Raw genomic sequence first — 144,179 nt, forward strand, 5'->3', positions numbered from 1 at the left:
CGTTGGGGGATGCATGTGCTGGTCTCTGGCCTACTAGATTAGCGGTTGGGAATCTAAACCAGAACCATAGCATGTGCCTTTGATTTGGCACTTGTTCTGTGCCTTTAAGGAAATAACCCTACCATTGTGCTTGTCACTAACCAAAATCATGCTTATAAATACACACCCCTCAATTGGCTAAAGCATTCATCATCACAGCATAGCAAATTAAGTACACATTCCCCTGTTTTGCCTCCTCTGTTCAACCAAGTAACTTCCAATGGCACTCCATGCAATCATTTTTTGTCCTACTTATTCTCATTTTTATCCACGTTAACATGCACTTGAAGACTGCCTTTGCTGACTATGGCGGTTGGCAGGGTGGTCATGCTACTTTCTATGGCGGTGGTGATGCTTCTGGCACAATGGGTCAGTGTAACTTTTATCTTTATCTATCTTCAAACAAAACTACTACATGTAAGAAACATTGACAAATTGAAACTTTTCAACATCATTATTATGTCTTTAATTTCTTAGACATTTTGACTACCCTAGTAAATATCTTTTAGACCAAACTTTAAGTGATTTTGACAGTGCTTTCTAATTTGAATTGAGGTTTTCACTAGCCATGTGTGTGCTAAAAGTTTGCAATAGTAGTCAACATAGACTACCAAGATAAAATTCCAACTTCAACTATAAAATAACATAGCCACATCCATAAAAGTTTATCTAAGTTTTGTCTTGTTTTCTAACTTTTAACCCTTTTGTTTGATGCGTTCAGGAGGTGCATGTGGCTATGGGAATTTGTACAGTCAGGGATATGGAACTAACACTGCAGCTCTAAGCACTGCTTTGTTCAACAATGGCTTGAGTTGTGGGGCATGTTTTGAAATGAGGTGTGATGATGACCCAAGATGGTGCAAGGCTGGCACCATTGTTGTCACTGCTACAAACTTCTGTCCTCCAAACTTTGCTTTGCCAAACAATAACGGTGGTTGGTGCAACCCTCCTCTACAACACTTTGATATGGCAGAACCAGCCTTCCTTCAAATTGCTCAATATAGAGCTGGAATTGTGCCTGTGGCATTTAGAAGGTACCATAAACATATCTCAACCATAATTTCCCTATTTTTATGAATGAAAAATTGTGTTTGCATTTTCAACACCAAGGTTTGGAGTGTGCAAACTGCATCATTCACAAAACTTACATCGATAATTTAACTTTTTAAGAGATTAATGTGGTCACTAAAACTTCAAAACAATAGCATAATGACACAAATTTTAAAGTACTAAAATCTTTCAAAATCACATTTCTTCATTATCCTTAGGTTTTCTAACTCCATTCCTCTATTTAAATTACCAACTCCTAACTCAATTAACCTCCCTTAACCAAAATTTTAATTAATGAGAAGGAAAAAACTCATTACTAAATTGATTGATAACATATTTAATTTTTTTTTTTTTAAGTTTTTGACATGTGTTTGTTTGGTCTACCTTTTCTTTTCTGTTTCAGCTAGGTCTTAGTCTTTTTTATATATATATATATACATCATGTATTTTACTCTCTAACCTACAAGTAAATAAGAATTTTTTTTGGATTTTTTTTCTCTTCTTTTCTGTTTTTCTCTCTTTTACGCTTGAGTCATTGTTTTTTTTTCATTTGAAATTAGAATTCATTAGAACATCTTGTTTTTCATTGTGATTACGTGCGATCCATTTGATTCATCACATCAGCCAAGGAATATTCATCTACACTGACCGTAATATTGATTACTAATTCATATTTTTAAAATATTTATTTTCTTTTAATAACTAAAAGTCTCACCCTTTGTGACAAATTTCATAAATTATCTATTTTGTTGAACACATTTAACAATTATGAAAAAAATAAGAAAAAAGAGAAACAATTGTGTTTCCAAATACTTTGTGTATTGAGATCTTGAATTATTTGATATTGATAGAAGAGTGCATATATAATTTGATTTAGCTTGTTCTAGTTTCCTACCAACCTACCTAGTTAAACCCTTCTTTTGTTCTCTTATTTGGTGATGATGACAACAGGGTGTCTTGTGTGAAAAAGGGGGGAATAAGGTTCACAATTAATGGACATTCTTACTTCAACCTGGTTTTGATCACCAACGTCGCGGGTGCAGGGGATGTCCATGCAGTCTCCATCAAAGGGTCCAGAACTAGCTGGCAACCTATGTCAAGGAATTGGGGACAAAATTGGCAGAGCAACTCCTACCTCAATGGACAAAGCCTCTCTTTTCAACTCACCGCCAGTGACGGTAGAACTCTGACAGCCTTCAACGTGGCACCAGATAACTGGCAGTTTGGTCAGACCTTCCAAGGGAGTCAATTTTAGTGAAAAAGAAATCACATGTTATTATATTAATATTAACTTTATTTTAGTAAATTAAAAAATGTGATTACCTATATATTGTGTGAAAATTAATCCCCAACGGGATAATAATTAAAAAGGTTTTAGGTGTTGTTGATGCCACAAGAGTGTTAAGAGAGGCATTTATATATAATATAAAATAGAGCACCCGTTATAGGGACTTCCCAATTGTACTGTTATATTAAATATTCAATTCCAGTTACTATTAATTTCATCTAATCCTCAATTTTGTACATGTCAATTGAAAAAAATAATTAATTTTAATCACCAACTATTCACTATATTATAAAGTTGCTAACCATTACTTTAATAACTACTTAAATATCAATTTAAAAAAATTATTAATAATAGAAATTATCTTATATATAAATAATTTTCTTAATATCTAAAATGGTATTTAATTTAGTTATAACTAATAATTTTTTTAAAAAAATATTTATATTTAATAATTTTTTATAGTTAAAAAATCTTAATTATAAATTAAGACTCACATTGAAGTTAAAATATTATTATTATATTTTATATTTCAGTTACGTTTACAATAAATATATAATTATTTATCGAAGAAATGTATATGTTTTAAAACACATCCAGTTGTCACTTGAAAAAACTCTTATAATCCTATAAATAAATCTTCGAAATATATGCTATATAGGTAAATATATGCATTAAATAATGTTTAAAAAAATTATACTCAAATAATTTCTACAATTTTTACTGTAAGGTGGAGTTAAAATGTGTAGATGAAAAAAAAAAAGGTAAATCAGAAAACTATACAACTATTTTATTAAAATAAAAATATTATATTTATTGAAAAATAATATTGAAAGGCAGACAGAAAAACAATTTTAATTTTTTTTAAATATATACCTCAAACTATATTAGACTTTCTTTAGTCAACAATAACGTAATTTATTATAAATTAAGACCCACGTTGAAGTTAAAATACTATTATTATATTTTAGATTTCAGTTAACTTCGTTTATTTATTGTGTGTGATCATAAATATTTCTTAAAGAAATGTATATGTTTTTAAAACTCATTCAATTGTCACTATAAAAGTTAAATATATATTAAATCATGTTTAAAAAACGTTTACTAAGTATACTCTAATACTTCCTACCATTTTTACTATAAGGTAGAGTTAAAATGTGTAGGTGAAAAAAATAGTAAAATAGAAAATTGTACAACCATTTTATTAAAATAAAAATATTATATTTCTTGAAAAACAATACTGAAAGGCGGATAAAAAACAATTTAAATTTTTTAAATATACCTCAAACTATGTTAGACTTTCTTCAGTCAACAATAAATGTTTAGTTTATTATAAATTAAGACCCACATTGAAGTTAAGTGTTATTGTAGTTTAGATTTCAGTTACCTTCGTTTATTTCTTACATGTTACAATAAATATTTTTTTGAAAAAATGTATATGTTTTAAAACTAATTTAGTTGTCATTAAAACATAACTTTATTACCAAAATCACGATCGATACATAACTTTATTACAACAATCATAAAAAAAATTATTAAATAACAACTAAATTTAAAGATAATATTTTAAAAGAGTAAAAATTATTGATATTTAAAGAGATTTCTATTATTAATAAAAAATTATAAAATATTTTTTAAATTATCTAAATTAGTTATTAAAGTATTAATTATTAATATTTTATAGTATAAATTAATCTTAAAAAACTAATAAAAACTAATTTAAAATATAAAGTAGTTAGTATTAATGATCACACCAATTTAAAAATTATTTTATAATTTTTTATTAATAATAAAAAATATTAAATATTAATAATTTTTTAGTTTATAAAATGATCTCTAATTTAATCAATGTAATAATTAATTATTGATTATTAAAATTAATTTTTGTTTAATAATTTTTTTTAGTGATTCCATTGTTTTATAAGCATTTGTATTAGTCAAATTATTTTTCAAACACAATAAGTCCAACTACTTTTAAATATAAAAAATCTCAAAATAAATTCGAAAGCTTAAATAAGACTTATCAAATATTGAACATAATTTTCTTTTTATAAACATCTAAATCCAAACATATCTTCTCCTAATTGTCAACTTTATTCCTAATATCATCTATTCCCCATGTAATTTATTTATGAAATCATTAAAGTGACACTAGTAACGAGGTAAGTCTAAATGTCAAACATGATAAACACAAATATTTGAAAAAAATACAATTAGTATAATTTAAGTTTAAAATATTAAAATCATAAATATATTTAATCAATTTATAATACAATAAAATCATTAAATATAAATAATTTTAAAAACTAAAATTAATTAATATTAACTAAATTAAAAAATATTTTAAAAATAAAAATAATTATTAGTCTCATTTTTATTTAATAACTTTTTAATGCTAATTTAAGGATTTTTTTAAATCAATAAATAAAATACATTTTCTTTATTTTATAATAGAAATATTTATATGAATTTTTCTTGTAACAGTTTTTATATATCTTCCTTTCTTAAATTTTGGAAATAAGAAAAGTTTTAAAAATGTAACACTGTTAAACTGAACTAAAGGAGTGATAAATATATTTATGATAAACAATAAATAAAGAACAAACACAATAACTAAACCATTAAAACTTATTATGTTCCATACTATATGTCATCAATGAAAAATTAATGTTTTAAAGTATAAATTAAAGAAAATGTGTTTATCAAACACCCTAATAATGTAAGTAATTAACAAACCAGAAATAAAATTAAATAGTAATGAAATGTTTGAAGTGTAGAACTGTGCTTGTTAACTATTCAGCAATTTGCTTCTTATAAATAGAGGTTCCCTCTTGCATTCAACTTCAAAAGAAACCCATTCAACCAAGGCACTTCCAATGTCTAACCATGCATGTTCCACTGCACTACTTATTTTCATTTCTGTCTTTGCAGAAATGCACTTGCAGGGTGCCACTGCTGCTGACAGTGATGGTTGGAATGGTGCCCACGCTACTTTCTACACTGGTTCTTCCCAAACCATGGGTACGTTACTTAGATTCTATCTTTGCTAACATTTGTTTTTTCTTGGTTTTTGTTTTTTTGTTTCATATTAGGTTTGTTGACATCATATGAATACATGCAGGAGGTGCATGTGGTTATGGGGATTTGACGAATGAGGGATATGGAACTGATACTACAGCTCTAAGCGCTGCTTTGTTCAACAATGGGTTGTCTTGTGGGGCTTGTTTTGCAATTAGGTGTGTTAATGATCCAAAATGGTGCAAGCCTGGGTCGGTTGTTGTTACTTCTACAAACTCCTAGCAGTAGTGGTCCTGGTTGGTGCAACCCTCCTGCACAACACTTCAACTTGGCAGAATCAGCCTTCCTCAAAATAGCTCAGTATAGTGCTGGAATTGTGCCTGTCTCAGGTAAATTTCATCAATCCATAAATTTTTCAGGTTGGAGATGTATCAACTAGATATTAGAACATTTCATTATATATAAGTAGATGCAAATTTCACTTCATAAATCGGTTTTATGAAGTTGAGTTAAGCTTAAAGTCCACTTCGTAATATTGTATCAGAGTTATTTCGAGTCTATCCTACTAAGTGTTTATTGGCTTTATCCGACCATCCGTTATGAGACCGTTTCATTGTATATAAGTGAATACAAACCTCACTTCACGAGCCTATTTTATAGGATTGACTCAGACTTAAAATCCACTTCGTAATACCTCTCTCGAAAAAGAAATATTTTTTTTGTCAAATTTGTAACCATGCAAAACTGTTACACGCATTAATAATAACGTTTATAAATAACACTATAACCGTAACTAAATAGACTTTATTTTATAGTTTCTAACAACGGTTTTAATTTATTTTTTTTGGTCTCTTATTTGATGATGACAGAGTGCCTTGTGTGAGAAAAGGGGGAATACGGTTCACAATTAAAGGACACTCTTACTTCAACTTGGTTTTGATCACCAACGTCGCGGGTGCAGGGGATGTCCATGCAGTCTCCATCAAAGGGTCCAAAACAGGCTGGCAATCTATGTCAAGGAACTGGGGGCAAAATTGGCAGAGCAACTCCTACCTCAATGGACAAAGCCTCTCTTTTCTAGTCACCACCAGTGACCGTAGAACTGTCACAAGCTACAACGTGGCACCATATAATTGGCAGTTTGGTCAGACCTTTGAGGGCCGTCAGATTTAGACTGTGCAATGTGGGGTAGGTTAATTGAATAGCTTGTAGGCGCTACTACCATTGATTCACAATTGTACCGTTCTAATAAATATTAAAATTAAGCTTTCAATCTCTTATTCCTATTTTTCAATGTCTCATTCTTCATCTCTAAAGAAAATATTTTTTTATCGTTTTAATTTAATATATACACAATAAAAAATATTTAATAAAATCTCATCTATCTTAATATTTTGTTCATTATTGTGATACGACGGCAAATGAAATTGTTTTGGAATTTATGGGAAAATATTTTACGTTCATATATGCCGTATATGAATTTTGTAAGGCTCCGTTGATTTTATGATACAATAATTTTTAATATTTATTTTGATATTGTCATTGTTTACTTTTTATTAATACCCAAATGTATACATAAAAACTCTGTCATGAGTTAATGTGATTTAAAACTTAAAAGTCTATTATTTCAAAAAGAAAAGAATGTAAAATTCCTTTAAAAAAAATCATTTAAAAGTGTTTTTTTAGTTAAAAACATATTTATCCTCCGAGTGTGTGTTAACTGCATACATTAAATACTGTGGTGTAATATTAATTATATAGCTTATATTTCATTAATATATATTTAATTTCAAAAAATCGTATTTTCAATAAGCATTTATTATATTTTCATATTGTATTTAATATTTAATGTTACATTATAAATTTCATACATATTATATTTAATGATATTATCAACTATGATGATATATACATATATAATACGTATGTTTTTAATATATAAATTATAAGTAAATCCATTACTTCATAAGAACTTAATATTGTTTTTATCTATATCAGTATAAAACTGGATTGTCTACATTTGTTTTATGCAAACCTGTTTTCCTTATTAATAATATTTTTATATTACAATACAAAATTTACCATAAAAAATTGAAACCAAAAGCTTTAAAAACTAATATTCAATGAAATAAAAGAAAGTAACATAAAAAAAACTAAAAACGTGTTTGATAAGACTAATAAATTAATTAAGAGTTATAAATTATTTTGAACATAATAAAAGTATTTTTTAATCACATCAATTAACTTATTTATTTATGACTTTTCACAAATGAGTTACAAACTATTTCATTTAGGTTCTGTTCGTTTCTAGGCGAAGAATGAAAAAAAAAAATTAAAGTGCAAGAAAAGTTGAAAAAACGAAATATATATGTATGAAAACATGAAAAACGAGACAGTTTTTTTCTTTGAAACTTTCTCTTTCCTTTCTGAAGAGATTTGCGGGGAAAGTTGGATTTATATTAATTTTGTTTTAAAAAAGTAATAAACTACATACTGATTATATATATATATAAATTATATTTTAATATATATATATATATATATATTACATTTATAATTTTTATATTAATTATTAAAATTAATTTGTATATTATAATAAAATAAATAATAAATAAAAGATTAATTTTAATTATTAATATGTATTTTTTTTAATTTATTTTAATTCTAATATATATTTCTAAATTTTTTTATATTAAATTATTTTATAATTTTTTAAAAATTTATTATTTATCAAATTTATAAACTTATATTTTATACATTTAAAAATCTTTCACAATATCACATCAATTACAAACTTCAATAAACTTTCCTCACAAATCTACTATAACATACTTCAATCCAAACAACTTCACTTTCCTCTCAAATCATTTCAAATCTACTCCCCAATCCAAACACAGTCTTAAACCGATGATTTTAAACTCGTAACTTATTTAATTTTCTTATCATCATCTCTTATATTTTAATAATTTTTTTATTATATTTCTCTTTTATTAATTATTAACTATTTCAGTTTCATAAAAACAATTAATTATTATACTTTGTGAAGAAAAAACAAATATTCAAACAAATATCAAATAACAATCTTTTTTTGTCAAAATCGCCACCCTCCGACATTTAAATACCCAATTTGTATTACGTTTTTTTTATTTTGTATATATCATTAAAAAATACCACATCATATTGTCAATGACGACACCAAAACAAATTATTGTCAACTTATTTATTTGGTTTGCCATTATACTAGCTTTAATGGTCGTAAACAAAATTAACAAATTTTATTTTATAAAAATTTATTATGTCATCTTAACATTTAAACATATAATATAAAATCAAGTATATAATATATTTACTATAAGTAATAAAAAATAAATCTAATAAGTTAAGATATTTTTTATTTTTAATCTATTGTTGTAAATTTTTTATTGATTATGGTATAAGAATGAGAAGTTGAATTCTATGCATTTTTATCCGTATTTATATTTAATTCCATTCATTTCATATAAATCTTGAAAGGTTGGGGAGGATCTTGATTAACTCAAGTAATGTTGGAGAAGAGAAATTATATGGAAATACTATAACATTTGGTGCAAGCAAGAAGTATAGAAATCAATTTGTGTTGTATTAATAAAAAGTAAGAACAAAAACAAGTAAATAAGTGAAAACAAAAATGGATTGAGAGGAGGAAAGAAGTAACTAACATGTCACCTTTAATCCAATAATTAAATGATAAGTGCAAGGAGATTCACCACTTGAGAAATTTTATCAAAAATGAATCAAAACAAAAATAAAGAACTCTCAAAATTCACAAAGAAAAAATTCAATTATGTTTACAAATGAATGAGACTTCTATATATAGAGAGAGATTTTGTCCCAAGGAGTGAAAATGACAAGAAAAAGGAGTTAACTTTGTTAATCAACAAGTTAACTCACTTAACTAAGTTTAGCACATGTTAATCCATTGAAATTGGGGAGTTCACATTTAAATTTTTTTTTTCAGACATCCCTCACAATAAAAAAAGTTTGAGGTTATTTATAAATATAAAAGACGATTAATGTTAGCCCCTTCCCCTTTTATTTTCGAGGAGTGAGATTGTTAAACAAAGTTACATCAATAAGGATTTTTCGCCTTATGTTAATGTTGTGGAGGTATGGTCCTGCCTTAGGTGCCTTTTACGAGTAATAGTCATTTGTGGATCCATAAATATCGTAACTTGATTGCTAAAAAAAGGCTTATTATTTTCTTGTCGATTTAAAAACCAGATTTGAGCATATGAAGGTAGATGACCTCATATTGAGGTTGACACATAACTCGGTTAACACATTCAGGAGACTAGATGGTACATAACCCCCTCGATTCAAACCTTAAAGGTGAATAACATAAAGTTGAAATCAACATCAACCTAAGTATATGAAGTTCCTTATGATAAAAGCTAATCGAGTACACGAGATTAGACGATACACAAACCCCACATTTTGAGCCTTACAGGCGAAAAACTATCCAATGTACTTGAGTTTTAAACGAATAGTGGTTTCAAGCAAGTAAACTAAAATGGTGTCACTTATGAGAAAATTTGATGTTTCAAAATTATATTGAGGACTACCCCAAATGTCATTTCACTTGACACATTACTTTTCGTCAGTCGTTATAGTTACTAATATTGTTTAATAACACACACAAGTTTTATGTCACTTCTATTTCCCCTCTTGTAATAGTGTTGCCTATCACACTAACTCCTCATTTAAAGCTCTTTATAGCCATTTATTGTTATGCAAAATTAAGACACTAATTATGTGCTTGAATTTAATGAATGCACATTGGTTTTTAAATGTCATGTGTTTAGTTTTTTCTAGGTGAATTTACCTATTCATTAGGATTGTGTTGTTATTGGTTTATTTATACCTCTAGACTCTCTTGTTTGAAGCTTCGAAGAGCTAATCTTATGAGTTATTTTCTATGTTTGTTTGGACATCTCTTTTAAGATTTTGGTTCATTGTTGGGTTTTCTAGGTTTTTATTTGAAATGTTTCAGGCTTTTGGTTGGGCTTTTATTTTAACTTTTTGAGAACTTTCTTGTTATATTTGAATTTTATGACTCTTGGTGGAAATTTATAGCTTTTTATTTGTGAAGTTTTTTTATATATAAATTTTAGAGATAATGGATTGTGACACTTGGTATCATTGGGCAAATTCGATCTTATTTTTTAGACTACAAGTATACCTCCACCAAAATCCCAAGGAAAATTGTTTTAGATATTTGCAGTGGGGATGAACCCGTATGTGATCACCAACAAGCTGACCAAGTATACTTGAAATTGTACATACGTGAGATATATTTAATTTTACATTCGTTGATTTGTGAAAAAGTGCACAACTTTCCTAAGGTTGATAGAAAATAATTAAGTAAATATATTGAAGTAGATCTTAGTCACAATCTTTAAAACTACCTTAAGCAAGTCCATTGCCTTGGCTTATATGTTGAAAATCCAAGCTCGTGAAACATAAGCAAACTACATAAAACATGTTCGTGTTAAGAAAGAAAATTAGGATAAGGTTGCTCACTTTAAGGGAGAGATAAAAAGTTAAAAAATACATGACAACCTCGAATATGAAATTCATAATGTTTGAGGTTGATGTGAAGGCTAAATGTAAGGTCCTAAGAGTTGTTCAAGATAAGCATGGAACAACCTTAAAGGCATGTAATAGTGAGAATAAGCAACTCCTAGATTCATAGCTTGTCTTAAAGATTAGAGTGGGAAAAACTCTCAACGTTGAGTTTCGAGTGACTCTAGAACAAACCCAAGTGACTACTATGAGCCTAATAAGGTAACATTAGATGGACGATTATTGATGAAGAATGAAAATGTTTTTATAGGTTGTTAGTTGCACTAAGTTGTTTTTAACATGTTTTTTTACTAAAAATGTTACAAATAACTTTTATCTTTAAGATAATATTCGATAAACTTTTTCAAATAATTGTTTATTATCGTATGTTTTTATTAGGTGACTATTGTGTATATATTTAAAACCTTCACTTCCCTTATTTATGCCAGGTCGAACCAAAGATTGTTAACATAAAGGATAATAAATCAACTCAGTTGGAACTATAAGTCATTAGTATATAGGCTAATAAATCAATGCGATCGAAGTTATAACTCATTAACATAGATATATAAATATATACCAATAAATCAACTCATTTAGAGGTAAAACTTACTAAATGTGATAGAAGTTATAATTCATTATCATATATACTAAAAAATCAACTATTGAGAGATAAAATTTACTAACATATATTCTAATAAATCAAATCTGCTATAGCTAAAACTCATTAACAGATATGCTTATGAATCAACTCAATCAAAGTTAATACTCATTAGGACACAAACTAATAAATGAGCTCAATAAGAGCTAAAACTAACACATATGCTAATAACTCAACTTGTTGGGAGTTAAAGTTTACTGACACATAGACTAATAACTCATCGTGGTGGACTAACATACATTAATCCATAAACTAATAAATCAATTAAATCGTATAATCTTAAAAGACAAACTTCATGGTAAAATTTTACAATTTAAGTATTTAATATTATTGTCTTTAATATAAGAAATTTATTTGTATTTTACAGAAAATAATTATAAATGAAGACATTCAAAGTTTTTAACCTAGTATTATTAGGAAATTTGTTTTTTTAATTAGTTTCAAAAGTAAAACACTAGTTAAAAAATAATAACTAAAAAATAATTAATAAATAAGATTTTTAAACACTACCATACTAAGTTAAAATAAAAATTATTTAATTTAACCGGTAATATATGACTATTTTTCAATTAAGGAAACAGAACACATGGTGTACTAATGTAATATGTTGATTCACTAGTGGAATTGAATTTAATTCGGTTTATAATATGTATCTGAACGATTTAAGATTAATATTCGAAACAAGGACAGTGAAAATATAAACTAAATTTAAATTGATCATCCATTACAAACTACTTTTATGTATAATTTAATGCCATTTTAAGATTATGAAAAGAAAATTAGTGTCCTTATCATATTTATCAATCAAAACACTATAATATTTTTTGTAATATTCATAACTTATCAGTAGTTAGCAAGGGTTATAGAGGGTTTATAGATAGAAACTGAAGTTATAGGAAAAAAATACAAGTTATAAGAAGATGTAGTTTGACATAATATAATAAAAAATAACATAAAATTTTCCATATAACTTGAAAGTCATTTAATTGATTATCGATATAATGGTGTATAAGTGTTTTTTTCCATATGTTTATATAAAATCTTAAACTTTGTAATTTGTTCTATTTTCATATAATTTACATTATCCTAAACAAGCCATATACGTCCATGATAATGAATTTATGTTACTATTGAACTTTATTTTACGATGTATTTATGGAATAACGACGTGTTTTACATATGCAAGTATAATAACTATTCTTTTAATGAATAAGTGGTTTTCTTACACGTTGAAATAGTTGTAATTAATATTGTATGTATAAATAATTGTTTGTTCTTGTTCATGTAAAAATAATTTGTTAAATACTTTATTTGAAAAATGTATTTGTCTTGTTTTTACCAACTATTTGTTCGAAATTTTATTTTTTTGAGTTTGATATTATAGGATCAAAGATATTTATGTTGTAACTCAATTTTTTATTTATTTTATTTTGCATTTGAATCACTTCTCTTTGGAACTTGTGTATCCTATCTGTCAACTCACATTTCCATTTAACTCAATTTAAATTTTACTTGGAATATATGTTGAAATTGCCCTATTACTTATTGGAACACTCACAACAACTTCAATTATTTAAATAATTATAACACACATTAATAACTTACAAACGTGAAAAAAACTCTAAATTGAATATTATATGACAACAATTCATAGTTTTGATCATTGATTATTTTTACATTTTTTTAAAAATGTCATTAGATGAAGAATTGAAGAAAATAAAGTGAAAACTCCATAAGATCTTCCTTTTCCCTCTCAACAAGACAAACAAACAAAGAAGTAAAAGGAAAGAAAGAAAAAGTTCATGAAAAATCATCTTTATTTAACCTAATGCTTTATAAAAAGCATTACCATTAATAAATTAAAAACTATATTAAAAATTAATAATAAAATGACATACCATAAATTAATCTAAATATTATTAAAGAAAATAAACCATTAATCATAAAGTTTTTCTTTATCTATATGTGATTCTATATTAGTATTTCTATTTATAATTTCTTTCTTAATATCATTATTATTAACAAAACTTCCAGTTTCAATGTACTTCTAGAGTATTAAGAACTTATCTCTTATAATTTTCTTACTCTTAATTAACTTTTTTTTTTCATCATTATCAACCAAAAATAACATTGGCATAATTGATGTTCAGTTATAAATAATCTGAATATGAAGCTATGTTTATTTACACATAGATAGTTTCTCTCTATTTTTATTAACTAAAATCACTTAACTTTGTAACAAGGTGAGAATTTTAAACTTCAATGCAATAACATCCAAATTACAAATTACACATATTATTTTATTATTTTATACAACACATTCATAGAGAGTTATTTTCATAAATTTATAGATTACTATTATCTTTGTTGACAACTCCAACACCTATTCACCACAACACAACCAAGGTCCACGTTACATTGGGTGCAAGTTAATTACAAACCCTAAAAACAGAATGAAGAAGAAAAGTAGAAACCTATGCCTATCATAATAAATCCATAATTGCTTTTATGACTTCAGGAAGTTGACTAATGAAAAACCATTTTCTTGATTCATGATATGCACCAAATGATTTTTTTCCAAGGCCCAAATATTGGTCCATTTATTATTTCATAAAAATCAGAAATAGGAGCCTAGTAGGAGACAAGACGAGCCCTTTGTTTCCCTCTTCTCTCTGTCTTCATTTTTTTTTTGTTTTATTGGGTTTTCGCTCCCTTGGCAGAAAGATATCCATTTTTTTTATTCCCTTTTCTTTCTTCGTTTCGCTTTTCGTTTTCCCGTCTTCAAAAACCATACACGCGCCACTGTTGCTAGATTCACACCACCGCTCTCTTTTTTTCGTTTTATTTTCTTTCTCCTCTGCCCCGGACTCCGATTCCGGGTCGGGTTGTGCCCGTTTTAACGACAGTCATGGGCGATCTTCATGCAAACGGCATCGTTTTCGGGGAGGATCGCCCGTGCGGGTCCTCGCCGCCGTCTCCGCCGCTTCCGATTTCAAATCCCGATCCGTCCTCCGTAGTGGCGGATGCCTGGGCAGCGGCTGAGCAAACTACCGGCGAGATTCTCCGCAGCATACAGCCCACGCTTGCCGCCGACCGGAGGCGGAGGGAGGTTGTCGATTACGTCCAGAGGCTCATTCGGTACGGCGCGCGCTGCGAGGTGATGCTGCTCGCTCTCTTCGATTCTCATGAATATTCAATTGTGGTCGTCGTTATCGACGTCGTTTTGGTTGCGTGGATGTTTGCTTTTCTTTTTTGTATTGGATTCAGTTTAACGATCTTGGCGTGCTTGTTCGCTGGTTAGGTTTTGTTTATATGGTTTTGATGATTGTGAAGGTGTTGGCCACGAGTTTGGAGTTGTTTGTGTTGTTTTGATGGCGTTGCTTTTGAAATTAGGGCGACATTGATGAGAAATGACAACTTCTTTATTAGGAATTGTGGTAGTTGCAATGCTGAATTGATGATGGTAAAGAAGTTGCTGCATTAGCCAAGTTCACTTTTGGTACTGGTGATTAGGGCAGCTAAATGGAAAAGAAAAGGGAGTGTAGTTGTTTATGTCTTGAATTCTTTTGCTGTGGGTTGGAACCATGGGACAGAGTAAGCATGAACACTTCGAAATAGTTGTTATGTTCGTTTTGTTATGTTATTTCTGTTACTTACCGACGGTGGACTCGTATTAATGTCAGTTATTGGACACTTCAGAGGCATTTTGAATATTTTTAGCTGCATTTTACAACTTGTTTGCTATGTATTTATTATCCGTTATATGAATGTGTTTGTCACCATGATTAGGTGAATTGAAGTGCTTTATTATGTCTTTAATGACTTATGTCCACTTTTTTGACATATTCATTCTGTCTCTGATTTAAGAATGTGTCTTATGGTAATGTTATACTGATTAAGTGTTGTTTGATGGCAGTGTTGCGTCTTTTAACTTTTAAAATTTGCTGAATTCAAGTGCCTGTTGTATTGTTTCCACTTCTATCATGCTTTTGAGTATGAGAAATGCGGTGAAAATGAGCAAATCAGTTATTTGATGAGGGAGTCGGTTGTTGAAGGGCATTAATTTTGTACTCATTTTTTCAGGTTTGGTATCAAAGTGAGTTGTCAAGCATTGTATAAATTATTAATTATATTTTTAGATTTAAGACATTCCTAAATTTTTACTTGGATATGAATAATCAGCAAGTTCTTGACAACTAAGCTCGGTTACCATAGCAACTCTGGTTGTTTATATTAACATGCAATCATTTGACATTACATGTGTTTTTCTACCTCTTTCAAAATATCTGTTGTTTTAGGATTTTGCACAAGGATTAAGAAAGGCATTCAATAGGCCTCTTACTAGAAAAAATAACTACATTTCCCTGATTGTACTTTGCTATTATGCATGAAATATTATCTGTTACTAACCAAATATTCCAAAAGCTTAAGTGCACGTCTGGATTAAAGTTTAAAACAATGTTGTGAAAATTGCTAGAGTTAACTTGCTAACTCGAATAATCCTATGAGTTTTGGGTGGGTCCCATGGTAATTTGCTCAGGGAACCACTAATTATGCAATTCATGGCTTCAGCAGAAAAGTGCTGGATCGTTGATCCCCTCTGATACGCTTCTTTGAGACAAATGAAGATGATCCTGTATCTCCTATTGATGTTGTTGTTGAACATCGCCATTGCTATCACTGAATGTTGCGAACATTGTTGTCGGATGTTGCTGTCACCTTTGTAGGTTTCAATGAAAGTGCTATGTGACGGTGTTGCATTGAGAAGATCATGAAAAATGTCATTAAGAATTTGTGGTCACCTTCTTGCACCTTCCATGCTTGTTATGAGTCTTGCATCAAGTGTGGCAGAGGTGATGAGGTTTTAGTTTGTTATAGAGGTGGCAGAGTCTAGTCACATGGTTAGGTGAGTGATTAGGGTTCACATTTAAAGAAACAAAATGATAGGAAGGTGGGGTTTGGGCTTGCGGGTCAACTTGAAATGGGCCTTACGTTTGGGCCATTATCATAACCTGTTTTTAGTGTGTTTGGGCATATTATTTTATGTTGGTTGTGATTAATTACTTATTATGAATTATTGTTATTTTACTATAAGCTATTTTTATGTATATGGGATGTATATAAATATAATTATTATGCATTGTTGGAAGGATTTTGTGATTTGTGTTGATCTTTTTATGATCATTGAGTTACAATGTTTATCCACCCTTCCGATCTTCGAGTTTGATAACATTGGTTGACCAGCTTGGAAGTACTTTTTTCCCGGAAGCAACAAGTCTCTCCTTTCCAATTCATGCATTGGAATGCACAATTTTGTGTTGGAATTCGCAAAACTGCTTCCATAAATTTAAAGTAGAATCTAGAGACTTGCTCATATAGGCTTTGGTGCCATATCCTATCATCGAGAATTTTAAGCTTTTAGGTAAAGACCCAAGAGTGATATTGATGCATCTCTAACGCCACCTTCTCCCCCACACCAACCGTGGATAGGGTGTAGGTCCATTTATATTGTGGTATACTTTAAGTTTCTATTAGAAAAATGGAGGTGGGAAGAATTGAAATCTAGGCCACTAGGTACTAAAAGCTTCGATTCCATGTCATGAACTAACTATCCCATGTGGATGGTTTTATATTACACCTCTTACTATATCATTCCATTAATGCTCTCTCATTTCGCTTATTATTGATTTCAAGAGACAATTATAGGAAGAAATAATTAATGTCTTGTTGGTGTTAAAAAACTGGAGATAAAATAAAGCAAATATATATTTTAAAACAATAAATGTTTGATATGAATATAATTCTTTTTGGCATATATTAGTTTGATGCTTTTGTATCTATGACAAAAATGCACTTTCCTAACATTCCCTGTTATGCATTATTGTTTGCAACATGTAAACTTATAACTGATTTGAGGCGATAGGTAAAAAGCACACGCTTTAAGAAAGGTGTCAACATTAGTAAAAATCTCAAACGGTCTAATATCTAACTATTTTGCATTAATTTTCCATTTAAATAAGGGAAATCACATTGATCTCCTTTGAGGTGACTCTCATTACATTAACACATTCCTTGTTTGCAAAATAGCACTAATATCCTTTTTTTATTTAATGTGTTGTCTTTATGCCCCTGTACCCTTGTTTGTTTATGTTAGAGATCTCGTATCAACTAGAGATATGCTCAATTTTAAATATATAGGTAGATGTAAAACTTACCTTATAAGTTGGTTTTGTGAGGTTAAGTGGCTTAAAATCTATTTTCTAAGAGTGTAAGAAATTATAGCTCTTACTTTATATTAAGAAGTAGACTTTAAGCGCCTAACTCAACCTCATAAAATCGGCTTATAAGGTAAGGTTTGCATCCACTTATAAACTATGAAATGTCCCAATCTCTAGTCAATGCGGGATTTCCAACACACTCGTTCTCGCCGAGGTTACCAACTCGTGCGTGAGACTATATATTATGGGTGGTCCGATAAGCTCAACAAACATATGATAGGATAGGCTCGAAATGACTTTGATACCATATTAATTAAGAAGTGGACTTTAAGCTTAACTCAACCTCATAAAAAGTGAGATTTGCACCCACTTATATATTATAAAATGTCATAATCTCTAGTCAATGTGGGATCTCCAACAACCCTCTCACGCTGAGGCTATCAACTCGTACATGAGACTCTATATTATGGGTGGTCTGATAATGACTCGATAGCGGGTAACCTGATAAGCCAAACAAACAATCGTTAGGATAGACTTGAAATGACTTTGATACCTTATTAAGAAGTGAACTTTAAGTCTAACTCAACCTTATAAAATTGTCTTATAAGGTGAGGTTTGCATCCCTTTAGAAACTATGAAATGTCCTAATCTCTAATCAATGTGAGGTCTCTTAACACTTTATGTATAGTAAGTGCTAATCAAAGAGGTCAATGCAATATATTCTATAAAAATATTGTCGGTTGACAGGCACAAATTAGTTTATGTATGAGAAACAGCATTGCACCCAAAAAAAAATTATGTTCTTGTCTGTAGCTTTCTTTATCTACATCAATTATTGTTTATTAGCCATCATTTGGCTTGTGTTTGTAATAACTATTTTTAGAGTATATTTGGAATCAAATATTTAAAAGAATCAAGAGTTGATTTGATCTATGAAAATAATTTATTTAGGATAAAATTTGTTATGAAGTTATACCATAGAAATTGACTTTGATTTGGAAAAGCAGATCCATTTTTTGTAGTGTACTAATTGAAATATTTTAAATTGAATGGATTTGGGTAGATTTGAGTTTAATTATTTTAATTGCCATTTGATTTAAGTTAATTATTTAAAGTTAATTAATCTAATCTTTAATGTGATTTAAAATCAATTTATCTAAGCAAACATGGAATTTGATTTCTAAATCAGTTCAAGTCTTTTTTTTATGCTGATATCTAAACATAATATTGTTTTTTTCAAAATCGAGTAAGATTGCTCGTTTTTAGTGATTCCAAGCACAACATTATTCATATTTTTTGTTTATACTTCCATGCTCTTAAATTTAGTTAAATTTTGATTGGTTTTTTCTCCGAATTCCTATAGTTCCCTTGATATTTTCTTCTAATACCTCTGTATTTTCTTTGGGATGACAACTATTTGCCAATTACTCAAGCATAACATTATAGTAATAAATGGAGTGGAGAAAGTCCAATTAACAAAGGGTGTTTTGCTACCCTCATCCATTGACACATGGTTATGTACTCAAATGACTTTGTCAATAAGGAGCTGATCCTATATAATCCAGAATATCTAGATTTTATATGTATTAATAAGAATGTTTTTATTTATTCTCATATATCTTTGTTAACAGTGAATATCAAATCTCTTCTATTTATTGTATTGATTCATTTTTCTCAATATAAATAAATCATCCGTATTGTCTCAGAAACACACGGTTTCAGCTCAAGGTTTCTCTCTTCTGTAGAGTTTAACAAACTTGGAGTGTTTCAGTTATTTTATAATCAGTAAGGTTCTAAAGGCATGACTTACTTGAACAAGAACACTGCCTAAGGTACTACTCTGTTGTCTGACATTGAAGGTCCTGAATTGATAAACCTATTACCCAGTGATACCTTCCAGTGAAATGGTTGTATTGGGTGTATGTGATAGGGACTAAAATATTATGGTTGTCTAAGTCCCACTTCAGGTATTATGGGATGCTTGGTATAGTATGTAAGTGCCTAGTTCTCCCCCTTTAACTGGATTTTAATGTTCAATTAAGTATTTGAGTGTGTAGCTTCCTCCTCTTAACAACTAGATTTTAAGAGTGAGTTCCCCAAGTGCTTGAGTTTTTATCAGCGTGCAATGATCTCTTGTTTTTATTTTATTTCCTTTTGAATTAAAAGAAGATATTACTGCCATATAGACCAAGGCTGGTGGTTTGTGCCTTTTTTCTTTTAAAGGGCTTATTCAATTTAGTGCAGCTGATTGTTGTGCAGATTTTGACGAATAAAATTTCTTGATTTCAGGCAGTGATTGACAGGATTCTTTCTAATGTGGTATATATACATATTGATGTTATACATTATTCATTACAGGTTTTTCCATATGGATCAGTTCCATTAAAAACATACCTTCCAGATGGAGATATTGATTTAACTGCACTCAGTTGTCAAAACATTGAGGATGGTTTGGTATCTGATGTTCGTGCTGTTCTTCATGGAGAGGAAAATAATGAAGCTGCTGAATATGAAGTAAAGGATGTTCGTTTCATTGATGCAGAGGTTATTTCCGCTTTCTTAATTGATGCCTTATCAGAAATTGAATGCATTTTAGTTTAAATTTATTTTATGCCAACTGCCTTAGTAAATTAGAAATAAAGAGTTGTCAACTTGTTATGACTCATGAACTTGGAAAAAGTTGGATCTGTATTTATTTTTACATTTTTTTGGAGGAGAATAGATTTCACTCTCAAGTATGGCCCAATCATTTTTCCCCTGTATTGAAACTGAGTCGTTTAGAAGCATCCAAATAATTGCTTCTTCCTTTACCCCCTATTCTCTTTTCCAAAGCTGTCAGTTTTAAGTATGTTCTGTTTGTGCTATTTGCTCAGTATGTTATGAAAATGTCTTTCTACTTCTCAACTTATTTCTTCAATCTATGTGAAGGTAGTTTACTGTATTTTGGCAGCTTTGACTAGATCTAGAGCAGCACCTGCCAGTTCTTGTTGGTTTTTGAAATTTATTTATGTTTTCTCATCATACAAGGACAGCAAAAAGTGTATCTGTGTAACTTTGCTCAGTTGATGTGCTAGGCTGATTTTGCTAGCCAGCTTATTGTGGACATAGCTTTTATATTTCAGTATTCCTTATACCTATTGAAATCTTTTATTTATCAATGATGCCTAATGGCGTCTTTGGTGCAGTATTTTTGAATTGATTTTTCTTTCTTTTTTATTTAATAATGTGTTTATATTTTTATAGTTCATATGTTTTTTCTGCAGGTTAAGCTTGTTAAATGCATAGTACAGGATATTGTTGTAGACATCTCTTTCAATCAGTTAGGAGGACTCAGTACATTATGTTTTCTTGAGAAGGTATTACAATTCGTCCTGGCTTTATATTTCAGATAGCTTAATTATTTTTTATTCCATTTGCTTTATTTTATTTGAGTCTCTAGACTTTAGAAACAAATATTATTTGTTGCAATCTATATGCATCCACATGTCGTGGAGTGCTGTTAATACAGCTTGAGTCTACCTTTTGTTTTATATTGTAAATTATAATATTATATAGCATGTGTTCCTGGTGTATGGTATTAAGTAAACTCTGTTCTTTTAATCTATAGGTTGATCGACTTGTTGCCAAGGATCATCTTTTCAAACGTAGTATTATCCTGATTAAAGCTTGGTGCTATTATGAGAGCCGTGTACTGGGTGCTCATCATGGTCTGATTTCAACATATGCTTTGGAAACATTGGTTCTGTATATTTTCCATCAGTTTCATGTATCCTTAGATGGTCCTCTAGCAGTAAGTTCTCCATCAAGTATGCCTGGATCGTACTTTTGCTTAGGGAAAAGAAAATCTGCATCATATGATGATGGTGATGCATCCTTTCAGTAAGAATTTTGTGATCTGCCCTTTTCCAGGTTCTCTACAGATTTTTGGACTACTTCAGCAAATTTGATTGGGACAATTATTGTGTTAGTTTGAAGGGACCAGTTAGCAAATCTTCTCTGCCTAATATAGTAGGTAGGCATATTTTTCTTTTCTTTTTTCTTTTTGGTTTTGTCCTGCATCTTTATGTTTTTTATTGGTTTCTTGCTGTGTGAAGCCGAGGGCCCTGAAAATGGAGGAAATACCCTACTGACTGAAGAATTCATTAGAAGCTGTGTGGAATCATTCTCAGTACCATCAAGGGGGCCCGATTTAAATTTGCGTGTATTTCCCCAGAAACATCTTAACATCATTGATCCATTGAAGGAAAACAACAATCTTGGCCGGAGTGTCAATAAAGGCATGTAATGTTTAACTTTTAGTCTTGATGACTACTGAATTGTGTTTTATGATATTCTTTACCTAGATTTATCATGTTGTCTTGATTTTTAAAGGTTGTTTTGTTTTAATTTTTTTTAAGGGGATAATATTTACCATTGAACTTATTAGGGATAACTTATTTCTCTTTTGAGGATGTTGGAGATCCCATATCGATTAGAGATATAACCAAATTAAGTTTATAAGAATTTGTGTGTGTAGTTTAATTTTTATTTATACACTTCAGAATGGAGATCGGCAGTTTTGGGTTTGGTCACTTGGCTGTGCTATTGATTTTAATGATTTATCAAAACCCCAAATGCTCATTTTCTCCAGAAGCATTTCATGAATTGTGGCAGTTGAGTTGTCAAACTCTAATTGAATAAGCACTTAGTTAGGATTCAATTGCAAGGTATGAGACATGAGTCCTTCATTGGAAGTATGGGATTCTGTGGGGGTTTGTAAGACATTGGGCGCTCCAACTACAATAGCTAGCTTTTGTGTTGTGACTTTCTTTGGGTTCTTATCCATTGTTACCTTGGTCTTCTACCATGTTTCTCTGCTGCTAATTGGTGATGCCAGCATTACAGTGTTTCCTGGTCCTAGTCAAAGGACTAGTGCTCAGCCAGTCAGTGTGAGTGACGTGGCTGCAGAGTGTGGTGGATGAGACTTAAGCCTCACATCGAAAGAACGAGACTCTAATGTGGGGTTTATTTATACCTCTTTGGGTTCTCAAATATAATAGCTAGCTTTTGTGTTGTGGTTCTCCCATGGTTCTTATTACACTTTGTCTGTCCAAAATTCCACACAGGGCCTTGTAAAAATTCTACTTGAATAATCTGACTCTTGATTCTTTTGAAATTTGTCTCTGATCTAATTTGATATCTTTAGGTGGTATATTTTAATGCTTTGCTTTTAAAACCTAATCTTAATTCCCTTGGTGATGGAGTCATCCTTCATTGAATCTGACATGGTATCCATATCTCCCATCATTTTTGGTAAGAAATGCTATCTGAAAGCACCATTAAATCAGTATTCATATCTCCCACCTTATGTTGAGATCTCTCGCCTTCCCTGGAATGGCTTTTTGGAAGGTATCCTTTTCCTTGTAGACACCCTTCAGAGTGAAAATTTAGTGTAGACAATTCTCTCAAGTCACACTAGTATAATTCTTATGGAGGTACTTGTTAGAAGAAATGATAATTGGTAAAAGTTTAGTCAATCAAAGATTTGTGATGTCAAATTAGCATCTACTAGAAAGTTGATAAAAGCAAAGAAGCTTAAAACCATGTTGTATGGTCTTTGATGCATCTACATCATACTTTTTGTGTATGCTATTTTGACGCACTTATGTTTTTCTTTCATTTAGATTTTGTTTTTTCAATTGAAAGTAAGAACAGTTATGTATGGATAAACCAATGTTATTATATTTTAAGTTGAAATACATTTTTGTCCCCTAGATTTTACCTTGATTATTTCCTTATACTTTATAATTTTTGGTTTTGCCCCCTATAGTTTCGTTTTCTTTAGGTTTTTTCCCTTGCCACCGCAATATGGTACTAGATGTACAAGAGGACTATGAACATAAATGTTTTGTTAACTATAAGAACAAAAATTTAAATGTTACAAAACTATGAGAATCAAAAGGTGAACAGAATGAAACTAAAGAAAGCTATACTTTTAAGGTATAGAAACCAAAATCAAAGTCAAGGTAAATTATAAGAATAAAAAATGTAATTAAACCTATTTTAAACTTATAATTTGGTAACATAATTGCTAAGGCACTCTTACATCAAGAGCGTTGTACCCAAAGTATGATGTAATGCTATAGGGCTGGCAGTAAATCGGTGAACTTCACTAATGTGTTGTTTGCTTCCACTGTACTACAAATCAGTAATAGTATTGTATTACCTTTACAAATATTGTCACTGCAACAGTACTGAGGCTATATATGCTTTGTTTTATATAGTGTCCATGGACACACGAAGCATAAAAAAAATAGTTATAGAGGCCTTGCTTTTGTTCAATGTCTCTTCCTGATGGTTGCATTATTCTTTTTTCTTTCAGGTAATTTTTTCCGAATACGCAGTGCTTTTAAGTATGGTGCCCGTAAACTTGGCTGGATTCTTATGTTACCAGACGATAGAATAGCAGATGAGCTTATTAGGTTCTTTGCAAACACGCTGGAAAGGCATGGAAGCACTCAGTTGAATGTAGACAAGTCAGTTTTGAGCTTATCTACAGCATCTAAAAAGGATGACAAACCTGGAAATCAACATAATTATGAAAGCAGAGAGGAAATACAAGATGCCTCCTCTTTGGCAGGGGAGTTCTTTGATTGCTCCGGGGATGGAAATGCAGTTGCAAGTTTTAAGCTTAGTGAAGATTCTAGGGATTTTGCAACATCTGGGGTATTGGATATAGCAAGTGCTAATGATTTGTCATATTGTTCGAATGGGCAAATTGAAAATAATATTTCAAACAGTGAACCTGCTCTAAATACTGTTATTGATGAAGGTATGGTGAGCAATTCTCCCAGATCACATACTGATGAAAAGAATATGGCATCTTATGGTTCAGCTGTTTCAACATATGCTAATATCCTTGAAAATAATTTCTTTCATAGTGATAGATACACTACCAATGTTTCTGGGGGTACTGAAGCTTCAATGTCGTTGTTGGACCTTACTGGGGATTATCACAGTCACATTGGAAACTTACAATATGGTCAGATGTGTAATGGTTATACTGTCTCTCCTGTTGTGCCTAGCCCTCCTAGATCTCCGAAGTTCCCAAATAGGAATCCATGGGAAACTGTTCGTCAATGTGTACAAATTAATCACAGTATTCGTTCTCAGGCAAACTCAAATTGTGTAATTGGGCAACAAGTTTACGTCATCAATCATCCTACTCTTCCAATGACGGCTTTTGCTTCAGAAGAAAAAAGGAAAATTCGAGGAACAGGCGCATACTTTCCCAACATGGTAATTAAAATTGGACGGACACTTCTAATCTATTCATACACATACTTTCTAGTGATTGAGTCATCATCTAATAATTGTTAAGCTTTTAATTTTGCAGAGTTCCCGTCCATTCAGGGATAACAGGCCAATTCCAGGAAGGGGAAGGGGGCAAGCACCAGGTTCTCATGGGCATCTGCAGAGACATACCCGTAACAATGGCTTGGCCCTAGCTCCACAAGAAACGAATTTGTCTGCGGAAGGAACCTTTGAATATTCTCTAGAAGGATACTCTACTATTGGTAGCACCAAAACAAGATCATCTGAAACCTATTTCCCTCAACCTTCAACATGGGGGTCACATTATGCTAACGGTTTCCTTCACTCATCTGAGAAACAAGAATCTGGATCTGTAATCCCTCAGCCTCGTGTAGCCCCAAGAGCTGATATGGGCAATTACCCAGACTCTGGGATTTCTACATCTAGGGGCACTGTGCCTAACACGGGGGTGGTGACAGAGGAGAAGTCTAATTCATTGTCTGCAGTTGATTCCAAAAGGTAATGTAATTCTTCCAGTGTTGATTATTTTGTTGCTATTGAGATTATTTATGATGTTAAATGGTAGCAACTTTCATTAGAGCTTAAAGCACTAAAATTATAGTTTGTACTCCTAGTTTTCCTCTCCTTTAAAGGGGGTGTTGGTTTGAGATTCAGGATTGACGTGCAAGCTTATCGTTTGAAGAATGAAGATGACTTTCCTCCACTTTCCCACTGAGTGCCAGTGAAGGATGGTGAATATGTAATAGCATTAGCAGTAATGGTCAATACATGGAAACTATTATGACTTCCCTACCTTTCAGCAGGTGCTACCAAGGATGGCGATTTTGTAAGAAGTAAGAAGTAAGAACAATGTGCATTCGTCTCAAAAATGAAGATAGCTTCCCTCAACACTGGGTCTCTTCTAGATTTGGTGAACAGATAGAAATGAGAGTACCAAATAAGTAGAAAACTGCTGGGAGTAGCCTTAGAAACTAACTAAATAGACTAAACTAGATCGAGTGTTATGTTTTCCGTGTTCTCTCTTTGCTTCATTTGGTCCTTTGTACAAAAGGTGCATGTATATTCTGGTTTCTTTTTTTTGCCTCTTGCATCCGTTTTTATTTTTCATTTTTTAGGGATGTATATATCAGGTGATTTCCTGAGGTTGAGTTTATAGTTCTGTTCTGTTGTTTGTAGCTTTGAAGTGTACAACAGAAAGTTTAGATATCTTACTGAAATGGATACCCAAAATTTTCAGTCAGTTGCCGTTAGTATATTTTAGTATTTTCCTTGGCTTTTGGGTGTTCGCCCGATTTTATTCTTGACCTTGCTTGATGATCTCAAAATTGAAGAAAGGTCTGAATGGCTGAAATGCTGTCAGTGAGGAGAGGCGACTGGAGAAATATCAGTGATTCACCTAAATCTTTACTGGTCGTTTTTGTTTGCTTCCTGTTGAACATGGTGGATGCAATGTGATAGATTGGGTGTTGAATTGTGTTTTATTATCTAGCAGGGATATATGAAATCTGAAGTAGTGTACTGAGGAAAAGATGACGGAGTCTCTCTTAAGATTGTTTAGTCTTTTACGTGAAAAGAAAACAGTTAGAGTTTATTGAAAGAAAATTACTCTGGAAAGAGTTGGAAGAGGATTGAAGAAAACTTCAATAGAAGCGTTACACAAGACCTTCAAGTGTTTTTTTGTCTTTCGTGAATGTAGTTTTTTTAGTAAAGTACAATGACTTATTGGATTCATTTTGTGATTTCACTTGGTGAGATTAGCCCAGCCCCAGATGTTACTTTATCTGAATATAGATGATTGATGCGTGGCTGATGTTTTTCCTAGCAACATGTTGTCTTTAATTTTATATAAATTGAGACGAAGTATTGTTCAATTAATGTGATATTTTATACTTATTTTTGTTCATGACAGCAGTGTCTTTGGTGGAGTTCTTGGCCATTCGAATTGCCTTGATGATGCCTCCCAGAAAAATGCGCGGTAGTAGTAATCATGATGTTGTGTAGCTCATAATGATAAGATTTTGTTAATAGACGTAGGCTTGATTGAATCTAATCCAGCGGCCAAAAGCAGGATACAAATAGAAGAATTAGCATATTTTTTGTTTGGATGTAAGTTGTATTTTTAACAATAGTCAAGATTCTATCGTTGTACATAAAATATAGTCTTATCATGGTAGGATGTTTTATCAGCCTATTTGGTGTAGCTCTTTTCTTTTTTAGTACAACTCAAATGTGTCATTTTCCAATATTTTTAAAAATAAATATAAAAAATTTATTGACTTTTTTAGTTCTTGTATACAATTTTTACATTTAGATCTAAAATATTTTTCTATTTTGTATCACTGACTTAATTAGGTAAATGGAAAATATTAAGAGCAATTATAATAAATTAGGAAAATTATATCAGTATGAAGTACATAATTCTATCAAATGATTTATTAATTTAATAAATAAGGAAATCACACAATTTACTTTCATTTAAAAATACATGATAAATAGTTTTTTTCCCTTGATTTTAATATTGTATTTTTAAAAAGATGCAATATACTTAAACATGTAAAATTTATTTTTAATATATTGTTTTTATTTTCATTTCATATTGTTTTTACTTTTAATATATGAAGTAAATATTTTTACAAAATATTATAAATATTATTCTTTTTAAATAATAATAAAACAACATTAAAAAAATTATTAAGTTAATTATGTATTTACTTTTTATATATTAATGGTTTTTATTTAATTGATTTAATGATAAGTATAATGTGGCATAATTTTTTTATTTATTTTGAAAAGTAGTTAATAATTTTTATATCAGCCTATATTATTTAACATATTTATCGAATTTTAATTCCTTCTAAATAAGGGGCGCCATTATTTTTTTGGTATTTTTATTAAAAGATATTGGCTGGAGAAAAATATTTCAGCCTAAGTGCAAGTTTTTTTGGTACTTACTCTTTGTCGTGAATAATGTTTTGATTTTTATTCTTATATTATTAATATTTATATACGATTTCGTAGAAACAAACGATTACATTAAATGTTTGAATGTAGGTTTTTCTGTAACTTATTCCGTGAAAATTTCAAGTTCAAGAAAAGCTAAAACTAGAAAGTAATTTTCAACTTTCAGGAACTAAATTATAGAAAAACGTATATTGAAGATAAAAAACTGCTATTTTCAGAGAATAAATGATTAGTTACAAATTAATTTTTTTACGGGAAATTGTAATTCTGATTTTTAAATCTTTCTGCAACTAAAGTTAATTGTTTAGTTTCTTTTGCTTGAAAATTTATTTCTATTTAAACCAATTTGAATAGTCTATTTACCGTATTCAATTATGATAGGTCAAAGATTATTTCTTCCTGCACCTGCATATCTTCTTCTGCCACCTCTATATATTATTTGAAAATACATTTTTATTTTTCTTTGTCACCTCCATAGATTAGTTTCCGAATTATGTAATCTAAAAAGTAATCATGCATATGAAAAAAGGCTTCGGATTATGTAATCTGAAAGTTAATTACAAATTTAAAAAATGACTTTCGGATTACATAATTCGAAATATTATAGAGAGACATTTTTGAAAATCTGAAAATTTATGAAGGTGAAAGAAGAAGGTATAGAGGTGCAGGAAGAAAGAGTCTAAATCAAAGATAAAAGAGTCAAGAGTAAAATTGAAAGGAAAAAATAAATAAATCGAATCTCATTCCTCAGACATAAAATGTTATGGAAGTTTTTATGCACCACTTATCAACTTTATTTAAAATACATATGAATGAGGCCTCATTTATAAAATATCCAAGGAAATGCAATTACAATTTTAATCTCTTTATTTTAGATTTCATATAAAATATATAATTTAATTGTAACATTCAATTTTATATATGTTTTCATTTTATTTATTTAAATTGTAAACACAAAGACTTAGATATTTAAATTTGTAAACAAAAAGTAAAAAAGTAGGATAGTAAACATTAGAATTAAAATGTATGGTATAGATAAAGACTTAGTTAATGACGGCATAAGAAGCACCAGTGGTCTAGTGGTAGAATAGTATCCTGCGACCGTAGAGACCCGGGTTCGATACCCGGCTGGTGCATTTAATTAGCTATGATGAATCTGTGTGTGCACATGTGAGGATGGTCTATCACATTCATGTGATTATTTCATTAGACGAGTCCTGTGATCTTTCAGGCGAGTCCTCTGTTCATTCAGACGAGTCGTCTCCACACATCTGAGCTTTCCCTCTTTTTTAAATGTGATTAGTAATCTTTATATATATATATAAATAATAATTAATTGATTAAGAATACATATTGAGGAAAGTATATATTCAATTATTTATGTTTTCTATGGGTTGGAAAGAATACAACGCAAACAATATTCAGTTTTTTTTGTTAGCTCCTAACAGATTTCTGACTTTTGGTCCTCAGTCAAGTGTAAAAGCATTTATGAAGAGTTCTTCAACATTTAAATTAGTGATAGATATACAGAAATTGAAAGTAATAAATTTTATTAAATATGTATCTTGACATGTGTTGGACTCTCGTGATAGTGGACTTAAATTAGTACAAATATCCTAAATCCTATATTAATCTAACATTAAGTACAAATTCTCTGTAAAATCTGTGTTTATGTAATCTTTACCCGTATATATAATAGTATGACATATTACTCATTTGAGTGTCAAAGAGTTTTTACAAGTGAACTTTCAGTTAATACTTGAAAAAACTCTTGCAAAGCTCATTCTTCATCCACAATTTAACTAAAAAGGTTTTACTTTTCCAACCGCTCATGCAAAGACAATCCAGTTTTTAGTAAGAAAATTTGGCTTCCATCGTAGGCTCAAACCCACACCACAAGATTAAGAGTCCTATGGTCAAACTTCGTGCAATTTTCTACATAAGTATACCTCTCACACTTGTGTGGATACAACCACAATCCTGTGGTTGAACCTCAAACACAAATTTTTTATGTGTTTCATAAGGATGGCAACAGGACGGAACAAGTGCATGTTTGACTATCTCATCCACATCCTTAAAGTAAAAGTCTATCTCCATCCTAATTTCCATACCCAATGGGTATGAGTTTTTCATGTCATCCTCAACCCATTTCCACACCCAATGGGTATGAGCTTTTCAAGTCATCCTCAATCTCGTCGAGGAACGAGTATACTTTTGTACATGTCCCCTTACTCTTTCAAATATTAATTAAATATTTTTTAAAATAAAAAAATAAAAAATATAACAAAGAAAACGTGATAGTATCAAGTATTTAATGTCAAAATGATACACATTTTTTCTCCAATGTTAAATATCAAGAAATTATAATTATATAAATATCAATCTAGAGTATCAAATAACAGTTCAATAAAGTTCAAATAATTCTGGAAAATAGTAAAAATAATGAAATGTATTACCTATAATTATGTTACGAAACTAAGAACCAAAGAAAATTTAATATACGTGTTTTTAGGTTACCTAATAATTAAAGGTGTTTTAATAATTTAAAATGATGATGAATGTGAGGATAGGGATTAGTACCCATCTCTGTCTCCATACCCAATTAAAAAAATGAGTATTACCCATACCCATACCTAGTCAATGTGGGAATTAACGGTCAATTTTGGGATGAGTTCGAATAATACCGGCAGAGACGAGTTCATTTGTCATACCTAGTGTTTTGCACACCCATTTGAATGCAATCATAACCCATTTAGTAAAATCTTTGGTATAATTTTATATATCAGATTTCAAACACACGTGAACATAACCACACCCTTTCTTCGAATCTTTAGTGCAATTTTCTACATTGTTTCTTTGAGAGTGATCTCTTTTTTCAGCTTCATTTCACTTCGGCAGTTTCATTGCCAAAGCTCACTGTTTTTGCTAATTTTTAACTTGTTTGCTGTTTTTGTGTGTTTGCTGTTTTTTAATTACAAATGGCTGGATTTTCAAGTGATGCATCCTACAAGCAGAATTCTCCTTCCAAAGCTTCAATCCTTGGTGAATTACATGAAGCTCAAAGAACCATTAGACGGTTGGAGGAGAAAATGCAAAAGATGGAGGTCCAACAAGCTAGACCATCTCCTTCTATCCATGATGGACATCATTCTCATAGACCATCTTCAAGAGCTTCTTCAAATGATGTTGGCCGTGAAGATGACCATAGGAGAAGGAGAACTCCACCCCAATTCCTTGGACATAGACATCACAACCAAGGGGAGAGACCTCACTATGGCAATGGCTACTACCAAGATGCAAAGGCTAGGCTACCTTCGGTCAAGCTTCCTTGTTTCAATGGCTCAAGTGATCCTAATGTATATTTAGATTGGGAGGCTAAGTGTGAACAAATATTTGAGATCCATGAGATCCAAGATGAGCATAAGCTTAAGCTAGCCACCCTAGAGTTTAGTGATTATGCCATGAAATGGTGGCATGGAATTGTAAAGGACATTATCTATCACAAGGGTCCTCCCGTGGACTCTTGGAACTCTTTAAAGGATCAAATGCGCGCTAGATTTGTGCCCCCACATTTTAGGAAAGACCTCATGTTGAGACTCCAACGGTTTCAACAAGGCACGCTAAATGTGGATGAATATTATAAAGAGCTAGAAACGTTTGTGCTTAAAATTGAATTAGAGGAAAGTGAGGAAGCTATGATTGCTAGGTTTGTGAGTGGTCTTAGGAAGGATATTCAAGACTTTGTTGAGTTACAAGAGTATTCATCATTGGGCTCTTTAGTTCATCTTGCAATGAAGGTGGAAGCCCAACTTGCTAAGAAAAACTCTTTCAAAAATGCTTCCAATGATGGATACTACTCCAAGTCTTGGAGAACCAAAAATTCTTTTTCTAAACATCCTTCCAAAGATTCTTCTTTCAAACCCAAGGATCCTACGCCATCTACTTCTAGGCCTAAATCCCCAATTAAATCGTCTAGTCAAAAGTGTTTTAAATGTTTGGGATATGGTCACATTGCTGCTAATTGCCCTTCTAAAAGAAGTATGTACATGCATGAAGGCATTGTAGTTAGTGAGCATGATTCCACTTCACCTAGGCATTCTTCACCTTCTAGACCATCAAGTGAAAATGAGAGTGAAAGTCCTTGTGAAGGTGACTTATTGATGGTAAGACGTATGTTGGGCACAATTCCAAAATCTTTGAATGATACTCAAAGAGAAAATATTTTTCACACCCGATGTCTTATCAACAACAAGTTATGTTCCTTGATTATTGATGGGGGAAGTTGCACTAATGTGGCTAGTACAAGAGTTGTGGAGAAGTTAGCCTTACCCACTATCTCTCATACCAAGCCCTACAAATTACAATGGCTTAGTGAAGTAGGTGAAATCATGGTGAATAAACAAGTCCTCATTAACTTTGCTATAGGAAAGTATAAAGATGAGGTTTTATGTGATGTTGTGCCCATGGAAGCTTCTCATCTTCTTTTAGGAAGGCCTTGGCAATATGATAGACATGTTTTACATGATGGCCTATCCAATACAATGTCTTTTTCCTTCCTAGGGCGCAAGGTTATATTAAAACCCCTCTCTCCCAAAGAGGTTCATGAGGACCAAATAAAAATGAAAACTAAAAGAGAAAATGAGAAAGAAAAAGAAGTAAGTACTACACCGAGTCACACCATTTTCTCCTCTAAATCCATCATGTTGACTCGTGCTATACCTCAAATGGACCCTCCAAGGTCTTCTTCTTCTTTATCTTTTTCATTACCCAAGGTTCCTATTTCAACACCACCTTGGTTAAAATATGTTAAGGATGATTTTTTCATACCTCCTAATGGGTTTCACCATTTAAGAGGTCTTTTTCCAAAAAATATCATCATTCCCAAACAAATTTTTCCAACTTGGTTGATTCATAGGACCTCCTTTTCTGCAATCCCTTTGATTCCCTCTACTAAGTCATGTATTCCTTTTTTTTACTCTTTTGATTGTAAAAGTACACTGACTTTGTTATATGCAGGGATTCAGAATTCGTGGGCGAATTCTCTCCAACTCGGGGAGTATGATGAGAATCAACTAAATGTGGCTTTTTATAATGAAGAACAAGATCATTCGCCTTCACATTTAAAGTTTTTCTTGTTAATCTTTGCAAAAGATAAAGCCCAAGCCCAAGCCCAAGAAGGCCAAAGCCCACAAAAGCCCAAAGACCATCCCATGAAGGGCAAGGCCAAGTTTTAAATAAATATTGTTTAGAAAGGTGCTTAGAGGGAAACATTAGAAACCTCTATTGTTAAAGCATCTTTTAGTCTTTAGTTAAGAGTCTTAGGGGGGGTGTATTAGTAGATAGGTGTAGGAGTAAATAAGGAGGTGCCAAAGTGAGAGAAAGGATCACACCTTCCTCATGCCTTGTTTTAGGCGCAAATTCTAGAAGCTTTTTGGGAGGGAGTTTTTTTTGAATTTGTGTAGCTTACATTTCAGCACCTTAGGCTATAAATAGAGGTGCTCTCTTTGTAAAATTCAGATTGGAATTAATCTAATAAAACTCTACTCAAATTTTGAGTGACCTTTGGAGAGCTTTTGGAGCCTTCTTCTCTAGTCTTATCTTGATGGATCAATGGAGTCCTCAAGTGGCGGCATCACTCTCATCTAGGAGCATTCCACACTTCTAGTGGCGAGATCATCCATCCTCCTTCCATCTTCATGAGCATTCTCTTCTCCTTCCTTTCTTCTTCTTCAATTGTTCATGTTGCCTTGTGTTCTTGAGTTGTTTAGTTTCAGTTTTTCTATTTTCCAACACTATGTTCTGTTTTTGTTTTTAATTTCTGTTTTGGTTCGGTTCATTTGATCAATTGTTCAATTCTGTTCGGTCAATTCCAGTTTTAATCTCTTTGTTGATTCAATTTGACAATATTTGGTTCATCCAAATGAGTTTGGGATTTGGTACTAGTTTTTGGTGAGTTCTTGTCTTAGAACAATGATCTAACTCTAAGAAAAAGTGCCTCTATAATGTCCAGCTCAAGGTGATTCCTAAGAATGTCAAGAATCATTCTCTATATGGCTAGTGGAATCACATCATGAAAGGTATGCAAGGAATCAAAAGTAAATTTGGTAAGAATAAGAAAATAATTACTAAGAGGGAGATTCCTAACAATATCAATGAAAGTTAGCTTCAAAGATCTTTTGAAACACTTTAAAACAACAAGCACCAGTGGTCTAGTGGTAGAATAGTACCCTGCCACGGTACAGACCCGGGATCGATTCCCGGCTGGTGCATCCACTAGCTATGACGAACTTGTGTCCACTGTGGTAGTTGGGTCTATCACACTCCTCTGATCTTCAGAAGATTCGTGACACATCTGAGCTATATTTTTTTTTTGCCATTTTTCCAACTTTGATTTCAAATTTTGTTTCATTAATTTCTGCTTATTATGATTGACAGCATCAATAATAGAGGCAATGATTATCCAAAACACAGACACTCATTAATTCAAAGCATTGGTTCATTATTAAGAGTGCTGGGTTCATAATTGTTCATCTTCTGCCACATTTTTCCATTGCTTGGTCTCCCATTAAGCTAACATAGTGGTAGTGCCCAATGAAGAAGTCAACAAACAAAATCCACTCTGCTGTAAAGCCTGTGCCTAAGGCTGTGTTTGTGCATGCATGCCTTCCTTCACACCAACTGCATATTCTACCACTAATCACTATCTAATGTTTTTCTTTGTCGGAAATTAATCCTATCACTTTTTCTAACATGTCTTTCTAATCTCAATTTATTTCTTCATTTCCAAACACTTTCCATTTTATTGCTTATAATGTAGGAATAGCGTATTGAGATTTTTAACTATTATGAATTCAAAGAACACTTATAAACTATACTTACAATTTATTTATTCTTTACTCAAATCCACAGTCATGTTTCAATTCCTTAATCACTTGGTTAAAATATACCAAGTGCTATTATTTATGTGAACTAATACTAATAGTTATAAATGTATTAAACATGATTTATTAGCATCACAAAACTTTGGTTAGGATTAATTTAGTTTAATCAAGAATCTTTTCACTAAACCTCGAACTCAAATACTAGTCAAACAATTCAATTTTTAACTTAATATATTAATTATATATAGTAAGTTAAATATTGTTGAGATTTTTCTATTGAAGAGAGATTGAAAAAAATATTACTAATGAATTATGAGTTGTCTATATAAGATAATACACCGATTGTGATCTTACTAAATATATAAATAATTTGTTGTAAAACTACGTTATATATTGAAGAACAAAACGAACCGTTGCAGTGCACGTTCCACAAAGACGTTGCAGATCGACGGACATCGTGAGATCTCTTTCATTTTTTTACGATTTGTTTTCCACCCGTTTGCAGTTTCGAGTTCGTGCCTTTGAGAATGAAAGGAACCTCTGAAACATTGCAAGACTTGTTTCACGTTCTTCCTTCTGTTGTGATGGTCTCCCACCTTTACCGACACGTTTCCGGTGTTAATTCTGACTTTCACCTCCGAACTGCCGGAACAACACTCTCCTTCTCATCTTTTAGTGGGTTTTTGAGCTTCTCTCCTTGCCTATAAATAAGAGGGACGAGAATGTTCAATCTCACTCTCTTACCGTATACCATATTTCCTCTTCTTCTTCCTCACAACACTCACCATCGTGCACTTTTTCTTTCTCCTTTCCTCTTTACTTTCATTCTTTTTAAATTATAATATTTTTGGGTTTATTGTGTTTTTAATCTTTTAAAAGTAACTTGCTAGTTCTGATACTTGGACATTTTCGGAATGTTCATGTTCTATCTGGAAGACTTACACAATACACCGTTGATAAGTTCTTACGAACAGTGATCCCTAACGTATCGGAAAATCAATTTTATTTGTATTTGAAGTCTGAATTACTACAATCATAAAGACTTATGGCTGAAAGTGGAGATAACAATACAATTTTGAATTAATTTTCCTGAAATATGAGTAGTTTGATTAGAAACAACTTGATTTTAATTTTTCACATTCCACTTGAATGCTATGTTTCTTTGTTTCGATATTTTCTTTAAGATAATCAAACCCGATAACTATTTGTAACAACCCACGGAAAGCACAAAAATCATGACTTTTTATGGTCTCTGAATTTAATTCACACATGCTTTTTTTTATTCTACATTATTGAGGTAATCACACTCAAAAACCACTAAGAACTCAAAAAGTGAGATTCTGTGGAGGTAGTAACCTAGGAAAGGTCCCGTGTAGAGCACAAAGTGGTAACTTGATGAGTTATATATATACCCTTTGAATCAAACATAAAGACTTGTAGAATTTTATCTTCTTAATCATTCAAATCAAAACAAGCTTTAAACCCCTATACGTGTGATTAATAATTGTGCCAAATTTATAAACTTTGAAGTTGAACTCTTATACATCAATGTAAAATAATTGTTATAAAAGTCAATTCACTAGTGCAGATATGTAAAACAAATGCGGCTATTTTAAATTTACAAATGCGATCATAGAATCGTATTTGATCAGCACGCATTCGTAAATTTGACATTTACAAATGCGGTCATAGGACCGCATTCATAAATCACATTCACAATATTGTCTTAGCTACAAATATATGATTGGATGATAAATAATCTTTTTTACACCATTGACGTAATATTCTAATGGAATCTAACTTAAAACATGTTTTCAATCTTTATAAAAACAACGTGTATCTAATAATGAACGAAGGATTGGAATCTAATTATTGAATATTGTTGTAAAATAATCCAAAAATCACGTTTGAACGTAATTACAAGCCTATCATCTTGTAGTTTCATCAACTATTCTTTTACCAACGTTAAATCGTGCACTTTCGGTTTTTTTTTTCATTTGATTATTTACAAAGAAAAAGTAGAATAGTAAAAACCAAAGCAACACGTAACACTTTCAAGGAAGATTGGCTCCTGAAATATAATGCATGCACTATTCGAAATGCAACAATATGTCTTTTCTTATTGGAACTCACTTGTTATACACAATTATTTCCATCTTTTCCCTTCAAATCAATAGCTACTACTTCTATTATTAAAACCAACCCACTACTCATTTTTCTCTCCTAATTAAATAATTACAAGCAAGTGGAAAAACACTGTATAATGAACGACATATATAAAGAAATTTTATCCTATAATTTTGAATTGTTTTATATAGTTTTTTAATCCATTTTCATACTCAAGTTTTAAAATTAGTGTTATTTATCTCAAACTATATCATCCACTACCATTTGATTAATACTAATTAAGTGCGCGAAAGTCCTTTTTAATATGTACATAGTTATCTTTAAAAAAGGTTTTAGTGTGAGGGTTGCATGAAAAAAAATAAAAATTATAAACACTGAAAAATGATAAATAAATATACAGATTATACTGTAATTTAATCATATTAATTTTCCTACATGAAAAAAAAATTGGAATACATTTTAAACAGCATGATATCATTAAATTTGTCAAACCCACGTATGAATATATGATAAACATTATATATATTAAGTGAATACGTATACAATTTTTTTTGTCATTCTGCATATTCAACTATATGGTGATGATTTAATTTTTGGCGTGTGCTAGGGATGGTCCAAACAAAAAAATAATTATATTATCTGTGTTTGAGGAGTGTTATTTTGGTTGTCCTCATTCCGTGAATATGGACATATTTATGTTTCTTCAAGTAAGAAGTGATATCATCAATGGAAAAAGATAATTTATGTATATATGGTCATAAGAGCATCACCATTATTGATATTGAAAATTCCTAGTTTCATATACCACTTCAAATTATTAACAATTAACATTATTTCCCCCTAAAACATAGAGGAGGATGGTAGGTAGGTAGGTATACTTTTGAAATTACTTTTGCAATATTTACATTCTTAAATTTTTCTGTCGTTGGTTAATTCTACTTTTAGGATTTGCTGCTAATTATGTTATATCCTAATGCAAAGGTGTTGATGTTTCTCTTTCTTATTTAGGTTAAATGGAACTAAATGCACAAATTTGGAAAATTTCAACATGTAAACAACCATTTTTTTTCATGCATTTTTTACATACTTACTCTTCTTCTTCTATACTATACTATGTTGCCAGCAAATCCTTTTAATCTTTAGTAATATTCTTGTGATTATAGTATCAGCGAGAAGGTTTTTTAAGTTCATTTCTAAAGCTTCTACATATAGTGAAATGTCAAATTGATGAAATGTCCACATACTAAAAATAATTTTTGAAAAAAAAAACAAAAAATAGTCTCCAGACTCTAGTAAGAAATATTGGTCACTCCACATTGTTTGCAAATGCCTTTAGAATTGTTATACCTATAAGATTCATGATCCAAACAAGAAAATCGACATCTAATTAGGGAGGTATTTCACACCGATTTATATCTTCGACTATCACCTTTAGAATAACTACATGTCTCAAATATGTAAATCAAACAAGAAATCTCACATTTTCTATTTCACAAGTCGTTTCGCTCCGTCGTCGGCGACTAGGGAGGTCATCCAATTCAAACCTAAGGCGAGTTCTCCCACGCTCTCCATTCTAGAATTCAAGGAGGTACATGATCCTCATGGAAGTTATGAAGAGAGACTCCCTATCCAGAAATGACATTGAGAAGTTGGTTTTTGAATCCTTTTCGAATTGATAACTCTAAAGAACTAACACATGTCTTATAGGAGATATATAGGAGGGACATCAAAGAAATCCCATGATAATAAACGACACTATTATTTAACCTTTTTATGCATTATGTAAATTTTATCTTTAACTATCTTATTTTCATTCAACAAAATAAATGTTTAATGTGTAAAAATGACATTAAACAAATCACATTGAACAAGATGATGTAAAAGAAGAACTAGTGCCCCAAATTATAAAAAGAGTAATATTATATCTTAATGTATGTTTGCATATCTAAAAGGATTTTTAGAAAAAGAAGTATATGAGAAAACATGAATTTAACTTTTTATATAAGTAAAAATTAGTTTGTCCATAGACTAAAAGTAAAATTTTGACAAATTATGAGAGATCTTCACAAATTAATTTATGCAAAAAAATGATTTTAACTTGTAAGTTTTTTTTTTCCAAAAGTGATAAAGCCTTGCATGATATATATTTTTTTTCAAATCTTTGTAGTTACAATAATTTGTATTTGGACGTTTTAGGTTGTTAAAATAATGGAGTGATAGAGATTAGAATATATATACTGTAATATATACACCGTAGAATATTGATGTTTTTTTTATGAAATTTGAGTGAACGAAACAGTTATATAGGATTTTTTAAGCAAACTGGTATGAATTATCCAATTTCCTTGCAATATTAATTATTTCTTTCAACGACTTGTGTAAAATGTAATGTTAAAAATTAGGTAGAATATCAATCCATGACGAATTTGAAGAATTCTATCTAAACACACAACATTTAGCTTACAAATTCATAGTTAGTTTGGTCACAACAAAGTGTGAATTTATTTTGATAGTTATTGTTTTGTATAACAGTCATCATCAACAATAAATAATTTTTTGACATTAAACAACGACAAGATTGTGAATGCATATATATTCCCAAAATTTATTAATAGTTTTTCTCCTTAGTTGATAAACTTAGATCTTGAAAAAGAATCAATTAATATATATATATATATATATATATTCTATTTATTTATTTATTATTTATTGATACAAACTAGTTAGGCATAGGTTCCGTACAGTTCTATGGTTAAGTAAGTTATTAGAGTTGAAGATTCCTTTCTGAACTATTTCATTATTCTCCTTCTTTCTTCTTCCTCTTTTCACCTACAAATTCAGCTTCTTTGCCGACCATAGATTATAAATATGTTGAAATATAAAACACAAGAACATTACTGTTTTTTAATAGCTTTTTTATTTGTTTAATCTGTTCAACCATGTTTGCTAACAAATGGAAGCACAGATACTAAAAAAAGTCTTTATTTATTTATTTTGTTATATTTTGTTCATTTATCAGTAGACACTTCTCTTAATTTTTAAATTGCTGCAATTTCTTCTCTTTTGAACCCTCTTTTAAATTGTCAAAGTTTTAAATAAAAGTATTTTAAAAGATTAATAGAATAGTAATACCTTAATAATTTTAACTATATATTAATATTTTAAATTCACCAAAAATATTATATTATATTAAATTATAATTGTTCCTTTTTTTAGTTATGGAATTAGTAAAAGGAATATTATTGTATTACATTACATTACACTAAATTATATTAAAATTAATATTCCACCCCTTCCCTTTGTTTTTGTTTGTTTTGTCCTTAGTTGAATTCTGGTAAATGGCACTTGAGCCATTTGATGGAAATAGTTATTCATTATTCTTCATTTGTTTTTGAAGGGAAAGAAATTTGTTAGATCTTATTCACTTTGGACCAAACTATTGGAATAGCCTTTTAAAAGTCCTATCTAGGATCACTTATTCACTTCACCCATCACTTATCCAAAACATGATAACAATTGATATGGCATCTTATGAAATGATTTGATATATGAATCAAATTTGATGTTCTATGCTACTTTTACAATACATTTCTAAATACATTTCTTACCACTTGGGTTGGGACCATAAGTAACTTTGCTCATAACCAACCCAACCAAAAGTAAAAGGATCAATTTTGTGCCACACTTTCACACTCTCTTCACATCAACTCATGCCTTCAACCTTTAAGTATCTCAAATATGAAATAATTTACATTAAACTTCACCATTTTATGATGTAGAAACACCCATTTTCTTAATCAATGTCTATATAATAAAAAAGACAAAAAAAACTTTTGATTTTATTTTCTAACTAATTTTTAATTTGTTTTTATCTCAATGCGATGACATTAATATAATTTGTCTCTTTTAATCCGTACAAAAACATTTTTTAGTTTTAAATTTCTTCGATTTTGTAATTGTTAGTTTTAAAGTTCATTGATTTTATAATTGTTTTTTAGTCCTTGTTATAACTCATGATTAGTTTTAAGCTAAAAATAAAAAAAACATCGATTAATGTAATAAAAATATTGTAAATTAATATAATCATATTTTTTCGATAAATAAATTTCTTAATTTGAAATATTTATATCTTAATTATATTTTTTATTTCTAACTTTTAACTACATATAGTTAGGGGTAAAAATTTAAAAAAACACAGTTAAAAAATATCATAAAATTAAAATTATATTCACATAAACTAAAAATATATTAAATCTATTACTTATCTATATTTCTAATTTTAAGTTTAGAAATATACCAGTGACAACTATAATCTTCCAACTTTTATCTTTAATGAAACACAACTTTTGTTTCTATACATAATACAACTTGATTTTTTTTAAAATATCACCAATAAAAGGAAATAATTAGTTTACGAAATGATAGTTAAATTATAAAATTAATAAAAGTAGTAAAAAGAAAATAAACAATATTCCCAACCATAGCGTAACTCTGCCTTTACGCGAATAACGTTGACAGAATCAAAGAGTGAGATTCAAACGCCACCACCTATGACTATTCAAAAGCATATGCTCGAATATATTTTTATGATTTTAGTTTTGATATTTCAAGCGTTTTTTTTTAATTTGCAATATTTTTTTATGGTGCTTATAAAATGAGTAAATTTTGTTTTATATTTTTATCTTTCTAAAATTTTAATTTGTCATCTTTGCTCCCTAATTAATTTTAAAATAAAGTTCGCAAAAAAATATCATATCTCACTATAACATCACATACTCAATGTTACATGCCATTAAGAATGACCGTAAATAATCTAATAACTACATAAATTGTTAATCATTCTTATATATTACTAAGAATTACATTTTATAGAACTTTTTTTTTTTATGTGATGACAGACGATTATTGTTACTTAAGGTGTCAGTTAGTTGAGATGTCAAGTTGCATAATAATATCTAACATAAAAACTTTTATAAAAAAAAAAAATCATTTGAATTTTTCTTTTACTATTTTGCATAAACAAAAACAAAAACATATTTGATCATGTGTTAAATTAGAATTTTGCCACTCACTTCACACTAAAACATGAGAAAATGAATTACAGAGTGACACACACTACACCTACCATAAAAGTGTGATGGAATAGGAGTAGGGAGAGAGAATAGTTTGGTGGGGCAATATTATTCCACATTCCACTCATTAATTTTGAAATTTGTATTTTTTCTCTCTAAGTTTTTAATTAAATAAAAGAGTTAAAAATAGAGAATGAAAAAAATGAAAGAAATGAAGACAAATAAAATAAAATAAAATAAAAACACGACTCTTAAATTAAAGGAAAAAAAGTAAAACGTAACAAAGTGTAAAAACTGAAAATAAAATTTCTGAATGATTTTATTCATGTAATAAAATTAAAAAAATACATGTTAATAGTAAAATTTAGAAAATATTTCAAATAGTTCCATACACACATATTTCAAATATATACCTTTTTCAAACTTCTTTACACAGATTTTTAGCAAGAGTAAAATTTAAGATCTTCTGCTTCCTATTTAAATCTTTCGCCAATAATCCATTTTAGGGAGTTGATTGAATGGAATATAAACAACATATTATATTTAAAGAAACATTAAAACATTACAAAAATTTGTATTAAATTAAATTAATATAATTGAACATGAATAAAAGATGTATAATTATACCCTAACATTATATATGAAATACAAATAAATAAAGTCAAAATTAAGAGAAACTTTAGAAGTTGTCTTTCTCCAGTCAGTGACAATGTTGTCACTGCCAAGTAATTCAAATGAGCCTCATTTCATGCTCTGTTTTTTTACTCTCTTCATCACTATCATTAGTATTATAACCCCATTTTTCACCAACCATTATTCATTATAAATTTACTCTACAAACCCTCAAAGCACACCAAATCCTCACCTTCACAACTTCATCCCTTCTTTGTAATTCTTCCCTCTCTGCATCATCCCACTCTGTTTTTCAAGTTCTTGCTCTGTGTTATTGCCCTTCCCCTGTTACCCACCAATGATTACACCAAAGGGGGTCCACAGATTCTTCAAGTTCCGTGTCTTAGTGCTTTCTCTTATCTATGCTAGCCATTCTTTGTGGCTTGTGAATGCCCAAAACTGACCCTGCGCTCAACCCTTATCTGCCACAAGTCCCCTGCACCAAAAGGAGTACTCACACCAACCTGTCACCTTCCTTGTTAAATAGTACCTCCTTATTCTCCCATCCAATCACTCACACCTTGCCCCACTTTCTCACACCTGCAACTTTCGTTTTCAAATAGAACAGAAACTAGAAAAATCAAATGGTTGCTAAGGACTATAACCACTTAACATGTACGGTTCTGAAAATGGGCAAAATCATGCAGAGCATTGACTATTCTACACTTTTCTGGCTATTTTTTGGGGTGTTCTCTCACGTAAATCATGAAGGAAAGCCTCGAATCTAGGATAATACCATCATAAGCCAATTTTGTTCTGCTTTTATATATTTTTTATCCCTTTCTTCTTCTCTGCACAAAGTAAGCTGCAGGGCACAAGATATAGTTTTTCAACAAATATAAGAGGCCGTTGTCAAGTTAGTACATATAGATAAACAATCAAGCATGGCACAACATTGTTATGTGGAAACCGACCCAACTGGTCGCTATGGCAGGGTAAGTTCTAATCCCCTGTTTTATCTTTCTCTGTGTTTCATTCCATTTCTTTAGCCATTTGTTATGTTTGTTTGAATTAGGTTATTACTTTTGCTATGCCTAGGGTTAAAAATATATTCCACGCCTTGCTTTTGTGTATTATAATAAGTATGGGTTTATTAGTTTTGTATGAATCTATTAAACCATGAGTACTATTTAGTTATTATTTGACTTCGGTAGATAATCACGTAATTGTATAAAATTATGCAGAGGAAATACTGTGTCTATAAAGTTATGTGTTATCAGTTATAAATGATTGAGACAAGTTGTTTGTTATTATTAGTTTGGAGATGTTCTTGGAAAAGGGGCAATGAAGACTGTGTACAAAGCAATTGATGAGGTTCTTGGAATTGAGGTAGCATGGAACCAAGTCAGACTCAATGAGGCACTTCGCACCCCGGAAGATTTGCAGAGGCTTTACTCAGAGGTTCATCTCCTCAGTACCCTCAAGCATCAGTCCATCATAAGATTCTACACTTCTTGGATTGATGTTGATAACAGGGCCTTCAACTTTATCACAGAATTGTTCACATCAGGGTCCCTTAGAGAGTAACTAACTTCCTTTCCAACTATAAATTAGCCAATTACTCAGTCCCATTATGGAGTTCATTTCAAAAAGTGGGCAACCTATGACTAACAGTCATCACAAGGATTATGTTTGATATTAAAGAGGCTATTGGAACTTTTAATAATTCATATCTAATGTGAACTTATAATTATAAGTGATAAAAAATGATAATATAATCATGAGGTTAAAATGTATTTTGCAAATCTATGCTTGTATATGGAAAGCATAGAAGAGCATAAAGTTGCAATTTACATTTCATGCACTGATTTATTTTCAGTATTTTTGAATGATTAGTCCTTAACTTCTGGTGGGAGAATTCTGAGTTCATTAAAAAATAATTGATGATTTTCATGGACATGCAGATACAGGAAGAAATATGAGCGTGTCAGCATACAAGGTATAAAGAATTGGGCTCGGCAAATCTTACAAGGTCTTGTTTATCTACATGGCCATGATCCACCAGTGATCCACAGGGACCTTAAATGTGATAACATATTTGTCAATGGTCATCTTGGACAAGTAAAAATTGGTGACCTGGGACTTGCTGCAATTCTTCGTGGATCCCAATCAGCACACAGTGTCATAGGTACTCCCTTTGGCTCCAATGACTGTTTCACATAGCCGGTACTAAGAAACACTATTATTTGTCTTTGTCAACTAAAATTTTCCCCTTTTATGCTAGGTACCCCTGAGTTCATGGCACCAGAATTGTACGAGGAAGAATACAATGAACTTGCTGATGTGTACTCATTTGGCATGTGTGTGTTGGAAATGCTTACATCTGAATATCCATATAGTGAATGTTCTAATCCAGCACAAATCTACAAGAAAGTGACATCGGTAATTTCAGATTCTGGTGTAAGTTTCTGGAGATATGTATAAGCTAGGTGTTTTATTTAAAAAGAATATTTCATATTTCAGGGAAAACTACCAATGGCGTTTTTCCGCATTGAAGACATGGAAGCACAAAGGTTTATTGGAAAATGCTTGCTACCTGCAGAAAAGAGGCCTTCGGCAAAAGATTTGTTGCTTGACCCGTTTCTTGCATCTGATGATCCATCATCAGCAACGAAATATGCAATTCAGAAGCCATTTTTAAATGCCACTGAGATGGAGAAGCTACAATTAAACGATGATCTTCCGAGGACTGGAATGAAAGTGATAGGAAAACTGAATCCTGAAGATGATACTATCTTTCTCAAAGTACAAATTTCTGATAAGAATGGTTCGTGATCGTTTTATCAACACAATATCTAGTTTGTTGATTTTAAGGAAAGCTCTCTTAATGTTGTTTAAGACTCTAAAGTACATGCTTCTTGCCATTTGACCGCTAAACAATTGCATATGTTTTGTTAATAAACTTCAGTCTTTTATTGGCTAAACTTTATAAGTAAACATCATCATATTGAAGTAACAAAATTTTGTTTGCTGCCTGTTTCTGCAGGTTCTGCTAGGAATGTATTTTTTCCCTTTGACATTTTCAATGACACTCCTATTGATGTTGCAACTGAGATGGTGAAAGAGTTGGAGATTGCTGATTGGGAACCTTTTGAGATTGCAAATATGATTGATAGAGAGATATCTGCTCTGCTACCCCAGAGGAGGCAAAGTAGCTGTTTAGATGCCTTCCACACATTCAGTTACATAGATGATGATTGTGATGACAATGATGCACCTCATCATCATTTCCGCTCGTTCTCTTCAAGTTCATCATTCCAAGAATCAATGCCAGATTTTGTCAGTAAAGCTGAGGAAATGTCAAGTGGATATTATTGGCTCCATGGTATGTTTGCTTGGTCCTTTTCCTTGCTGATATTGTGAATGTCTTATTTAATAGCTCCATATATTGAATTGTAGACCACCTTCAAACTATGAAGAAATGTTAGATAGTTTAAATCACCATTGTCTAAGACTACTACGGTTGAAACTAATCTTCACATAACAATATTATTAAATTTTTCTTATAAATTTAAAAATTTCAACTACATGTATCAGAAATTGATAAGACTATGAATATGGGATGGTCTTGGACTATTAAAAAGCCTCTTTAGCAATTCACTATTAGTATACTTAATAAATCTTCTTCACAAGCACTTTTGAATGAGTACAAAAAAAAAATGAAATAAGCTTAGAGCTAAAATTTGCTTACATGGAAACATTTTCTTGGAGTTATTTTCTATGAAGTTCTATCATATTCAATTTTTTATTTTTGTGTAAACTATTTACTTAATTAAAAAAATAAGTTTGATTAATTTTCCTTTATAAAACTACTTACGAAAAAGTTTCCTCCAAACACTCCCTAAATTGGATATAGGGTCTCTTTGGAGTGCTAGGATTAAAATGGAATAACAAATTTCTTTAGGACATAACTAGTTAACTGGTGCATGTAGATTTAATTGTGGGCAAGGAGTTGTTATGAAATCCTACAAATGATATTTTAGAAAGGGTATGCTGGTATAGAAAGCCAGATAACTTGTCTTTCACCTACTCCCCTCTTGTTTCAGTTTTAATATTTGTGAAAAATTTGAACGGAACTCTAAATGAAAATCTAATATTTTAGTTTACTTCTATGAAAACTAAATAATTCTCTAAAATTGGTGTTGTACCTAAATACAATGTACATAAATACGTGTCAGAGAGCCCCCAATTTATTATTTTTTCCAGAAATTTGTCTCATATATTTATGATACAACTCTGATACTTAGATAGGGACTAAACTCGTGTATGACTTTATCTACTCCTCTGGTTTTTTAAAGCTGATTTTTTGTTTTGTTTTAGTCAACTAAAGCTATATTATATAGTAGGCTTCTTTTGGATAGAATTATTGATGCTTTTTGGAAAAATATGTAATCTATTGACTTGTTCACAGGGGAAGTAATATATTTAGACAGGCCTAGGAAATGTATGTAGCTATAAATTTATATAGTATACGTTCAATCATATATTTATGTAATTTAAAAAAAAAAAATTACATTAACGTATCCTTGTTGGAACAAGTACATGGCTTCATAGGATTTTACTTCAATCATAATGGTTTAACTATAGTAACATGAGAAACTATTGTTGCAGATGATTCGCATGACGATACTAGTTCACGATGCTCTTCACAGGGGACATATTCCAACTTGAATTACTCTTCTGTGGATGATCATCAAGATCAGTACAATCTGCCTTCTTTGAGAAAAGATAAACTTCCCATCATAAAGAGTCACAGCAAGGGCAAAAAGGTTTCCCCTGGCGAAGACTTGAGCAATTTCAACCAATATAAACTCATGGCAGGATCACAGGTTCCTTTTACCAGTAGAAGTAAGATGATGATGAATAATCACAGATTAACAAGGAACAGGTCATTGATTGATATAAGGAGCCAACTGTTACACCGATCACTGGTTGAGGAGGTCAACAAAAGAAGGTTGTTCAATACAGTTGGTGCTGTGGAAAATATTGGATTTCAGGCACCTTGTGATGTTACCACAAAAAGGTCACATCATGTATCTGCTGCTCCAAATGAGAACTCTCCAAGGAGGGGCAAGGGGGAAAAAAGTAAGAGATGAAAACATTTAGATGTGTCTCTTGAACAATGAAAAATAAATAAATGTAATGCATAGCCTTTTGTGTTATATAAGGTTGAGAAATTATCTGGTTGATTAAATATTGGGTTCATTTATCAGACTTCCAACGCAGGAAATGTCAATATTAAAGTTTGGCCACCAGAATAGGTAAAAATAATTGCAGTGTTTGGGGATTTAGGTTCAGATGAATGTGATTAAGTGTATAGATGTACCTGGAGCGTGCTAAGCAAAAATAGATGAAAAGTCTTCTTAGGATGCTGGTCCAACGTGTTGTACTATTTCTGTTCTGTAGATGAAAACTAAGTGGTGCAGTCAGTGTTTTTCTTTTACCTTGCTTTCTCATTTTTTGACCATTCATTTGCATGCTGTCAAATATATGTGAGTACTTTGTTCTCAGTTATAAAGATTAAGGGGCCATGTTGCTAAAAAAATTTTAACTCAGGTCATGTGTAGTTTATTTGTTGGCATTCTTCCATAGCAATCAATTTTTATGTTTTATGCCACATTTGATACTCAAATTTGTCCAATTAATCATACATAAATACTAATTAAAGGAGAGAGTTTCAAATAAAAGTACTCAATTTAGAATTTTCTTATGAAAAATGGAAATAAAATTGACAATTTCTAAGTCACAGGAGGATGTTTTCAGATAATTTTAGTGAATGCTAGCAAGATATTTCTCTAGGACTTTCTTTGGTTTTGAAGAAGAAATGAAAAAAGATAAAATTAGAGAATAAATTAAGAAAAGAGAATCAAGTAAGAAACAAAATTGGAAAAACATTTTAAAAATGAGATAACTTGATTGATTTCAAACTAATTTCACAGTAGACGTTATAACACTTGGATCGAGAAACTAAACATTATGAATCATGAATTTTGGATCCAAAGTGTGGCATCATTCCTTTGAACATTTTTATCTGTGTACTAATTAAGAATTCAGTTCTGGTAAAATGAGGTTCATAAAAAGGAAACAAGGTTGATAATGATGGACCCCATTTTTGACAGGTGTGTAGGTGTATCACCATTGCCTGTCTCATTTGTTGTTAGATGCAGCATGGCGTTATTTTCAAAGCTATGATTGTAGATATATGCAAATTTGAACCTAACTTTAGTGCTAATTATATGTCCCTTGATCCTGAAGCTTTATACTGGTAGATTGCTGTTGAATAATGATGTTTTAGAAGAGGGTGCATTGTTGCCAGTAGTTTAGAGGTGTATTAACTTCTCCAATTAAACCCCACCTACTTTGACATGAGTATTTCTTCACCTTTATTGTTAACTTCATGTTCCACATATTTTGCATACCCTTCTAGCCATTATATTTGACCCTGGTGCAAGGGAAGGCTAAAGACAATAATTATGTATCTTCTTACAAGATCTTTCTATTCAAGGTGCAGAATTGCCAACAGCATTGCAATGTGATCTAGTGCATTTCATATATCCAATTCCAATGTTCTGATTGACAAGGTTGACCATTCTGATTCATGACATATTATCAACCATGACTGTATGATCGCTTCTATCTGTTACAACTCCCAACTTTCAACACCATTGTGAAAAGGAAACGAGAATCTGCTTCACAGATTCTGTGTCACAAATTTCCTATACAATGAATGACTCTTCTAGAAAGAATTTGAATTTACTACGTATTTCTTAGAGCGCTATGATTATATATTTTTATCTGAAGAAACACTTGGTCCATTTTGTTTTTTCATGTGTAACTTCTCTATGCTGCAAAACTGACTTTGCCACAACTGCACTGATTTGTTGTCAAAACAACACAACTAGAGATATATAGAGCTATTTATAGCATTTTGTTGTTCTGTTTGTGCAGTCTGGTACGCTAGGTTGCAGAAAATAACTAGAGATCTGGACTGCACCAGCTGTTTTTGCATTTCAGATATTCTATTACTCAATCAAGATATATTTAAATGCTTAGAGATTCAAAGAGGGGCATTTACTTGATATTTGATAACATGCAAGATCAGAAACAACTCAAATAGTGACTACATTGATAAGGAAGTGGCGATTTCCGCAAGTGTTTTTAGCCATTAGTTTGCACTCATCAGCAGCTAGATATATATTTATCACATTGCATGGAAATTTTTTTAAAAAAAAACATGCAAGAAAAGTAATTGATTCTTAAGATAAATTCAATGTTTCCTGGCTATTCCAGGTTGTCAAAACTTGAGGACATTTTTTGTTTGAGGATACCAAATTTGGCATCCTAATAGTTCAGAACAGAAGTTGATCAAAAGAGTGGTGATAGTTACAAGACTATAAACATGCATTGGATAGCAATAAGATCTTTACATTCTAAGTTGAGCCAAGTCAAACCAAATTTGCTCAAATGCTTTAACAATGAGATCATGGTATTCACTTGAATTGAGGGAAAGGTAGCAGGCAAGTAGGTCCTCCAAATCTTTCGATGCTCGGATGTTGTTCTCCACAATCATCTCCACCATTGACTCCCTGAAGTCACTCTGTGGATCAAATGAGGACTTCACAACAGCAAAGCCATCGGGAAAGCTTGTACCCCTTGAAGCTCTGCTTGCAGTGGATGACACACTCCTTCTTGCACAGGCTTGAATTTTTCTGCTAGCAAGTTTTGGAGAATTGATTCTAAGCCTTATGCCAGAAGAATTAGTGAAGGGCTTTCTATGACTGCTTTTTCTCCTCCTTTGAGTTCTATTGCCTTCCTCTTGGTTAATTTCAATTGAGAAAGACTGATCATCCTGCAGCTCATCCCATTCAGTTGAACTTCTCAACTCATTGGCTTCAATGACCTTGTCATCAAACTTCACTGGCTTCGTCAATATTGGAGCAAGACCTAGCTGTGAAATTGCATCAAACCCATCTTGGTTTTCAGAGTTCCCAAGGAAGGACTCGTTGTTCATGTCAATGATGATGTCATTAGTGGAAGAGCTAACTCTGCAGCTGCCATTAGAGGCCATTCCATTAAGTAAATCAGGAACAGGAAAACTGTCACATTCAGACTCAGAATAGGCATATTCATGGAGATCAGATTCAGAAGAGCTTTCAACTGTAGACACATCATAATCTGGTGACTGAACTTGGTATGGTTTGATCCAATGATTAGTGGAGTCGTAGTTGGAAGTTGGTATGAAAGACGAAGAAACAACAGTGGGAGAAGGCTTGTAAATGGTTTTTCTCCTTGTCCTTCTCTTGGCTGACCTTCTAGGTGAATCAGTGAATGGCATGTCCAAGTCTCTGGTGTGAATGGGAGTGTTGTATAGCTTACCAGCTCTGATTGGCTCAGAGGAGAAATAGTGTGAATATCTTGGCAGCGACCTTTGAGATGTTGGTGAAGATACTTTACTCTTCATAACATGAGAACCATTTCTCTTTCTTGATCTGCTCATATCTTTGAGCTTGTAAAACCAAGCATTTGGCATCATATCTGACAACTTAAACCTGTTGTTCCCCATCAGAGATATGACACAAACACACACTAGCTCTCAAGTTTCTCTTATTTGATGCCTCAGATGTGTTTCCAATTGATACAAGATGAAATGGAAGATGAATAAAGGAAGAAAGGTTGGTTTATAACAGGAGAAAAAGAAGAAAGTTGCAATTGGTGGTCCAAAAGTGCCCAGCATGAAAGCAAGGGGACCAGGTTTGTCCACCAAATTACTTTCTCTCATCATTGCTTACCAGCAAACATGCACAAAGCTCGTACTGTTTCTATTACTACAACATTATTGGTTTTATATATTCACGCTCGTCTAAGCTATCAATTCTATTATAACAACTGCAATATTAGTTGTATAAGAAACATTCCGTAAAGCACACTATTCATCATTATGAAAAAGAGATGCACAGAATGTACTAATTTCTACTAAGCTGGAAATGGTTAGATTATAAGTAATTGATACCAAGCAAAGAAACATAGTACTTAATTACAAGATACGTGGTATGTTAAAAAGTTGCATGGTAAAAGTGTGTATGTATGATTCATTATGTGACTAATATTGTTGGACGTGGGAGGTTGAAGTCTCTACACACTTTGCATCAGTGATTACTATGCAACAACATTGCTTTCTTGTTTGCTTACGCATATTTATTTGTTTCCTTTGTGTTTGTGAGTGAGTGAGTAGCAATATTAAGTTTTTTGGTGGGAGTTGAAGGATTGAATCTCATGATCTGCTTCTCCACGCTCTGTCTGGGGTGTATATATGTTTGACCTTCAACAGCTAATCATGACAAGACAACCATTTGTGTTATTGGTGCTCTCCTCACTCATTTATCCCTCAATTCTTGGCTTTATCAATGATGGCATTCTGTGCCTTTTTATCCACAACCCCCATCTCTCAAATTCTTTCATTCTTCTGGTTTTTGTAATGAAAGTAGCTGCATCATTTCATGTCTATGTTCATCTCTTACAGACCCAATATGTGCATGTAGTTTAGGAAGGTGGGATATTTAATTAGATTATAGTAACACTCTAAAAATTAATTACTATTTGATTCTATAATATAAAAGAAACTAAATTTTCAGTTCGTAATTTTCCTGTCATACAATAAATTTCAGTCAATGGTCTAAAATATAACTCATCTGCTTTGAAAAACATTTCCTTCTTTTATTTTGCTTCAAAAATAGTTATCTTTTCTTTATTTTCTATTTTAAAATGTGTACTTTAAATGGTAAAAACCAACTATTTACTTTTGAATACTTTCATGCAAACCTTTAAAGTAAAGAAATCAAATCAAACATGGCATTTTTATAATTAAGTGTGAAAATGAAAAAAGCTTATTGAATATTTTCTAGGCCATATTATCTAGAGGTGGCAACAGGGTATGGTGCATCCCGACTTGTACCATTTTAAATTTTAAATAATGTAAGTTCAAAAGATGGCTTGTGGGACAGCATAAAAAATTAAAAATTTAATTAAAAAAATTGTAATATATATATATATATATATATATAAAAGTTGAAAGAGATAATTTTGTATTTTTTATTAGTGTCCTTCTTCTTGCACCCATCAAATTTTTTCTGCAACTCATTAATTTTAAAATTTAATTTTTATAACATAAAAGTCAATTCCATAAATGAAAATGTAGAAGATAATTTTTTTCCCCAAAATAACATTTCCAGAACAGTTATTTTACCTTCCATAATCTAAAACAATTATTTTAGGTTTTGGAATTTTATTTCTGAAATTGATGGGGTGCAGGAAGAAATTTAAGGGAGTGCAGGAAGAAACACCCTTTATATTATTAAACAAGAGTCCGAATAAGGCAGATTCTCCCTGCACCATATCATTTTGGACTGCACCTAATGTACACAAAAAAAAGACTAAAATATTCTTAATGAAATGAAAATTAGAGTTTAGATAATATATGCACCCAACCCACACCCAACTCACCCAGTAGCCTCGCACCCTTCATTTTTATTCTTGTCGTCACTGTGACTGCCGGAACTCGAAGCAACATTGAGACACTGTGACGACAGCAAATGAAGCCACCGGAGAAGGAGATGAAATCATCGGAAAAGGATTGAAGCCACCAGCGAAGCCGCCAGAGAAGGAGACAAATCGCAAAAGGTAAGTTTTGAGGTTGCCAGTGAGTTCCGCACTTTTATCTTGAAAGTGTAAAAAGAGAAGAATGTCCGGTGACTTCAATTGATGTCGTCGCGGTGCCTCTGCTCTTTTCGAGTTCCATTGCTGCAAACAGTCACGACAAGAATAAGAATGGAGGTGCTTGGGTTGCTCTGTGTTTAAGTTTTTCCAAGCTTCTGTGCGCTGCCTCACATTGACCACCGAAAAATTAAGGGTGCAAGGCTGCTGGGTGGGTTGGATGTGGGTTGAGTGCACATTTTACCTAAACCCTTATTTTCATTTCATTAAGGATATTTTGATCTTTTTCAGTGTGTATATTGGGTGTTGTCCAAAATGATATGGTGCAGGGAGAATCTACCTCAGAATAATTGTGTACATAATATTCTTTTGTCCAAAGAAATTATTCATTGGAGTAGTTAATTACTATCACTAATCCTTGTTGGGCTAAGAAGCCTACCCGGAGCTTGCAATGCTATTCAGCCTATTTCTTCCTACACGTCCATAAATTCTTGTCGTATTCAGGCTATTTCTTCCTACACGTCCATAAATTCTTGTCGCATCTCTATACTTTTTAAAATAAAAAATATTTTTTATTCTATTAATATTTTTCATCGTAAAAACTCCACTATAGGATCTGGAAGGTATTTCCAGATTCTATAATCCAAATTGAGTTTCTTTAAAAAAAAAATACGATTATAGAATCCGAAGTATATTTCTATATTACAAAATCCAGAAAGTATTTTTGAATCCAGATTTTGTAATTCGGAATAACTTTTTTAAAGAAAAAAACATATCTCAGATGGTATAATTCAGTATATAATCTAGGAGATGTAAATAGGAAAAAAACAACATTTTCAGATAGTAGAATCCAGAATGTATTTTTAAGGACAAAATGGTCTTTTACTTGACCTATGGGGTCGCAATAGCAGAATCCTTTAACAGTTTATTTCAAGCCCAATAAGATTGTAAATGGGGCTGGTTCTTCCTGCACTTCCATACCTTCTTCTCTCACCTTCATAGATTTTCGTATTTCTAAAAATGCTCCTCTGTAATATTTTGGATTACATAATTCAAAAGTCATTTTTTAAATTAGTAATTAGCTTCCGGACAAAGTAATCCGGAAGTCTTTTTTCAAATGTGTTTCCGGATTACATAATCCAGAAGTTATTCTATGGGAGTGACACAAGAAAAATAAAAATGTATTTTCATGTTGTGTATGGAGATGCCTGGAGAAGATATGGAGGTGCAGGAAGAAACAGTCTGTAAATGGTTCCAATTTGATAATTTCGTGTTTTCAGCATAGTTAACCTTTTACTAATTTCCAAAAGTCCTAAGAAGTAGCGTTTGTTACATATAATAATTTCCCTATTCTATATTTTTTGTTCAGCGATCAACAAAATGGCTGGGAAATAAAATAAGAGACAACACTGGCGACAAGCCGAAATTCCCTTTACCACCAACTCCACTAACTCTAATAATCTATCACCTAATCTCCTTTCCTATAACATATCATTACAACCACAACTGCATTTGTTCAATATTTTTTACAATATTTCTAATTAAACCAATATATCTTGTTAACACAATTTTCCCATGTTTTGTGCATATTATCCTACTATATTCATTGTTGAAACACTGTACATGAGAGAGATTAGAATGAGCATGAAGATAAATAAAATGTTTTTCTCTCTCAAATGAATGTTCCTAGTACAGCTAAAGACAGCACTGCTTCATTCCCTTAACGCGTATGTTGTGTACTGCTATGACATTTCTATCCAAAGACGTGAAAGCCACACACACCAACTAACATTTCAATAAGCACTACTTGTTTAAGACCTCACACCCTCTCAACACACCAATAGACTTCTCCTCTCTCCCTAACCAACATCACAACCTCATTCTCTCCGAGTTTAACAACAGCTTAGGTTCCAACAAACATAACATCCACCTACAAGTAATCACAAGCGACAAAGCCACCATCCTATGGTAGTGCACTAAAGCACTCTACTTTCTTCAACAACACTCCTCTCTTGCTTCTTAGAGATGAAAGGGAAAGCATTGGGTGTCTTTAAATCCAAGCTTCTCAAGCCATGCAAAAGACTACTATTCTTCTTCAGAGTTAAACCCAAGAAGCCTGTATTTATAGGAGCTCTCAAGTTCCGTGCTCATAAGTTCACATTCCCTAAGGCCTTCACTAAAAGACTAACTATGTCTTCTTTGTTGCAATCAGTGTTTCGTTCTCCAAAGAAATCTAAGCACATGGACTCGGTGCCAGGACTCAGGAGTCCCTCCAATGTTCATGAAACTCCACTCTTTCCCTCGCCACTTACACCGGCTTGCGCAAAGGCTTGTGATGTGGAGAAAAGTGAAGAAGGTTCGAGGCAAGAGGTGGAAAATGCCTGCAAGAGTTTTGAGAACTATTTGGTGGAGATGATTGTGGAAGAAGGGAAGACGAGGGACTTGATGGATGTGGAGGAACTTTTGTATTGTTGGAAGAACCTTAAGTGTCCTGTCTACATTGATTTGGTTAGTAGATTTTATGGAGAGCTTTGCAGGGACTTGTTTTCTCCTGACAGTGGCGATGGTAACAGTTCCCAGTGAAGGCATGAGGAGAGAGTGCGAGAGTAAATAGATATTCATTTATTAATTTTCAATTGGTGTTCCCACAAAATTGGATGTGTGCAATCTATGAGTGTAGTAGTTTATATGAAACCTTTTATGAAATGGTCCATCTTTCTTGACTTATTTATCTCAGTTTTGATGAAAGACACATTATGATCCTAAATATACCAATAACAGCATATTGTCACATACATGAGTAAAGCAAATAAGCCTCCTTACAAAAGATTAAACCATCAACTACAGTTTGGAAAGATATAAATTAAGGGCAAAGCATAGACACATTTCCTTACGTATCTTGGTGTTGTTATCCAATCAAAGTTTCACCTCAATGATTCACATAATAAAGGTTGCATTAAGGAACCGTATAGGTTGCGAGGTAAAACTCCAATTCAAAAACAATAAAAAACATCTAAGAGAATATTTCTAAGTTTTGTCCATAAACTAATACCTGGTTTCTTTGGGGGAAAGGGTAATTAAAAAGCCAAGAGTAACATGTTTCACCACCGATGAGTGATGACCAGAAAATAGAACATTCAAGAAAAGTAGTCTTACTTGAACACCTACTTACAGTTTATAGAGAAATTTGAAAGGTTAAAAAGGAAAATACAGAGCAGTAAGGAAATTTAAGACCACTGTAACTACTAGTAATTAGTTCTCTAATTAATAGAAAAAATTACAACGAAGAGCTGGTGGTTGAGTTTCCAGCATAACCCAGTAGTCATGGTTATCTTGACTAGCTAAGGTACCATTCAAATAACTCTAGTACAAAAACTATGTGGTTCTGTTAGCTGAATTACCAGTTAAAAAGGCCACCATTTAGCTTGAATATTTTGAGATATAAACTCGAGACTTCACCACCGTCTTTCCAAATTTAAACCCTGGCATGATCATAAACTGAACTTTGTGGGTCGTTCTTTCTTCATCTGAAAGAATTGCACTCTCCTTTTCTTCTTCAACAGATTCCATGTAAAAGTTGGAGAAAACACTTCCTCTGTTCACAGAAAATAGGGTTACTGCAGAATCTATTGACTGAGCAGATCCAAGTAAAACCCAAACCCATTTTGCCATCTTAGCAAACAGTTGATAGAACTCAGTTCTAGGGTGCTTGCCACTCATTATAAACGTTCGGTGATCCAAATTGCCAAAGAATGACTCTTCCATTTTGGGATGCACAACGAGAAGGTATTTTGCTTGAGAAAATTTGGCAAAATCTGAATGCGGATTCCCCATCAGTGCATCAAAAGGGTCATCAAACTTCATAATATCACTCACATCACAAGAGGTTAACGCAACCCCATGAAACATTCTGCGGGCAATGTAGGCCTCAAAAGCATACTTCTTATCGCACCTTTTGGAATAAACAACACCATTCTCAATAGAACTTGCAGCCCTATCAAGGTCCCATCCTGAAGCTTTCATCAAGCTAATCATTGGTTTTGCAAAATCATGAATGGACTTTGACGCAGCCTTGAAGACATCCTGAAACTCAGTAACACTCAAAACGCCTGCTCTACTTTTCTCCAAACTTATCTGATTGATCTTATCAGTGAGATTTTTATTCCCTAACTCCAAATCCAGCAGCTCGCGCTGCAACCGGAAAATCTCGGAATCTTTGGCACTGTTTTGAGACTTAAGCTTCCCCAACAATGCTTTCTTGGCCACAATTTGAGGCATCAAGGGAGCAGAACGAGAGGCATTGAACCTTGCTTTCTTGCAATGCTTCAGTGAGTATTCGCGCTTGAACTTGCAAATCTTCTCAAGCTCAGCAACAACCAGGTCATCAGCAGCAACTATTTTCGGAGGGTCATAGGGGATATGCGCCTGCTGAAGCTGAAGGTATGCCAATTTCAGTGCTGAAACAGCCTCAAATATCTTCCTCGTGACCTCCAAACCAGCACAACCCTCCTCTTTGGCTGGCACTTCAATGGGGTGGGGATGCACTTTCTGGTGATAGCATTTGCTCTCTTCATTACTGTTTTCACTCATAGGAGTCTCATTGCAAGTGGGTCTGTGCAAATGAGGGAGATTGGGGATTTCAGAGGAAAACACTCCAATAGACTTCAATCTACAAACTTTGGCAAACTTGCAGACCATTTCTGATATATTATTTGAGTTGAGTTTCACTGGCTTAGTATCTGAGCATTCCATGGTAACAAAGATCAAACCTTGAGCTCACACAAATAGATCCAACAGCGATCCTTGCTTCAACAAACAAGTAAGCACTTAACCGAATCCAGATAAAAAGAAGAAGCAAAACACTCACTCAAAGCGCGTTGGATGAAGTGCGGTTTTCTAACCACATTGCACACACCTAATAACTCAGACAGAGCCAAGATTCCAGGCACAAACACCTGGTAGTGGTGGCAAGTAGGATCCCAGATTTAAAATTGTACTAAAAAATTGTTTACTTAAAAATTTTATATAGCAAATGTAAAGCCTAAATGTTTCCCAAGACACACTTCAACACCGAAAAAACACATTATTATATTTAAACTTCACAGCAAAACACAATAAAAAAAAAAAACACCCCGGATAAAAGAGCCAAAACCCATTTGAGTTTCAAAGGAAAACAGGAAGACAAAGCCAAAATCTAACCAGAAAGTGGAAGTGCAGTTGGAGGAACAGTGATGAACAGTACAAGATAGCAAGTTCTATCGGTTGGAGTTCAGTGGTGGTTGGCACCATCTTCTGTGTGTCTGACATTTGAAAGTTTGAAACTGGAGTGAATACACATTCATACGTGTGTGTTAGTGTTGGGTTTGTGAGAAACGCGAGAAAGTGATTGTTTATTCATTATGACTACGTTATTTTATGATTATTTTGGGTGTTCGGGAAAGGGGTGAGAAGCAGGAAAGGGAATCTTAATCTGTCCTGTTTCAAAAGACTGAAAGATTTTCTTCAGAGAATGGAGAGAGAGAAAAGGTGTGCGTGTAAATGTACTTGCAGTGCAGGAAGAGACACGCCAAAACCAGTACCAACAATGAAGTAAAAGTGGGTTCCAAATTTTGAAGAAAACAATGAGATGATAAAGAAATAATATGCACGCGAGGTTGTTCCTACTTCTTTGGTTTCTTTCCAAATCATGGATCCCCATGCAGATGCATCCAACACCACTCATTCACTCCATTACAGACACAGAACAAGCCATCGTGACCGTTCATTCCTTTGTGCGTGTACCTCCTCTGCTACAAAACTTCCCTTGTTGTTGATACCAATGCTACTACCACTACAATGCCGTTTCTCTTATCAATTTTTTATTTTATTTTTCAAACTCACCAATCCCTCTATTATAAATTAATTAATGCTTTTAGCATTCAAAAAGCATTTCATATTCATGGGTTATCAGTTTTTAATTAAATATTACGAAATTTGTTTTAATTCTGTACATTGAAAAATAGTTATCATCAACCAAAATGAATAGATACTCCTATTATATTTATGAATACAAACTCGGACATTATTTAAGAATATATTTTAATATTTGTTAAAGTTTATATGATATAATTTTTTTTATTTTCGTTTAAGCAAAATGGTTCTCACTAAACAGAATGTTATTCGTGAAAATCTTACCTATAAATAATTTTTATAAATAATATAATTTTAAAAGAAATGAGGACACTTCACAATATCAATGAAAGTTAGCTTCAAAGATCTGTTGAAACACTTTCAAACAACAAGCACCAGTGGTCTAGTGGTAGAATAGTACCCTGCCACGGTACAGACCCGGGTTCGATTCCCGGCTGGTGCATTCATTAGCTATGACGAATCTGTGTCCACGGTGATGGATGGGTCTATCACATTCCTCTGATGTTTCAGACGACTCGTGACACATCTGAGCTCTTCCTTTTTTTTATTAAATGTGATTAATAATCTTTTTAACATCTATTTTGTTAAATGGCATATTTCCCTTGAAGCATAATATATACTTCTAATGACTATATTATAATTTTGATAACAAACATAAACGCATATTCAATTATTTATGTTATCTTCTAGGTAAGGAAAGATACATTTCGTTATCACATAATTTTTAGTCTACTTAATATTAGTTCCTAATCGTTTTTTTTTTTTTTTTCATCTTATCCTTGACAAAGTTTAAGGGTAGTTTTTCAACACTTAAATCAGGGAAGTAATAAGTGTTATTAAATGTGATCATATTTTGATACGAAGATATAATATTTATTTTGATAAAATTTATTATTTTTTTCATATAATTATTATTCTTTATACATTTTATAACAAAAAAGGATTTGACTGTACGATCCAAAATTTTCTGACATTACTAGACGAGTAAAACAAATATGATTGTTCTACCTAAATTCCTAACACCGTCAGTCGACAAAAGATGGCATGATCATTAAGTCCAAAAATTCCTTGGCACTACCAGTTGATTAAAAAAAAGACATGACCATTCTACCTAAATTCTTGACATCGCCAGTCGACAAAAAAGCATAATCGTTATGCCTAAATTTCTGGCATCGTCAATCGAAAGAAAGGGTATGATTGTTTAGTCCAAAATTTACACAAGAAAAACATTATTGTTCTGCCTAAATTCTTGGCACTATAAGTCGACAAAAAAGACATGATCGTTTTACCTAAATTTTTGGCATCGCTAGTCGACAAAAAACGGAATGATCGTTCTTCCTAAAATCCTGGCCTCGTGCCAATCGACATAAAAAGTCATAATCATTATGCTTAAATTTCTGGAAAAAGGGCATGACCATTCAGTCCAAAAATTCCTGGCACTACCAATCAACAAAAAAGGAATGACCGTTTTAATAAGTGTTATATTTCAATAATATTGCATATTAAAATACAGACACTTATAGATATTAATTGATAAAATAACTATAATATAACCCATAATTTATGAATTTAAACATTTTTATGTATTTTGTGATTATAATCTGAATAAGAACTATTTATTTCCAAATTTGTGTTAATTTCAGCATTCTAAAGAAAAATTGAGATGAAAGGGCAAAAGAAGAATAAGCAAAGCCAAACAGGGAAAGTTGGAACGCTCCTACACTCACCCAAGCAAGCCCAATCTCGTCCAAGCGAGCTTAATCTCACTCAGGCGAGATCACTCTAGAGACGTTGGGCCTGTTTTCGTCCAACTTGTCTAAACTAGCCCAATCACGCCCAAACGAGAAGTCACTTAGCCCAAATCTAACTAGGTTAAATATGAGGCATGAGGCACAATCCTAGACCTTCAATTGAGAGAACATGAGGTGATAGAAAACCCTAGAGGAGGCAGTCGTCAAGAATAAGCATCATGGATCTTCTTTTCTTGCTTTTCATGAGTGGCTAATTCTACATCTTGGGATTGAGAGTAATTTGTTCAAACTCTTATGTATTTAGGTGATATTTAAATATAATAGTATGTTGTTGATTGATGATTGTTATTGTCATTTTATTTGTAATGCTTTGTTTACCATGATCAAGATCCTTAGATTTAACTGAAAAGTACTTCTAAGTTTCTGACACAAATAATGCTTAACATATTTGAATAATAAGAATAAATTTGAAATATTAATTGCTATCAACTTCTAATCGTAATCTTAAGGAGTTTTTATAAATATGTGAGGAATCAATATTTATGAGACTCTCTTAATAAATATATATGCGAGGAATCGATATAAATGACTTTTATATGGGCATCAATATCAATCAAATGACTTTTATTACTTCTGATTAGGTACACTTGCCGTAAAAAGAGTCATCACGTTCTACCTAAACTCCTGACAATGTCAGTTAACAAAAAAAGGCACTATCGTTATGCCTGAATTCCTAGCATTGTCAGTCGACAAAAAAGGTCATGATCATTTAGTCCAATACTACCAATTGAAAAAATAAAGACATGATCATTCTTCCTAAATTCTTAGCATCGCTGATTGACCTAAAAATGCGCAAGACTGACCTACGTGATAACGATAAAAATGTAAAAAAGTAAAAAACATAAGCCTGACTTACGTGACGATCACGATAATGTAAAGGGTATAAGAACACAAGTGAGACATTATTTAAGAATATATCTTAATATTTGTTAAGCAAGTAATTTATCTTTAAATTTCATTTTAATAAATTAAAATTTAATATATTAATATTTATTTTACAATATTAATTTTTTCTTTATAAAAGTTTAGTTTCAATACAGTATAAAAAATAATATACTTTAACATAATATCGAAAATAATATTTTCGATATTATTTTAATTGCATACAACTATAATTCACAAATAAATAATTCATAATTAAAATTTTTTCTCAATAAAATTTCTGAAAATTATATTTATGGTCCAAAATTTTTACAGCATTTATATTTTTTCCAAAGTTAACTATAAGACAATAGAAAAAATATTGTTTCAATTATCAGAAATAATGTTTTAATTACAAAAAATTATAATCTATAAATAATTCAATCAAATTATTTTTTCAACATTTTTTAAATACAATGATAAATGTATAAACTTACATTTTTATCAATTTAAAAAAAATTACAATTTCAATCACACTCATGACATTACTTACAAACTTTCATAAACTTTTCCTACACTTTTCTCTCTATATACTTTAATCCAAACAACTTCATTTTTTTTTTCATATTTTCTTTTCAAATCATTTCAAATTCACTCCCTAATCCAAACAAAACATAAATTTTCACCAATTAAGATGGGTTGATAATTTTATTTTATTTTTGCTTGATTCTAGATTTATTATGATGAATTTGTGCATTACAAGGTTAATTAAATTTTAGAGAATTTGAGTAATCATTCCCTCTAGGATTAGTATACTTGACTAAATGCACATTTGATTAGTGTATTTTGTTGGAAATTGAGAGATAAATTTTATTTGATTTTTTCATTAACTAGTAATCTATGTTAAGGCTGCCGAAATTTTAAAGTTGACATGATATAATTCTTTTATTTTCGTTTAAACAAAATGGTTCTTAATAAAACAAAATATTATTCGCTCAAAGAAAAATGGAAAGAAAAATGGAAATGAGTTAAATCTCACCTCTAGATAAATTTTATAAGTAATATATTTTTTAAAAAAAATGGTCAATTAGAAAACAAAAGCACCAGTGGTCTAGTGGTAGAATAGTACCCTGCCACGGTACAGACCCGGGTTCGATTCCCGGCTGGTGCACTCTGTTAGCTGTGACGAACTAGTGTCCACGGTGATAGGTGGGTCTATTACACTTCTCTGATTTTCAGACGATTGGTGACACATCTGAGCTTTTCCTTTAGTTTTTTTGTGAATGTCATTAAAATTTACTATATTAACATTTAAAATAATAATTAATTGGTTAAGCATACATGATACTTGTGAAAAGTATATACGTGGTAATGATTATATTCTAATTTTGATAATAAAAGTATACTCAATTATTTATATGATTGTTGAAGTTAGGAATGGGCAGATTCTTCCTGCACCATATCATTTTAAACTACACCCAATATACATAAAGAAAAAGACTAAAATATCCTTAATGAAATGAAAATTAGGGTTTTTTAAAATGTGCACCCAACCCAACAACATTGCACCTTTTTTTCTGTGATCACTATGAGGAGGCCGCGTGCGGAGAAGACTGTGAGGCAACGCGCCGAGAAGGAGACGAAGCCACTGGAGAAGGATTGAATCCGTCGGAGAAGGATAGAAGCCGTCGGAGAAGGAGACGAAGCTACCGGAGAAGGATTGAAGCCGCCGAAGAAGAAGACGAAGCCATTGAAGAAGGATAGAAGTCGTCGGAGAAGGATTGAAGCCACCAGAGGTAGTTGGTAAAAAGGTTATGTGACATATAGGTAGAGTCTGCAGCCAATATAAATAAATATGCAACTTTTGCCCAATTTTCATTGGCGGTGTAAAATTAATATTGAAACCATTATCACAACTACAACTAGTTTTTGCAAGCAAAATAGTATGTATCTCTGCGCTGCATCCAGTCTAAATTTGCTTTAGTAATATATCCCTCACTTGCTTAACAGAATGATTATTAATTTTATTTTATTTTATATATATCAAATATTTAAAATATAGAAGCTTCATTCCAAAAAAAAATTAACAATAAAAAATAAAGATTGCATAATGTGGAATAAATTGCTTCTAAACAAAAATGGGTGTACATTTAAAAAAAATCCTAATTTTTATTTTATTAAGGGTATTTTAGTATTTTTCTTTATATATATTGAGTGTAGTTTAAAATGATATGGTGCAGGAAGAATCTGCCTTAGGAATGAAGCATATTTATTATTGGATGTATTTTTTTGGTAAACTTGATATTAACTCCTAATAGTCTTTAGCATCTTAGACTCGATCAAGTGTGGGGATATCTTTAAAAGGTTTAGGGTTTAGTAAATCAGTACTTAATAGTTGAAAGTAATAAATATTATTGAATGTGTATTTTAGTATGACATTGATCAACCTATTCGTAGAGATATGTTGGACGCTCATGGTAGTGGACCTAAATTAGCACAAATTCTCTGCAAAACCTGTGTTTATGTACATTTTATTCGTGTATAGAATAGTATGACATATTACACATTTAAGTGTCAAAGAATCTTTTCATTTGATACTTGGAAAACCTCTTCGAAGCTCATCCTTCATCCATAATTTGACTCAAAAGGTTTCACCTTTCCAACAACTCATGCAAAGACACTCCACTCTTTAGTAAGAAATTTTGGCTCTATTGTGGGCTCAAACCCACACCACAAAGTTAAGAGCTTTATGGTCAAACCTCGTGCATTTTTCCACATAAGTATACATTTCACACCTATGTGGATGCAACCACAATCGTGTGACTGAACCTCAAACACAATTTTTTTATGTGTGTTTCATAGGCATGACAAGATGGTAGAGTGCATGTTTGACTATCTCATTTTCATCCATTAAGTAAAATTCATCCCTATCCTCATTCTCGTATCCAATAATTTTTTTATCTCATCATCAACCCTAATGAGGAACGAGTATACTTGTACATGTCTCTTTATTGTTCCAAATATTAATTAAATAATTTTTAAAGTAAAAATTAAAAATTACAACAAAGGAAACATAGTATTATCAAGTATTTAATGTCAAAATGATATACATTTTTTTCTCCAATATCAAATATCAAGAAAAAAAATTATAATTATATAAATATCAAATAAGAGTATCAAATAACAATTCAATAAAGTTCAAATAATTATGGAAAAGAGTAATAATAATCAAATGTATGACCTATAAATAAGTTACGAAACTAAGAACTAAAGAAAATTTAATATACTACTTTTTAGGTTATCTAATAATTTAAACGATGATGAGTGTGAGGATAGGGATGAGTAACCATCCCCGTCCTCATGCCCAATTTAAAAAATCGGGTGTTACTCGTATTCATACTTGTACTTAGTCAATGTGGGGATTCCCATCAAAATTGGGATGAGTTCAGGTAATACCTTAAGAGACAGGTTCATTGGCATTCATAACCCTTTTAGTCAAATCTCTGGTACAATTTTTTATGAGTTTTCAAACACATATGAACATAACGACACCCTTTGTTTGAATCTCTAGTACAATTTTCTACATCAGTGCATCCTCTCATACCCATGTGGACATAGCCACAATACTGTGATTGAACCTCTTATTTAAATTTCTATATGATCGTGTTTCTCACACTAATGTGGATATAGATATACTCCAATAGTTAAACATCTAGTGTCATTTCTATATGTGTATATTTCCCCCTCCCATCCATGTGGTTGTAGCCACATCCCTCTTATCAACCTCCAAAATAATTTTTCTATATTAGTGCATCTTACACCATATATGATACAAATACAACCCTATGGTAGAACCATTGCCATAATTTTAAATTCACAACTAAATATCAAATTTATACATTTTCTACAAAAATATTAATAAAATTTGTGAAACCCGTTTAATTAAAAAAATTATTTTAAAAAGAAACTAAAAGTTGAAATTCTATTTTAGGTTGAGTATATAATTTATAATGTTAACTGTATAGTTATTCAATTAAAGCTTTTATTATCTGTTTAAACATTTCTCTCTAAATATCCTCCTACTTTTCCAAGTTACAAATATATATTTCTTTATAAAATAACACAAAAATGAGAAGACGAGAGAGGAAGATTTTTTTTTATAATTAATCAGAATTTCTATTAGAGTAAGTAATATTTGCTTTCTAGCATATTTTTTAGTCTACTATGAGTTTAGGTTCAAATTTGAATTTTTAGAAATACTGTGTTGAAAGGAGATGATTGTTTTCATCAAAATCATCATTTATTTTTAATGTTTTGTTATATTGGGTGTTTTCTCGATATTTGAAACTCTTAAAGAAATACTTTTTTCTTTTTCTTTAGTCAACCTTTGAGATTTTTTTTGTAGTTTGGAAAGCAAGAATCCACCAAAAGGAGCTTTCTTTTTTATTTTCATTTAATTCTAAATTTAGTATGACAAGTTGGTGCATTACAAAGTTAATATTAATTAAGATTTAGAAAATTATAGACAATTAATTAAGAGTTGTAAATAGATTTCTCGTTATGAACAGAAAAAAAGAAAAAACTTGAATGTTATAATTTGATGTTATTTAAATTTTTGAACTAAAACAAATAATATACGATTGTTTAATGTTAATTTTTTAAAATAAATTAATATGTTTTTAAATAAGTTTCCAATTAAAAATATAATATAAGTGAACTTGTATTACGATAGAGCAAATAATTTAATTGCCTCTTCAACTTTAGTTAAATCAAGTAAATTGATCCTAAACAATTCAACTCACATTTTAACTTCTAATAATTTTCAATTATTTCATTTAAATTAATTGATTAAATTTTTATTTGTACCAGGTGAAATAATGTTGAAGAGTCTAACTGTCAAATGAAAGGTATGCAAAGAAACAAAAGTAAATTTGGTAAAGACAGGAAACCCATTATTAAGAGGAAAAAGTTTCTATCAAATAAGGACACTTCACAATATTAATAGCTTCAGATAGTTAATTGGATCAGTATCTACCATTAAAAGCACCAGTGGTCTAGTGGTAGAATAGTACCCTGCCACGGTACAGACCCGGGTTCGATTCCCGGCTGGTGCATTTCATAGCTATGATGAAACTGTGTCCACAGTGATGGATGGGTCTATCACACTCCTCTGATCTTCAGAAGATTCGTGAGACATCTGAGCTTATCATTTTTTTTTCTAAATGTGATTAGTAATTTTTTAGCTTGAAGCATTCACTTTTTCTGTTTAATAATTATCTTAGACTTGAAAAAAAAATTCAAGTTTTATTTAGTTTAGTGATTATGATATTATAGTTCAGTTTATTTTTTATCATAAAAATAATTAACTAAACCTGTAAATAGTTTAGTTTAATTTAACATTAACTAGTTCAGTATTTATCGTTAAGTTTAATTAAACTGTGAACGACACTAATTTTAATATATTTTGATTTAATAATTAAGAAATAACATTTTAAACACCCTATGGGCATGTGTATTTTAGGATAATCAAAAGCTTTTCGGTCAATGTTTTGCACCTTTGCATCACTACGTCTCCCTCTATATGTAAAGATAGCTAGAGAAAAAAGTATTAATATTTAAAAATAAAAATTAATTAATTAAGCATACAATTTGCAATACTTGTACAAAGTGTATATTTGGTAATGACTATCTTATAACTTTGATAACAAATATACCAACATATACAATTATTTATTATTTTATTGTTTAAGTCGATAATCATAAGTTTTTCTTCCTTTTCAATTTTATATTAATTTTTAATAGTTTTTGGTGTCTTGCGCTCAATTAAGAGTAGATGTAGTTGTAAAAAGTTGTTTTTGACGTTCAAATCAGTATTTAATAATTAAGAGTAATAAATGTTATTAAATGTGTATCTTAACTAATTGTTAATTTATTTATAATCACAAGTTGAACTCACATGCTGATGGACTTAGATTAACACAAATATCACAATTAATGCTCGACCTCCATATGTACCTCTATATTATTTGTGAAAAAAATGTTTGAGCCTTTCTAAAAATTTAAATAACCCTAAATAAAACATAACCTCACATTTTTAAATAACCTTAGTTGCACTCGACACTTCCATATCTTCCTTCCCATCGCACAACACTTCCATTCTTTTACAGTTGAGAGAGCAATTTCATCATCTGAGTGCGTGTGAGAGGATTGACGACAAGATTAGTTGTATTCTATTTTTAAGTTTTGTATTCCATTTTTGCATCTTAATGAGTTTTTTGACTTCCAAAAAAATTAAAAAAAATAATAAGAGAACAAAAACATCACCACCATCAATTAAAAACACCACAAAATTTACCTCAACCAACATTCACCACCAACCACAACAAACAACCACAACAAGCAATAACCACACTTGCATATTTTTTATAGGTTGAGTTTTGGTTTAACCTATGATTTCATTATCTATTTCTAATAAATTTTTTGGCATGATTAAGACATGAAAATGATGGAAAGTTTCACTTTAATTTATAAAAACAAATGTTCTACATAAAATAATAAAAACATATACAATAATCAGCAATACAAATGAGCAAACCACAATTAAATAATTTTTTAGTAACGGTAAAAATATAATTTTGAAAATTACTCCTTTATGGAAGTTTTTAGATTCGCCTAATTTTCATTACATTGGATACAGAAGCTATAGCCGAATGCAAAAGATACCAATATATAATATAATTAATAATTTATTGAATTGGATCTGGACTTACTCTAAAATATCTATTAGAGACTTTTAAAACGCTTTGTTAAATCCGTTGACAGAATTTGGTATTATGTGTAAATTAATTGAAAGCTAGATAAGAAAGTATATATGGTATAATCAATAAGAAATTGTTAATGTTGATTTAAACTTAAAAATCTTATAAAAAATAAGTATCTTTTTCTTCAAAAACATAACACTTAGAAAGGATTAGACCTTAATTTCTCGAAGCAAAAAACTAATTATTTTTTTCTAAAATAAACGTGTACAATATTGACTTAAAAGGCAATTTTGAAATACAAGCTTTTTAACTTAAATATAATTTTTGTGTCTCTATTTAACTTAATTTGAAATTTTGATTAACATAGAATACTGATCTTAATATTTTTTTAAAAAAATTCACATTTTAGTCTAACTTTTAATTTTGCGTATATTTTTTTATATATTTTGATTAATTAAATTATTTCTAATTATATCGGAAAATTAACACTTAATTTTATAATCTATTTAATCGATACACTAAAAAAAATCATTAAATAATAATTAAATTTATAGAAGAAAAAAATATATTAACTAAATTAGATATTATTTTATTATTTTGGATATTTTATATTTTACATTATTAATGTAAAGTGAGGACTTTTCTTAATTTTAATAATAAGATGACAGTGACTATTCACTGCTAATTTATTTTATTGGTGATTAAATTTAAAATTCATCTTCATAATAAGATGACAGTGACTCATTTAAAATGTATTATAGTAAGATTTTTTGGATTTATATTATCACTCACTATCATCAAACAAATATAAAATATATTTTTTTTACTAAAAAAAATGTTAAATTCCAAAGTCTAAGAAGTATAAGAAAAAATACGAATCTTTGGATTTTGCATAAATGTGTAACTTAAAAGTCACATTGTATACTAGTGATATTTTTTTAAATAGGAAAACAAAATTAACAATGGAAACAAAATAGAAACAAAATTATTTTTAATATCTTCAACAATCAATTGATGATACTATGGTGTGGAACAAAAGTTCTATATAAAGCTTTCCCTCTCATATTGTTCACTTGCCATAGAAATTCCCAATGGATTACTTGATCTCATTCTTACCCTTTCTTCTTTATTCCCTGACTTTCATCCTTTTTGTTGCCCAGTTTGTAAAAGTGGGAAAGAGATCCAAAATCTCAGTGAAAACATTGAACCTTCCCCCAGGGCCATGGAAGCTACCTCTCATTGGAAGCATACACCATTTAGTTGGCTCTCTACCCCACTATCGCTTGAGAGAACTATCCCAAAAACATGGCCCTCTCATGCACCTAAAACTTGGTGAGGCATCAACCGTTGTGGTTTCTTCTTCAGAAGTTGCCAAAGATGTCATGAAAACCTATGATGCCATGTTTGCTCAAAGACCCCATCAAATTGGTGCAGACATCATGTGTTATGGTTCCACTGACATTGCCACTGCACCATATGGGGGCTATTGGAAGCAGCTGAGAAGAATATGCTCACAAGAGCTTCTAAGCAACGCACGTGTGAGGTCATTTCGATCAATAAGAGAAGAAGAAGTGGCGAATTTAGTAAGATATATTGAGACCAAAACTGGTTCTTGTGTGAACCTGAGTGAGAAAGTGGCCTGCATGACAAGTGCCATCACTGCAAGGGCAGCTTTTGGTGAAAAATGCAAGGACCAAGAAGAGTTCATATCCCTTGTCAAGAAACTTGTAAAAGTGTCTGAAGGTGTACTTATTCTTGACTTGTTCCCTTCTCACAAATGGATTCATGTGATCAGTAAGGAGAAACTAGATTGGAGGAGTTGCATAGAAAATATGATGTAATAATTGGAAATATCATCAGAGAGGCAGAAAAAAGTATTGGTGAAGAAGAGGTTAATAGTCTGCTCTCTGTTCTTCTAAAAATTAAAAATCAAGGTGCCCTCCAACATCCTTTGACAATCCAAAACATCAAGGCTGTAATGTTGGTGAGTGTCTGCATTACTTTCTGTTACCATTCTGCATATCATAAGATTTAAAACCTAACCTTCATTTCATGTCAATATAAAATTAAATAAACAAAAACATAGAAAATTCCAGCTAGCGTTATGAACTATGTTCTTGTGCATTTAATTATATATATATATATATATATATATATAGAGAGAGAGAGAGAGAGAGAGAGAGAGAGAGAGAATGGTTTGTTAATTCTACTGTCTGCAAAGTAAAATATGGAAAATTTGAAAGTGAAAAACTCATATCATAAGATTCTGGAGACAAGGGAGGAGGAATAAAGGGTAGAATATAAGTTTTATAATTGTTAGAAGAATAACAATTATTTTATTAACTTCAATACTGTTTGTATGGAGTTAAGTTATTTCTCCATGTATGAACAGCACCTTTTACAAAAAAAAATCAATCTCTTTCAACATCTTACATATTTTATTTCACATTTTTTTCTCTTAGTTTTAGAAAATAATTGCAATTTTTTTAGTAAGAATGATTTCTCATGAAAGTGTTAGAAATTACATTTAACCAATGAGAAATAATAAAGAGGATGTGTTTGATTGGTAAAAGTTAATTTTAGTTTTCAAAATAGAATTAAACAAGCTTGTTCAAATAATTGACAGAAGTAACATTTTTCAATTATTTATGTTTCTTTTTTTCTAAAAAACAATTAAATAGTAATTTTTCAAATTTAATTAGATTTTGGATGAGAAATTAATTGTTAAACAGTTCAAAATTTTCAGGAAAAAATTTTAAAATAAAAAAGCAAAAAGAGAATAAAAAAATCCTCACTTTCATCTATGTCGAGCAAAAATGTTTCCAAATGTTCATGCACTTTCCTGATTGCTTTTAGTGAACTCAAATTGGTTTTCATCTTCAAAAGTAAAGTGAACTCAAATTGTTTTTCGTTTTCAACAGGAAAGTGAACTCAAATATAGGAACATACGTAAGATTTTGCATATGCAATATTTTATATGCATTTCCACATACATAACTTCTTTGAAACATTGACAAAGTAAACCTTTTGATAGAAATAAATAAATAAATTCTTAGAAGCTTTTCGGTAGAAGTACTTTGATGATGCATCAATGTTCTATGAACATTTCTTCTTATTAGAAGCTGCCTTATTATGGGAAAGTTTTGTAACATATTCATGCCAAAGCTAATAAATCTGAACTCATTTTTCGTGCTGTAGAACATGTTTGGAGCTGGAACTGATACATCATCTGCAGTTATAGAATGGGCCATGTCAGAGATGATGGAAAATCCAAAAGTAATGAGCAAAGCTCAAGAAGAAGTAAGAAGAGTTTTTGGTAGCAAAGGATACACCAAGGAAGAATCACTTGAGGAACTAAAATTTCTGAAAGCAGTGATCAAAGAAACACTGAGATTGCACCCTCCTTTCCCTCTTCTTCTTCCAAGGGAATGCAGAGAAAGTTGTGAGGTGAAAGGGTATAGAATACCTGTTGGGACGAAAGTGATAGTAAATGCATGGGCAATTGCAAGAGACCCTGAGTGTTGGAGTGATGCAGAAAAGTTTTATCCTGAGAGATTCATGGACTCTCCAATTGACTATAAAGGGTTCCACCATGAACTCATACCCTTTGGTGCTGGAAGGAGAATATGTCCTGGAATTTCTTTTGGGGTATCTAGTATTGAACTTTGTCTTGCACAACTACTTTACCATTTTAATTGGGAACTTCCAAATGAAAACAAGGAAAACCTAGAAATGACTGAAGCTTTGGGAGCCTACTCAAGAAGGAAAACAGATCTAGTCTTAGTTCCCATTTCTTACAATCCTCTTTCTCATTCATGAGACCTTAAATTTGTATCATTACGATAAATGTGTGATTAAGGTTTTTATATGTTTCAACGTTGTCCTTGTTCCCCTTTTTTTAATGTTACTTGTATGTTAAGGTGTGTGAGTGGAAATAAGATGTGAAGTTTATCTTTTCAACAAATACATGTTAATTAATTATTTGAGGCTTGTTTTCCTTGTTTCTTTGTATGAAAAACAATATTAGTAATGTTTTGTTGTGACGTCAACCTGAAGAATCACAAAAATATTGTTATAAAATCTATCTTAAAATAAATAGTTGTCGTGGTTTGTTAAGTTTCGTTCAAATGAGCAAAAATGAAGAGTAATTAATTTTTTTAATACACTTCAAGCGACAATGCTTAAATGGAAATGATGTTTTCTTTATTTTTCTCAAGGGAAGACATTTAAATGAACATTTATCTTGCACTCAAAGAGATATCATGCTAGCTAGTGTCCATAATTTTTCTCTTAAATAATTGTTCAAAGCAATTTGAAATGTACACTTAAGAGATAGCGCCTAGACGTCCATGATTTTGCTTAGGAGTGTTGTTCAAAGAAAAAAACAAAACTTTAAGTGGTCAGATTTTTAAATTCATATTAATTTAAAACATTGCTTATGAATCAATCTATTTATTTTAGTTGTGAAATTTAGAATATTGTTTTGGTATTGCTTATGGTAAATTATATTTAAGAATGGAAAGGTTAATGTTGAAGAATTATTTTGTATGACACAATTCTATGTCTGGCATGGATGACCCGTAGAATTTTTATAACAACATTCTCTTACTTGAAAAATTTATGTGATTATACAATGTCATTAATGTATTGAGTATGTGTAGGTGTTGTCGTATATTGTGTTGGATGTGCTTATTATTGTTGGTGAAATAGATAAGACATAAGCTCTGGTGCACATTAGATGACTATATTTATGTTACTTGGACTACAATTTTTCTTATTGTAAAGTCATCGTGTACACATGCTTATGTTGGTGGGAGAAAAACTTGTAAATTAGATGAGAGATATTTTGATATTATATTTGATGATTTATCTTTGTAATTGACTATGTGCAGTAGGGATTTAAATTGGGAGAGAGAAACTCTGTAAAATTTAAGGAAAAAGTTTAGACTATTCTTTTATCTTTGTAAGTTGAGATCTTTGGTTAGTTAAAATTATGTTGTAGTTTAGTGAAACTAATAGAGGAAATTAATAGGCCTTTTTGTACACGTATTAGAACATCCCTTAGATGCTATACTTTAATGTTATTATTCTTTCTCAATAAAAAAAATGATAAATTAATTTTTAATTTTTGAATTAAGTGTGATATATTTATAATTATGTAAGAATAGTTATATTATATATTTTTTGGATTCCAATTAATTTTAAAATATTAATACAAGTTTATTGGGAATATAAATTAAAATATTAAATTTTGTGTAATATTTAATTTTAGAATGTGATGTTAACTATTCTTGGTTTGAACATGTTACATATATTTAAATGTGCTATATAAATATCAAATTAATGACTAAAAGAAATACAGAAAGATATACCCATAAAGTCGTTAATCAAAATAAACATGCAAGGATTTATAAAAAAGAAGGCCAAAAAAACTTAAGAAGAAACAATGACGGTCCAATGTTGCAGATTTTTGTCATCATCATCGAAAGTAGAGTGAATGTGAAAGCTTAAGAATTCATTTGCTAGCCACGCAACATGAATAACAAACTCATCATGAATGGCCCAAGAACACGAGTGAGCATGTGGAATGAAAATCAACATCACGTGTCAATTATGACAATGATAACACTCTAATTTATTGCAATTGCAACTGCAACTGCAACTGGTATCTAATGCATGTCTTGTAGTGGTAAAGAGAATGTTGGCTTTTGGTTGGAATTTCTTACTTCCCTAACAAACACACAATAATGTTCTATAAAAGAGTGCTTCATCAATGAATGAAGAAGAAGATGAAGGTTAGAAATCCCAAATGTCTGATCCAACAAGAGATGAGGTCGTCGATAATGAAGATGAGGATCCTAAGTTGTATAGATGAACTTAGCAAATTTGGTGACAATAACATTCTTCATACATAAGGTCTCCTTCAATGTCTGAATAGGACAAGGATGATAAATTTAACATCCTATTTTTCATATATATTCTCACAGAAATATTTAAATCACACAAAGTATTCAAATTCATCTCTAAAATTTATATACATAAAGTATATATAATGAAAAATTGAATACATTTAAACTAAAAATAAAAAACAGTTACGGTTCACTTTAATAAAATAATTGTATTAACTGTATAAAGTCGGTCATACCCACAAAAAGTTGACGTAAAAAATATGTTGTGTAGGTCAGTTAGTGCACGAAGGATACAAATAGAAAGTCAAATAAAATAATAATAATATTAATATTGTATTGACTAGATCGACGCACGAGACAAAAATAATTTGGAATGTGTGTTGGTTAAGACTGAAAATACGTATTTAGAAAAAAAAAATAATTATTATTTGATGCGTCAGCTAGATATAATTTTTTTATTATTATATTGCATAGATTTATTTATTTTAAATTTATTGAATTTAGAATATTATAATAAATATTTTAGTTTTGAATAATTTATTTTGAAGTTAAATTTAAAATTTGATATAAGTTAATTAAATTAAATTTATTTAGTTGATTAAAGTGTTTAATATTAAAATTATTTAAAGAAGTTATTTGAGTTAAGAAAGAATTGAAAAAATAATAATAATTGAGTAAAGAAAAAAATTACTTATTTAACTTTTGCAAATGTTATATAAAATATAAAATATGTATAAATTTAGGGATATAAATTTCACATAAGTACAATTAATGTAAAATTTAATGAATGTATTTAAAAATAAAAAAGCAAATATTGTGATAAAATTTGAAAGTAAACTTAAGATAAGAAAAAGTCAAGGTAAAACCTTTTATTGGTAACTTTAAGAAAATATGAATCTCATAATATTTGTAATGTACAAGGACCAATTTATTTTGAACTGAAGATTTTTCTTTGATGTCCATTGTGGTTCGAAAGAGTTGATTTCTCATAAATGAAGCATAAGGTTATTTTAAAAATTTATTCACAAAGTATATAATACAAACATTAAGAGTGAGTGTAAGTGGGTAATTTATTCTTAATTGTTAGATTACTACAATATTTAAAGTGTTTCAAACTTTATCACATGTTTTATAAATGCAAATTGAATATATAACAAAATTGTTCTTTAATTATTGAACCTCCTTTTCATTTTCTTATGGAGGAACATGTGACTCAGGATAGAAGCGTGTTTCACAAGCAACCATTTAGGACATTGCATGCAATAGTTATTGAAATTTTAATGTAAATATAGTAATAGTAATAAAAGAAATAAGTGCGTTAATACAGTTTCTCAATACACGGAATAATGTATTCATTTTTTTATTTTTTTTATCAGCAATAAAAAATCAATAAATGAGAACCACTTCAGGAGTGGTCCAACCCTTTTACAAACACACATACAATTTAACTCCTAACTCGACACCCAAAACCGCCAGTCAAAAGACCAACCAAACCAAGCGCTAACTAGCTTTACCGAATCAGCCGTATACAGGCCAAAGGATCCAGAACCAAACAGGGATAGGAAAAATAAACTTCGCGGGACTTTGCAGCAATCCAAGACCACACCTTTACTTGTGCCGAGGCAAAAACTTCTAACACATCTGCCACTCCTCCATTAAAGACGACCGAGTTCCTATGCTTCCAAATTTCACTCACAATTCCAACCCAAATTGCCCCCCAAACATCATTAACCGAAACAGATGTCTGACTCAACCTGAATTGAATAAAATTTTGCATTGGATCCGAATGGATTACGAACGATACTCCAAGCCACTCAAAGCAAAGGCACCAGACCCTCCAAGCAAAGTCACAAACGGCGAACAAGTGACTCGACGACTCATCGACCTTCCCACACAAGCAACATACAGGATTTTCAACCACCATCCCACGCCTTACCAAATTAACCCTAGTTGCAATCCTATTTTCCAAAACTCTCCAGGCCAAGAATACAGCAGAAGGCAAGGCTTTACACCTCCACAACCTACAGTAGGTCGGAGAGGACTCCCCATCACTAACCCTCCTTACCTTGCTATAAGCTGAGTTAACAGTAAAACTTTGAATCATAGATTTAGCTTCTTTTACTATATGTCATTGACCTCCTATTAAACAACATTGTATCACGTAAAACAATATTGATTGCATGAATAATAAGTCTTTGACATCTAGTGATTTTATTAGACTTAGTTCTTAAACATGCCATAAGGAATTTGGACTACTTAGCATATTTTTTGTCCAAATTCCAATAAGAAATAAGACTGCATTTGTTTTCATTTTAAGTAATTAATATTTACCTTGAGTGAGAATTTCAACACAAGCATGCTTTGGATTCTGTTGGTGAGGTAAGTGGGTTGATGTTGTCAACACTTTTGGGCCTTGAGCTACTACACTTTTGCAGCTATGTATTTGTTGTGGTACATCTGGAACACATAGTAGATTGAAGCGTAGTGCTTACAGTCACTCCTACAAAACTATCAAGGAATCTAAGTACTATAGACAACTTGTGAATTTAGTCTTTCTTGTTAATTGTTGCATCTATTATGTGATGTTTTGGGTTTCTAGTTAGGTTTTTATGTTTAAGCCATTTCATTCATAGATTGCAATAGTATGTATAGGGTTTTGAAATGGTTTGTTACTAGATTGTAATGAGTTTTGACTTTAAGACATCTAGCCTCTTTTATGTATATGAGTTTGGACATTAAGTTTATTTATTACAATATTAATCATAAATATAATATATCAATTCGATGTAGTTTGGAATGTTATTTGAAAGTTATTGTTAAATTAAATTTTATAAAAAAGTTAAATTTTCCAGATATTATATTTGTTAATGTTTCAAATTTAAACATATTATCCGATGTTTAGAAGACAAATATTATGTAGTTTAATTTTTCCAATTTCAAGACCTAAGAAAAATCCATGATAGAAAGTGATAAGTTCTTAAATTTTTGTTCGTCTTCTTCTACCTGTTCTTTCTCGTATCGTTGTTACAACCCCTCATTATTTAAATATTAATACATTTTAATTAATTTTTAATATGATTTTTTTCCTCAATTATTGATACTTTAATCTTTTCTTTTATCCCAATATACAGTTTTAAAAAAGTTCAATCAATATATTTTTTCAATTATAATTTTATTTTTAGTTCGCCGACATTTTATTAGGATATTCACCAAATAATAATCAATGGTTTTGAAGATAAATTATTTTAATCTGTTCTTCTGCACTATAATTTTTTTTTCTTCTAACATTTTATAATGATTTTAATCAAATAAGTTTTAATATGATAATACTTTTGGTTATTTTCTAAATATATGAACTAAAAAAGTTATTTTATCACATTAATTAAATTATTTATAAACTCTTCATTCATTTTTTTAAAATTCAAATAGCCAAATATTTTTTTATCTTTTCAATTGTCACTTTCCATTCTCTTATCTAAACAAAAAAAATAAGATTTAATAAAATATGTTTTTGTAACGTTGTATTATTGGAATGTTTTGCAGCTGATGGAGCACAATTGACCACTGATATCACATAGTTGAGGAATTGTACGTCGTGATTGTACATACATTCCTTTCCGTATTCTATACAAAAATTGCATCACTTTATATTTATTTATTTTATAATATATTTTTTACATTTTGAAATATCTTTTGTGAAAATAAAAAAAATATGTGTCAATTTTTAACAAAATACAGAGTTAGGATCTGCCATGGGGGCATTTTATTTCTGTTGATTTTGTTTTATTACGTAAGTAATTTTTTTTCCAGGTCAGCATTTTAAGCTCTCACCTACTTTTAAAAAAAATGGCTTATGAAAAAACAGCAATGGCTACTAAAATAATTTCTTTAATTTATTTATAATAAATAACTACCTAATTATATTAAATGGCACATTAGCTTGAATAAAATATAATAAATTAATTCATGTAAATTAATAAATCCACATTATAACCCTTGTTTTTAATTAAATAAATATAGAAAAAAAAATATCAATTGATATTTTTGATTAATGTTTCTTTTCTCAAAAGCTTAATTGATTAGTAATTTTGTTGTTAAATCATAGAACCCATAGAAATAGATGCTAATACTGCTAGATTATATTTGAATGGTAAATATTTCTTAAAAAATAGGCATAAACTTTTGAAGTGATCATATAAATAATTTATAATATTTTTTTCTGTTACCAAATAACGATTGTGCAGTCTTCAGTTTTTTAGTATATAAATATAGACTATAACCATTCTATGACTTATTTCTTAAGTGGGGACAGTGAGTGTAGCATTATGCACATGTGCAACGAAACACTATAGGAAAATTGACTAGCTAGTATAACTTTTTTTTGGTAAGACTTGTTTCGGGTTCCCTTAATTTGTAGGGTCGTGGAATACCTCTTTAAACAAAGACGGTCTACCACACACCACACTAACAAATAATTATAAAAAAAAATAAACTGCACAAAGAATAAATAGAATGTAAACAGAGGATCAAGATGAACTGACAAATAACATACTTCAATTGAAATATTAATAAATTTATTAAAGGATAAATATCAATAATATTCTACATTTTCAGTTTTAATTATTTTTCAATTATAATTATTTTATTATTTATAATTATTTTATCAGTTATAATCTATGAAGCTCAAACACTTCTCTTAAATGACGTGTCGGTGTCTGATACTCGTATCGGATACCGACACTCGTATGACACTTGTAGGACACATATTCGTGAAGTGTACAATTCAAAAAGTATTTGTTAGATTTTTGACAATTTTAATACAGTTCTAACACAATTTTAAAAAGGAAAAATACATTAATTTTTTTAAAATTCAAACTTTATTGTATAAATTGTTATTATGATTATAAAAATAAGAAACAAATCCTTGTGAAACAGTAATGAAAAAAATCTTTTCGCTCCAAAAAATAATCTGGAACATACTTGTGTACATAAATCTTTATTGTCAATTTATATAATTCATAATTAATAATATATAGATCTATGTCCCCGTGTCCTACATTTTAGAGATTTTACGTATCTCCGTGTCCGTATCCGTGTCATATCAGTGTCCATATCAGTGTTTGTGCTACATAGGTTATAACTATCCGATATAACTCTTATTTTTATCTTTTATCTTTTATGTGTTACATAAATATAACAGTCAATAATGTAGATGAGTAACCATTCTTAATAAAAATATATTATTTTCTTTTCTCCATTCTCTCTAAATAAGATATATAAAACTATTATGGTATCAGAACCATTTAGACTATATTCTAATGAGTGTTTGTTGAGCTTATCAAGTCATCCGTTATCCCCATAATATATAGTTTCACGCACAAGTTGGTAGTCTCGGTGTGAGGAGGTGTGTTAGAGATTCACATCGACTAGAGATTAAGACATTTAGTTGTATATAAGTGAATACAATTCTCACCTTATAAACTGGTTTTATGAGATTGAGTTAAGTACACCTCTTAATATTCATGATAAAATTCAACTTGATAAAATGTTAATAGTTTATAAATTTTTTTTTGGTCTAAACTAATGAGAAAGACATAAAGATAATACTTCTAGTTGAGTTGAAATATTATTTAAACAATTTTTTAATAAATACTAATGTTTTGTTTAGAAGAGTATATTTATTCTTTGTGTGGATTTGTGGGATGAGAAAGGTAGGGTATTCTTTATATTGGAAGGGTGATTTTGGGCTCATTTATGATGATGGAAAGTGGAAGGGGAGTGAAAGTTGGCCCCTCCACATCTCTTAGAGATTTTTAAGGTAAAATGGTACTCTATTTGAGACAATGACCTTTGTGTCCCTTATATCAACGTGTATGGGAATGTTGAAAGTCATACATTGATATCAAATTTTGGTCCATATGAAATCTTCATAAATCAATTAACAATAAATTGTATCATTAAAATCATAATATTAGTTGTAAATTTTTTTATTAGTATTCACATTCATATCTCAACATTTATCTTTATTTAAATTTAATTCTTCAATAATTTTAAATCAAAGATATATAAATAAATAATATAATTTTCTTTTTTTTTAAAAAAATCACATTAATAATTTCATCTACCATCTTTCTACTTGAATCTAGTCGCTTTCAACTCACTTTACATATATTTAAATAACAAAAAAATTCACTTACTTTTTCCTACTTTTCTATTCTCATCCTCTTCCAAACAAAAGCCTATTAAAACTTTTCATCTTATATACGAAATGTCACATATCTTCTAGAGGACGTTCTAAAGATAAAAATGATTAATAAAATTTGATTTAAGTGAATCTAGGTATATAGAAAAGAAGATTATATTAAATAAAATTTAGAGGGATGAAAAGAGTTAAGGAAAATGGCGACACATGATAGAGAGAGAAAATGATTCTTATGTCAAAATCAAAGAAAGAAGAGAGGAAGTGTCAGCTTTATGAAAAGTTGAATAATTGAGAGATGCAGATTTGAGCTTGAGTGTTCCCATATCAGTATGAAAGGTGTAGGTGTGGTGGGACAAGCATCAATTTTCAGTTTCAAAAGAATTTAGAATTTGATGGAAACTGCTGAGACAATCATATCTTCTATCAACGGCTCACAAATGACTTGAGAGAGAAATTAACATTCATTCATGTGCATTGCATTATGCACCTTCTTCCAAACATCACACAACAACACCACCCAAACAACTAACTCACAAACCATATCACTCTCACGTTTCATTCATCTTTACACATGCCTCATTCAATCAACAACATACAACCTCGACTATGTATATATTGTCTTTTCTCTACGTATTCTTTCATTCTATTGCTATGCTTTCATGCTACTTTTTTTTAACATTAGGTAAATGCTTCTAACTGCTCACTTTAAATTTAATTATATGATTAAGGCACAATTGGATCATCGTCTGAATCCAAGAGCAGACCCATAATAGCTTAGGCTCACCCAAATTTATAAATACCATAGGTGACTCAGCGTTAAAGAGAATCTTTTTACTCTTAATTCATTTGCATGTTATATTCAGACTAACTTGAGCGTCAGATCATCTTCGCAAGTACCCCACCCCGAAGAAGGGAAGTACATATCGGAAATCACTAAACCTAGAAGGCGAGAGTACGAGAAGACGAAAACGAAGACGGAAGGAGTCACTCTAAGAGGAACCCGACTTTGTAAGAACAAAATACAACTTTTTATGGGTTAATAATTAATTAGTTTGTCTTGTTTTGTTTCTATCGGTTAAGAGTAAAAATAATAAATAGGAGTATTTCAGATATACGTCAACCCCTATACAAAATAAAAAAAAAATCTATTAATTCGATATATTATTTGTTTTAGAGGTTAATGTTCCGTCACAATTTTATCCTTAAAAGGTATCTCAATAAAGAAATATATAAATTATCACTGACTTTAACTCCTGAACAATGTGAAATTATATTAACAACATCACATAATACATTACACAAAATTTTGAAGAAATTCTCCACCCACCGTTTGCATCTTGATCTACTATGTCTAAGGAAAGAATAATAATTTGATTTATATATAACGGGATAAAGAAGGAGCCATTCTGAACCAAAACTTTTGTATGGTTATAAATTTTGGTCAACACAACTACAATCAGTCGTAATATCATATCGAAATCAACATCCACTATAACAACTACTTATCGATCGTTATCTTGATCCACGATGGTTGTTTCTAATAATTGCACACATGTTTATGCAATTGTCATTATCATCATGCACGAATGCGTGCATATAGCCACAAACTATGTAGACCACAACTATTTGAATTACTGTTTTCACAACACAAAGAACCTAAATCACAATTAAGTTAATTAGGACATTGGTGTGAGAGGAAAACCCTGATTATGATCTTGCGTTTTATAGAAATTTTCAATGTAGTGATATAGTTATGTCCTTTAAGAAAAATATGTAGCCAATGATCAAAATTAATTTGCACTTTACCTTATATATGGAACTTGCAAGAAGCACACTTATAGCAACATGTTCATAAGATAGTTCTACCATGTTATTTATAAAAGGAAAAATATATGTCGTAATGAAAACTCAAGTCCACTTTCCACATTCAAGATAAAAGTTATATTTTGGTTCTAGTGCTATTACTCTATCCTATCTTATACTAAAATTCATCATGCTTATAAAATAATTAATTTTAGTTTTAAAGGGAGATTTAAGTTTTTGGGTATTGAATCATAGTAACCAACTACTATGTCTAAGTTATAATAATTTTTTAAATATTTTTAGAAATTTAACATAATATATATGTATATATATATATATATTTATATTTCTTTAAGGTTAAACTTTATCAACCGCAGTCATTTGACTTAACAGTTTGACCAATTCTATTTAGTTTTCATATTATTAGTATTTTTTTTATATTTATTTTACATTTAATCATTTTTAATCATTAGCGTCAATATATCCTTTTAAAATAAATAATCAACATTCATAATCAAACTAACAATCAGTATCATAAAAAAATAACAAACTCTTAAATAAATATAACAAATTTGTAACATTTTCTCAACCGGTGTAGAATAAACTATTATAGTGTACAGTCGTATCAATTCTCGTCACAATCGATGTAGAATAAACTTTTGACAAATATCAATTAATCAATATTTCAGTCACAACTAGCAATAACTTATTTCGATTGTTAAAATTGATAACTAAATAACTTTTTTAACGTGTATTAAAATTATAATGACAAATTTAATTTAATCTATGTATCTTAATAATAAATTTAAAATTCAAAATTATAATTGCTTCCAATATTTTCAAAGACATCAATTTACATAAATAATTATTTTACACAACCAATTATTAATTGATGTAAAGATACATGTAATGCTGTAAAAATGTTAGATAATCTTATATCTCAACCAAAAGGTTCTATATTAATGCATCAATTACCTAGCTAACAAACACACTTTTAATTAAACAAATCATCCCATCACTATGAGTCATTCAATGGATAAAAAAATTAATTAGTTTATCAAAGATTGACTCTCAAATTATAAGTGGATCCAATATCTTGAATATTACACTTCACAAAAAAAATTGAATCCAAATATCCAAATTTATTAATTACAACCTCAAAATCCAAACACGCACAATTTACGAAATAAATTAATAATCAAATCAAAATTAATTCATGTATGAACAGTTGTTTTGGGTACTGCCTTAAAGCACATATGATATATTCCTAATGAAGTGTTTTTTCTCTACCTATAATTTTTACAAGTATCCCTACAAGAAGACATTCCTTATAATTCCCTCTTACCTTTGAATGCTGACGCAACATATCTGGACTCTTCACGTGTTTTTTTTAGAGTTTTTTTTAATTGAAAGAATATTTAACCTCTATTTATATAATGTATGACTTAGGGTTATTTATCTTTTATTATTTAAGCTCAATTAAATAATTTAACTAAATAAAATAAGTAATTATATACTTTTCATTTTAGATATTATAAAGTGATAATCCAAAAATTGCATTCTCATTTTTTTAAGAGTAGAAAACTCTAATATGTGAATTCATTTTTCATGTCGTTATTATTGTGTGTTTTCTTTGTATCTACATGTTCACTTTCATATTAAATCAAATTTAATTAAAAGTGAATTTTACATTTATTAATTTCTATCATTAAGACAATCTTCTATAAATGAATTTTTTAAAATATTTTTAGAACTAAAAATTTCAAATGATGGTATTTTACATTTTTATAACCAATACAATTATCTTCTATTTATTAAATTGATTATATATCTTTAACTTATATCCTTTTAATCTTTTCTTTACAATTAGGAGGTGGTGTTCTTCTCCCACGGTTGAATAGAAATCTAAGTAAAAAATCGTCATTTACTTTTTATTATACTCACTACAAAAAATCATAAAATAAAAATTAATTTAAAAAAAAAAATAATTAGTTGCTATAATGATTAAATTAGAGACCATTTTAAGAACTAAATAAATTTTTGGCTTCTAAATTAGTTTATATTATTGTTAAATGGTTTCTAAATTGGTATCTAATTAACAAACAAGACTTTTGCTACCAAATTTAAAAACTAAATAATTGGTAGTTAAAACCTTAATAGCTAATTAGATAACAATTAAAAACTAGTTAACAATAATAAAAACTAATTTAGAAACCATTTTTTTTTATTTCTAAAATAGTTTCTAATTTAGTTACTGTTACAACTAATTATTTTAGTTTTTAAAAATTGGTTTTTATTTAAAATTAGTTTTTATTTAATAATTTTCTTGTAGTGACTCGTACAAATTAGTATTTAATGAATCAATGTATGAAATACTTTCCATAATTTCATAAAACATATTTCTTATGCACATGCACCAGTCAAGCAAAGTTTAGCAGTTTAAAAAGAAAAGGGTTTAGGGTTATATGTAATTTCACATTTTACCCAATTTCAAGCAGTGCAGGTTTTGAAACATGGACCACTGTGAGGCGTCTACAAGTTCTGATTCGTACAAACACTAATCACAATATTATGGCTCTTTATTGAAGTTGTGGACACACTCTTAATTTTCAAATTTCAAGTTTGTCTCTTTATCTACCCTAGTTGCCATAAATTTAGCAGTGAAACTAGAATAATCGAAACTGTGAAAGGTTAAGAAAATGATGAGTGAAAAAGAGTGAGGAAATTGGGGGAGTAAAATAAAAGGAAATGACAAATGAAGAAGGATAAGATTTATACAGTGTAGGAAATCCAATCCAAAATGGACATCCCATGAAATCCGGTTGAAACTTGTAAAAAGAAAGTTTGAAAACATGAGTCCAATAATTGGTACTATGCAGTCGAAATTGAAGAGGCTATTGCAGCAATGGAAGTTTGATTTGCATTAATGTGGAGTGAACAAGGCCATGTAGAAGAGAATACATAGATGTATCTATCTAGCTATTCCCTGTCAAAGAATACACCATTTTCTTACACAATATTTGTCTACACCCTTTTGCTTTTGGAATCTCAGCAAATTGATGGACTTTTTAACACAGTCCTTTTGACCAAAGCCCATCACATCCCTTTTTCTTTAACTATGGCTTCAGTGTTCCTCAGGTCACACTTCCTAACAACAACCCATCATGCTCACACGTGCATCACCAGAGGCTACTCTTGTAAATACATGGGTGGTTCCTCCGTGTGAGAACTGGCCCACACTCTAAGGTACCTAGCTGCTAGAGCATATTAATACAACCAGATATGCAGGACATTTTCAACATCTTGTACTTTTTTCCATTCCCAAAAAGTCCAAGTGGAACCATGGTGAACCAAAATATTGTATTTATGTGAATTATTAAGTACATAATGAATCTTTAATGCAAGTACCAAGATATTCCAAAACCTTTCCATATCTCAACGGGGGTTGAAAATTGAAGCTTGCTGCAGTTTAAATATAAAATTCTTCACCCTTTCAACCAATTATTTAAGTCCTAACTAAAACTTTTTCTCCAAGTCCCTCCCACAATTATATGCCTCTCATTCAATGATAATAAAGAATCTGTTTTATTCATAATCTTATTTTAATGCATAATCATAATAGTCTAAAACCATTTAATAATGTCTCAGAAATCAGAGAACCATGCAAAATGCTTGGTCAGTACTAGAGAATAGAAAATAAAGACAGCATGGTTAGAGATAATCTGTGTCCTTTTAAGAAAGGGATTAGTGGTTATCATGTATCCAAATACCAAAGTGCAGCCCCAATTATTTATGGCATCTTGACATTACATGTGAAAAAAGGAGAAGTGTTAATGAAATGACGGTAGAAAAGAGCAGTTAAAAACCGAAGCTGGTTAAAATTGAAGAGGGTTGGCCAAGTTTCTGTTTAGAGGAGAAAAACTATATACAGAAGGAGAAAAAGGCAGAGGAAAACAGAGGGAGGGTGAGAGCAGGAGGCATATATCAGAGTGAAGAGTTGGTGTTGCTTTAGCTTTTCTGGGTTTGGGAATCGTTGAAAGACAGTGGAGAAAGCCTGCAAGAGAATCCGAGACCTAAACATGGTAAAGCTTAGGAAGTGATGATCTGCATAGATTCACCTTTGTTTTTCCTCCTTTCTTTTTAACCTCTCTAATAAGTACTGTGCACACACTCACACACACTCACTCATACACACACATACACCTCTCTGCCACAACACACACCTCATCAGATAAGCCGTACGACTACCACACTCCTTCCAATTTTTCCACTCTCTCTACCTCCCTGCACCTTTATTTCACACTGCTCTCACTGAGACAAAATAAAAGTGGTGTGAGAGAGTTGAAAAGCACAAAAGATTGTGACTTTGTCCATTTGAGACAAATGGGCTAAGTGTTAGGTATTTGTTTAGCTCTTATTTGCATGGAACGTGCAAGCCTTGGGTTGCAAACCCTACTATTTGCTCGTAGCTTCAAACACTACTCTTGGTAGGGTCACAGAGTGAGTGTGAGTGAGAGTGAGAGTGAGAGTGTGAGCGTGAGATAGCTTGTCTGTGTCATATATCTGCAACCATCCGAGTGTTGGTGTTGTAGTGAAGGAATTTTGTTCTTGTTGATGGAGAGGAAGAGAAAAACCGCTTCCCTTGTGAACACAACCCATCTCTCTAGTGTCTCCTTCTTTTTCCTGCTCTCAATTTGCACACTGATCTTCAGCAGTAGAATTACCACTGCCTCCACCATTCCATGTTTAGGTATGCAATTCTTCCACACTTATTAATTACTCTGACATTTCCACTATAAATTTTTCACCTCTCTAATTCTATCTAACCCCGTGTGTCATCATAAATTTATAACATCTTCTTCCAATTCGTCCTTTCTCCACTGCAGATACTAAGTGTCCCACCTTCACCAAAGCTCATACAGATTTTCAGGTATAGACTGGTCCTATACATTCTTTCTCTATACACATACTTTAACTTACCTTCTCTTGTTGCATATGTATCATCTCATTAACATCACCCCCATCATCTAATCAATTAATTAATTAACCTTTTCCTAGGTCATTTGTTCTCAGAATCTTAATCTGATTATTACTATTTTATCTGTAGTTAAAAAGAGTAATGCATTCATTATAAGTGACATTTTTTAGTTTGTGTAAAAGAAACTGCATTAGAGAGTATTTGGAGATGGAAAGAGAAAATTGTGGACAAGAATCTGCAATTAATTTAGTGATAATTGAAAAGGGATGTGATTTTTGGAGTGAGGAGATGGTTGTGGTTGCGGATGTGGGAGAGTGTGATCTGCAACTAACTTGAACAAGGTTTCGATGGTGACAGTCTCCAAAATTACAGAGAGACACTGCTGGAAAAAACTGATAGTAGCTAAAATGCGCCAAAATAGGTGCAGGGGTTTCGTGGGACCCACTCCAATGTGAGCCGTCAGATGCATGGACTCCACCGTGATTACGAAACACACGTGGTGGTGGTACCATCTGCCTCCCCACTGCTTCCGTCGTCGTTGCGCCGGATAAAATCCCCTGCGCTCAACCGATTCACCTCTCGTCCATCGCGACCGTTCGATGAAAATCCAACGGCTCTTGGAAAACGCACGTTTAGATATAGTCACTGTGCAATCTGCTTCATCAAGCGGTGAAACGCAGGAAATGTTTTTGCGGCTGTTGCTGAATACTCCTGTTCTGACCCATATATTATTGAATAATGTTGGGCGCAACACCACCCGCGCACATTAGAGCGAGGCAGGGAAATTAGGTGTAGTGTTTGTTTACTCTTAGCCACATACGTGAGTCCGGGTAACGTGCGCGTACAGTGTACAATGCTCAGCGCTTTCACCGCAAAAACGCAACCACAGTTGTATTATAGCCGAATCATGGTCATGATGGTGCATGTCAGCCTCTCTTGTACATATTTTCCTCACTTGGATGTGGCCCCATATTATCACAACCACAAATTAATACATAACTATCATTTTTAATTATATTTCACTCTTCCAAAATATTTTCAATTTCCCAAAACAAATCTTCACATTATTCTTTCTAATTCAAATTAATGTTTGCAATTTTTTTAATCAGTTTTACTTATTAATTCGCATTGCTTTTGTTGAATGAAAAGAAAGGCGACAATTACTATAATTATTGAGAATTGGTTAATTACTTAATTATTATGCATGTTGGGCAGGAAAATAAAGTGGTGTCAGGAGGTAAAAGAGATGTCTTATCGATGGGCTGGCCCAGAAGGCTTCTAGGTGGGCCTGGGTCATCGCCGCCGCGGTGCACCTCGAAGTGTGGCAAATGTACACCATGCAAACCGGTTCATGTGCCTGTGCCGCCGGGAACGCCGGTGACCGCCGAGTACTACCCGGAGGCATGGAGATGCAAGTGTGGCAACAAGTTGTACATGCCATGAATATATATATTTTCTGAGTTTTATGTATTTTGGTTGGGTCTGATACATAGTTGATTTTATTGACTATAAAAAGACTCGTTGAGTTGTTAGTTTAATGAGTTACATTAGCTTTAGCTTGTGGTGGATATTGGATATGAAAAGAGAGTACAGAACTTGATTTGATGTGAAATATATAATATCTTCACACTGATTACTGATTACTGATTAATGTTGTTGCATTTAGCTGTATAATCTTGTTTTTTTGAATTGTTTAATGCATTAATTGAGGGAATCTGTGAAGAGTGGTTCATTCAAGAGGCCCATTTGGCAGTGTCAGTTCGTTTTAGGTTGCCAGAATGTGATGTGCTCTGAATCTCAAACAAGTACTTTTGTCTGCTCTTTGGAGTTTCTTCTAGTTTTAACCTTCTTGGACTCATTTGTATCATAAATACATTTCAATTTCAATTTTAAGTAATAAAATGGAGATCTTTGGTGCTTCATCAACAGAAAATTTAAAATAGATTCATGTAATAATGTAACAACAAAACACAGAGGCTTCTGAATGAAGTATATAATTCTTAATATTATTATTTTAATATTTTTTATATTATTTGATTTTATATATAAAATTCAAAACTTCACGTGCAACCCTTTTGTCTGCAGACACGAAGTCTGACATGATATCATTAACACAAATTCTGTTATTAGCATGATGTGTGTTTCGTGTGTAATAAAGTAAAATTTCCTTTTTTATATATGTATTAAGACATTAATCATAGATTAGGATTATAAAAGCACATAAAAAAAATTAAAAAAAAAAGTTGAAGAAAAAGGCATGTTGGTATTGTGTTGTATTTAATAAATGAAGAAACAATAGATTTTGTTACCTGAAATTGACAATAAATATTTTAGGTGAAGCAATGAAATCTGGAGAGAAGAGAGCAATGAATGATTCCAAAAGTAAATGAAGTGAAACGCCAAGTTACACGGTCAAGATTTGGAAGGTAGGGCATGCTCCTCATTACTAAAAATAAATTAAAATAACTTCACCTACAACTATAGTATTAATATTTAAAATCATATATATATTAAAGGTAAGAAAATGGTCTTAATCAATTATAAATCATTGTTGAAATGGTTTTTACCTTAAGTATTGTGAAAACTGATGTTTATTACAAATAGTGATTTGGAATTGAATGACAGACTAAACTTATTTTATATTATCGCAGTTTAATTTCTCTTTTTGAATTTAAAAGTACTTTATGGTTAAGAGAAAATTTATTTTTTATAGTTTAAAGTATTATATTGATTATTCTTCCAAAATATTGACCAAATAACTTATATATCTCACTGAGTTCATTCCTCTTGTTTCTTTTTTTTTTTCTCTCTCTAATACTTAGTCTTGTCTATATAATTGTTTTATTTTATCTGTATAATTTCTTTCAATACCTCCATAAGATAAGATGTGTAAAAGTCTATGATGTCCTTTATTTAATAGGTCAAACTAACCTAATTTTTTTTTGTATTCCTTTCCATACACCATATCTCTCTTTGCTTCATGGCTTCTCTCCACCTTAGCCTCCTTATCACTCTACTGTTGTCATCACCTCATTGTCAATGTTACCCCACTGTTACTAGCATCGTCACTCCAATGCTGTTGAGAATCATTATGTGGAATTGAAAAATCAGGTTTTTCTGTTTTGTTTTGTTGTTCTGTGTGGATTTTCTTGATTGCTTAATTTGTAAATTTTTTGAATTGTAAAATCTACGAAGTCATTATAGATTTTGTCATAAGTATATTTAACATAAAATATACATTTAAGATTGTGAAATCTATAATATACTTGGATTTGAAAATGTATTTTTGGATTGCATAATGTATGGTAAAGTGGGGCGGGTAGTGCGAGTTGACCCGCAGTCCACTGGTAAAAAATGCGAGGTGAACCCACCTTTTCAACCCGCTAATCCGCATTAGTCTGTTCCGCATAATCCGTGACTCGCGCGAGCCAGGGATGGGGCGGGCTGGTCCGCAAGCCAACAAACAAAAAAAAATGACTTTTGCAACACTGGAATAAATGTTCTGTTTTTCTTCATTTTTCATTTTGGGGTAGAAAAATTAAAAGGGGCATTGGAGTTATAATTTCCTTGAGACTCCTTTTTGGTCCAGTTTTGGGGATGAAAATAGAGGATGTTGGATAATATTTTTCATATAATTTGGAATAAATAATAGTGGATATGTTAGGTAGTGGGTAAGTTAAGAATATTGGAAGGTTGATAATTGGATATGTAACATTCAATTAATGTTTGTTGTTGTATTAATCATAATGCCTTTGTTTTTTGTGACAATTTTTCAAGAGAAAAAGTAAAAAAAAAAAAAAACATTCAATTTCTTAAAATAAAAATGCGGGCTAACCCGTGGGCCAGCCCTTATGCGGAGCGGGACGGAAAATCTAGCCCGCATTCACTTACGGGGCGGGTTAACGCACTTTGTCATCCCTAACAATGGATAATGTATATTTCATGCATAAAAGTATATTTCCAATTATGTAATCTAGAATATAATTCTAGATTTTGAAATGCATTTCGAATTGCACAATCCATAATATATATTTCATGTATAGAAATATATTTCCAATTATGCAATTCTAGATTTGGAAGTGCAGTATGGATTACATACAATCTAAAATATATTTCATTTATGAAAAATACTTATTTGTGCAATCCATAATATATGATATATGGTTTATAGTTGCACTCTATAATATTATATGATTTAATTTGGATAAATAATGACTAAGACAAGAGGTGATGTCTCTTAAGTTGGTAATATACAAAGACCTACAACCTCATTCATAAGAGAGATAGTGTTTTAGTCGATTAAGTTGATGGTGTTAATGTAGTGAATGCTCTTGTATACACCTATTTGTGATGATGGATTTACACGGAGACGGTTAAATACATCATTTCTTACAAAATAGGTTGATTATGTTGTCAAGAGATTATAGGACGATGATTTAGAATACAATCTAAAATACAAATTTCATTTTTAAATTCCAAAAATGAAAGTTGTATTTTATATTATACTTTTAAGAAGAAAACACTAAACTATTTGAAAGTTATATTTTAGATTATATATAGTTTTTATTTTGTCTTACAATGCAAAAAAAAACTTCCCTAGTTAGACAATTCAAAAAGACTTTCTCAGTTGTAAAATATGAAAAAACTTCAAAACCAGATAGTCAACTGTGTTCGAAAACCACAAACAGATATAAAATGCTTATTAAATGACCTACCCACCTTCAACTTCTACAACATCTTTGATCTTCGACAAGTTCATTTGCCAAAATCTTGATGTCCAAAAGTAGTACCAGATTAAATGAAGAAGAAGCAGGAAAAATAGAGCTATGGAAGCTTAATACACGTATAAATCACAAAGGATAAAATGAAAAAATTTAAAATTATAAGGTATAGGAAGGGTCCATTGAAGAAGAAGCAAGAAAAATGGAGAGCTATGGAAGCTTGATACACGTATAAATCACAAAGGGTAAAAATAAAAATTTCAAAATTATAATGTATAAGAAGAAGTTATGGAGGTGCGAAAACCAATTGTTGCCTATCTATACTGGACCTTTTAATTCCTTTCAACCGGGCTGTCACCACTATCCCACGGTTTATTTCATTTTTTGTGTTTCTTCCTGCACCCGACAAAATTCTCCCTGCACCCCATCAAATCGATGAGAAAATCAAAATGCCCCATCTAATCTAGTATCAGAAAACTCTTTCTGAAATACATTATAGAAAATTTATTTCAAGAAACACATTTCGAAATGTATTATACATATTTCGAAAATCTTAATCTGGAAATGTTTTCCAATATTTTCCAGAATTTCTGAAAAACGTCTCCCAGAATACACTTTTACATTCTGAAAAGATAATTCAGAAGTCATATAAAAAAGAGGTAAAATTATATTTTCGAATATTAATGGGGTGCAGAAAGAAATAACCATATGTTTTTTTTAATTTTCCTTAATATCGGGCTTGCCCCCAAATAGCCCATAGGTTGAATTTGGATTTGGAATTTTCAAAATATTTAGTTAGTGATAAAAATATACATTTAAAAAATGTGTTAGGGAATACTGTTTTTTAAAAATAAATAATTTCCCAACAATATTTTTTATCTACCGTCAGCACATATGGGTTAAACGCTACCTGTCAAGAAAGGTCTATTTTCAAAAACCTTTTCAATATTTAAATTAGTATAAGATTAATTAATTATATAAAAAAGAGTAAATATGAAAAATAATATAGAACGTTATTAATATGATAAAAGATAAAAAAAACAATTTTTTAGAAATTTATTATGATTATATTGAAAATAAAACAAAAAAATATGAAATTATTGATATATAATGCCAACCGAGTTGTTGTAACAATTTATTTAAATATTATTGTTAAGAGTATCAAAAGTGAGTACGACAAATATATAATTTGTGTTATAAAGTGGACTTTAAACTTAATTCAATTTCATAAAATCGGTTTATGAGGTGAGGTTTGCACCCACTTATCTACCATGAAATGTTCTAATATCTAGTCAATGTATGATATCTAACGGATTGATTTGTCTTTTTTTTTTACGGCCAACTTTATCATATTGTAACTTCTTTTATCTTTGAATAAAACATAATTTTATTAATTAAATTTATTGGCCAAAAGTACTCTTTGATAACATCTTTTAATAATCATTTATAAAGGTTGAAATACTATGTTTAGTGCTTATTTTACAAAGAAAGAAACACAATGTTTATAAACATTGAAGCACATACTTCTTTGTAAAGTTTGAAAGAGTGGTAATGTTTAACATAAGAGGTATTAGCCTCTCTTTTTTTTAGATATCAACTACATAATGTTTAGTGCTTTATAAATATTTAATGCACAATGTTGGTGTATAAGGATTAGGGGAAAGGATATGCATAAATATTAGTGTTTTTTATTTTAAAAACTATTATGTTAGACATTATTACGAAATAAATTGAGATTTAAAAGATTTTATGAACTTCTATTTATAATGGTATAACTAAACACATTTTAAATATTTTTATTTTTGGAAAATGAGAAAGATAAACTAAATATACATGTTTTCTGAATTTTAAGAATAAATTTAGAAAAGAAAAATAACAAATAAAACTATAAAATATTTTCTCAATCCCTTGACATTTTTAAATTAAATTCGATTCGAATCTTCAATTTTTATTTTCTAATTAATTAACTTCAATTTTCTTGATATTTATAAAATTTGAATATATATATATATATGAGTGAAAAATAAATATTTCCGCCTTCTATATATTTTAAGAAAAAAAAGTAATATTAATAATGAGAGTTATAAAAAAATCTAAAGTAATATATACTAGTCACTTTTAATATTTAAATAATTTATGCTTATTTTTTAAAATTTAAAATATAATGAAGAATAGAATAAGAAAATTAAATATGTATCCCTTTATATATTATTATAATTTTTAAAATTTTAAAATATAATTAAAGATAAAATATAAATATAAACTATATACACAAAAAGGAGAATTTCCTAGAGTATATTTTTTATACTTTTAAAATATAATTAAAAATAAAATAGAAATATAAAATATGTATACTAATCCTGATTGGCGGAAATACCATTATGAATAAAATACTAGTTAAATATAATAGTAATTTATCTAGCAATTTAAAAAACAAATGCTAACTACGTGTTATATAACATATGAATAACCAACTTAATAACAAAATTGATTATTCTATATATCATAATAAATTCAAGTAATTCTCGTGTGTTAATGTTGTAAATAATAATGACTTCTCTTTTTTTTTCTTAAGTTAATATTTTTAAAAATTTATATATTAAAGAAAATTTAACCTATCACAATTCTTAATATGATATTATAAGTATTAGTATTTTTAGAATTAAAACATATACTGCAAAAAAAAATCTTATTTTTTTATTATATTTAACAACATTAATTTGATGGAGAAAAAATAAAAAACAGGCAAAATATCTACTTCCATTTTGCAGTATGATTTGTAAGTATCAAATTTTGTAAATTAATGTTGTGAGACTTCATATCTCTTTTGTATATGCCGAAATAAATTAAATTATTTTTTCTCTATATATTTTTTAGTCAAATTTAATAAGTTTGCTACATGTTATATGTTTCTACGTAAATGTCACTTCTTTTATGGAACATCTTTCACTCAATTTTTCATTAAAAATAAATGTATATTTTTATGTTCATAAAATGGTGTCATTCTTCATCTATCTCTCTACTTTATTCTCCTTTTTAGATGAGATTTCTTTATGCGACATCTTCAACTCAATTATTCATTAAAAATAAATGTATACATTTATTCTCATAAATGGTGTCATACTACATCTATCCATCTACTTTATTTTCCTTTTAGATAAGATCTATTGTTTTAATTATGGTGTTGATAACATACATCGAGATTTAGTTACAAATCTTACAAAGACAATATTAGTGAGATTTCATATATACATAATAGTTTTGTGACTTTACATAATTTTAATATTATTTAATACATGTTAAATTAATCGTATAATGATAACAAAAACAAAAATATTATTAAAAAACACAATGCATGTAATTAGAAAGATAGAAGAATTGAAGAAAAACAACAAAAATTTAAGACTTTGAACAAAAATGAAAGGAAATTAAATTGAATCCAGAGGATTCAACAATGGACAACAGAAAAGATGAGGCATCTTTAAGTTATTTTGATTTACCTGTAAAGTTGAAACATGAGAAGGAACATAGACTTTGATTTTGAAGTAATGAAAAAAAAAATCATAATAGTGAAAGAGAAAGAATTTGAAAGACAAAGAAAAAAAAATGGATGAAGAAAAGAATGGTGATCTAGAATTACAATGATAGAGAGTAAAAAAAAAGAAGAATAACAAATTATGGTATAGAATTATTAAATATTTTATGGAATGAAAGTGTCGTAACATTAATTTAAAAAATTAAAAATAATTTTATTTTCAAGTGATTCTTTATAATATATTTTTAGTGTAGACAGAAATATCGAAATACTTCTTCTTTTAATCTTAAAATTTTAAAAATAAAATAATAAAATAGGATATATTAATAAAGTAAAATGGAAAAAAATTATGGATAAAAACATACAAAACAGTTTGATAATATTATAACATTAATTTAAAAAATTAAAAAATAATTTATTTCTAAGTGATTCTATGTGAGGATCTGTTTATATTTTTTTGATAAAAATGACAAAATGATTCTACTCATAATTTTAAAATTTAAAAGATAAAATAATAAAAGTAGATATATTAAAAAAACAAAATTAAACACTAAAAGAACGAACGAAACTGTTTGAGAAAGAATAATCTTTATATATTGTTATATATATATATATATAAATAATAATATATTTATTTTTTAAATTTGGAAATATAATTAAGAGTAAAATAAAAATATTAAATGTGTATTCCTATATATTATTTTAATTTTAAAATATAATTAAAAATAAAATAGAAAATATATATAAAAAAAGGAGAATCTCTATATATCTTTATAAAATTATATTTTTATAATTTTAAGATATAATTAAAAATAAAATAGAAATATAAAATGTATACGTTAAATTAAAAAGTCTCTATTATATATATAAAGAGATGCAGAGAGCCACAAAAACAAAGCAACCGTGATTTTTTTTTATCTAGGTTTATAAAAATTAAATATTCATTAATTTGTATTAAAAAGTTTAAATAATGCTATGTTTTGAAAGGAAAAATAAGTTTAAGTTGAATATTTAAAGTTGATTATACTTTTTGTTGGGTGTCACTGTATCATATAAGATATAAGATTTCATCTCATTCTTGCTATAATGGAAGATTTTATTTTAAGATCTTAAGTCAATTTATCTTGGTCTCACTAATTTAATTTTGATTGGTACAGAGATATAAAAAGATATTTTTATTAAGATTTTGAGAGTTCTTTTATAAAAACTCTTGCTCTATGTGACAAATATTGAATGTTGATTTAATAAAAGATCTTCTATCTAAAATCCCAAAAAAAAGATTTTATATTAAAGATGTTCTAAATAAATACTTCAAGTTAATCCCACTAAATATAGGGTAGTCCCCTTACCTTAAATAACTAATATTGAAATATAGAAAACAACCAAAGTAATTTAGATAAATATACATTATTGAATAAATTTTAAGAATCCATGTATTGATATATACATGATTAAAATATGCATCTGTTCACTCTCATAAATAGTTCCATCATTGATTGATATTAATTTATGTTATAAGGGATTACGGAAAGAAAATCTGATTAACTATCAGAGGTATTTACCAGATATATTAAATTTAGTTATTCATTAAAAAAATTTGTAATATTATTTAATTAAAAACAAAACAATTGATTTAAAAGTTAATAGAATATTAAATGAATAAATATTTGTGTAAAAATTTAGAAATTTATGAAAAGATAACATAACCGGATAAATGTCCATGGATCAATTTCAAGGAAGATAAGAGTTTCTAAAATGATTTTTAAATATTAAGGGAGAAAGATTTTTGGAACTAAATATAAGTAAAAGTAATTGTATTGGTTGATACCGGACGAATCATGCTATTTGATGTTAATAACCGACTGGTTTAAGACGCATTTAAAACAGTTAAGATAGTTGTAAAAAGTCTTTGAGAATTATGAGCATATTCTATCAAATTTGGGTAACATTCTGAGAAATCATGAAATATACAGAATACGATAAATAAATCCTATAGAGAGATGTAATGTACGCTTTTAATCAGTCATTAATATATACACTATGTATACCAAGTATTTACTATTGAAGTACCTACTCAACTCTGACCGAATACCAATCATTAGAGAAGGAGACTTAGAGTGAAGAATAAGGAAACGAATGAACAACCAACACATAAATAACTATACAACCAGTCTTGAACACTATCTATACCAACTTTGTCTATACAAATAGAGTAATGTTTAAACATTAATTTTACCTCATGCATTGCACGTGCTAATTAATTTTGCATATTGTTCCGTGTAAAACCTCTCTTATTAAGTAAAACATGCATTAATCATGATGAACTTTCCTCTCTATGTGAATAAAAAATAATTAAACAGAAAAGTTAAACAACAAAGCTTAGTCGATATACGCGTAATATATACTTTATGGGTATTTTAAAACATATTTCACTTCAGATGGAGGCTTTGTTCTTGTGGTCAAACCTACATTTTATTCTCAGCAGACAAGGTTTACTTAATCTAATCTCACTATAATCACTATTTAATTACAATGAACTTGTATTTAGACAAATAAATAATCAGCTATCTAGAATTAATATAGATGTCAACTGCAACATTCCCATGTAGTTTTAGTTGACTTTATAAACTTTGTAGTTAAAAACAATTTTTTCATGCTTTTCTTTATCTTTTACATTTTTAAAAACAATTTAAATTTAACTAGTGCTAAAAATTTATTGTATTATCTGTACTGCATTTTTTAGTAACATTATACAATTTAAATATGCGTGTCAACATAGTTATATGTAGTAGATTAATTGAGAAATTTAACTATTGGTTTAAATGTTAAATAGAAAATTAGTTTACACGAGTTTTGAATTTAAAAAAATGCCATTGAAATGGAAATAGAGATTAAAACTCATAGAAATAATATGATCTATAATTTGTTTTTATAACTGACCATTATAAGATCACACGTTTAGTTATATTACGAAGTTGACGATAAAAAAGTTATTGGTGTAAGTGTCAGTTTAACTTAATTTTCTTAAAATACTAGTAAGTAACTCGTGTAATTGTATAATAACTTCACCCCTTATATATATATATATATATATATATATATATATATATATATATATATATTTCTTAAATTATTATAAATAGTATGAACTTTAATTGAAAAGTATTTATTATTTGAAAATATAGTAATATAATAATATTGATTAGATATTAACAAATAACACTTATGATTATTAGATTAGATTAAAGTATTGTCAATTGTATATACAACTATTTATTCTTTATTTTTTTTATAATTTAATAAAATTTGAGTTATTACATTAACATCATAATTTTTTTCAATTACTTTTCTATAATAAGTCATATATTAAAATTTAACTTAAGCATTATTTCTTAATTTTTAGGTTGTGTTTAAATTGAATAGTGAAAGTGTGAAGATTTGAGGAAGTGAATGTGTGAAGATTGAAAAAGAAAGTCCGAACAAAGTTAAAGTATTTAGATTGAGTTATGTTAGAGTGAATTTGTCAGAAATGGTGATGAAAGATTATTGAAATCTATGAGTGATGGGATGATTATGAAAATATTTTTTTTAATGTGTAAAATGTAAGATTACAAATTTATTCTTATCTTTAAAAAAAAAAAATCTAATATTAGATATTTTTGTGTAATTTTGAATGAATTAAAATTATTAATAGTATAATCTGATATAGTTCAATAATTAATTTATAGTTATTTATGGAGTTTCTTGATTACAAATTTATTTTTATAATCATCACATAAAAAAAAGTTATATACCATATTTGTGAAATAAAATACCCAATTAAAAATATCTTTAATTTGTGAAAAATATCTTTAATAGATTTGTATTCAGTAAGAATATTTTTAGAAAATTTTCTTAGCATATCTTTTAACCTTCTTATTACCTTTATATATAAATTTAATTGAATATCTGTTTTAAAGTTATCAATAATTAAAACCAACCTTATATTACAATATAATTTATTAATCTTATATGAATTTTAATCAGAATATAATTTTCAAAATTATTTAATTTTATATAAATTTTAGTTATAATTTTAGTTTTATTTTTTAGACAAATTAAAATACTGGTTAATATTTAATTAACAATTTGGTAACTTAAAAATATAAATAATAAAAACGTTTTACTGTCTATATTTTGTGTGTGTCAAAATGTCCTCTAGGAGAAACCATGCCAACCATTAGATTCCAGTGTACATCGTAATGGTATTTTTGGAAAATCTCACCTTTTTAAAGTATATTCTCTTTGAGAATCAAATTTTATTCCTAAAAATTATTTTATTTTATTAAAATGACATATATTATGCTTTTCTAAGACGCTGAACATTATTTTTTTTTATAAAGATTAAAAAACATTAGATTTTAAGGAAAGAGTCCAAAAACATTGATAAACTGTTTTTTTTATTGTTTGGAAGAAATCTCAACTTATTAATGGTCAATCTCAAAGCTCCCCCAACCGTACATCACAAAAAATCAACTCTTTTTGGTAAAACCGGCACCGACGTGGCATTATCCTATTGCTAAAGTCAATCTGATGTCCCAATCATCAGCGCCACGTGTATGGCCACAATTAACACCTATGACTGTTGAAAAAAGAAAAGGGGAATCACGTTCCATTCAAACAATAGATCCACCTAGCGGTCTCCAATGTCCAACTCACACACGCACCCTTCACGCGTGCCATAAAGCCCACCTTCTTTTTACGTGTAATTTTTTAACTGATTCACATTCTTAAAAAAACTAATGAAATTTATTATTTTAGAAAATACATTAATAATTTGATATAACTAATATATCAGATAATTAATAAAAAACCTTATGCAAAGAAGATTGGCGGTGTATATTTTAAATGATCATTTATGATTATCTAAATTATTTTGAAAATGATAAGTCAGTACTTGGAAGTTACAAAACTAAAAATATTACAGTAAATATTTTTTATTTGTTTATCTTATATCTTTCTGTTATTTGATGAGAACACATTAAATAAATAAATGAGGAAATAAATAGGGTGGCAGTGTAAGACGAAAGAATAATCAGGAGCAGACCAACTCATAAACGCCAATTTTCCAACGCAGTTCCAAAGCAGTTCCTTCGTGAAACACCTCAAACAGACAGTGCCAGCAAAACCTCTTTTCCTTATAACTTAATCAATCCCTTCCAATTACGCTTCCACCAACCACAACAGCAGAAAAGGAAATCAATCCCAAACAACGCCTTAAGCAACAATTTGGGCAAATTTCCCAGATCCCGTTTGAACCATTCTACGGTAATCCCCCAATTTCTCAAGACCAGAAACGATCGTGCTCCAGCACGATCGCCCCAGTGAAACCAATGCCGGAAATTGAACAGGCGGCGGCGGAGAGCGCCGTCCTGTTCGGAAAATACGAGGTGGGAAGGCTCCTAGGATGCGGCGCGTTCGCAAAGGTGTACCACGCGCGTAACACCGAAACGGGGCAGAGCGTGGCAGTGAAAGTCGTAAGCAAGAAGAAACTAGCCGCAACGGGGATGGCCACCAACGTGAAGCGCGAGATTGCCATTATGAGCCGTCTTCACCACCCCAACATCGTGAAACTCCACGAGGTGTTGGCGACCAAGACAAAAATCTACTTCATCTTGGAATTCGCGAAAGGCGGCGAGCTCTTCGCGAGAATCGCGAAAAATCGATTCAGCGAAGATCTTGCGCGGCGGTTCTTCCAGCAGTTGATCTCCGCCGTCGGGTACTGCCATGCGCGCGGCGTGTTCCACCGCGACTTGAAGCCGGAGAATCTACTGCTGGACGAGCAGGGGAACCTTAAAGTCTCCGACTTTGGACTCGGCGCGGTGAAGGAGCAGATAGGGCTGGATGGGAGGCTGCACACGCTATGTGGGACCCCTGCTTACGTGGCACCGGAGATTTTGGCGAAGAAGGGTTACGACGGGGCTAATGTTGATGTTTGGTCTTGTGGGGTAATTCTCTTTGTTCTTGTGGCTGGGTATCTACCCTTCAATGACCCAAATCTTATGGTGATGTATAGAAAGATTTACAAGGGGGAGTTTCGGTGTCCGAGGTGGTTTTCGATGGAGTTGAGGAGGTTTCTGGCGAGATTGTTGGATACAAATCCCGAGACGAGGATAACCATTGACGAGATATTGAAGGAGGCGTGGTTCAAAAAGGGGTACAGGGAGGTTACTTTTGGCGATTTAGGGTTGGAGTGGAAGAGTGAAGGTGATGGGGTGAAGGATTTGAACGCGTTTGATATAATTTCTTTCTCCTCAGGCTTGAATCTCTCCGGTTTGTTTGATTCGGTGAAAGGGGTGGAAGAGGGAGAGAGGTTTATGCTGAAGGACTCGCCGGAGAAGGTGGTGGAGAAGGTATTGGCGGCGGCTGCTACTGTCGAGGGTATTGTCGTACGCACGAGGAAGGAGTGTGGGGTGGAGTTGGAGGGGTGTAATGGTGATTTCGCCGCTTTGGTGGAAGTTTACCGGTTATCGGCGGAACTGGTTGTGGTTGAGGTGAGAAGGAGGGATGGTAATAGCGGAGTTTTTAGGGATGTGTGGAGGAATAAGCTCAGGCCGTTTCTCTGCGCTGCCAGTAGCAGTACGACGTCGGATCGGGAGGAAACTGGTGAGCAGCCGGTTGCCGGTGAATTATGATTCGGCCTCATTATTGTTTTCAATTAGTAAATTTTAAATAAAAAAAATTGAAAAGACATTATGGAATTGGAGAATTGAAAATTGAAATGCGGTTGGTCACAAATAGATGTGCAACGCATGGTTGATCAAGGGTGCAAATTCCTTATATGTAAAGTATTACAGTAGTTTGTTTGGCTTTATTTCTTCAAAGTTATTGCTCGAAATTTATAAAAATAATAATTGTTGTTCTAATAAGTTAAAAAAAATTGGTGCAGGTTATTAGAATTAGTTTGTTTGGAGGTTTATAGGAAGATTTGAATGAACTTATTAAAAATAGCATACAACTTTCATGCTTTCTTCTTTCTTACCCCATTTCTTCTGTTCTTTTACTTTCTTTATAATAGAAGATAAATGATTAGATAATGGGGTGATGAAGGGAGGGCCCAATTGGCAGAAAAAAACCAGTAACTACGTGAGGTTTTCCTGTACCTGCAAGAAAGAGTAGAAACATGTGATGATTTGATTTCAACAAATTTCTTGAGAAAGCCATTTCTCGTGAGTGTGTTTGTCGCGTTCTCTGCCAGAAGTGTTGGCTCTTCTGTGGTTTGTCCTCATCGCACTCTCTCTACTTCGATTCTCACTTCTTTCAGCACAGTGAACGTTATCTTCCAACACTGCTCCGTTCTGCAATTTATTTTTTCTGTGGTTAGAGATTAAAGATGTGGATAGGTGATTCTCTTCCTAAAGAGTTTTTTTCTAATCTCTCATAATACTGATTTGATTGCACATAAAGTGTTTGATTAAATTCGAGCTTGGTATATAAAACAATGCTCTGCATCTTTGGAATGATTTCGTAATGGTGTATCCAATGGTCCACGTGCCTCCCCCAACATCAACCAATGTCTAATTCCCTTAACACTTTTTCCCCACACTTCTCAATTCTGAATAACCAAAAGAGTAACTAGTAGTGTGTCTCTTGTCGTGTCGTTAATGAATAGGTTGTCAAGTTTTTCTAGGTAGGTGACCGTCCTGGTACAGCACGTCTACGATGAACAGGTAATTGACTGTCTTATCTATCATCGCTGTTACTATTTTTTTTCTTTTTCACTGGTATTATATAGTTTTTTTTTCATCAAAGCATGACAACTTTGTTTTTTTTTTTTTTTATCGAAGTGAGTTTTGTTTTTAAAATAATTATGAGTTACGTCATCGTGAAATAGTTTTAATGTAAAAAAATAGTGCCCAAACAACACGATTTTTATTATGTTAATATAAAATTTATTAAGGTGTTATCGTCGTACTCATGACAAATTCTTGTCATCTTAATATAATTTTAATTAATAAGATATTTTTTAAACAAAATTATGTTTAGGTGCGACTATAAATTTAAATAAACATGTTTTTAATAAAAAAATGCTATTATATATAATATAATAATTTATGTAATAGTAAAATTTAATTAATTTTATGTATAAATAGTAATAAATTTAATGGAAATAGTAGTGTTTAATTAATTATTTAATTACAGTTTTAAATAAATTAAAATTGTGTATTTAATTTTGATAAAAAAAAATCTAAAATTTATGTAGCAATTTTGTATTAGGAAAAAATGTTGTTTATTGTATTGTTTGATATTTGGAAGTAACTAATTTGATATAGAAAAATTGTAATTGTGAAAAAAGAAATTGATAAATAAATAGGAGTAGTAGGTAATGTTTTAAAAATCATGATAAGAAGATATTAATTAGTAATAGAAAAATTAGTAAAATTTATTATAAAAGATAAATTAAAAAAAAAATATTTCTACTAAATAATTTATCTATGATAAGACGTGTCATAAGGTGGTCTTCTTATTTGTTTTCGAATTTTTTTATGAAGGGTGATTGTTGATTGGAGATGGAAGTAGATCATCATTAATATCTTCATCATCATTACTACGATAGAGTGCTCTGTGGTCGGAGTTCGGTGCATAAAGTAGACAGGTTAGCTAGGCTATTGGCCCAGGGTACGGGTCATGAGTTTGGCCCAATTTTATTGGTAAACCCGGTGAGAAATAATTAAATAAGTTTTGTCCTATAAATAAGTATATGCATATCTATTGTTGTTAGTTAAATAAATATACGCAAACTGAATACGTTGCATGTTGGTTATGAGGGTGCACATATAAAATTTATGCTTTCAGTTGAGTTTATATTCTCGTGAAGGAAAGATGTTACACGAATAGTTGTAAAAAAGGAGTTTGAGATCCCAGATAAAAGTACGTTGTTTCTGATCTGAAACTGAAATTGAATACTTTTTAAATTCTAATAAGCTCTTACTGACTTCATATCGTCAGAACGGAGCCACGTTCTAGAGTAATAAGAGATAGAACAAATTTCAGAAGAGACGGACGGAGTTAAAACTTGTCACCAAAGTCAACAGGCAAGAACACTACCAATTCTTATTTATTTTAACTTTTTTTCACATTGAATTTTTATAAACAGAAAAATAACCTCAATTACCCTAAATTAAAAAAAAAAAGTAGATTCAAAATTTCATCACAATTAAGAAAAATAAAATAACAAAGTCTTAGATACATATTCTACTTTAACTAAATAATAACAATAATATAAAACCCAAAAGTCGGGCATCTTAACGCGCCTTATACCTTTCTACAGGAAGAAAATATCAATTATCTGAAGTCGTGACAGATATTAGAATTTATTGCTTTGGTACTTTTATCCACAAATTACACTAACCGTAATAATCAGAGTAGTATACCATCACAATCTCAAGAAATTGAGATTCGTGAGCTCCATGATCAGTTTCGGTCACATTCAAATTAGTATTAAATGGACATCTATCCATATTTATTAGAGATAATTGATATTTTATAGGGTGTAAATTTTATTTTATAAGATTAAATTAAATTAATTTTTTTTTAAAGTTTAAAGTTATTTAGGGTTTATTATAATAAGAGTTTGTTGGACTTGTAATTATCAGATTATTATCGGACCATTCATAAATATAAGTTGTTTCTTCCTACATCTTTATAGTTTTTTTTGCAGCACTCCTATATTTAAAATACAAAAAAATATCATTTATATTATTGATGTTTTTCATTTTGGAATGAATAATCTGAAAAAAATTTAGATTATAGAATCCAAAAGATATTTTCTACTTTTCGAATCTATAATCTATAATAAACTTATTTTTAAAAAAATACATCACGGATTATAGAATCCAAAAAGTATTTTTAAATTATATAATCCAAAAAGTATTTATGAATTCAAGAATATCTTTTCGATTTTACAATTTGAATTTTACTTTTTTAAATAAAAAATATTTTGACTTATTTTTTATCTGAAAATACCTATGGATTACAATTTTAGAACTGTAAATAGTAAAAAAAATTAAGATTATACGACCTAAAATTTATTTTTTAAGGACAAGATGGTCTTTTACCTAACTTATGGGAGTGCCAAAAAAGATATGGGATGCAAAAAGAAATAACCATAGATATATAATATTACAAATGACTAAAGATAAAAACACTTCCTAATTTATATAAATGAATGTATACCAATCTTATTTTATAAGATAATTTTATAAAATTGAATTAGAATTAAACTCTTCTTCTTCAAATTTTAAGTAATTCATAATTGAAAGATTACCTCAACTTTTTAAACATCTTCTCGTATCATTGTTCAAGTTAGAAAAATTATTAGGTGGTTTATAATTCTTAATATCGTAGTCTAAAACAATTTTTACCATGACGTATAAAATATTACGTAATAGCATTTATTGGATAAGGTTGAGTTAATTAACTGTGTCATGCCTATGGTCGAAGTACACATCTCACTTGCATCACACCAACCTTCACGAGCATGATACAAAACTTTTCATCTAAATTTTCACATTAGTTATCATAAATCTGTTTTCATCCATAATCTCCATAATTAAGGTATGCACACAAAAAAGTATGGTACACAAGACAGATCCAATCACCCAAATTTCTAGCCTATCATGGTTGCGTGAACCTTTCATTTAATTGAACCATGTTACTCTTGATCTAAACAAAAAAACCCATCCAAATCAAATACTATAATTTTTGGATTGTTCCTCTATTAATGCATGATATGTCAAGTTCATTGTCGATTTTTGTTTTCTTCACACAAAATATGGTTGGTGTGTTGGAATCCATATTTCAATCATCAACTTGACACCACATATTAGTTTGCTTCTTGGAAATTTTAACTTTGGATTTCATATATAGTTTTAAAGTGAATGACTCAAGGTAAATTCATCCCAATTTAATTATCATAAGATAATTTTTTTTTTATAAAAACTTTTATGTTATATATTATTATGCACATTTTAAGTAAAATCAAATCTTCTTTTAATAAGCCAAAATTATCATATTTTTAAAAATATATAAAATTATCTCCTATGATATTAAATAACTTAACTCAAAATAATAAATAGAAAGATAACTTAATACAATAATATGTGGTTTACCTAACATGGTTGTCATTGATGGACAAAATGTGTATTTTATTATTATTATTATTATTTTGCATCACCACATTAGGTGTGGGTCATGTCATGCATGATAGTTGTAAATTAGTGTGTTAATCATGCTAATAATTGCTACTAAAGGTTACTGACAAAATTTACTAAAAATAATAGCCAAAATATATTCACAAGGTCCCACATCAGAGAATCATTCAATAGTACTAATAGTATAGCTTATAGTATATAATAACACTGATAATGATGTCGTCTGTGTAATTATGAATCAACTCAATTTGATAAAGAAATATTTAATTCTTTTTTATAAAAAAATAAATTAAAAATATTTAAGGTTATTAGACAAAATTGAAAAATTATTATAATAAAAAAAAATCATTAACCTTTATAATTAAATAAAAGTTTAACAGTTGTAGTTACCTTCCATCTAGTTAATTAGATTTAATGAGAGAGAAAAATTGAAGCCCATATTAATTATTTGTGAGGGTCGCAGCATGAAACATGCATTTGACTTGGCCTTGGACACGCAATGGTTAGCTTTTGGCCACTAATGATATTAAAATAAATAATTGATTTCTTGGGTGTGATGTCATTTGCAACTAACCACACTTTTACAAATTTGATTTAGGAAAATAGGGTAAAAGATAGGAAAAATAAAAAATGAAATCTAAAAAGAGAAAAATGAAATAAAAATTTAAAAATTTATTTATTTCTTATTTAATCATATAAAAAGTGAAAAAATATGTGAAATAATATAAATACCGCTAACTATGAATGCGGCGTCATAATGAATTTTTAAGCAATGCATATTAAAAAATAATCTTTATAGAAAATTTTCTGTTTATATGCTTTTACTGTAATATTTATATATCTTTGAAAAAAATCTTGAATATATTATAGTTATTGAGTGAAATATAATTCTAATATTGTTGTTTTTCTTATTAAGAATGTAAAAGTGGACCAATTTATTGGAACCAATACTTAATTAAGAAAAAAAAAGAAAGAGGTAGAGATATTTTTTTATGTGGTGAGAAAAAGAAAAGAAGCCACCACAAGAGAGAAAAAGAAAATTAGTTTCAAGGAGAAGTTTATACAAATTATCTTATATATTTGTTTTAAAATATTGAATTTAGTGCACTAAAAAAATGTTTTATTTTAATATTCTAAGTTAATAAGAAGAGATTTCAATAAGATAGTTAAAAAATTAGTCATCTTCATTAAAATAATTTGTAGCAAAATTTTGATAAAATACTCTTATACATCTACATACATATATAAAAAAAAATATATACAAAACAAAACTTTAATTATTTTTAATCAAGCCTCTTAATAATCTCTAACTTGAATTCATATTTTTATCTTAATTAAATGAATTGAAATAGGAATACCATTTTAATTTTTCAGCAGAAAAAATAATTTTTTTTGAAAATTAATGAAATTTTAATTTTTTTTAAATAATATTTTTCTTATGTAGATTGACACGCATGCCCGGGTTACCTCTTAGCGAGGCGGACCAGTGAAACGAGCTCACGCTGTGCGCAAGATGGGCCAATCCGACTTTCATTTTACAGGCTAAATATGAAACAGACGTATACACTGTGGGTTAGCCTGCATTACCAACTCTAACTTTTTGTGTCATCCAAAAATTCTTAAAATATTAAAAATATATTATATTATATTGATGTTTTTTATTTTGAAATTGGTGATTAGAAAAACTCCAGATTATAAAATCTGGAAGATTGGAAATATCCTTAAGATTTTATATTCTAGAATATGTTTCTTAAAAAAAAATATACATGTCAAATTAAAGATTCCTCAAAGTATTTTTGAATTTGGAAATAATTTTTGAATTCTGAAATCTAGAATCTATTTAATTTTTTTTAAAAATTGTATAATTCAGAAGTATTTTGGAATCTTAAGTGTTGTATTATATTTTAAAGATCAACATTTATTTTTAGAGATTATATCAATTCAAAATTTGGAGACAATCTAGATAAAGAAATATCTACTAGTAGTTAAGTGTTTACATTTGTTGGATGGACAATAAGCTAGTTATCCATGCTATACAAAAGGCTGTGTTGTGGTTTACTATATAATTTGAGTACATGTGATATGAACCTCCTTAGGTTCTCGAAGAATTGGATCTCACTACTCAATGTTTAAAAGACTCAAGAAAGATTAGGAGAAATAAACCTTGCACCTTTGATTGTTTTCTTAGAATGCTTACGAAATGAAATTGCTTTCAGTCAAGGCTCTAACAAATGGAGGAAAGTGGTTGGTTCAATTAAGATATGTGAAGTTTGTTTAAGGCATTATTTGAGTTGACTAAATGGTCTTTGATTAACGTGGATGATTCTTGATGTGAATTAATATGTTCTTAGTTGGGAATTGGTTGGATGAGCGATGCTAAGCAAGGTTCACTAGAGAAAAGATGTGGTGCTAAGCAAGGTTCATAAAACAAACTCAATGAACTTGATGATAGGACAAAAGTTGATGGAGACTAAGCCAACAACAATGTCTTTTATTTATTTACTTTTCTACTGTCCGAGTCCATTCCCACTTTTAACGTATTTAGTGTCTTCTTAAATCAGCAACACCTTGCATCGCACACCACGACACAGTCATACCCCGATTCCTCTGATGTACACACGCAAACGTTTGTATTCTTGTCGGCAACTCTTGCCGGTTTCTTGTTCCTCAGAAACCTCAGATCTCAACCTCACACCACTGACACCGACTTGGACGCAAACAAAGAAAACAATGAACAACACACCTAACCTTAAAGAATGAACATTCAAGGTACAAAGAGGACCCTTTTCCACCTCTTTCTGTTTATGCTTTAGATTTTACAAAAATGTTGTCTTTTCATATCGTGAATTGGTGAGTCTACTGGTTCGTGATGCATTGCAATCTGGGTTCTGGACCTTCCTTGACATGGCTAGTGGTCGCTATCTTTGGAGGCACTTAGTGTCTTCCTCTTTCCCAAAGCCTGAATGAACGGTTCCCATGGTATATAGTTGCTTTTAATGGTGATAATAATCATAACTTAGCTGCAATACACTACTGTCCAGTTCCTTAACATGTGATTTAGACTTATATGCCAGTGATTGCTTGTTGCTTTTATGTGTGTAGCTGTAAATGGAATACCAATATGGTGCGGTTGATTCGCAAATAACCATGTTTCTTACTCACCATTTCTCCAACGCATGTGTTTTAGAGATTAATCGTTTGTGAATGTATAAACCGTAGGAGAACAAATATTTCAACAAAAGAGTATTTTACAGATTAGTTTGAGGTTTTGGGATGAAAGTATATCTCAGTTCACGAAAATGTTGTAAATTAAATACGGTTTTCTTCCCTTAGAAACTGGTCTTCTTTATCTTATGATTTTTTTTAATAAATTAGTGACTGAAATGAGAATTTTATAGAGTAGAAGACTAAAGTGATCTACTCTTACAAGACTAGAACGGGGTTCTACAAGGATAACCCACCAATGACCAGTTGATAATGCAACATGCTTCACCTACTCTAAGGAAAATATCTTAGCCTCTAAAATTCTGGCATCAATAATTTGGAACTGATTTTAAATGCTACAAGGAAACTTTTGCTGTGCGGAGTATTCTGTTTATTAGAATTGGTTTTGGAAGAATATAATCTAGATTCCTGGTTGTACACAATATATAACCTCATTTCTGAAAGTTAGAAATCTGTCTGGTTTTTATAAAGAATAATAATTTATAGTCTGTGATAAAGATTAATTTATCCCAACATTATTGAAATCAATTGATTGTGAAAATCAGTTCTAGACATAGAAAATTAATGGGGTATACTTTTGGATTAGTTTCTTGATATTGATCATGTATGATTAGTGACAAAATTGCCTTTGCCTGTATCAGAAGCAGGTCTTTGTATAAAAAGAATAGATAAAGAAACTACACAATTTATTGATTTCTCTCAGGACAGTATGTATGACTCTCATTATTCACTCATGTCCTTAAAACATTTGGAGCCACTACCACTACAAACCTGTTTTTAACCAGTAAACATGCATATATATTCAAAACTAAACATCTGCCACCTGAATTTGAGACTATGTATTACAATAAGGTCATGGCATTGTAAAACAGAAGAAAAATATACAGATACAGCATAATTTAAAATGGCATTTCATATTATTGATGCACAAATAATAAGGTTTGAGATATTGAAAACTAAGAAAAATTTGTATTTGGGACTGAGATTGTTGTTGCTGAGGTTGCTCCAACTGTTGTGATTACTGTTGTTGGTCACCTTGCCATACCCAAACAATATCTTTAAGAGCAGGCCTTATGGCTTCTTTTAGTATTTTCTCATATTCCAGCGTATCTCCATTTGATTTCTTCACCTCCACCAAGTGCAGAAGTGGAGTAATCTCGAAGATCTCTGCATCAATGGATAAGATCCCCTTCCTACCTTCATGAAGGCCCTCCATTTTCAACAAACCGGCAGCCCTTTTCTTTATTTTCATCTTCAGCCCATTGGCCATTTCTTCCAGCCTGAAGATGATGACAGATGCTGGTTGTCTTGAAGTAAATCTTGCTTCCCTTTTCTGAAAGCTGTCTTCAAAGAATCCACAAAGATTAAACCCAGGTGAAAGGGAGATTATGTCGAAGGCATTTATACTTACTGGCACAGCTGACTCTTTCCTTGCTTCTGCTGCTAAACCATTACTTCCATCACCACATTGTTCAGAATGATTTGTAATTGAAGGAGAGACACTCCTGTTTTCCCCTTCTTGTGTTGTCTGTCTACCATTTGGCCACTTCATAAACCAAGAACATTGCTTAATCTTATCCATGGAAATCCTAGTGTTTGGATTTGGATCCAACATCTTGCTCAATAGCCTCCGAACTCCTGCTGGAAACCATCTAGGGCATGTAAACTCTGCCTTGCTTATCTTCCTATACATCACCATCAAATTAGGATCTTGAAAAGGAAAGTAACCTGCTAGTAAGACAAACAAAACTACCCCACATGACCAAATGTCAGCTTTGGCACCATCGTAACCTTTCCTTTTGATGACCTCAGGAGCAACATAGGCAGGTGTTCCACAAGCTGTGTGCAACAAGCCGTCTTGGTGTTTGGATTCAGCCAGGGCACTTAACCCGAAATCAGAGATCTTCAAATTATCATTTTCATCCAACAAAATGTTCTCTGGCTTTATATCTCTATGGCACACACCTCTACTGTGACAAAAATCCACTGCATTCACTAGCTGCCGAAAATACTTGTGTGCAACATCTTCTTTGAGCTTTCCTTTGGCCACCTTCTTAAACAGTTCTCCTCCCTTAGCATATTCCATAACAAAGTAAATCTTACTCTTCGTGGCCATGACCTCAAAAAGCTCAATAACATTTGGGTGCTTGACCAGTCTCATAATAGATATTTCCCTTTTAATGAGATCAGCCTGCCCAGTTCTTATAACTTTATTCTTGTCAATCACTTTAATGGCCACACTTTGGTTAGTTACTGTACTACGGCCATAGTAGACTTTTCCAAACGTTCCTTTGCCTAGTAACCTTCCTAGTTCATATTTTTGCATCAAGATTCTTGATTTGTTCTCCATAATTGAAGTTGGGCAAAATAAAATTTCACTCCCTCAGCCAATTAAAATACCTGTATCAATACTGACTATTCAACCGTCTTCACGAAGGTGATGTACTAACACAACAGGCACATTCCAATTACACATCAAGGAATAATAAAAGAATGAGCCACAGATTTTTGCTCCACTGTAACCAATTAAGCTGGGCAGTAACAACAAGAACATAACCTTATGGATTTCCAAGACAGAGCACATTTTCCTGCATCCCTCTCTGTGTCTATGTCATGCACAGCTGAAGAATATATACATAGATGTGTGTCACAGATAGGTGAGCTAACTTCAGAAGTGTACTGAAAATTTATGGTATGATTGTCCTGAGAATGTAGCCAGTCTGAAAAGCATAGAAGCATCAAACTCAGTTCAATACATGTTTGTTATGATAATATATAAATAACAAAAAAAATGCTAAATATATTGCAAGTAGTACAGTTCAATGTAAAATGATTTCATATTCAACACACATAAATCTTAGAAAATGATGTATGTTTTCAGCCTCAAAGTAAACACATAATTCAGTGATCTTTAGCTAGACAAGTTTATGTGCTGAAATATGTAATAGCACAATCAAAATCATAAAGTAACACCAACAAAAAGTACAAAATAAAAAAATGAAAATAAGCTCTAACCTTGAGAATTGAGATTGAACAGGAGTAGAACCAAAAGAGAGATTGATGCAGTAGAGATATAACAGAGTGGTTGTAGAGAAACAATTAATTTAGTAGTAAATACTGTTACTTGTTATTCATATATAAACTGATATTGCTGTGATGTTTTGGAATGGTTGATGTCATGGTGTGCTATTTTGGCTATTTGAATCATCACTAAGAAAACAGAGAAAATGTAGCCAAACACGTGTAAGCACATTCAAGCGTGAGGAAAAGAAATGACTTTGGAAGTTTCCACCTCATGGTAGTGTATCTAAGCAGCATTTATGATGTTTTGCCACGTGGAAGGTGACAGACACGTTGGCAGTCATGATGATCTCGTGTTACTTAGGTAGACGATTGATTTGGACCGAATAACCGATACACGCCATCATATAAGTTACCAAATTCAGACTAATTTGTCAGAATCAAATGATCTTTTCCTAAATCTATATTTTTATTCAGTTTAATGTTTATTATCACAATAATTTTTTAATTTTCTTCTACAAGTTTCAATATTTTCAATTTAGTATCATCTACTAAAAGATTCCCTACTTACCAGGTTTCCTTGTAAATAGAGATAAGAAATTTGAGTTTTATCCCTTCTTTTTATTTATTTATATATATATATATATTAAAAATTAAAATCTTTATCATAACTTTTTTGGTAACTTAAATAGAGTTTTTACTAAAAGATAAGACACAAACAATGTTTCATATTTATCTGTGCAATTATATTACACTTCATATATGCAAAAAGATGTACGGTACTTAAAATTACATTGTTCTTATCAGTACAAATTCAAAATTAAAAGGTTATAAATAAGTTTACGATAATCGAATTAAAATTTCAATTCTTATTTAATCTGGATTTAATTAAGAAACATAAGATGTCAGTTTATAATCTCACGTAAATTTAAATAAGTAAATATAAATAAAATATTATTAGGATTTAAAATATTTAGTACGACTTTTTTTTATAAATATTTTATTAGACTTCATAAAACTTAGTGAAAAATTTGTATAAAAATTATTTTTCTTTCTATTTTTTTTAAAAAATATGTAAAAATATTTTATGGAAATTTCTTGTTGTAGAATCAACTTTTTTTTTTTTTTGCGGGAATGAATAACTTTTTCTCCTCCTAAATTCTATATAAAAATGTTTCTTTATTGTCATTCTTAATAAATTCATTTATCTCATGTGTTTAGTTACAATTAAAGTCAACTTTAATCAATTTTTTCCGGATGCACTGAATAGTTTAAAGAAGATATGAATTGTAAAATTAGATTAGTGACTGAGATAATAAATAATTTAATGAATTATGTAAAAACATTACTTATCTATTAATTGAAAGTAATGTTATTTTTACACATCAAAAAAAATTTTCATCACGATTTTTAACATTCTTACAGTGATATTATTAATATTAATAACAATTAATTATGTTAATAATAATAAATGATATTCATTATAAAATTAATAATGTTATTAATAATTTTATTAATAATATTAATGTTAATAATAATATTAATTAAGTTTTTTAATTACTATTTCAATTTTGATATATATTAATATAGAATAAAATTATTATTTTATTTTTATTATTACCTTTATTATTATTACAGCAAATCATTAAATTTATATTTTCATTTTTATATATACTAATATAAAATAAAATTATTAGTATTACTATTTTACCATAAATTATTATATTATTATATTTATTATCATAATCATTTTTAATATCACTATTATCGTAATTATTATTATTATTATCATTATTATTATATCAAAATATTAAATTAATATTTTAATTTTGATATACATTAATATAAAATAAAATTATTAGTATTAGTATTATTATAAATTATTATCAACAAGAAAATTATTAAAACCATTATATTATTTATCATATTAATAATCACTCAAATTTGACACATTTTATTTAACTAAATATAGTTAAAAAAATTGAGTTTACTTGTTAAAACAAATACTAAGTTCTACTCCTTTCACACTTCTCAAATTCATTTTTCTTCTATTGTATACAAATTAAGCTAATTTAAGTGCAACATAGGTCCTATAATTGCAGCCTTATCCTCTTGGAAAAACTCCTTAAATGCATATAACTACTACAGGTTTCAAAAGCATAAAGATGCAGAATTCCCTTATAATTTAAGACCAGATTGAATGACAAATTGTGTCATCACTCCTTCCCTAAAGCTTTCAACTTCATACAACCCACCTATGTATCTGATCAAGGCTATATTGAATACAACATTTCATCAAAACATTTAAATTATCCATAACTATTCACATAACAAATGCAAAAATTCACCAGAAAAATCACAAGAAGAAAATTATTAAATATAAATCAATTTTAGAGATAAAAAAAATAATTAATTTTTTTATCAGCAAGATAAAAAATAATTAGTTACTATATTGACTAAATTAGATATTATCTTATAGACTAAAAAAATATTTATATCTAGATTAGTTTCTAATTTTAAAAACTAGTTTTTAAATTGATATCTAATTAGCTACCAATGTTTTAACTATCAATTTTAAAATCTAAATTAATAGGCAGCTAAAACTTTGGTAAGCTAATTAGATACAAATTTAAAAATTAATTTCAAATTTTATTAATAATAAAAATTATTTTAATTTTTAAAATAATATATAATTTAGTTAATATAGTGACTAATTATTTTTTGTGTCTAAAATTAATTAGTTTATATTTAATGATTTTTTTTTTTTTTGTGTATAGTCTTTTGGTTGATAATTTTTTTATTTATACTTTACCTATTTCTTTGTTATCCCTCACCTTTGATCTCCCTTTTTAACATGGTCTTAGCCCATCAAACTACCGTTTCCATCTTATCCTAAAGCATAGATAAAAGGAACACATTGTTTTCTTAGGATGCACTAAATCATTTTCTTTTCTTTTATATTGCTTTAGTGTTGGATAGAAAAATTAAGAGAGGGAATTATTTTTTCATTTAGTTGTTTTTCCTATTTTCAATAGCCGGGTATTATTGTTTTTTTTTTTGGAGTTAGAGAAAAGAGTATCTATTAGTAAAATTATACTATTGTTTTTTTTTGGATTTTATTTTAGTTGAGTTCTTGTGTTGTTATCCACATATCCAATAATGATATTAGAGTTTGATTTTTGATTGTTTTTCACTATTATTATTGTCATGCTAGTATTGTAGAAAAATCTTAGTATTGCAACTAGTATGATATTGTTGTTACTGAATATAGGGTGTGAAAGTGCATGTCTAGAAAAGTTGTGATTGGAAAAAACTTGATATTTAAGCATGTTTATTGGTGACCACTTCTCTTTCTTAAAACCTCACCTATTGTAATAGTTTGCTGTGTATAATCATAGTTCCAGAAGACACTATTATTCACACTGAGAAGTGCATAAATCGATTTTAAAGTTGAAGACAATTTTTAAAAAAGACAATTGTACATACACAATTGGAAAAAAAAAAACCCTATGAACATAGCATATAGTGCTATTGCAAATTTACAGTTAGCAATGACAAATGTGATTTTATTCATCATTGTAGAGAAGACTACTACCAAGAAGATTAGATAAGGCAATAATTAATTTTTACCACAACCAAAACTAATTTTCTAACTGGAAATCATAGTTCGGATCAAACATTCAAATTGAAACTGATATGTTTCTCCTGATCAGGAATGAAAAATAAAAATGCATGGTTTTATATATTTTTATAAGCCTGGTTCATATGCGAAGATCATTGATTTAAGTAGGGAACTAAACAATTGGCACAACTGTTGATTTTGGCTTAATCCCAAGTCCCACATCGGTGGGTTCATTGTTTGGGAAGGAGGTTTGAGGGTTATAAATTAAACTCTTCTCCTTCACTGTTATATATCCCAATTTGTAATATCTTCTCTCATAGTAATAAAAGGGAGTTGTTTTTGCTGTGCTCGGAGATTAGGCTAAACAGGCCGAACTCCGTTAACAATTTTCGGGTGTGTTTTTTCCTCTTTATCTCTTTTATTATTCCGCTTTATTTATTCAATATTATTTGTCGGGTAGCTCTGTTAGGGTTTTGTTTTAGTGGGAAAATTACCCGTTTTTCCCAACAAGTGGTATCAGAGCCGAAGGTTCGCCTTGGGTTGTTTGAAATTATTTGTAATATTGAATATTATATTTTGAGTTTGTAATGGCAAATCAAGAAGAAGAAGCCAAGGATGTATCCAGAGTGTCGGGCTCCTCTTCATCATGGTCGAGGTTCCCGGTGTCCACCTTGAAATTGGCGGTGGAAATATTTGATGGCACTGGACATTTTGGCATGTGGCAAGGAGAGGTCTTGGACTCTCTTTTTCAGCAGGGTCTTGATATTGCTATTGAAGGAGAGAAACCAAAAGAGGTAGAGGAGAAAGATTGGAGCATCATCAACCGGTTGGCATGCGGAACTATTCGATCCTGCCTGTCCAGAGAGCAGAAGTACGCTGTAAAAAACGAGACTTCTGCACACAAACTGTGGAAGGCATTGGAGGACAAGTTTCTGAAGAAGAGTGGTCAGAACAAGCTCCTGATGAAGAAAAGATTGTTCCGATTTGACTACCAACAAGGTACTACTATGAATGCACACATCACTATGTTTAATCAATTAGTAGCAGACCTGTTGAATTTAGATGTGAAGTTTGAGGATGAGGATTTAGCTTTGATGTTGTTATCATCTCTTCCTGATGAATTTGAAAATTTGGAGACTACGCTCCTTCACGGGAAGGAGAATGTGTCGTTAGATGCTGTTTGTTCTGCTTTATATAGTCATGAATTAAGAAAGCAAGATAAGATGAGAACCAAATCAACGACATCAGAAGAAGCATTGGTGGCAAGAGGTCGTCAGCAAAGCCAAACAAAGGAGAGAAGAGGGATGTCTAAGTCTAAAGGTCGAGTCGTTGCCAAAGATGAGTGTGCTTTCTGTCATGAGAAAGGACACTGGAAGAAAGACTGTCCAAAACTGCAGAAGAAAGGGAAGACTCCACAAGATGCAAATGTTGCAGAATGCAAAAGTGACGTGGAATCAGATATCTCTTTAATTGTCTCGCTTTCAGCATCATCGTATCCAGATGAGTGGATATTGGATTCAGGTTGTACTTATCATATGTGTCCCATTCGGGAATGGTTCTTTGATTTTCAAGAACTCGATGGCGGGGTTGTTTACATGGGTAATGATAATCCATGTAAGACAGCTGGGATAGGTTCAATCAAGCTGCGGAATCATGATGGATCCACCAGAATTTTGCGGGATGTACGGTACGTGCCAAAGTTGAAGAAGAATCTCATCTCATTGGGGGCTTTAGAATCTAAAGGCCTAGTTGTGACGATGCGAGATGGAATTCTTAAAGCAACTTCAGGAGCACTGGTGATGTTGAAAGGCGTGATGAAGAACAATTTGTATTACTATCAAGGTAGTACAGTGGTGGGGACAGTAGCGGCAGCAACTTCTAGCTCTAAGAAGGATGTTGAGGCAACGAAGTTGTGGCATATGAGGTTAGGACATGCTGGAGAGAAATCCTTGCAAATTCTTACCAAGCAAGGATTGTTGAAAGGTACGAAGGCTTGCAAACTTGAATTTTGTGAGCATTGTGTTCTGGGAAAGCAACGAAGAGTGAAGTTTGGCACTGCAATTCACAATACCAAGGGTATTCTGGATTATGTGCATTCAGATGTGTGGGGACCTGCCAAGACTCCGTCAATCGGAGGTAGGCATTATTTTGTCACTTTTGTGGATGATTTTTCCAGGAGAGTTTGGGTGTTTACTATGAAGAACAAAAATGATGTGCTTGAAATTTTCCTTAAGTGGAAAGCTGAAGTTGAAAACCAGACAGGAAGGAAGATTAAGGTTCTCCGAACAGACAATGGAGGAGAATACAAGAGTGATCCGTTCCTGAAGGTATGTCAAGATTGTGGCATAGTTCGGCACTTCACTGTTAGAAAAACACCACAACAGAATGGGGTGTCGGAGCGTATGAACAAGATACTTGTGGAGAAAGTTCGTTGTATGTTGTCTAATGCTGAGTTAGGCAGAGAGTTTTGGGCTGAGGCTGTGACATACGCTCAACATCTCGTCAATCGTTTGCCATCATCTGCTATAGATGGCAAAACCCCGTTAGAGGTATGGTCTGGAAAACCTGCAACTGATTATGATTCTTTGCATGTTTTTGGTTCTATTGCATATTATCATGTGATTGAATCAAAGTTGGATCCACGGGCAAAGAAGGCTCTTTTCATGGGCTTTAGTCCTGGAGTGAAGGGATACCGTTTGTGGTGTCTAGAGGCAAAGAAGACGATTATCAGCAGGGATGTTACCTTTGATGAATCTGCCATGTTAAAGAAGGTAAATCCAGAAGGAGCTGATAGTACTCCACAACAGGTGGAGTGTGTTCAGAAGCAGGTGGAGTTTGAGCCGACAGTGGTGATCCCAACACGAAATACCACAAGTGACTCTCCTATGGCAGAAGAAGAGTCAGATGAGGAAGAGGTTCCTACCCAAGAATCTCAACAACAATCAGCGCCAATTGCAGTTAGAAGACAGAGACGAGATATTCAGAAGCCTGCTCGTTTCATGGATATGGTTGCCTATGCACTTCCAGTTGTTGATGACATTCCATCCACTTACCCAAAAGCCATTCTGAGTTCAGAGAGTGGTAATTGGGCGGGTGCGATGGAAGAGGAGATGCAGTCTTTGAAGAAGAACAAGACGTGGAAGTTGGCACAATTACCAAAAGGTAAGAAGGCAATTGGGTGCAAATGGGTATTTGCAAAGAAAGAAGAATTTTCTAATAAAGAAGATGTTCGCTACAAGGCAAGGTGGTTATAAGGGCCAAGTTTGAATATTGTTTAGACTTGGTTAATATTTTGCACATTTGAAGTTGGCGCCCAGAGGCGCAAATTTGAAGCACTGTAAAGTTTGTTTTTTGTTATGTTGTGAGAAGATTTGTTTTAGGTGGGACTTGAAATTAAGCCAAGGTGGAGATTTGTTGATTTTGGCTTAATCCCAAGTCCCACATCGGTGGGTTCATTGTTTGGGAAGGAGGTTTGAGGGTTATAAATTAAACTCTTCTCCTTCACTGTTATATATCCCAATTTGTAATATCTTCTCTCATAGTAATAAAAGGGAGTTGTTTTTGCTGTGCTCGGAGATTAGGCTAAACAGGCCGAACTCCGTTAACAATTTTCGGGTGTGTTTTTTCCTCTTTATCTCTTTTATTATTCCGCTTTATTTATTCAATATTATTTGTCGGGTAGCTCTGTTAGGGTTTTGTTTTAGTGGGAAAATTACCCGTTTTTCCCAACAACAACTTGGGATATTTTAGATCATATAAGAACGATCTGCACATAAAACTCAGCTGGTAATAATCTAGAAGAAGACCAAAGATTCTTTGTGTATTCTTTTTTCTTGGTTGGTTCGTTACAGAAAAACTATGGATCCATCGTTTTCCCTTGAGAAGTGGACTTTGATGAGTTCCGAATCAAGTTCCACTTTTTGTGATAGATGGTGAGATCAGAAAAGAATTCCAGAGTCTGATTTAAGTTACTATGAGATGTGCCGTTAGCCAGTCACAATTAAAGTCTCAATTTGTGCCTTCTCATCACTTTTGTAGTCTTGCTGTTCTTTCAACTAATAAAATGTTAGCATTCCATTCAAGGTACTAACAGTGATTGTGATGGCCTAACAGATGCTGTTTGTTGAGCAAGTGCCATTGGGAAGTGGGTAACATGCATCTTTGTTCACTCTCTTCTTCTCTTTACTACATAAACCACTCACAATTTTCTTTCACAGCAATAAATAATGTTTCCATCAAGAGTTTCATAACTCTGACTGAATGCAAAAACTATAATTATTCCTTATTTGCCTGCAGGAGAGGGAAAAAAGAGAGCATTGGATCTAATAGTTGACCAAAACAATTAAAGTAAAAGAGACCTGACAAGCACGTGGTTCCAGAAGGAGTAGCACGTGTCCTTCTTCTTCTTCTTTCTTCCATTCATTAATTAGGGTTGCTATTGCCATACGCCATGTTTTTCTTTGCTCCAGATGGAAGGTTACATAATTTGTATTCAAATAAACATTGAATTGCGTAATGCAATAATAAACCTCCAATAACCCCATTGGGAAGGGATGTTCTTTCAATACGATTTATTGCAAGACTTATTCAGAAGACGTTGTTACAACTAAAAGTAACAACTTATTAGCATATTAGCAAGAGTTTAGAATATGTTTTGACCAATGTAAATTAATTAACACGGTTGTTAAGATTTTGAACAGACACGCTTCTCTCAGAGATATCCTTAAAAATATTACAGAAACTAATAGAGTTATAGTTAGTTAAACTATCTGCTGTTTAAATTGAAATGTTTTATCCCGACACTTTTGTTTCTTGAAGAAAAGTTTCTCAATCGGGATTGATTCAGTGGTTCTTATTACAACATGACTTTAGGTTCAATAACCATAATCATTCTTCCTTGTTCATATTATATTCAACTAACTCAGATTAAGAAAAGCATTGCACCAACTAAAAACAAATTGATCGAAAACATGTGATTTGATGGCTATATACAAATGATAATATAAACTGTTTTACTAAATTAAGATAGTTATACAAAATTTTCGTAGATGAGAGTTTATAGTAATATATGTCAGCAATATTCTGGCTTTGAGTGTGTGGTTCTAGGGTTTCTGGCAGGACTATTGTATATAGTGAACCAAAGCTGTGGAGATGATGACTCAAAATTGGAGTAAATATGATGAGATTGAAAAGGAAAAGAAAAGAAATAGTGGCATGATTAGAGCCTTGTATTCCACTTCATCCTTTGTTCATAATACTTACATTATATATTAATATTAAACAAATGAAATCGGTCTGACTCGATCCTAGGAACTATAAATATATGAGCAATTAATGATTAAAGAGTGATTTTATTATCTTTACGTGAACTAAGCGCCATTAACTAACCTGCCACAATTGTATATAGTTGACTTCCCTTTCTTTTGTAATATATTCAACCATCGCCAATTCCACTGGAATGTGGAAACCACTTAAACATACACAGGCCACCCACTACCAATCGCCAACCCCATGGTTATAGATTCCCATTTTTAACATAAAAAAAGAGTCCTAAACTACTCCCTCACACACCAAAACCCTTTGAACATGTCTCTTTTGCACTTTCCCATCTTCAACACATAGTCATATATACATAATATACACACTATCCAGCCACAGCTACATAGCCTAGCTAGCTTGTAACTAAGCATGTCAAACCCTTCTAATAACACTCTCCAAAGGGCTTCTATCATTGTTGTAGAAAAGCCTCATAGTAAAGAGAAGGACATGGTGATGTTCCTTGATCATGATAAGCTAGAGAGAGATTTGTCCAATCTCTCCAATGAAGCTTACCATGTTGAATCTGCTTCAGTTCCCTTTGTGTGGGAATCTCAACCAGGCACTCCAAAGGTTAGATTCAAAGAAAACTCTCTCCCTCCTCTCACACCACCCCCTTCTTATTTCCAAAATGCTACCAAAAAGACCACTCCCAAGGTCAAGAATAAGAACTCGCCAAAATCTACCTTCTTGCAAACTCTATTCCCCAAACGTAGAAAAGATGGTGCTCCTTCACAAACTGGGTCACAGAATATTTGGTCTTACTCTTCTTCTTCCCCGTCTTCTTCATCATCTTCATCTTTGTCATTCTCTTCGCCACGGCCTAGATCATATTCCGTGCCATCTTCTCCGATGATACACACGAGGAAGGATGTAGAAGATGAAGATCTGTGTGAGGTAACTAGTTCGAATTTGTGTTTTGGTAATGCCAGGTCGCGAGGGTGCTATTCATCCATGTTCAAGAAGGTACTTCTTGGAGATTTTCTGTGACATGTTGTAGCTGTTTTTTTGTCTGTTGTGTTAATAAACGTGGCTAGTTGGATAGATTGTATGTGCCAAACTGATTCTTATAGTAATGAAGTGCATCATATCTTTAACTTGCTTACCTTCTGTAGGTGTTGATTCCTTCTCTTCTTGTTCTCTGATTTCAAACTTTTGAATTTAGTGCCTTTACGTTGGGATTCAATAGCCTATACAAAATCATCATCACAATACCCATCAAACAGTTATATAATTATACTGCACTTATCATGGCTTCCAATCTTAAACGAGTAAGGTTTATCTTACTGAATCCTCAATTCTATGAGGTTGTAATAGCAGATTAATTTCAGTACTATAAATGGTATTGTAATTTTCCCTTTCATCTATCTCCTCTTTGCTGGACTCCATTAGATCAGAGTCTCCTAAACATTACCACGAGGCTTCCACGCGTTTAAACTATTATGTTAAAAGTTAGCCAAACAATAGTTTAATCTCTCTCTCATACGTTGCCGTCAAAACTGTACAGAAGAATCTTTCTACTTTATGCAAAATAATTGATAAACTTATGGAAAGTTTAAGTGCCTTAGAGTTTACTTATCATGCTAATTTCTGAAAGTAATGAAACTGTTTTCTTCATTCAACAAAGTGTTATGATCAACAAAAGAATTGCATTTCAGTGGGGATCATGTCTAATACATTTGAAACATATGAATACAATGCCAAAATGAAATGAATAAACTATATATTCTGTATTTTAGTACAATACAACAATTTTTTGTACTACGGATACTATACGAGTAGATGACATATAAACAAATTGAAGAAAAGACAGAATCAGAAACACAATATATATGTGTGTATGTAGGTGTGCATATTGACGAGTAACTATCCAATAAAAACCATTGGTGCACCACGCGAATCCTTAAATAACTGAGATAAATGCATGGATTCAGAGGGACATATACACGAGCAAATGTCTGTTACATAACTTGGCGATAAACTAATTAATTATATATAGATAAACTTTATCACTAAGTTTGAAAACTGATTTAATGATTAATTGAAAAATATATTCGATGATAATAGAGTATAATTTAAAAATCAAGAATTTATTTAAATCAGTATATAGAATGATTGAGTAGTTATTACTGGGTTACTGGTTTATATAGTTTTCCTCAGAAAGACTCGAGTTACTGGGTTTATATAGTTTAATCATGGGTTAGTGTTGATTTTAGTTTGCTTGCATTTTTCTCATGAATGACATAAAGTAGATGATGGGTATGAAGTAACGTGTGGGACCAATTTTCTTTTACTGAAGGATCAATAAGTTGCAAGTTACGAATTTAATGGTCAAAATTAAACTATGATAACTGGTCAAAACTGCGTACCAGCAAAGCTAGTTGCTGCAGGTTGGGTGTAAAGTGCACTGGTGCAGTAAAATCTTTTGACTGAAAATAAATAATTAAAGTAATATTAAATTAATTTTAACACAAGTTTTAGTAAGACTTATTATTGCAGTATTACAAAAGTTACAAGGTTTAGAAAATCAATGAAGTTAAACTAAAATAGAGGAAATTTTGTTTTCCATATGAATAGAAAACAACAGAAAGATGAAAATGCATTAATTGTTTTGTTGGCATGCTATTATCTTCAGCAATTAATTTCTGTAAAAAAATAGATACATGTTATTCCACGCATTGGGTTATTCGAATGAATATATGTTAAATAAGTATGTTGTCTTGAGGCATGTGGTTGTGGGAAGGGACAGAAGCTAGTATGGTTTTGTTAAAAAAGTTATTAAAATATTTGAATTTTTGAAAGAAAGAGTCTGAAAGAGGCAGTTGCAATTGGAAAATGATCTCTTGAAAATTATAATTAATATATCCCCGAAGACTTGAAGTCACTCTTAATGTATTTTATACACATGAGTAGATCTCAGCAAAATCCATTGCTTTAAATTTTGCCATCTCAACAACGCGTTCAACACTTGTTTATGTGGATTACTTGCTTAAGCCATGCAAAGTCTCTTTCCACTTTGCAAAGTCGTTGCAATGAATAAAATTTATGTACCGGTACTGGACGAGGCCGGGATCCACCTGCCTGCCCGATGCCTGGTCAACCTGACTGAGAGACCGAGAAGTCAAGACCTTTAGAGACCCGGCCGATCGGTCGAGAGGTCGAGTGGCCAAGACCTTTGTATACTTGGCCGACGGACCGAGTGGCCGAGACCTTTGGAGACTTAACTGAGACAGTCGAAGACCACAGTTATTTGGCCGATGGCCGGCCCTCACCATGAGAATTTGGCCGATGGCCGAACCCCATTACAATTAACGCTCAAACCAAGATCAATAAAGCTAATCCATCATCAAGAATTAGGTAATGCAACCCTAAGCGGTATCCACCTCGATAAACGGGCCCAACAAGGTAGGCCCATTAGAATAATATAAATAGCACGCATTCCAAGGAGTAAGGTATGTCATTATTACTGTTCACCTACCTGAGAGCTAACCACCCGCTTTACTGACTTGAGCGTCGGAGTGCCTTCGCAGGTACCCCCACCATCCGGTGTTCACCCGACGACCGAGTCCCGAGTGCCGAAGGATAAGCAGGAGGACGAGAAGGATCCCAATTCATCACCCAGCCACCTGCCCGACCAAAGGAAGAAGAAGAAGACTTCAATAGTTCTCTAGGTCCCATCTCCCTAGCAGGAACAATTTAAAACTTAAAAACAAGTGTTTTCATATCTACATTTCAAAGCCATATACCCTATATATGGTATAACCACTCGTCCTCCACACAAATGTTTTGTAATTGGATTATAACATCCAAAATACTCTTTTTTATTTATATTTTTTCTGTTAAAAAGAATGGCTAAATATGTTTTTCGTTCCTGTATTATAACACAAAATTGGTTTTCGTTTCTGATTCAAACTTTAGATTATTTAGAGACCTATAGTATGTAAATGATTGAAATGAGTCATTTTGTATATTAGTTGTTTTAAAAATTGTAAGTTTTTTTTGTTAATATTAGTTGTTGTTTTGATAGTAGATTGATGTCCACTATAACTATTTCCAATGATTTCTCCTAAGCAAGGTTAAACACTACTAATCCTGGGTGCTCATGTTGTATGGTGTCCTGTCCGAAACTGGGAGACCAAGTAGTAGACAGAATGCACGACTATACGATCTCTCAGTCAAAGTTTCAGATTATGGAAACCTGCAAATTAATTAAGCTAATCTTGATTGTGGATTATAAAGTATTTCACCCTCATGGACTTATCAGAAAGACGAGTGAAGGAGAGAAGACTGAAAATATAATTGATAGGAGATATTCAGTCTCAGATTGCAATAACATATGAGATCTTGCTTCTTTTGAATTTTTTTTCATATGTAATTATATAATTAAGAATTTAAGACCAATAATTTTTATGTTGCTTGTGTGTATATCTTGTATAGAAGATGGGTTGACATGATGTTATTAATTTTTTAGAATTATACAAATCATGTTTAATTGTAATAGGATCGAGACATCCTTGAACAATCATTTATTTTTTTTCTAATAAAAGAATAATAAAATTTTCCATTTCTATCTATAGTTGAGCTACTACATACCATAAAAACTCATAACATTATAGAAAACCGAAAGGGCGGTTATTGCTTTTGTGTTAATCCGATTTGATCAAATTTTGTTTTACATGGTCTGAATAATAAACTCACCAACAATGATATCAATGGATTAAAGCGAAAAATTGTTTTCAGGTTGTTACTTATTTTAGGGCATTTAATTATAAAATCATGAAATAATTTTTTTTAAAAAAATTATTTAATTATAATAGAAATTAATTTAAAAACTATTTTTTTTTAGTTTTTAAAATAATCTTTAATTTAATAACTATAATAATTAATTATTTTTTTATAAAATTAATTTTTATTTTACGATTTTTTAAAAAAATTTGAAAGTTGATAAGATTTTTGTTTTGTAAAAGAGATGTTGAATGGGATAATATAGGATTCAAGATTGTCGGCAGCAGAGAGCATATTAGTGGAGGGGATGTTATGACACATCAAGGCATCAAGTCTTTTATTCAAAATGGCAAATTTTGACTTCGAAACTACCCTTCATACCAAACCCAAATTAATTTAACTTTTCCTTTATTTCTTTATTATAAATTTCCCCATGTTTATTTTTAAAAGCTATTTTGTAAATAGTTTATTAGAGTTTAAGTGTGAGTTCAAAGACTCGCATTTATTATTAACCTATTTGGACTTTTATAAAAAAAAAATTTAAAATATATATTTTTAATTTCACAAGTTATAATTAAATTAAATTTAATAGTATAATTTAATTTTTAGAAACTAAAATAATAAAACAATTAAGTTTAATAATTTTTCAAATTAGTTTCTTTTTGAAGCAATTCAATTCTTTTTTATATATTTCAATTCAGTGTCAATTTAATAAACAGTGAAGATCTTCTCTGTATTTCTTTTTCTCAAATTTTCCAAAATAGTTTAAAGTAAAAATTCAATATTTTTTTAAAAGAGAATTTACAAATAATGTATTCGTAACTCATTTCTAAAGTCATTTTGTTTAACAAGCAAATTTAATTTCAATTTCAATTTCAATTATCACCTTATCCAATTCTCTACTTAATGTTTGTATTCTTTTTTTTTTTTTTTTTTTTCATTATTATTTATCATGTACTTCTATTCATTCAATTTGTCCTTTAAATGTCTATAACATTTTGGTGCATTTGATAATAATATCTTGTGTGCCCCATGATAAAAATAATACTCCTATGAAGATAATAATCTACCATTTCATGTAAATTTTAGGCTACAAGAAAATATTTTATTATAGTCGGGTAAAAACAGATGCTAACAGTAAATAGCATCAGCTTTACATCTCCAAAAATTGCAACGGCAGAAGTATGGAGTTTCTGAAAATAATGTTGATTTTAAAGTAATTAATTTAGAATTTAAAGTAGTTAATAGATAAAATTTTAATAAAGAATGATAAATACAAATTTAAAATTTACTTGATAATTTTTTATTAATATTAACAACTATTTTAAATATTAATAATTTTTTAATTTATAAAATATAATTATTTTTGTCTCTAAAATTAAATATTATTTTATTATTAATATAGTAATTAATTGTTTTTTATTTTTTTAAATCAATTTTTATTTAATTATTTTTATATTACAACTATTCATTCTTCTTGTGCTCATTCTCAATTTTGACTTTGAATATAACACTTTGTTTTGCTTTTTAAAGATATCAAAATCATATTATATCGTTTATATATTTTTGAATAAAAAAATGATCTTTTGTAGAGTTGTCTGATGTAAAATATGACATTGAAAATCGTTTTTTCTCTTCTAATTGATTCTTAGCAATCTTTGTCTCTACTTTTAATTTACAAGACTTGCATATTTCTTTGTGTGTCCAAATTAACAACATTTATAACATCTATTTCTTCATTTTATCAATAACATTTTATAAAATTACATAAATTTAAAGAATAATTACATTTTTAATATAATTTTATACTTCTATATAAATTTAAATTATTTTATTAATATTTATTTTACATGAAATCAAAATCATCGATATCAAACTAATATTCAATTAATTTAAATTTATTTAAATTCAAATTAAAAAAAAAACAAGCATGATTAAAATGATAAGAGCAGTTCAAATTAATAGTGAATAAAAATATTAATTATTTTGATATATATATATATATTATTACATGCACCAAAATATTTTTATATAACATGTTTTTGTTATATTTTTTTTCATTTTTTTTTGATACTTTTTAAATTTGAAATAAATATAAACTACCTTAAAATCTTTTTTAAAAAAATAACAATTATATCATTAATAGTATAAAAGAGGTTCGTAATTATGAATGAGACATAATCCTTTTTCTACAATATATAAAGGAATGCAATTTATGAATTTCCAAATAAAGATATTGATGCTTAAAGTTGCATATAAGTATTGAAACTATGCAACAAGTGGCAACATGTTATAACACAATGATCCAAAGTAAAGTTGTAAATGTCTAATTTTCTCCTCTTCTCAGTTTCTCGTGGGTTTCAAGTCTCATCCTAGCCTTCTTTTAATCCGTTCAAAACAAATTTCTTTCTACACCCTATCAAAATTCTTCTTGCAGTCCAACAATTTTCCAAAAACACTGATTTACCCTTTTTTAAATGACTTTTTTATTATTTTTTTGGAAGCTTTTTCTATATTATAAAATTTTCAAAATATATACAATACGTTTCATAATGTATTTTTCAAAATAATCTTTCCAAATTTACTCTAGAAAATAAATTAAATTAAATATTTAGTCATTTCATATATTTGATAGGGTGTAAGTAAAACTTTAATGAGTGGGAGGAAGAAATATCACGTCCAATCATCGATACAAACATAAAAATTAACACCTATCTTTATGTGTAAACAATAAATTGTCTGAAACAAATATAATGTTAAAAGAGGAATGGAATAGTAAGGTTTCATGATATAATTATATAAATGTTTTCATAAATTTTACTTTTATCTAGTTTGTATGAGTCTATTATATTATAAAAACGTTTATTTTACCTTTTTTACTGAAAAATTATATATAAATTTATGCATTTTTTTTTTCTTAAAACAAGAACTAATTGATCCAAATTGAAACAAATAATTTTTTTATCCAGTTGGTTTGTTTAAGATCTTAATTTGTATTAAAAAATAGAATCCATCCAAAGTAATAAAAATGGGTTTGACTTTGATATTGTTGTAGGTATGATCTAAAGTGATTCAAATAATTGTGAAAATTCAAATTGCAAAGTGCCGACTTTGAGGAAAAAGTGTGTGTTTTGGCAATAATTAATGATGATTTGATTATGAGGAAGTAAATTGATGGTTCATTGATTGTGTCAAACAAAATATAGGAGCATAGACCTAAAACCTGGGACAAAGATGTTTTAGCCTTGCTGTTCTCCCCTTCCCACAGCTGAATAATTAATTTCTATGTTCCCTTTCCCAGAAATTGTGCTTATATTGTGTTTTTTTGTCTTCCATGCTTCACAGTTGAATCTTTAACCCTTTTTATATTTTTAAATTTTAATTTTCTACTATAGTACAGGTTAATTTGACCCTTCTTTTGTTTTCTTTTTTTTATTCAATTTCTTAAATTTAAAAAGTTTCACTCCATATTTGTTGACTGATTTGTTGTACTAAGTGGAATCTGAAGAAAATTAACCACATAAACAGTGAAACCACAAACTAAAAGAACTAACACTATTAGTATACAAAAATCACTGTATAGGAGAAAGTGAAAAAGAAAAAAGAGAGAAAGAAAGTAAAATAGGATGAAAAATAAAATTGTTTAAATTTAAAATAGATTAAAAAAATGAGTGAAAATTTGTGGTAAATTTAATTAATGTGATAACATAAAATAAATAATATAATAAATTATCAAAATATTCATAGTTAAAATTTAATAAAAATGTTATAAAACTGAACAAATATTAAAATATTACTTAAAAACGAAATCTAATTTATTTGAATAATTAATTACAAACCATGTTCAACTTTTTTTTCATATACTAATTTTAAGAAAATTAAATTATAATAAAAAATGGAAATTAAAAATTAAATTGAAAAAGTATAACATATTTTAAATTCATGCTTCAAAAAATTAAATCTTAATTTCAAGATATAATCGTTATTGAAAAATATTTTTTCCTTATTAGTTTTGGTAACATTAATAATAAAAATGAAAGGTTGATTATCGAAAGTCTAAGTTTTTAACCTTATTGAAAGTGAATTCCTTTAACTTATTTCATTGTCAATGTATAAAATATGTACAATTGTGTTAAAGAGAGGAGCAAAGTTGTGAAATAAAAAATGAGACTTATCTTTTCATTCTTTTCATAACTCTTACCATTTATTTCAATGGGGTTGTTGCGCTTTGCAAGAAGATTTGGGATTAAGAAATGTTGGTCACTCTAGCAGTTTGGTATGGAGAATTTGAGGTAATTTGTGTAGAAAGAAAAGGGAGAGGGGAGGAGTGGGATGTTAATTGAGAAAGATCAATTACGAATATGTCATTGCATGCAATTTCCATGAATTTGGTGAAGATTAGAACATGTGGTCATAACTGAATAACCGATTAAGAACACTTTTTTATTTAGTTACAATAGAGACCATAATTGATTATGGCTTGGAAAATATTAAATAAATAAAATGCATGTGCTGATAAATAGATTGAAGTTTGGGTTGACATTGTGACCATAGTGAGATGATTGTTGGATTTGAGCATATGTGTATATGTGAGTCTATGAAAGAAAGAAAAAAACCCATTTAAAGTTGTATGAGTTTACAACGTGGATATCATGAATATGTGAAACTAAAACGGTATAATCAATTACATTTGAGTCCATAATTGATTATACCCCTTACTTTAATCGATTATGCATTTTCTTGTAATCGGTTAGATAATTTTCGTAATCAATTAAACTTGTGCACTTAATCAATTAGTAAGTAGCTCTTGTATATAAGTTTGCATACATTAATCTAAACATTTATCTTTATTTTACAAGGTTTGGATAACTTGTGAATGACTCGCTACAATATTTTTTACAATTTTAGTTTACACATCTTTTTAAATAATTTATATATTAAGTTATTAATTGTATTTTAATTTAAAACAATACATACATTTAAAAAATAATTAAGGATTATATTATATATTTTTGCAATCACTCCCTTGTGGGGGAGAAACCAAAGCAAGATTGGTTAGTATTCTTTTACAATTGTCATTTTTTTTAAAGTTCTTAATGATGAGGAAATTTTCAAAAAAATTATTTAAATATTTTTTAACTTCTTTTGTACTTTGGGTGAAAAAGGTGTGTATGTGAGAGGTGATGGTGATAGTGAGTCCGTGCAATACATAATCTGTTTGATTGAAGTTCTCTATCTTTCATTGTCTGAACTGAAATTTTCTGCTCCTTCAATTTAAACTTTCAGAGTTGAAGGGAAGAAAATGACCAAAGATAGTTAAGAATTGCAATCTTTTAATGTAATTGGTCCCTCAAACATGGCTCCTACTTGAAAACTTTTGTGACAAATACAACACAACCAAGAAAAAGAAGCACACCACTTTGCAGCCCATAGTTCTCCAATAATTTTTATGACAAAAACTCAATTGCTGAGTATTCTGACATTGATGTTTCTTGTATTATTTTTCCAAAGTCAAATTCTCAGTTTCCAATAGAACTAACACGTGTGCAAGCTATTCACAAAGAGTGCTACTTCTCTCTCTTTAAATGGTTAATGCAACCTAATCATTTTGTTTTTGTTTTCTCCTTCCCCTTAATTAAATATTTCTTTTAAAAAAATCCATATGATCTCAAACTTCTTTTCTTCTGATAATTCCATTGACCTTGCCTTTTAAGGACTTGTTTCCCTGCCTTTTCTCTCATCTTGTTTGTGTCTGTGTATGAAACAAAATCTTTCTCCCTCTCAACACACTTTGATCAAGAAAATCAAAAGGCATGTTTGGACATCAAGAGATAGGTAAATGTTAGAAAAATAGACATCAATTTTCTTGCTCTCTAAAGAACCAACTTACTCATGAGCTGAAATTAGTAGCATACCATTCATATCACAGTTTTAACCATGTTTTTGGTTTCTGGTGATGGTGCTGAGGGCATCATGCTCTTACACCACCCAATATATTTCTTTACAGACTCATGGTTTTAACATGCAGTTTTTTGTATTTTTCCCAAAGATAGATTAGATGAGATAACAAAAATCAGAGCAGAGGTAGAAGCATCTTCTCAAATGGGAAGGAAGCATTTCTATGGTCCAATTCCTGGGATAACCTTAAACACAGTAACCCCTTGTGCTGCATGCAAGCTTCTGAGAAGAAGGTGTGCTGAAGAATGCCCTTTCTCTCCTTATTTTTCACCACACGAGCCTCAAAAGTTTGTAGCCGTTCACAAAGTGTTTGGTGCAAGCAATGTCTCCAAGATGCTTCTGGTTGGTCACTCACCAGAATGGTTACTCTTTTTTTTTTCTCTTCAATTGGATTCACTGTTCTTATTGAAGTGAAAACTGATTTGTTTTCAAATTTTATTTTTGTGTGTAGGAGGTTCCAGAGGGCCAAAGAGCTGATGCAGCAAATAGCCTTGTTTACGAAGCTAACCTGAGGCTAAGAGATCCTGTATACGGATGCATGGGTGCAATATCAGCTTTGCAGCAACAAGTTCAATCTTTACAAGCAGAACTAAATGCAATAAGGGAAGAGATACTAAAATACAAATATAGAGAAGCTGCGAGTCTCATTTCTTCTAATCATGCAGCTTTGGTTTCTTCAGCTGATGCAATATCAGCAGCAATTCCCGCAAACTCACAACCACAAGGTCTTTCTCAACTTCCTCCTCCTCCTCTACCAAAACAATTGCCTGCTCCTCCACTAAAACCATTGCCTTCTCCTTCTGTTATCCTTTCATCCTTCTCTTCATCTTCAACTTCTTCTGTGTACACTCCTAAAAGCTCAATGAGCCTTGGATCCATTTCCACCACTGAAAATGTCCCATACTTTGTTTAGGTCCATTTGTTTACTATTCATTTGATGTAGGAATAATCATGTTTTTCTCAATAGAGTAGAATGTATCACTTGGTCATCTAGAGCTAATTATGGGAACGGGAAACCCCATCACGTATTCATATGCATTTAGTGGTATTTTCTACTCTTTTGATGTTCTTTTTCTCAAACATTATGATTTTTACTTTTATATAACTTCTATTTATGCTTGGTTTGTCTTCATTTGTAAGACTGCTACATTCAAAGTGTAGGATATAGGCATCAAATTTACTTTTACCAGGTAACTAGATTGTAAAATTTCATGGCTTGTAAGACCATATCTTTCCTTTTGAAACAGTATTAATCTTCAAGAAAGGTTCAAACTGATGTAAAAGATTGAAATGGAGAAAAAAGTGAATAAATTAAGTCAACAGGAAAGTGTAGATGTAGGTAAAAGCAGAAAGCAAAAGCATAAAGAATACAATGAGAAACGGTTGATGCTCTGAGAACTATGATTTTATTATAGAATTGGCGCTGAAGATCACATGAAGAGATGAAGTATAGCCTTGAACAATTGGCCACTGCACGTGGGGGGAATATATCTCCATTTGACTCAAGCTTAAATAACTCACTCACGAGTCTGTGCCAGCTGCAGATTTAAAGGATGTGAAAGATTTAACTTCTTAAAAGGGAGACAAGGTACGGTGCCTGTGTTATAGTTCCTGTTCCCATGTGAAGTTAAACGTCATATATATATATATATAGATCTAAGAATATATATTAAACCCTTTTCTCGTTTTAATTAGATTCTCAAACTTTATCAGTCTTAGTACATACGAAAAAAAAAAATCTGTCACTCCACATCTCTCTCTCTATATATAATAGAAAAAGAAAAACAAAGCTTTTTCTGGGTCTTTTTGTTGAATTAAATGCTTGAGGAATGTAGCTAAACTTAGCCAAATTATAACCACTGATAGCAAAGATTAGTTAGGCAAAAGAGTGATAACTAACAAGTCACTCAAAGTATATATAGTTATTTCCTATTCCACTGATATAAGAAAAAAGAGACATATATACTGTGATATAACCTTTTCTTTCAAAAAGTGTGATAGTTAGGCATGGTGGTATTGGAATCTTATGTGATCACCAAAAAAAAGTTAGGTAGAATAATAGAACAATAGAAAGATTGATTATCTGTTAGCGGCAATAGTTGCTAGCACGTAGTGTAATCTAGAATAAAATAGTTCTTCAGTTTCATTTCAGTAGCCAAAAGAGAGAATTAAGCAGCTTTTGGGTCGAGCCAAAAGTTATACTCATGACATCAAATAACTCAACTATGATATAAAATAGTACAAGACTGATTTAAGCCAATGCTCGAATCAGTAGTAACCTCTCTCATGCATAACCAAGCTTAACTGAGAACCACCTTTAACGTTGAACACCAAAGAATCAAAGAAAAAAAAAGGAATGGTGGAATCGTTTGCTTGCAGTGTAATTAAAGTTGTTCAGTGCAAGTAAAGGGTATGCAATCTAAGTCAATCTTTCCACCAACAAAATCTGGTAACCTATGAAAGCATTCGATTCCTTTGACGTGTGAAACTCAACCTGAGATAGTGTGAACTAGAAAATTTTAATAAATAAAAAAGATAGGTAATACACATGTATAGAATGCTCCATTTTTAATATTTATATTGTGTGATAGTTTGAAGGAAAGATGCGTATGGATTATGACGCAGATCGAACTTGGTTTTGTCACCGTTGCTTGAAATATTCGCATCGTTGGCTCAACATGGCCATTAATTAGTTATTGTTCAGTTTACTATTACTTAATAGTTCACTTAATATTCAAAACTTCAGAAGCTTCATACAAGCATATTGTGTATCATGTCAAACACCCCATCAACAAGGCAAGAGAATTTGGTGTTCTTTATTCAGTTTTTTTGAGAAGTGAAAGCAAGAAATAGTTTTATAGCACGCAATTCAAGCTAGTTGGGCGACTTGGTGGTAAATCATGCAATATTTTAACTAATAATATGGATTAAAAAATGTTATCAAACTGATATGACATTTATGTAGGATTGACAAGTTCTAATGTGGTATTAAATGTCAGAAAAAGATAAATTATGTGCTTGTGAGGATTCCCAGACACATAGATCTATATTAATGATAGGTCTTTGGATCTATATATATGTGATTAAAAGTCAAAGATACATATCTAATCAAGCTTTCACATGGATATTAGTTTAGCTGTGTCACAGTAGTTAATCAGAGAGGTCCTTCCCAGTGACAGGGACAGCTCAAAACTTGCTTTGCATTAATGAGTTCTCACATGGAATAATCATCTGCAACTTGGTCTCCAATAATTAACCTAAAGGACAAGAGGGTGTTAGCCAAATTCCTTATATGCTCAACCTTTTAATCATAGCATATATCTTATGTTAAGTTTAGTAATTAACAGGTTATCACTATATTCTTTGCTTTATCCAAAAACAAATGTTATAATTTGGATGGATTGGATTTTAACATGGTCCCTTAAACAGATTCTTGATTGTTTCGGAAAAAGATTTAAGATTCAAATGTATTTTTGAAGTTAGCATGCATTCAAGAGTAGGATTTCATAAGGGTAAAGTATAATATAAATTATGTTTAAATGGAAAAAATATTATTTTGTTATAATTACATTTACTTTTCTAAAAGTTCAATTTATTTTTTACAAGTTATCAAAATTATAAGTATTATAACTTTTAAGTAAACTATATGCAGTTGTATTTTATTTATGCAGTTATTTTTCTTAAAATTGTATAATCTGGTCTTATAATTTGTCAGTAATGATATGTTTGGAAATGTTTTTAATCCCTAGAGTAAGCATTAATTATCTATCTTGAAATGAATAATGGGATAAAAATAATAGTTTCAAATTTTAAAGAGATAAAAACGAAAATATATATTTTATAATAATCAAAATTTAAATTATAATGGAACTAAAACAGAAAAGAAATCATTAAAATCGAAACTCAAGACTAAAAATAATTTAATAAAAAATTACAGTGATAATTGTTATGGATTGTATATAATGTATATGTTGTCCTTCAAGAAGGTAGATTTAGCCTAGAGATTCAGTACTATTAAGTTATGGCTCAAACTTAATAAAATTTTAACATAGTAAATTTGTGAATATTTTTTTATGTTACTTAACTTTCTTATTTTTACTCAATAGATAGTGAAACAAATTATGGTAAAAATAAACATGACTTAAAAGAATGAAGTAAAAGCTTGAAGGTTGTTTCTTCACAATTAATTTGTATTGCTTCAAAGATGAAAGACAGAGCTCATTGCTATGTTGTGTGAGGGTTATTTTGTGCTTTTATTTCTTGAGGTTGCAGGTCCCACAGAATATGCATTTTGTTTTTAATAACCCTGCATGTATCTACCATAGTAGCAATAAAAAGTCTACATAACAAAAACAGTAAAACTAACACAAAAGTCCTTACTTATCTAACATAGAAAGTATCACTACACAAATGAAAAGGAACAAAAAGGAACAAAAATAAAACTGTTATAGATATGCAGAAAGTCTAATGACGTTCTTAATTTCTAGTGACCTTTATCTGTGACTTTTTAAGTTATTTTGTCTGCATAGTATAGATAATCCAGGGGAAAGTTGAAAAATTTCCAATTAATTAACTGTCTTTATTTGAACAAGCATACCAAGGTCTTGGCAAGCATCTCTTTTTGTGTTCGTCTAACTTCTGAGCACTTCAATGTTTGTACTACATATGACTTCATTGTCTGAAGTAATTGCACACCTTATGTAATTCTTAGCATTCATAATAAGTTCTATTAGTTCAGCAGTATAAAGCTATTCCAAATAATCATCTCAGCTTCAGCTTGATTTGTTATCTAAAACACTAATTGTTAACAGTGATTGAAAATCCATAAAAGTAGTCTCAGCAAATAGACAGAACATTGGGAAGGAAAAATGTAGCTATATAAGACTCCAAAAAAAATCAATGATTCCTGTTGTTAGGATATGAAAATAAATGTAACAACCTATGACTTCTAATAAAAAGTAATGTCACACAAGCTCATTACACGTTATGTGAAACTATCAAAAGATATAAATATTACTTGATTCTCACCAAATTCAAATAGCATGTGTCACTAGAAAGAATCTCACCTAGTTTACTCTTACAATAGGCCTCTAGCAATCATTTCATATAGAAGTTTCTCTGCCTTATCATTTTCATCTTCTTCAAAAAAAGCACGAATCATTATTTCAAAAGTCACAGCATCTGGAATGCAACCATTGTCTTCCATTTTTGACCATAAGGCCGATGCTTCATCAAGCAAGCCCTCTTTACACAGCCCATTGATCATAACAGTATATGTTTTGGCATTTAAACAATAGCCTTTAGTCAAATGATCTAGAAAAACCTCTAGTGCATTCTTAAGTTTTCCACATTTACAAAGTCCATCAAGAAGTATAGTGAATGTGTACACATTTGGCCGAATTCCCCGGTCTTTCATTTTGTTGAAGAACTCAATTGCTTTGTCAAGATGACGATTTTTGCATAAAGCATCTATTAAGTTATTATAAGTGATTACATCAAGAGGTTGACCTGTATCATGCATCTCATCAATAAGATCCCAAACATAAGAGATTCTTCCTGATTTGCACAAACCAGCAATAAGAGAAGTATAAGTCACTGTATCAGGAACCATGTTTTTCTGATGCATTTCTTGAAAAAGATTCATGGCATCATCCACTCTTTTAATCTTACACAGTCCATGAATCATGATACTATAGCAGTGAACATCAGGAGTTACTCCCATTAGGGTCATAGTGTAGAATACATGTTTTGCATGCTTCACTTCATTAACTAAGAAATACCCATCCATTAAAGTACTCCAAACAATAACATCAGGTTTCAAACATGCTTTCACCATCACAGCTAACACATTTCTAGTTTCTTTTACCTTTCCTTCCTTACATAAAGCATCAATCAATATACTATAGGTATAAATATCTGGTTTAATGTTTTTCAATACCATTTCATTTAACAATCCAATTGCTTTGATTAGTTGACCCACAATGCAAAAGCCATATATTAGACTAGTGTAAGTGACAACATCAGGAGAAATTCCCTTGACAACCATTTCTGAATATAAATCACAAGCCTCATTAACAAGGTTATCTTTGCATAGACTATCAATGATTGTGCTGTACATTATTAAATTAGGCTTAATAGACCCTCCTTCAATCATTCTCAACAACCGAATGCCAGCTCTTGTTTCTCCTATTTTACACACCCCATTGATCAAAATCCCATAACTAATCTCATCTAGCCGAAACCCTTGTGCTAATACCTTGTCATGAAAATTCAGCGCTTTGTTGACCTCACCCTTAAGACACAGACCCTTCATGAGAGTGTTCAAGGTTATGGTTGTTGGGTGATGACCCAGTTTGAGAATCTTGCCCACCACAGAGAAAGCGAAGGCCATTTGACCTAAGTGGCAGAAACAGTTAACCAATATGTTCAAAGTGAAAAAGTCAGGCACAATTCCAGTGAACTCCATTTGCTTATAGAGAGAAATAGTAGTGGGGTAATGCTTAGAATTCACAAAGGAACTTAAAATCTTGTTAAATTGGAAGATGGGTGGGGTAGGATGCATATGCAGCATGTGATTGAAATGGAAAAAAGCATCATCAAGATGGTTAATGAGTGGGGGCTGAGAGTGAGAGTGGAGAGTAGAGGGTGAAGGGAAGCAAAGAAGGGAAATGGGGTTTTGAAGGAAAGGATGAAATTTGGGAATGGAAAGAGAGAGATAATACCTTAATCTTCTTGCCAATGACATTTTTTGTTTGTTGACACCAACGTTACTGAAAAGATTGTGTTCTTTTTGTGTTTGGTTGGTTTCAGTGAGAGAGACCAAAGTTCGTTTTGCTACTATTTCAGCTTCTGGGAACAGGAAAACACTGATGCTGAGCTTACACAACAACAAAAAATGAAAAGACAGAGACATGTTCCGAGAAACTTTTTCATTATTTTAAGAAAGAAAAAAAGAATCGGCTATACAATATAATATATAATTCAATAAGAATATAATAGAGTAAGAATTTTTATAATCTGAATACATCTTGACTAAACTAGTATTTTAGTTTGTATAAATATTAAATTTATATAATTAAAACTCATAAGAATAATATTTTTGTATAAAAAATATATTAGAATTAAAACAAAAAATGAATCATTTTAACCTCATTATCTCCATTATATATATAAACTTATTTATATTTTCCTTTGGGATTTTAACTTAATATCTTCTTACATAAGATTTTGGGAATGCACTCCATTATTTTTTTTAATCTCAAAATTATTAAGACTGTGTTAAGTCTTGAATTTTTATTTTATATTTCCTTGCACATAATTAAATTATTGCATTATCTCATTATAAATCAAGTACAAAAATAAATATTTATAATATATTTACTTGAAATACTTCATCTTGACTTGTGTGTGTAAAATCCTACACGAGATTTGTAAGGATTGTTGACAAAGAAGAACCAATTGCATTGAAATTATTGTTTGAGACCTGATTATTTCGAGGCATGTTGAAGAAAGAATTGCCCACTGCAGCTTCAACATGGTTTGATGATTTGGAATGTCACCAAATTTAACTACATTATTGTCTGTGTGATTTAGATCTTATTGAATTACTTCCAATACTATTGAATCATTATATACTGACTGGTGAATTGAAAAATATTAACTGCAAGTTTTCTATAAATGATTTCTGATTTATTTATCGTTTTAGATTTATGTTTTCATGGAATATTTTTTTCAAAGCACTAAAACTGTAATAAATCTTAGCTCTATGCCTCTATTCATGTGGGAAAAAAAATAGCCTGTTATTAATACTTTTAGTCGAAAAGTCTATTACTAACACATTATAAGATGAGCAAAATAAGGTGAGGAACTACTTTAAATTATTTTGAAGTAGCACTCAAGTTAACCCTTTAACTTATGGTTTTGATCCGTGGCAATTTTGATATCGACTATTGACACTGTCACTATATTAAGATTTCATTCTTATTAAGAAGTCATTCCAAACATTTTAGTACACGAATGATCAAATGAAATGTAAAAAATAACAGTCAAAATGCTATTCTGGGATGATTGAATGTTATTGTGCTAATGAATTTTTAGTTTCATTGTCCATTATGTCATCCACGAAGTTGTAGCTCCCTAATCGGTCAGAACAAAAGCTATTCAATGTCATACAATAGAACAACATCTTTGAAGCAGCCATTAAGCCAGAAAAGTTTTCAAATTTAGGGAGGGCTCAAATGAGAAGCTAGTGTTTGATGCACTGACCAGTCTAATGATTCGATATACATAAGAGAACATTTCATTGCAAAGATGATCTCATTGAGCAGTAGTAAAACCAGCTACATCTGGTTCTCGATATAAGCATACAAGTTGACATCAATATCAATATGCCACACAAATTAAAAGCCAGAATAACTTCAACTTGTTCAACCAGGCTTTACTCATGTCAGAAACGCAATACTTATTATGTGGCAAAACATCAAAATGTTACATACCAAAGATCAAGACTTCCAGCAAAAAAGACCACTGCACCCAACCAACGACCAATGAGTTCACTAATTTATGCTCACTGCAATTAGCATTTGTTAAACAATGACTAACAATGTATTCACTTCCAATATTTTCTATTCAAGAAATGTTGAACTTCAAAATTTACAGCTTCAATGTTAGATTATCCATAAGTACACACACCTGCGATGTTTACTAAATAATGGATGTGAATAAGAGGGGTTATTCTCCAAACAAATTTTTTGATGCTATTCTCTAAACAAAATTGAATTCCCACCTAAATAGCCCGTGAAATAAAGGTTTGCATTACAAACCAGTACAAGTTGAGGTGAAACTCTGATTCTAAATAGAAAACAACACTTAGAGAATAAGCTTATGTGTATCAGGGAAATCAAAGGTTTCATAAAAGTACAAAAAAATCACAGAGCAAATAAACAGTCTCCAAAAAATACTCAGCACTGAATAGACACTCTCAAGCTATTCTGACCAGCACCTTATTCTTTTTGCCAGCTGATAACAGGAGAACTTTCCCATCCACTATATCCGCAGCCTCAATCCTCTTACCTTCATTATCCACTCTGCTATTATTTAAGTAAAGCCCCCCTTGCTTTAACAACCTCCTTGCCGCAGACTTACTCTCAAACAAACCAGAAGAGACCGAAAGATCCACCAATGACAGATTCAAAACATCTTCATAAGGCAAAGAACAAGATGGCAAATCCTCAGCAATCCCCTCAATACTTTTCCAGTCCAACTTCGTCCCTGACCCCGGCTTCAACGCCTCAGTGGCTTGAAGAGCCTCAGCCAAACCATCCTCCCCATGAACAAACAGTGTAACTTCCTTAGCTAGCCTCTGCTGTGCGGTGTTAGGCACATAGTCAGGCTTCATCATCTCCCTTTCCAAGGCAACTATTTCCTCAATGTCTAAAAATGTAAGAATCCTCAAAAACCTAATCACATCAGTATCAGGAATACTAAAAAAATACTGGTAAAACTTATAGGGAGACAAAAACGTTGGAGACAACCAAATGGCACCATCCTCAGACTTTCCAAACTTAGTGCCATCACTCTTCAAAAGAAGAGGGAATGTCAAGCCATACGCATCTTTCCCCTGCAATATCTTCCTAATCAATTCAGTTCCAACAGTTATATTACCCCATTGATCACTACCTCCAATCTGAACACGTACACCCTCATTCTGAAACAAGTACAAGAAATCATAGCCCTGCAACAATTGATATGTGAACTCGGTGAAACTCATTCCTTCTTCTGATTCCAACCTCTTCTTTACACTCTCCTTAGAAATCATAGACCCCACCCTAGCAAACTTACCCACCCTTTTCAAAAAATCCAACAAACTAAACTCCTTCCACCAGTCATAGTTATTCATAATCACAACAGAAAAATCAGAATCCAAGTTCGGATTTTGACCGCGACCCAGAATCCGTTCAATGGTGTTGGAGATACCCACCGTGTTCTTCTCCAAGGACTCGGGGTCAAGTACGGGCCTTTCGACGGATTTTCCTGAGGGGTCGCCCACGCGGGCGGTGGCGCCCCCGATCAACGCGACCGTGCGGTGACCGCAGCGGTGGAACCAGGACAGCACGATGATGCCGAGGAGGTTGCCGAGGTGCAAAGACTCCGCGGTGGGGTCGAAGCCGCAGTAGACCTTGACCGATGAGGAGCACGCGGCCCGAAGTGCGTCGCTGGTGATGGACTCGACCAGACCGCGTTCTTCGAGGATTTCAATGACGTTGCGGAGAGGTTGCTGTTGGGCGCAGGTAGTTTTTGTGGTTTTTGTGGCCCATTGAAGAAGAAAGGGAGAAGAATGGGGTTTGAAGGTACCCAAGAAGCGTTTGGTTGAATGGTTGAAAAGAAATGATCTTGCTAAAACAGAAATGGAGGCCATTGTCACTGTGTGACTGCTGCTTACTCCGAAGTGGGAAGATGATAAAGGACAGATTGTGTCTTTCACCATTTTTATTTATTAATTATTAAATTGATTAACATTTACATGATTTTATAATTATTCAAAATTAAAATTATTAATTATTTTTAATTAATTAATTAATTTATTTTGAATGTTGTTAGATAGAAAATTAATAATTAAAGAATGTTAGATAAAAAAATAAAAATAGATTAAAAAAATAAAAATAAAAATATTCTAGATAAGAAAATAAAAGTGTAAATAGTATTGTAGAAGGAATTGAGTATATGGCTTACATTATTTTATTTTAAAAACTAAATTTTTTTTGTTGAGGAAAAAAAAGTAAAGCTGTATTCTTACAATAAAATTAAACTTTAAAATATATGAGTTTAACCTGTTTTCTCAGTTTAAAGGATTTTTTTTATCGTTTTATAATTAAAAGACTGATTAAATTTAATCCACATATTTTTTTCTAAAACTTAAAGAATATTCATTTGAAACCATATGGATTAAATTTGGAAATAAAGAAAACACATTTTTTTTTCTTTTATTCGCTAGTTAGAGTAAAAATAATGAGAATATTAT

The 144,179-nt window shown here is 30.8% G+C and overlaps 12 protein-coding genes, 1 long non-coding RNA gene, 8 other non-coding genes and 4 pseudogenes across 29 annotated transcripts; 19 read left to right on the plus strand and 6 right to left on the minus strand.

The window, feature by feature from the left end:
* The first annotated feature begins 208 nt into the window (after nucleotides 1-208).
* Nucleotides 209-2,594, plus strand: LOC137826479 (expansin-A8-like; annotated as a pseudogene).
* Nucleotides 2,595-5,233: 2,639 nt separating this feature from the next.
* On the plus strand, nucleotides 5,234-6,603 carry LOC137826954 (expansin-A1-like; annotated as a pseudogene).
* A 7,615-nt stretch (nucleotides 6,604-14,218) lies between these two features.
* On the plus strand, nucleotides 14,219-27,375 carry LOC137823747 (uncharacterized). 4 transcript variants are annotated; one of them, XM_068629002.1, is made up of 9 exons: nucleotides 14,219-14,811; nucleotides 20,231-20,416; nucleotides 21,136-21,228; nucleotides 21,480-21,662; nucleotides 21,782-21,884; nucleotides 21,967-22,149; nucleotides 24,234-25,150; nucleotides 25,248-25,684; nucleotides 27,099-27,375. In XM_068629002.1, exons 1-9 carry the CDS (start codon nucleotides 14,563-14,565, stop codon nucleotides 27,163-27,165), a joined length of 2,418 nt encoding a protein of 805 aa, XP_068485103.1. In that variant the 5' UTR covers nucleotides 14,219-14,562; the 3' UTR covers nucleotides 27,166-27,375. The 4 variants fall into 4 exon arrangements, with proteins under 4 accessions (XP_068485103.1, XP_068485102.1, XP_068485105.1 ...); XM_068629001.1 differs by having other exon boundaries at nucleotides 14,288-14,811; nucleotides 27,096-27,375; XM_068629004.1 differs by lacking the exon at nucleotides 27,099-27,375 and adding an exon at nucleotides 26,679-27,089 and having other exon boundaries at nucleotides 14,288-14,811.
* Nucleotides 27,376-34,345: 6,970 nt separating this feature from the next.
* On the plus strand, nucleotides 34,346-34,416 carry TRNAG-GCC (transfer RNA glycine (anticodon GCC)). Its single transcript has one exon. It is a non-coding gene; the product is annotated as a tRNA-Gly (tRNA).
* A 5-nt stretch (nucleotides 34,417-34,421) lies between these two features.
* LOC137827333 (small nucleolar RNA snoR114) lies at nucleotides 34,422-34,507 on the plus strand. Its single transcript, XR_011083724.1, has one exon. It is a non-coding gene; the product is annotated as a small nucleolar RNA snoR114 (small nucleolar RNA).
* Nucleotides 34,508-42,925: 8,418 nt separating this feature from the next.
* LOC137823983 (probable serine/threonine-protein kinase WNK4) lies at nucleotides 42,926-48,342 on the plus strand. 2 transcript variants are annotated; one of them, XM_068629387.1, is made up of 7 exons: nucleotides 42,926-43,834; nucleotides 44,157-44,422; nucleotides 44,804-45,027; nucleotides 45,124-45,281; nucleotides 45,363-45,666; nucleotides 45,886-46,224; nucleotides 47,511-48,342. In XM_068629387.1, the coding sequence occupies exons 1-7, from the start codon at nucleotides 43,784-43,786 to the stop codon at nucleotides 47,993-47,995; spliced, it is 1,827 nt and encodes a 608-aa protein (XP_068485488.1). In that variant the 5' UTR covers nucleotides 42,926-43,783; the 3' UTR covers nucleotides 47,996-48,342. The 2 variants fall into 2 exon arrangements, with proteins under 2 accessions (XP_068485488.1, XP_068485489.1); XM_068629388.1 differs by having other exon boundaries at nucleotides 43,078-43,834; nucleotides 44,157-44,300.
* Nucleotides 48,343-50,279: 1,937 nt separating this feature from the next.
* LOC137823984 (transcription repressor OFP2-like) lies at nucleotides 50,280-51,572 on the minus strand. The gene has a single exon (XM_068629390.1). The coding sequence runs from the start codon at nucleotides 51,460-51,462 to the stop codon at nucleotides 50,323-50,325; it is 1,140 nt and encodes a 379-aa protein (XP_068485491.1). The 5' UTR covers nucleotides 51,463-51,572; the 3' UTR covers nucleotides 50,280-50,322.
* Nucleotides 51,573-55,454: 3,882 nt separating this feature from the next.
* On the plus strand, nucleotides 55,455-56,340 carry LOC137823985 (transcription repressor OFP17-like). Its single transcript, XM_068629391.1, has one exon. It carries the CDS (start codon nucleotides 55,635-55,637, stop codon nucleotides 56,190-56,192), a length of 558 nt encoding a protein of 185 aa, XP_068485492.1. The 5' UTR covers nucleotides 55,455-55,634; the 3' UTR covers nucleotides 56,193-56,340.
* Nucleotides 56,341-56,827: 487 nt separating this feature from the next.
* LOC137826571 (protein GRAVITROPIC IN THE LIGHT 1-like) lies at nucleotides 56,828-59,199 on the minus strand (annotated as a pseudogene).
* A 691-nt stretch (nucleotides 59,200-59,890) lies between these two features.
* Nucleotides 59,891-59,961, plus strand: TRNAG-GCC (transfer RNA glycine (anticodon GCC)). The gene has a single exon. It is a non-coding gene; the product is annotated as a tRNA-Gly (tRNA).
* A 5-nt stretch (nucleotides 59,962-59,966) lies between these two features.
* On the plus strand, nucleotides 59,967-60,053 carry LOC137827335 (small nucleolar RNA snoR114). Its single transcript, XR_011083726.1, has one exon. It is a non-coding gene; the product is annotated as a small nucleolar RNA snoR114 (small nucleolar RNA).
* A 3,238-nt stretch (nucleotides 60,054-63,291) lies between these two features.
* Nucleotides 63,292-63,362, plus strand: TRNAG-GCC (transfer RNA glycine (anticodon GCC)). Its single transcript has one exon. It is a non-coding gene; the product is annotated as a tRNA-Gly (tRNA).
* Nucleotides 63,363-63,368: 6 nt separating this feature from the next.
* LOC137827339 (small nucleolar RNA snoR114) lies at nucleotides 63,369-63,454 on the plus strand. Its single transcript, XR_011083729.1, has one exon. It is a non-coding gene; the product is annotated as a small nucleolar RNA snoR114 (small nucleolar RNA).
* A 3,780-nt stretch (nucleotides 63,455-67,234) lies between these two features.
* Nucleotides 67,235-67,305, plus strand: TRNAG-GCC (transfer RNA glycine (anticodon GCC)). The gene has a single exon. It is a non-coding gene; the product is annotated as a tRNA-Gly (tRNA).
* Nucleotides 67,306-67,310: 5 nt separating this feature from the next.
* On the plus strand, nucleotides 67,311-67,396 carry LOC137827334 (small nucleolar RNA snoR114). Its single transcript, XR_011083725.1, has one exon. It is a non-coding gene; the product is annotated as a small nucleolar RNA snoR114 (small nucleolar RNA).
* A 2,647-nt stretch (nucleotides 67,397-70,043) lies between these two features.
* Nucleotides 70,044-72,771, plus strand: LOC137825429 (desmethyl-deoxy-podophyllotoxin synthase-like; annotated as a pseudogene).
* A 3,600-nt stretch (nucleotides 72,772-76,371) lies between these two features.
* LOC137825430 (uncharacterized) lies at nucleotides 76,372-76,965 on the minus strand. The gene has a single exon (XM_068631096.1). The coding sequence runs from the start codon at nucleotides 76,963-76,965 to the stop codon at nucleotides 76,372-76,374; it is 594 nt and encodes a 197-aa protein (XP_068487197.1).
* Nucleotides 76,966-86,590: 9,625 nt separating this feature from the next.
* LOC137826456 (EPIDERMAL PATTERNING FACTOR-like protein 5) lies at nucleotides 86,591-89,487 on the plus strand. The gene is made up of 3 exons (XM_068632425.1): nucleotides 86,591-87,616; nucleotides 87,753-87,796; nucleotides 89,060-89,487. The coding sequence occupies exons 1-3, from the start codon at nucleotides 87,481-87,483 to the stop codon at nucleotides 89,285-89,287; spliced, it is 408 nt and encodes a 135-aa protein (XP_068488526.1). The 5' UTR covers nucleotides 86,591-87,480; the 3' UTR covers nucleotides 89,288-89,487.
* An 11,646-nt stretch (nucleotides 89,488-101,133) lies between these two features.
* LOC137823670 (CBL-interacting serine/threonine-protein kinase 11-like) lies at nucleotides 101,134-105,032 on the plus strand. 3 transcript variants are annotated; one of them, XM_068628895.1, is made up of 2 exons: nucleotides 101,134-102,745; nucleotides 104,632-105,032. In XM_068628895.1, the coding sequence occupies exons 1-2, from the start codon at nucleotides 101,473-101,475 to the stop codon at nucleotides 104,634-104,636; spliced, it is 1,278 nt and encodes a 425-aa protein (XP_068484996.1). In that variant the 5' UTR covers nucleotides 101,134-101,472; the 3' UTR covers nucleotides 104,637-105,032. The 3 variants fall into 3 exon arrangements, with proteins under 3 accessions (XP_068484996.1, XP_068484994.1, XP_068484995.1); XM_068628893.1 differs by lacking the exon at nucleotides 104,632-105,032 and adding an exon at nucleotides 103,158-103,602; XM_068628894.1 differs by lacking the exon at nucleotides 104,632-105,032 and adding an exon at nucleotides 103,161-103,602.
* A 4,302-nt stretch (nucleotides 105,033-109,334) lies between these two features.
* On the plus strand, nucleotides 109,335-110,453 carry LOC137825530 (uncharacterized). Its single transcript, XR_011083309.1, has 2 exons — nucleotides 109,335-109,710; nucleotides 109,854-110,453. It is a non-coding gene; the product is annotated as an uncharacterized lncRNA (long non-coding RNA).
* A 959-nt stretch (nucleotides 110,454-111,412) lies between these two features.
* Nucleotides 111,413-113,698, minus strand: LOC137825529 (CBL-interacting serine/threonine-protein kinase 10-like). Its single transcript, XM_068631218.1, has 2 exons — nucleotides 113,533-113,698; nucleotides 111,413-113,237 (listed from the first exon to the last, which is right to left on the minus strand). Exon 2 carries the CDS (start codon nucleotides 112,865-112,867, stop codon nucleotides 111,536-111,538), a length of 1,332 nt encoding a protein of 443 aa, XP_068487319.1. The 5' UTR covers nucleotides 112,868-113,237; nucleotides 113,533-113,698; the 3' UTR covers nucleotides 111,413-111,535.
* Nucleotides 113,699-122,594: 8,896 nt separating this feature from the next.
* Nucleotides 122,595-123,581, plus strand: LOC137824582 (uncharacterized). The gene has a single exon (XM_068630246.1). The coding sequence runs from the start codon at nucleotides 122,849-122,851 to the stop codon at nucleotides 123,464-123,466; it is 618 nt and encodes a 205-aa protein (XP_068486347.1). The 5' UTR covers nucleotides 122,595-122,848; the 3' UTR covers nucleotides 123,467-123,581.
* A 9,231-nt stretch (nucleotides 123,582-132,812) lies between these two features.
* On the plus strand, nucleotides 132,813-134,291 carry LOC137826809 (LOB domain-containing protein 13-like). Of its 2 annotated transcripts, none has more exons than XM_068632944.1 (3): nucleotides 132,813-133,036; nucleotides 133,255-133,501; nucleotides 133,611-134,291. In XM_068632944.1, the coding sequence occupies exons 1-3, from the start codon at nucleotides 132,960-132,962 to the stop codon at nucleotides 134,070-134,072; spliced, it is 786 nt and encodes a 261-aa protein (XP_068489045.1). In that variant the 5' UTR covers nucleotides 132,813-132,959; the 3' UTR covers nucleotides 134,073-134,291. The 2 variants fall into 2 exon arrangements, with proteins under 2 accessions (XP_068489045.1, XP_068489046.1); XM_068632945.1 differs by having other exon boundaries at nucleotides 132,818-133,036; nucleotides 133,251-133,501.
* Nucleotides 134,292-136,154: 1,863 nt separating this feature from the next.
* Nucleotides 136,155-140,078, minus strand: LOC137826748 (putative pentatricopeptide repeat-containing protein At1g12700, mitochondrial). Of its 2 annotated transcripts, none has more exons than XM_068632880.1 (2): nucleotides 138,226-140,078; nucleotides 136,155-136,416 (listed from the first exon to the last, which is right to left on the minus strand). In XM_068632880.1, exon 1 carries the CDS (start codon nucleotides 140,070-140,072, stop codon nucleotides 138,237-138,239), a length of 1,836 nt encoding a protein of 611 aa, XP_068488981.1. In that variant the 5' UTR covers nucleotides 140,073-140,078; the 3' UTR covers nucleotides 136,155-136,416; nucleotides 138,226-138,236. The 2 variants fall into 2 exon arrangements, with proteins under 2 accessions (XP_068488981.1, XP_068488982.1); XM_068632881.1 differs by lacking the exon at nucleotides 136,155-136,416 and having other exon boundaries at nucleotides 138,045-139,555; nucleotides 139,882-140,070.
* Nucleotides 140,079-141,889: 1,811 nt separating this feature from the next.
* LOC137825903 (tyrosine--tRNA ligase, chloroplastic/mitochondrial) lies at nucleotides 141,890-143,620 on the minus strand. Its single transcript, XM_068631706.1, has one exon. The coding sequence runs from the start codon at nucleotides 143,574-143,576 to the stop codon at nucleotides 142,140-142,142; it is 1,437 nt and encodes a 478-aa protein (XP_068487807.1). The 5' UTR covers nucleotides 143,577-143,620; the 3' UTR covers nucleotides 141,890-142,139.
* Nucleotides 143,621-144,179: the final 559 nt, after the last annotated feature.

This window comes from Phaseolus vulgaris, chromosome 8 (genome assembly GCF_000499845.2).
Source record: "Phaseolus vulgaris cultivar G19833 chromosome 8, P. vulgaris v2.0, whole genome shotgun sequence".
NCBI lineage: Eukaryota > Viridiplantae > Streptophyta > Magnoliopsida > Fabales > Fabaceae > Phaseolus > Phaseolus vulgaris.

Coding starts and splice junctions, on each gene's coding strand:
- LOC137823747 (XM_068629001.1), top strand. CDS start 14,563: ATGGGCGATCTTCATGCAAACGGCATCGTTTTCGGGGAGGATCGCCCG. Junction 21,663..21,781: donor CCTTAGATGGTCCTCTAGCA/GTAAGTTCTCCA, acceptor GCCCTTTTCCAG/GTTCTCTACAGATTTTTGGA. Junction 25,685..27,095: donor TCTGCAGTTGATTCCAAAAG/GTAATGTAATTC, acceptor TGTTCATGACAG/CAGTGTCTTTGGTGGAGTTC.
- LOC137823983 (XM_068629387.1), top strand. CDS start 43,784: ATGGCACAACATTGTTATGTGGAAACCGACCCAACTGGTCGCTATGGC. Junction 45,028..45,123: donor ATCAGCACACAGTGTCATAG/GTACTCCCTTTG, acceptor CTTTTATGCTAG/GTACCCCTGAGTTCATGGCA. Junction 45,282..45,362: donor TCTACAAGAAAGTGACATCG/GTAATTTCAGAT, acceptor TTCATATTTCAG/GGAAAACTACCAATGGCGTT.
- LOC137823984 (XM_068629390.1), bottom strand. CDS start 51,462: ATGGGGAACAACAGGTTTAAGTTGTCAGATATGATGCCAAATGCTTGG.
- LOC137823985 (XM_068629391.1), top strand. CDS start 55,635: ATGAAAGGGAAAGCATTGGGTGTCTTTAAATCCAAGCTTCTCAAGCCA.
- LOC137825430 (XM_068631096.1), bottom strand. CDS start 76,965: ATGATTCAAAGTTTTACTGTTAACTCAGCTTATAGCAAGGTAAGGAGG.
- LOC137826456 (XM_068632425.1), top strand. CDS start 87,481: ATGGAGAGGAAGAGAAAAACCGCTTCCCTTGTGAACACAACCCATCTC. Junction 87,617..87,752: donor CTCCACCATTCCATGTTTAG/GTATGCAATTCT, acceptor TCTCCACTGCAG/ATACTAAGTGTCCCACCTTC. Junction 87,797..89,059: donor AAGCTCATACAGATTTTCAG/GTATAGACTGGT, acceptor CATGTTGGGCAG/GAAAATAAAGTGGTGTCAGG.
- LOC137823670 (XM_068628893.1), top strand. CDS start 101,473: ATGCCGGAAATTGAACAGGCGGCGGCGGAGAGCGCCGTCCTGTTCGGA.
- LOC137825529 (XM_068631218.1), bottom strand. CDS start 112,867: ATGGAGAACAAATCAAGAATCTTGATGCAAAAATATGAACTAGGAAGG.
- LOC137824582 (XM_068630246.1), top strand. CDS start 122,849: ATGTCAAACCCTTCTAATAACACTCTCCAAAGGGCTTCTATCATTGTT.
- LOC137826809 (XM_068632944.1), top strand. CDS start 132,960: ATGAAACAAAATCTTTCTCCCTCTCAACACACTTTGATCAAGAAAATC. Junction 133,037..133,254: donor GTTTGGACATCAAGAGATAG/GTAAATGTTAGA, acceptor TCCCAAAGATAG/ATTAGATGAGATAACAAAAA. Junction 133,502..133,610: donor ATGTCTCCAAGATGCTTCTG/GTTGGTCACTCA, acceptor TTTTGTGTGTAG/GAGGTTCCAGAGGGCCAAAG.
- LOC137826748 (XM_068632880.1), bottom strand. CDS start 140,072: ATGTCTCTGTCTTTTCATTTTTTGTTGTTGTGTAAGCTCAGCATCAGT.
- LOC137825903 (XM_068631706.1), bottom strand. CDS start 143,576: ATGGCCTCCATTTCTGTTTTAGCAAGATCATTTCTTTTCAACCATTCA.